This window comes from Ochlerotatus camptorhynchus, unplaced genomic scaffold (genome assembly GCF_037179485.1).
Source record: "Ochlerotatus camptorhynchus isolate MF236.1 unplaced genomic scaffold, CSIRO-AGI_Acam_v1.1 ptg000432l, whole genome shotgun sequence".
Classification (NCBI taxonomy): domain Eukaryota; kingdom Metazoa; phylum Arthropoda; class Insecta; order Diptera; family Culicidae; genus Ochlerotatus; species Ochlerotatus camptorhynchus.
This window is the reverse complement of record NW_027040918.1, coordinates 8,553,254-8,697,432: the sequence shown is the minus strand read 5'-3', so window position 1 is coordinate 8,697,432 and position 144,179 is coordinate 8,553,254. Positions and strand designations below refer to the sequence as shown.

The window sequence follows — 144,179 nt, the reverse complement described above, 5'->3', positions numbered from 1 at the left end:
ACAGGCAGAAGATGCCTTCTACCGCTAGGTGCGCTAGTGTTCGCAAATGATAAGTGAAGCCACTTTCTGATCCGAAGTTCCACTCCTGTGGCTGTAGCCCACCGAAACCGAAGTCAAATGTCATTTCTGGCAGTGCTGATTCCTTTTTGAGGGGCTCATGGATGAACAATTTGGATAGTTGCTCAAGGATTGTGATGACAATAATCAATCGGTGTATCCCTCTACCAATTTTTAGCTTGACAGCTCAGCCCAACTAACGAAAGCCTTTCACTAAGTGGGCTATGGGTTTAGCCCAGCGAGCGAAAGTTGACTGTATTTAGAACTAATAAAATCTTTGAGAGACGATACAGAATGAAACTTGAAACTTTCCGGGCATAACACGTTCTTTAAAGACGATTTTTAAAATAACGTGGTTATATTGCCAAACAATTCTAAGTGTTTTCCCTAATAAAAATAACCATAAGCGAACGATAACCCAAATCATTGAACTATTCCACAAATGGTTTGGATGATACCCAGAACACGTCGTTAAGCAAATTAACCATACAATTTTTATTAGGGTTCTGAGGAATGACTTATATTACAGCCAACGTCAAATACCCAGCATTTTAAGAATGGATTGCAAATATTATCTGGTCCATCTGGTGGTCAGAATATGTAGCCGCTGTTTATTGTGGCCTGTACTATTGTGGATCCGAAACCCCTGGTGCGAGCTCCAGCTTTTAATCCATGGTTTGTGCTATCTGCAGCCTGCTAGGTTCACTACCGGTCGATTGCGGTGCCCAGGGCTGGAAATCACCTCGGAGTGTCATCAAAGCAACTTTGTGCATACATCTCACAACACTCGACAAAGAGTGTGTGGTTCTCCCATTTACTTCGCACACTCTTTTCGAACTAATCTGTGAGAAAGCGATCCACACAATAAGCGGCGCAGGGAGCGAATATAATACAACAAGCGCTAATGTCTTCTTTGAATTCTTTGCTGACTTTAATGCTGTCCAGACTGGAGAGTTATAACATGTTATAACGGTTGTCAACTAATTGCAACACAGAAACCACCATCAAGATAGCGCTATAACATGTTATAACTCTGTAGTCTGAACGTACTATTTGCTTACCACGACTGCATGCATAGGAGATGAAGAAGAGCATACAACGCTGTCCAGACTGGAGAGTTATAACATGTTATAACGGTTGTCAAATAATTGCAACACAGAAACCACCATCAAGATAGCGCTATAACATGTTATAACTCTGTAGTCTGAACGTACTATAACAAAGAAGTAACCAAAAGTTCTGATAAAAGGCTATTTGTGGCTTAAGCAGCTTGGTTGAAGGTAGTCTATAGAATTCTAAGCAGCCTTATAGTACGTTCAGACTACAGAGTTATAACATGTTATAGCGCTATCTTGATGGTGGTTTCTGTATTGCAATTATTTGACAACCGTTATAACATGTTATAACTCTCCAGTTCACTCAGAGTGAGCGCTCACGAGTCGTAAAATCGCTGATTGTGACGCACTGAAAGCAATTTTGACAGATTTTATGTGTCAAAAATATACTTCATGACCTCTTCTTGTAACTTACAAGTACTAATTAGCATTATACTATATCATGATTTCATAATTCCGAAAAACATTTTTTTATAACAAGTGAGTGGAAGTAACCCTGGTTCGAATCCCGGAAATTACTCTTTTATTTTTTATGTTTAGATAGAATGTTGATGCACTGCAAAAATATAAGAACTATGACCATTTCATATTTACGTACATTAAATTTTGTTACTAATAAAGACTTGTGCGGATTGCTTCATGTGGCTTGAAAGTTCTGTCGGAACTTAATTTGAACTTTATGGAACTTGAAAGTTTTGTCAGAACTTTATTCGAACTTTATGGAACTTGAAAGTTCTGTCGGAACTTTATTTGAACTTTATTTGAACTTTATAGAACTTGAAGGTTCGGTCAGAACTTTATTTGAACTTTATGGAACTTGGAAGTGATTTTAAACGTTGAATGCGGAACTTTTGGTTACTTGGGCCATTTCCCACTGAGGCGCGCTCTTTACGTCGGACCCGTCGGAGCGATGGCTACACATTGAGCTTTCGTTATTTCTGGGTGTGTGTCTGGCTTCTCTTCTCCGCTGCTGTACAATTGCGCAGGGTGTTAAACGCTGTCCAGACTGGAGAGTTATAACATGTTATAACGGTTGTCAAATAATTGCAACACAGAAACCACCATCAAGATAGCGTTATAAATAGCATGTTATAACATGTTATAACTCTCCAGTCTGTACAGCGTTTTACATTTGATTGAAAAGTGGGTTTCAACAAAGTTGTAGCTGGGAAAATTTTCTACAATCACTGCTATCATTTTTAAAAGCATGGTGATGTGGTGAATTGTTAGATACATATGAACAAAAACATAAGTTTTCCCATAGTAATTTCCACCGTAGATCTGCCTTTACGGAACCCGTACTGGCTGCTTGACAGGCCGTCTACACCTTCGGTGTAAGCCAACAGCCTGTTGAGGATGACCCTCTCAAGCAGTTTACCAGTGGTGCTCCACAGTGCTTAAACGGTTCCAAATTGGGTCCTGCTTAGCCTCCCAAAATTTGAACTACTTTAGTAAGAAACTGACTTCGCACAAACCATTTCAAGTTTATATGGGAATTACTATGGGAAAACTTATGTTTTTGTTCATATGTATCTAACAATTCACCACATCACCATGCTTTTAAAAATGATAGCAGTGATTGTAGAAAATTTACCCAGCTACAACTTTGTTGAAACCCACTTTTCAATCAAATGTAAAACGCTGTACAGACTGGAGAGTTATAACATGTTATAACGGTTGTCAAATAATTGCAACACAGAAACCACCATCAATATAGCGCTATAACATGTTATAACTCTGTAATCTGAACGTGAAAACCCATTCATGGGTAAAAAATACCCATTTTCAAACCATGTATGCAGCTGTCAAAAAATGGGGGAATTTGGAAATCGTAAAATGGGTGAAAAAATACCCATTTAAAGAATCAGTTCACGATTGTAAAATGGGTATATTTTTTACCCACTATGGGTGAAAAAACACTTGGAAATTTTATCGTCTCATTCCGTCACCGACCATTGGGAATGCAAACAGTTTCTGTCCGCTTTTTTTTTTAGCAAACATGGACGATCTCCGGAAAACGTTAGATTCCGAAACATTGGAGAGATTTACGGATTCCAATATATGGTATCTCGTGTAATATTTTTTTCGCTACACCTGCATATATTTTCAATGCAAATATTAGAAAGTTTTTTATATCAACGAGGACAAATAACCCAGCACCAGCATCCTCCATTTTAAGAAATGGGTATTATTTTACCCATTTTACGAAAAACACAATTCAAGAAGATTGGTAAAAAACACCCATTTATTGACAGATCCCCCATTTACCCATTAATGAGTAAACCATAGTTTACCCATTAAATGAGGAGGAGCACTTTTAACGGAAATGGGTGTTTTTATACCCATTAAAGGGTTTTCGCGAAACACCGTGTAAGGAACAAAAGTTATTACGAGGGGGGCGACACATCTAAATCTCAATTCTAGATGATCAAAAAATCTTATACTAGCGAATCAATCTTCGAAAAATCATCTTTCATTTTTCCCATCTACTTGCATCGTGCTTCATCTTTTTGCAGGAAATCTTCAAAATCGACATAAATCTTCCTTCTATCTACTCAGCGTGCGTGCAGCTAGCCACAGTAAAACACAATCTTTTCTGCATCGTAGATAGAGTCGTCCCCCTCGAGTTATTAATGATTCAAGTCACTGATGTCTTATGATTATGCTCATTCAACTGTTCAGCAGGCAACATTGGTGTTTCTAGTGAGAAGAATAGAGCACAAATATCATGGCTACTATGTCACACTGCAGAATATAGTGTTGCTAACAGAACAGCTGCTGATCATGCCATAAGATTATCAATCTCTTAAACAATTAATAACTATTTAGTTTGACATTTGGCTGAAAAACGATATTCCGCAAAGTTGTAGCTTCCCATAAGAATAGTTATAGAACTTTTCGAAAAAGCAATATGGAAAATGGGCAGTAGACAATGAACAAAAAGTTTGGTTTTCCCATAGTAATTTTCATATAAACTTCGAATAGTTTGTGCCAAGTCAGTTTCTTACCAAATGAGTATAAATTTTGGGAGGCTAATCAAGACCTGATTTGAAACCGTTTGAGCACTGTGAAGCGAAAATTTCAAATTTTGCATCAGTCTAGTGGTCATGCGAAAGAAATCGACGTTCAAAGTCATTGTTTACGTTTCGAGTTATACCCTTCTTACATGTTTCCCCTGATATTCAATCTGTCGGTGATATCAGCATATGTATCATTTCGCCAGATCAGAAGCAAACCTATCTATTTCCAAAAGATACGCTATACCCATATACATTAAGTTTATACCAGGCCCGTCTTGTTTCCACGTAGGGACGTAGACTCCTGGCCGCGGATCCCAATCGCGGATCAGGGAGAAGTGTCTAGAGTGACAAACAGAGAACTGAGCGATATTGCCAAGTCTCTGGTGGTGGGCAAGGCCCCGGGCTCAGATGGGATCCCGGTTGTGGCTCTGAGGGCGGCCGTTGCGGAAAATCCAGACATGTTCCGTTCTGTTTTTCAGACCTGTCTGGACGTAGGCATCTTCCCAGATGCGTGGAAGCGGCAGCGGCTGCTCCCGAAGTCAGGAAAACCCCTGGGGACCCGGTAGCATACAGGCCTATTTGTTTGCTGGACACCACTGGTAAACTGCTTGAGAGGGTCATCCTCAACAGGCTGTTGGCTTACACCGAAGGTGTAGACGACCTGTCAAGCAGCCAGTACGGGTTCCGTAAAGGCAAATCTACGGTGGAAGCCATCCGCGACGTCATCCAGACGGCAGAGGTGGTCCACCGGAAACGAAGGGGTATTCGTTACTGCGCGGTGGTAACTCTAGACGTGAAGAACGCGTTCAACAGCGTGAAAATTGTACGTATTGCCGACGATGTCACGCTGGTAGTCTACGGGGAATCCCTCGAGGAGGTAGAGCTGACAGCGGCTCACTCCGTCAAGTTTGTGGAGGAATGGATGAGATCCAGGAAACTGGAGCTTGCCCATCACAAGACGGAAGTGGTCGTAGTCAACAATCGCATGTCGGTGCAGCATGCGGCGCTTACAGTCGACGAGAGCACAATTAGGTCTGTGCGCTCTCTGAAACTCCTGGGGGTTATGCTCGATGATAAGCTCAACTTCGGCTGCTACGTCGAGTACGCCTGCAAGAGAGCGTCTACGGCTGTGGGGGCATTATCCCGCATGATGTCAAACAGCTCGGCAGTGAGTGCCAGTACGTGCAGGCTACTCGCAGGGGTCGTAGTATCTATCCTCAGATACGGTGGCCCTGCGTGGGCTGCGGTACTGGATATTGACTGTCACAGGTGGAAATTAGAAAGTACACACAAGCTAATGTGCTTGAGGGTGGCCAGTGCATACCGCACCATCTCGAGGGAGGCCGTCTGTGTCATAGCAGCGATGATGCCAATTTGCTTCATCATTAAGAAGGACGTGGTGTGCTATGACACGAGGACCGTTCGAGGGGTGCGCAACAACGCGCGCGCGGTGTTGACTGCGAGATGGCATTCGGAGTGGGAAAACTCCACAAAGGGTAGGTGGACCTACCGCTTGTTAGCTTCCGTATCAACCTGGGTCAACAGGCGCCACGGGGAAGTAAACTTTCACCTGACACAGTTCCTGCCAGGCCATGGCTGCTTTATGAGTTACTTGCATAGGTTCGGACATGCAAGTACTCCCACCTACCCCGCGTGCGCTGGCGTCGAAGAGACGGCCAAACACGTTATGTTCGCCTGTCCACGCTTCGAGCCAGTAATGAGCGTTATGCTAGCGATATGCGGAGCGGATACCAGTCCGGATAACATCGTCCCTAGGATGTGTGGTACCACCGAGAACTGGAGCGCGGTGGTGACTGCGGACCCACGAAGTAATGCGTTCGGGCGGTTCCGGGGAGGTCAAGGGCCAAGCGCACAGGGTAAGGTTTAGTGGGTCGCGAGTGCAATTATCCCATCCCCACACCCTGAATTCTTTCTCAGGTGTCTGTAGCAGATTCCCCCCTGTATAAAAAAAATAAAATAAAAAAAAGCCCGTCTTGTTGGCATCAAGACAAAGCTAGGGGTCAACCAGGTGAATAGCGATTTAGTGAGACTGCATCTGTTTTTATTTGGATTTGGATTTTTTGTCCATGTTAATTCACGTTTCTAAATACTATGCCACGCTATTTTGAGTAAACCTAGTGACTGAGTAGATCCAACTCATTCATGCGTCAAATACTGGGTCAAATATGAGGTTGTCAAAATCTGAGTAGATATGTTTTTTTTGGTGAGTAAAACGTGGTAAAACTAAAGAGTCTAAATTTATATAAATTCAGCCTCTTTAAGTAAAACCTATCCAGATTCTGGGTAAATGGTCCAAATATAATTTTCCCAAAATTCAAATTTCTTGAAAACAGCAATTACAGATTGTAACACAAGTTTGCGGTAACGATGATGATAAGTATACATAAAGTATTTTTAGTTTTTTATACCCTCTAAATTTTTTCTGGCAGCTTTTGATCAGCGCTTTTCAAGTCACCCTTGAACCTGTTTAAAGATGGCCGATTGGATTATCTTGTTCTTGCACGACAGGGCTTCCATTGACTGGAGAAAGCAGGGTGCGGTTTTTCTTGATGGACTTTATGATAGGCAGCATTGAAAAGACAAAAAAAAATGTTTTGACAAAAACGCAAATGGGACCGAGAATGCTCCTTCTACTCGTTGGTGACGGTATCAGCTGGGACCAGACTAGGTGTATCGAATAGTTCTACAAGGAATGAAGAATCATTTCGGCATGATTCAGAAAAAAAATCAAACGTTTTAAATAAAATCAATATATTTACAATAAATAATGCTAATAAATTGACGGTTAAAATCTAATGTACAACCAAACAGACATAACAATACAAGTAAGTACACCGAAAGTTAAACTTTCCGCAGAATTTCGACCGTTGCGATCCACAAAAGGCTGAAACAAGGCAATATCTTCCATTTTCGAGCTCCATCCAATAACCTAAAATAAATCCTAATTTAGAAGACTCGAAGTTGTTTAATTCCTTCCAAAATAATACCGGTTCATCTCTATTCTTCAGCTCCAACCAAGCTTCCAACGGTCTGAAAAAGTCCAACAATGGTTCCACAGAAAGACGGGAGGTTTTTCCTCTAGTCAAAACTTTTATCAACTGTGACGAGGTTAGAGAAGCTCCTTGTTGCATTACATCACTGGAAGAAACCCGCTATTTGTAAAAGCCTGTCACAGATCATAAGTGTACGCTTACCCAAGAATTCTGCCTGCTTCTCTCGAGCGGTAGAAGTCACAGGTATGCAACGGTCCAACATGGTGCGATGCCTGGCACAGCTCCGAGTAGACTTGAAACTGCAGCACAGTAGCTACGAAATATTTTATGTAATCCTGGTCGGAGATAACATGATACTTTGCTCCAGCATCGAAGTGTTCGAATCCTCGACCCATAGGGGGAATTATTCCTTGATATCTGAGTCGCAGTTCCCACCAGCGTGCATTCATACCGACTGGTCCCTTCTCGAAAACGTACCAGCGCCACTGTAAACATATAAATTGATGACATGGTTTTCAAATGAAACAAAACATTATACCTTTTCCAGCGCCAAGCTAAAGGCCATAAACGGAAGTTTGTCCAACGCGATATTCAGAAGGTATTCAATGTTGACCATTGTGTTTCCGTTTAGCACCGAAACGGCAGTGTTCAGTAGTCCTAATTTTTGTAAATGAGTCGGTCCTCCAACGGACAAGCTAATTGAGTTTGCTATTGCTTCGTGGAACGCCGGATTCGGCCCTTCTCGGTACAGGAATGGCTGGTTGGTATATTGCATATAGTACTGCACATGGGTCATTTCATGATGTGCGTTGATGAAATCCTCTAGATTGACTTGCGTGCATTGCTTGATACGGAAATCTACCTTGTTGCAAAAATCCCAAGCCGAGGCGGTACAATGACCAAACATCTCGTTTGACCTTTGCAGCATAGAGTTGCGCCAGAACTCAGGCGCCATCGGTGGTAGACCAATGGATGTGAAAAACTCCTCTGCAGTTTGGAAAATTTTCAACGGGGTGTATCCTTGCCGCACCAATTCCCCTGTTACATCAGGAGTCTCCGATGGTCCAGGTTTGACGATGTCCAGTACGTTATGCCAATTTTGTGCCCACATATTTCCCAATAAATGTGCTGGTATAGGACCATCCCTACGGACCACGTGTTCACCATATTGCCGCACGAGACCCTTCCTTACAAAAGTTACCAGCTGTTTGTAGAGTGGTTGAACCCGAGTCCAAAGATCATTAACCGTAAAAAAGAAGTCACTGTCGTCATAAATGGAACGCATCTGTTCTCCGGCATCGCTGAACCCGTGTCGTTCGGCAGCTTGATTAGCTAGGTCCAGATATCTCATGAACGTGTTCTTCACCGGAGGACCAGTTTTCTCACGCCAAGCTGACCAGTAATGCCTCAACTCAGGTTCAATGCGGCTCGTTTCCATTATCTGAGCTATGTCCGGTTCTAGCTTCAAGTCACAGTAAGCCGTATATCCTGTTACGTAATTGGAACTTTTTGAAGAATCCGATGCCACAGCGGTAGCTAACGGTCCATGAAACGGACATAACTTTGCATTGTTGTAATTATCTTTCATCAATGAAATGACGTGTGTTATCTGCAACCAATGATTCCGATAGTCAAAAGTACATTTTCATACATTGTTAGTTAGCATACCTCAGCGTACTTATCCTCGCCCAGGCCACATCGACCGGGTTGAACGATTCGTCCCAACTGCCGCCGAATGCCGGAATCAACAATCGTGGATGAATCGAACGAGGCAGCACGGCGCCAGCTGAGGCATTCAAATTTAGAAGCAAGGTTTTGCTGTTCTCGCATGCGACGCTTGTTGTATTCCGTCGAGTTGGTGGCGTACTTCCATTCGCCACTTGCTACACTGTTGAAGGGTTTGAAGTTACTCGAGAGGTCAGAAGCTTACATTGGAATATTTATGACCTTACCGATTGCACATCTCGGCAGCTTCACGATCAAAGTCACGCAGGAATTGGATGGCATCGCCCAGATTGTCGTTAGTTGTCTAGAAGGTTCATGCAAATGTTAATGTTTTATTTTAGGCAAGGTAAATGTATTATGAGAAGCTATTATCACACTCTCCACAATTCGTCCAAGGTCAAAAGTTATTATGCATTTTATAAAGTTTCTCTTACTACATGCTACGATGATCAGTTTGAAATGCATAATTTAAAACAAAATCGGATGAAAACTTTTAAACATATGTGACAAACTGTCAATCAATGGTCGACCCATGACGATATATTTGTAGTTTGGATTAAGTAATAAGCAGTATAAATAAGTCTTGTAGAACATAATGCACTTATTTGTTGTTTAAAATTTAATTTCCTTCTTTAAAATCGATTGAGTTCACAGTAACCAGGCTCTTACCGAAAACTCTTCGAATAATTTATCCTTAAATATATCGTCACAGAACTCACTAACGACATTAATTCGCGGTAAAAAAAAGCTTGATTCAAAGTCTCCAACAATGGTGCATACAAGTTCTATAGAATGTATAGAAACGTCAAAGTGATGCGATGCCTGCAGTAACATTTTTGGTTTTATAAAGGGCTCTGTAGACCATCATTCAGATTTATAGAATGCTACAAGACCTCTATACAGCTTGCGATGCTATTTAAGGATGCTGTGGTTGAAGATTCGCGCAACTAATAATACTTAAATCTTTAAATGCGTGTATGTCTATTGAAGAGAAAAAGTTACGTCTGTTTGTCTGTGTTCTTACATTCTTATTGCGGGTAGTTTTGATAAGTTACTGTACTGCCCTTTTCAGCAAAGTTGTCCCTGTTTTTGCTGTTTTATTTAACCGTTCCGCTAACAACCCAATTTCATTACTCCATTATGATGGCTATCAAGCCTTTCGGAATTTTCCTTATTAGAGAATTGTATAGATTTTTCTCCTTTAGTTTACTTAAATCTATGGTTTTTAATAGTTAGGTAGGTTCCGATTCTACACATTGTAGTTTCATTTTTATACCTGTGATCTTGACATTTTTACCTAGGGGATGAGTACTTAAGGGGGTTGGATTTTGATAACTTCTATAGTGGGAATGACACTAATTAAGACTGCACGTTGTAGTCGAAATACGTATCTGTCATGGATACCAAAATTAATTAGGTGGAACAAATGGAATGTTATTGATTAATCCTGCTATCCGAGCGTGGTTATTTCTGACCGACAAGAAATAATAGGGGTATTCACAAAGCGCATCGTAAACGTATAAACCCTCGTAAATGCGTAAACTTCCATTACACTCCAATTGACCCTGCTATTTTTACGATAGTGTATATGTTTACGATGCGCTCAGTGAATACCCCTAATATTTTGACAACCTTGGCCGAGTTCTGATCGAAAACCGGTTGATTGACAGCACAGGGATTTTCGCACATATAAAATAACTTTGATAATGTCACTTTTAGCCATGAGTGAAATTTAACTCGGCAAATGTTCGAAATACCCACTGTCGGCCAATTTTTGATGAGGTGTTATTTGAAATTAATTCCTTGTTTGTCAGAAATAAGTCTGGTATAACCAGGTATTTTTGAAAATTTTACATAGGGGAAATGCATGTAATGTCGGCCTAAATGCCCCTAATTTGGACCCATACATAAATTAAGCAATCGTCTAAATTTTCAATAGCAACCAAAAATATTCATAAATTCCGTCCCAATGTGGCGTTCATCTAGATAAAATTAATAAGTAGCAGATTTTTAGCGATGGGCCCAATCATAAATCCATAGGCCTACATTAGAGCCATTTCCCCTATGTTAAATTTAAGTCAGAATTCACCAAGTCGATCACAGACTTAGGTTCAAAAATCGGCATTTAAGGGGCAAGATGATTCATAAAACATCGATGCTTCAGAATCTAATAAATGGATGAGACGTGGACATCTTGTACCGAATGTTCCGTTTTTGATAACTATATGATTAGTTGGTCGTTAGAAGCAACTAGGCTAGAAAGATTAAGTTATGCTCCATTTCCCATTGACAGATGCGACATGAGCACTAACTCTTGTCCTAGCCTTTTATGCTATGGTTATAGCATAGAGGTAACTCTGAGACCAGAAGGTCCCGAAGAAACGTGCTCAACTTTTTGGCTCAGCTCTGGTACTATCTTCGGTCCCAAGCTAATCGATGCACCCCTCGAAACATAGGAAAATCCACGAACCCCTCATTTTATCTGTCAAACTTTCATAGCGAATCAAAACAAACATTGTGTAGTACTAGAATTTCGACTAGAATTGGGTACGTTAAACGATTTGCTTGGGACCAATAGGCTAGTCAAGCAGTGAGCCAATTTAAAATCGTTAGTTGGCTATAGCGCTTTTTGGAAAGAGCAGAGGTAAAGAAAAAGAAGAAGGACAAAGAGAAAATGATTAGAAATAGGGGAAGTGGCTCTAATGGATCTAAGATCGGGCCCATCGCTAAAAATCTGCTATTTATGAATTTTATCTAGATGAACGCATCATTGGGACGGTACTAATGGATATTTTTGGTCGCTATTGAAAATTTAGCCGATTGCTGAATTTATGTATGGGCCCAAATTAGGGGCATTAAGGCCGACATTACATCCATTTCCCCTACTCTATGAAAATAAACAATATTTTTGATTTGAAGTATACAATATCAGCAATTCCATGCCCTACCAAAAAAAATTGCTCTCGTTCAAACCTTGCACATTTGTTACTTATCAGTCAATTTTAGACCCGTTAGGGTGGTTCAAAAATCGTCTTTTGGCCAATATACCCAATTTCGAAAATTCATAACTTTTGAACTACTGGAGTGATTTGCGATACTTTCTAAGAAAATCAATGATATTTAAAATAGTTATCTAAAAAGAATATCACATCGAAGGCAGGGTTGCTTCCACTCACTTGCTATAAAAAATGTTTTTCAGAATTATGCAATCATTAGATGTTACAATGATATAATGTACCCTTTAAGTTACCAGAAGAGGTTGAAACGAATGTGTTTGACTCGTAAAATCTGTCAATTCCACTTTCAGAGCGTCGCAATCCGAGATTTTACGATTCGTGAGCGCTCACTCTGAATGAACGCTCACGAATCATAAAATTGCTGATTGTGACGCTATGAAAGCAATATTGACAGGTTTTTTGCGTCAAACACATACTTTACAACCCCTTATAGTAAGTAACAAGTACTAAATATCATTTTATCAACTAATGATTTTATAATTCCGAAAAACATTTTTTTATTGGCCTATGGATCTTAGATTGGGCCCATCGCTAAAAATCTGCCACTCATCAATTTTATCTAGATGAAGGGTACTAACATAGGACGCAGTCAGTAATGAGCAAAAGGCGGACGCACATCTTTTGCCTGTAGACTTGAAGATATACTTCAAGTCTCCGCGTACATCCTACGGGTTAGGCAAAAGGTGTGCGTTTGACTTTATACTATCGCATTAATGGCCCTTCGCTAATTTTCAACTTCTATTCAATTTTCATACTGCCGTACTCTAACGGAACTATCCACCTACCCTCTTCTAAAGATCATTCTCTAGCTAATAAATTATCACACTAAAGCTTCATGTTAGCATTTCCAACCAACTCTGAAAATCGCAAACTTCGCGTATGAAGTAACATAAAAACACTTTGAATTAAGTCCTATGTTTTTGCCTCAATACTACCAAGCGTCTCTATTAGTTCAAAGCGTTTTTATTAATTAAAAATGACCTTGGACACAATGACTCTTTTCAATTTGAAAGTAGTATATCTTCAAGCCTTGTCAGTAAAGTCATGATATGTATTACCAAGCCGGAGGCGGTAGGTTCGATTTCCGATTCGTTCTTATTTTTAATGGGAATTAGTTAGAGATTTCCTGACAATATGTTTTACACGAGTGTAATGGATTTTGATTTTCCTATCCATTGCTTTATAATCTGTTTCTAAAAAAACTCGTAGTGTACTTCTGAATCAGGATTAGAAATAGCCCATGTGTAAAGTTCAGTTGCCGTTGTTATGAAATGACATTGTAAGCTTGCCTTTACACATTTCGCTGGAGGCTTCGTGTTTGGAGTGCTAAGAAGTTTATACAGGGAACAATAAATAATAGAACTGCGACGCATTGGCGTAGCTAATGGGGGTGCCAGGGGGGCCAGGCCCCTCCAGAATTATCTAGGCCCAATCCAGGATTATCTAGGCTTCGCTCCAGAATTATCTAGGCCCCCTCCAGAATTATCTAGGTCCCCTTCAGATAAATTGTCTAGCTACGTCAATGCTGCGACGTGATTGTGGTTGGTGAACTCAGCAATTGTTTTAAAACTTGTAAACTTTAAATCCTAATATTCATCATTATAATTTATTAAAAATACTGTGAATTTGCCCAATGAAATCCTTACACAGCATCTGTACAACAAAGGAATAAATTTCTAAAAAATCAGAAATTACAATGAACTCCGTGGGCTTTTAAGTAATTTTTTAAGTACCGTAAAACGGGGTAACATTGAAGATTTTGATAGTTTTTTTTGTTTTGTTAATTTATGGGTTATTCCAGCTCAAGTGGGTACAGAATTTTTAAAAGTTGCTTATTGCTTAAGGCATATTAGCTTATTGCGTGCTCTCAACTTAGTGTTCTAGATGCACTTCCACGGTTATTAAGTTAACTGTAAACGTTACTGTCATGTATCGTCAGCAAAACCATTGTTCAAAATCAGTTTGGTTCGTCCACTTGTATACGGGCAAGCCTAAAAATCTATACTAATACTTAGACATAAATATAAGTCTGCACCTCTTTCCTGTGCGTAGCTTCAAATGCTTAGAAGAAGAACATGACAGTTACGTTCATGAATGAAAAGTGTGTTTTCAAAAAATGAAAAATAAAGGTTCAACGCATATTTGTCTTTATAACTATAATAAAAAAAAGCATTCTGGCTCGTAAGATTGAATCTAATAAAATACAATCAAGGGTATTATTCAAGCAGCAGCTGTCGTCATATATATCATTTTATATATGTACCTGCTAATCTATCCGATTTCATCGTAGGGTATGTGTACCAGTTATGGCCATACGTTCCTATTATAGTGTGTTCCAGTTATGGCCTATGGAATTCCCATAGGCCATAATTGGAACACACCATAATAGGAACGTATAGCCTTACAACGTTTTGCCTGTATCCCACAGTAACGTATTTTCACTTTTAGGAACCCTTTAAATTATGAACAGAGGTAAATAAATGAGCTAGTTATGATTTCATATAATGTGAATCCTGCCCATAACATGTTAAAATAGCATTAAATTTTTATTGTGCCATCGGCGGAAGGAATTCAAGAAAAAATATTAAATAGCATCTCATCTGGTCATATTTTAAAAAAAACTATTTGCCCAAATCATTTGCCCTTGGAAACACATCTAGTAGAAGAGTTTTCAAAAGTGTGGTGAAAATTTGAACTCAAAATATTCAAATCCCACCCATGGTGAAAATAGGCAATTTTTTTACAATTTTGATACCTGCCGGTTATTAGCCTGTTTACTGTAGTTAGTATAACCAAAACAAAATGTTAGTACTCTTATGTGAATCTACATTAAAAAAAACCTTAAAATTGACGTTCTAAGATCACGAATAGTTTATTTGATTGAGGAGTAATCTCTTCTGAAAGTTGAAATTTTAAAAAATCTCGAAAATCCAGGGATCTAGGCATTTTAGAGTAAAATAAAAAAAAACGTTTGGCCAAGTTTGACTCAAATCGGTGACATCGACCACAGGTGACCACTTGAGCTGGAATGATCCATATTTTAAATATTTTTTACAGCAATGAATGTTTTTCAAATTTATTTATTTTTAAACAAGTACTGAGGATCCTAGAGTTAATTCGTTAGTATTATGTTTAACGGAAATTAAAGCATTTGCACTATTTTTGTAGTGTTGTGACCGACCATCAGTATTTTGTTTTGGGGTTACTTTGATAATGATTGATGAATATAGAAAGAAAATGCGTGAAACTCAGACAATTTAATTATCGAAATATGAAACTCTGTATGAATATTTAATTAGAAAACATCATAAGCAATAAGAATACAACATTGAATTTGTGTTGGCTATATCGGAAATACATTTCATACGCAATGCTTTTTTTTATTGTGGTCACTTTAACGCACTTGGGTCATTCGTGACTTGTCCGGGGGTGAGATTTGAACTCGTGACGTTGACGTGAGAGGTATGGATGCTAATCACTACTACCGTACGTGATGGATTGAGTTTTTTTCAAACAGGCGAAAAACACGAAAATTGCTTTTTAATATGTTTGTAAAATATGTAACACATACTTTATAAAAAGGTCTAAGTCCTCAGTACAATAATTTTAAATTAATGCAGACATGGCAGTTCAGTTACTTTTATCCATTGGAGACGCATTTGTAGTTTTGAGGCAAAAATATACGACTTAATATCTCAAAAACGAAAGAAAACGCTTTCCTGAAATTTTTATATGTTAAGTAGAAAAGCATGAGCTATCAAAAAAAATATAATACTACTTGAGCAAAATTGGTTAGCAAAATGAAAGCAAATCGATAATAAAGTTTGCTGTTCGTATCATAAAGAAAACTCATTTTGATTTTAATTGTCGTGAAATAAGTCTAATTACATATTGTGCAGTTTTTTTTTTAAAAAGAAAGCAACTTAACTTCAAGTTTTGCTGTTAACGAATTGTTGGAAAATGAACTAACGTCTTGTTGAGAATTATCTAATTGTTTTGTTGAATACATTACCCGAGCAAAGCACCATCGAGTACTTGCTTTTCAAAAGTATAACGAAATAGAAGACAAACTCACGATAGAAAATAAAAACACATCCATTTTACAAGCAAGATTTAGTGACGAAATTTTTTGACCAGTCTTTTCAAACTTTTCATAGAAAAAAAAAAACAAAAAATCGTTGTTGAAATGTTTTACTTTCTTTGTTACGTTACACAAAGCTACACTCTCCCGCCCCATATGTAACAATTCGTAACGATATAGATGACCCCTCTCCATCTGTAAGCGTAACGTAATTTATGGACGCCGCCTTTTAACGTTTCAATCACTAATGACGATAAACTCCACCTTGGATTAATTTTTAATTCCGACTCTGTTTGGATAATCTGCCAGATGTTTGTTTAGTGTCGTGATGATTAACTCTGATTTCGACGTCAAAGCAGCTTGATATTAATGATCGGGATTTGTTCCCAGGATAATATCGGTTGGAGCTTACCACCATAAATCTGTTCACTATAGCCGCCATAAACAGCATTTAAGTCGTCTTAGTTCTATATAGGGGAAACGCTCCTATAGTTGCGGTACGTTACAAGCGTTAGGTTCCTATAGTTGTGTACGGAGTCTCCATACACAACTATAGGAACCTAACGCTTCTAACGTACCGCAACTATAGGAGCGTTTACCCTACACACTTTACTATAGAAAAACTGAACTTTTCGTTCATCTCGTCCTAGCATTTCGCCATAATGATCTACAGTTAAGCTTATTATCTGTATTACAAATATACATAAAACCAGTAAATCACCCTATTGATTATACACAATATTTCTCACTATGTTATATTAAAAAATAAATCCAGAATTATCAAATTTCAATTGCTGCACTCTCAATACGCAATCATGAGCGATGAATATTTGCATAACTGTCGACTACTGTTTATGTCGAATTCACTTGAATCCTCTTGAATCCCATGCGTCCCATCTAATACAGTTGGCTACCGGTGGTTATGTCAAGGCTTGTTGAACATTTCTGTCATCTATTCAATGGATCAACAAACTGAGAAAAATGCTTTCCTGTAGATTGTCACCGGTATAAACACTTTCCACCCCACCGTTAGCACTTTTCTCAAGAAAGCATAGAACGCATAGAACACACACTCTCATTTCGGCAAAGAAGAGCTTGCTGCTTGAGCGCACATTGGGGTCGTGGCGGCACACACGTCGACGCAGCGTAGCGCACCCTAAATGTATGTCGGTAACAGAGAGAAATTTACATACTCCAGTTACTATCATCGGGGTTTTTCACTCGAAGCAATCAGCTGTCTATATTTATCGTAGCCGAACACAGGCATTACTGGTTAAGATCATTACCTCTGTATATCGGAGGTCACTTATTTGCGAAATAACGCCATTGAATATCACATGTATAACACCGAAAGTAAGTAAGATTCTTGCACCCATCTTCAGTCACCGGTAACAGCATACAAATTTTCATAAAATTTACTACAACTATCACTGAATACAAAGCACTCCCGAAGTAGTTCCGAGATTAACCATACGACTCCGTCGAGTTCCCGAGTGAAACTAACTTTAACCGGAGTTACTTAGCAGATGCTATCCCCCTGGTGTCTTGGCGGCTTACGCCGAGAATCATTTCCTATACATCTCACTACTTACGCTAGGTAAGCAACCACATCACATGTAGACACGCGGTGATTATTATGATTGTTTCAGAAATCACTCATTGTGACGATCTTTTTTTTTTACGTATAGGTACATACCCTCGAATGGATGTGTACGCTATGGAAATAGGAGAAGAGTGACAACGAAGGGAACGATAGTTACTTTCTGGGTGATGCGAAGACGGACCCCAAAGCCATAAATATAAATCTCCCTACATTTAAATGTAGTGATAATATAAGCCACATTTTTTAAATAAATATATCAAAATAACTTTTAAACTTTTTTACATCAAAATTGGTTCATTTTGCTTCACTCGAATCATTCACGAATTAACGAACGTAAACAAACAATCCAAGAGTCACGATTGAGCTGTTGGCGAAGAATAGCACTGCCAACATTGAAAAGATGCCACACCGCATCACCCAGGTTACTATCTAGAACTTTGAACGCTTTGTTCAAGTCCTACGAAGGTTATAAATATGCGTAATTTACTCCGTGATACAAAATCCACGGGTAAGTTTTGGGTCTGAAAAATCAAATGGAAACATTTGATGTGAAAATTAGTGACCTTAAATCCAGACCAATTCCGCAAAAATTTTGAACTAATTTCACATCGCCCCAGATTGAAGACGATTTCATTTCACACTTTGACTTACTTTTACATCCCAGGTGCGTTGATGTTCACTCCTATTAGCAAACGGATTCGAGACGCATTCATACATGTAGGTACCTATCTGTACTTATCTGTTCATCTCTACTGGTGCCATTATCGAAGTAAGTGGATATATAAGAGCTCGCAAAAGGCAAATGCGCATTTGTCACACTAACCCTAACCTTAAGCCAAACGGTTCCGACGTTTCTGTGTCATTTGGCACAGTTGACTGCCTCCACGGGAGTAATTGTTTCCCTTTTTCTATTGTCACTTTATTCGCGTTGACAGATCTTATACTGCTCAAGTACCTATAGCTTTGACAATTCCAATGATTATAATCTCTTATTGTAGAGAATATGTTCATACGAAGGTTTAATTGTAGATTAATGTTGCTTTCCAGCATTGTAAAACACATTAGTATTTAGATAATCCATCTAGCTACGCAGTATCGTCTTTCACAAGTCTAAGAGTTACGATGACGCAACTATGTGCTCATTGATGATGTGACGTGGCTTTATGTGACTCTACGGAGTTTGCAATCCAGGCTTATCATTGGAGAGGCGAGAGTAGACCTTATTATTCACCGTTTGTCTTTTCCTTCTGATCAGAACACAGATATGTCCAAAATATAATTCCATTTAATACAATTAAATTCCGAAAAAAAATCCTAACGAGAAGCTTACCCAACAAAAAAAAACACCTTTTCCTGGCATGTTCTGATTTTTCTAAAAATATTTGAAAAAGTTTCCAATTATTTTTACATATTTATATTGTTGCATTAAAACAAATTGATGACATAAAACGTATTTTTTTTTTAATTTAGTTGCAACTAAATGTAGCCATTTTTTATATCGCTGGTAATTTCACAGAAAACCATTAAATTCTAACATTGGTAAATAGATTGATTGAGTTTGTAAAAACTCTTCAAAACCATAAAATAATTAAAATTATTGAAATAATTTCCTTTGACGATAATGAAATATGTATCAACTTTCAAAGCAGAGAAAATGGGGGGGGGAGGGGCAAAAAGCCAGACCTGTATTGAAGTTGGCACGGGGTGGTATCCACTAGTTGCCTAGTGTAGCTCCACTAAAGCCCATTCCTTACTCTCTCCTCTCCCCCGGGACCACGCTGAAGCAACTACTTCGAGGGGGCTGGCACTTCTCATACTCTCAGTCAGTGTCTGTTTTTATCATACACGCAAGCAGTAGCGCTTCAACCCAGTATGGATGAATTGCGTTCGTCTAGAATTATTTTCGCTGTCACGTACGAGCAAAATGAACAAATGAGTTCATTATACATCAACGAATACGCGTTTGTTGATATTCACCACTGCTTGATTATACAACCCAAAATTGTCAATCTCAGAAGCGATCGTCAAAAGCAAAATAATCAAATTCATTTTGGGCAAAATGATTATTTTGAATATTATCGACTCCAGCCTAAAACCTCGATATTATCAATAATTCAGCATGATGCAATATTTTTTTATCAATCTGTGTATAAAAACCAACACAACACGTTCTACACCTCTATATTTGTGTAATATGAAAATAATCATTTTGCATTTAATCCTTGATATTGATATTGACAACAACACAGGCGATAATAAACATCGAGCCACGAATGAATGAAATGTTGACTTCGATACTCAGAGGTTGCCTTGATGAAAACAATGTGTTTATGTCAAAATTCAAATTCATGCAGGTAGTTGGTCTATCTGTAAAAGTTGTCTTCATTTTCAGGTAAGTTGAGTGTAGAAGGAATGATTTTTATCAGCACTGCTCTACACACTAAGATTTTGGTTCCGTTTTCGGTAGATTTTATCGAAATCAGAACAGTTGAACGTTCGGTAAAAATTTGACCTTCATTTTTAAGGCTTTTGAATTTGAAAATAATATCCTTGTTTAAATGATCAAATCTTGTCATTTTAGTGGATATTTAGTTTCAAAGTAGCTGAAAAGCAATTGAATTGAATTGCATAAATTTTACCGAAAAGTTCAGCTGTTCAGATTTCGGTAAAATTTACCGAAGTCGGTGATAATTTCTAAGTGTGTAAGTGCTAGCTGGCGTTGCTAGATTTTTTTTTTTCCTCTGTTCGGGACCTAACACTACTGCGACCAGTAAATTGATCTATTGTAGTATATCTCGTGTCCTTAGTTTAGTGCATGTCGTATTACCAACAATCAATACGAAACTAACGATTTTAAATTGGCTCACTACTTGACTAGCCTATTGGTCCCAAGCAAACGATTAACGTTCCCCATTCTAGTCGAAATTCTAGTACTACACTATGTTTGTTTTAATTTGCTATGAATTTTTGACAGATAAAATGAGGGGTTTGTGGATTTTCCTATGTTTCTAGGGGTGAATCGATTAGCTTGGGACTGAGGGGGGTGACACATCTAAATCTCAAGTCTAGATTCTCAACAAATCTCACACTAGCGAATCAATCTTCGAAAAATCTTCTTTCATTTCTCGCATTTACTTGCATCGCGCATCATCTTTTTGCAGGAAATCTTCAAAATCGTCATCAATCTTCTTTCTATCTACTCAGCGTGCGCGCAGCTAGCCACAGCAAAACACAATCTTTTCTGCATCGTAGATAGAGTCGTCCCCCTCGCTTGGGACCGAAGATAGTACCAGAGCTGAGCCAAATAGTTGAGCTCGTTTCTTCGGGACCTTCTGGTCTTAGAGTTACCTCTATGGTACTACTCCATCACTATTGAGAAATTATGAAGTATTCGATTTTTTTACAGTTGCCACTCTTGCATTTATCGCAAGGATCCGACGCTATTTATACCCTTCGGAGTGTTGAAACGCGCGCCCCTTTGTCAGTCAAAATTGGATTCCTTAGCAACAAAATTCATGTATGACACCAATAATGACCATGCATCAGAACCCTAGTCTTAACCACTTCAAACTATGGAACAACGAATAGAAGATTAAGAATCACATAGATGAAGACAGCTAACTCATTTTTTTTTCCCTTGTTTCAAGATCATCCTCGGTAGACAAAGCCAAGTCTTGTCACTATCAACAAGGCATAAAAAGTAACAAGGACTAAGATCCCGAGCAGCACACTTCGATCGAAATAAGCTGCTGCAACTTGATTGTGACTGGAATAAGTGGCACACAAGTAACCACAATTGTCCAGTGACATGTGTGCTGCTAGGGATGTGTTCCTTGGATTACTAAAAAATCCTGTTCTCCTAGCTTGAAGTAGTCAGGACTAGGAATCGGTGGTAGATCTTACATCCCGTAACGTACCACGGAAAGGTAATCTACCCACGTTACGGGGCTAGATAGCTGCTCCTCTCTCCATTCCAAGTGCCTTCCTCTAAACACATTTCATCGACAACATTCTCCACGTTAAGGACAGGCATCTCCCTTGGCGCTGTCTCGCACTTTGAACAGTCGAAGACCACATGCTCCGGCGTTTCATCCACGTTGCCACACTCCGTGTAGAAGGGTGGCACTGCGTGTCCGAACCGATGCAGGTATTTCCTGAGGCAGCCGTGGTAAGACAGGAACTGCGTCCGATAGTGGTAGACTTCTCCGTGTTTTCTGTTCACCTAGGTCGAAAGAATCGGCAATAACCGATGTGTCCATCTACCGCTATCCAACGTGTTCCACTCCTATTGCCACTTTACCAAAGACTCCGCTTTCACCACTTTCCGTACTCTACCGGCTTCTCTCCGACTGTAGCACTCACTGTCTTCCACCTGGTGATGCCGATAGGGTTCATTCCGGCGATAGCGCATACTGCTTCCGATGAGATGCCCAGCTAACAATTTTAGCTGTAAATAAGCTTATACAGCCAAAATTTGCCTTATGCAGCTAATTTGTGCTTGTATAAGCTGATCGGCAGCTAAAATTGTTTGTTGGGTGGTTCTGTATGCACTCACGACTCGCATGGCCATGAGCCGCACTGCTGCTCAGTTTCCTTTGGTTTTGCTTCGATTCCAGTGCTGCAAACAGGGCTGGGCCTCCATACCTCAGTATCTAGCCAGAAGACGCCTCTTGATATTGCTAGGAATAGAGTTGTTCAGCATGATTCTAGCTATTATGTTGATGGCCTTCCAAGCATTATCACAGACATATTCGACGTGGGTATTGAAGTTTAGCCGGTCATTGATCATCACTTCCAGGTAGGTATTTCAACACGCGTTTCGAGGCAAAGGCGTGCGTTGTGATCCTAATCGATCTCTGTCCCATATCTGTCTCGTAGACCAGAACTAGGCTCTGGAAGTAACTCCTCAGAATCCTGCACAGGTAGTCAGGGACCCTCATTCTATGCAGCGCTTTGGCAATGGCTTTTCAGCTGCACTGTTGAACGCATTCTTGACGTCGATCGTTATCACGGTGCAATATCGATCTCAACTTCGCTTCTGTTTGGATGCTTTCTCGACTCTCTCGACCATTGTCCGAATTGCATCCACCGTTGATCTCCCTTTCCGGAATCCAAACTGCTTCTCCGACAATCCACAACAAAAGCTGATAGGGCTGATTAGGTTGAAACTTTCAATTGATGATGTTATTTATCTCCATTGAATTCGAGAATTTGCGATGACGAAATCTCTTGAAAATTGAAAGTCAATTAAAACTTTTATGTACAATCCAATCCAATGTAATGCTCTTTTTTTATTATCTAAGAATAAATGTTGCTAATAATGAAGCAATGTTTTCATTACAATTGAAAAAAAGAAACAATTGTTCCGTGGTAAAAATGATTTTTCCAGCAAATATCAATTTAAAAAATTCCTAGTAGGAGTATATTAAGGTAAATGAATTAAAATGTAAAAGGTACATTGGATGAAAGATCTATGCCTTGAATTGATTGATATTTGAATGAAAAAGCACTTAAAATCGTCAATTGTTAATTTTACCCCGTATGCACATTTTACCCCTGCTTCCCATTATATCCACATTACAGCGAAGTGTAATAATAACAATTATTGATAGCCATGAGTTTGAGAATTCATGTTTAAAAACTGAAAAAATTAGTGAAATCTGCAGGCTGACAAAATCGGGAAAACAGCTGACAAAATCGGGGTAGACAAAATCGGGAGCTGACAAAATCGGGAGCTGAAAAAATCAGGAAAGCACTGCACACTTAATCTAGCTCGGTAAAATCTCCAACAGCCGATTACCTCGGCATTTATTTTTGCTGATATATCTGCAAAATATCTGTTTGTTAGCTGATATGTCAGCAAAATGATATGTGTTAGCTGAGTCTCAGCAATTGTTTTACTGAATCTCAGAAAAATAAATTGCAGAACTACTCGGCTGTTGGAATCTCGGTGAAACAAATTAAGTGTGTGTATTGCTTCGCTATACTTAATCAGGCTAGTCATGGTGGTTACTCATGATTACTGCATGAGTAACCAGCTCCACAGAATGATTTTTGGGCGCAGACATTTCGATCTACACACTAAGATTTTGTTTCCGTGTTCGGTAAATTTGACCGAAATCAGAACAGCTGAACGTTCGGTAAAACTTTGAACTTCATTTTAAAGGCTATTGAATTTGAAAATAATATTAAAACATGTTCAAGCTTGTTTAAATGATCAAATCTTGTCATTTTAGTGGAGATTTAGTTTCAAAGTAGCTGAAAAGCAATTGAATTGAATTGCATAAATTTTACCGAAAAGTTCAGCTGTTCAGATTTCGGTAAAAATGCGCTCCTCTAATCCAGGCTGCTCCAAAATGCATAAGGGAATGTTTGGACGCCCATTTAGATTACTATGCGTCCATATGAGCAAAATATTGCTGCAAACAGTATAGTATCGTATCGAACATATTCTGCCTTTCATCCAGAATCAATCTTCGCCCTTAAATGTGAAATGGAAGTAGAGTAGGAGTACCAGTTAACCAGGAATTCCCATAGGCCATAATTGGAACACATCATAATAGGCACGTATAGCAGTGATGGCCAATACACCTACCATATAACAAATTTAATTTGAAAAATACTTAAATGTACTATGAAAATGTCCTGCGCTCATCAAATATAAACAGGGGTGCCCATCAGGTACAAACAGTTTGATTTTATTTGGGCCGCCACATAAACATGCACTCATGTGTAGACAACTAAGTTGAAAAATTTTGCTCCACCCCTAGTGATAATAAAAAGTTTGGAAAAATCCCACATGCAAATGAAAAATGTTTTGCTCCCATCAGAAAACTACAAACAATGAGCATTTAAAGTCTGTTCCATTTAAAATTTGGCTAATGGGTTCCGAGGAATCCTCGTAGAAAAGATGGTAGCTCAAAGTAATCTTCAGTACCCGGCTACAACATCTTTACTCGTCAGAATACCTCGGAGAAGCTAAGTAATGTTGATGAAATTCGTTGAACCACCAGTAAGATCAATCCAATAGCAAAAAACAACGAGAACCACGGCCGAAACCAAAAAAGCCAATCCAAAAGATTTCCAGCCAAACAATGTTTTTACCAAATTTTGATTTGGGCCACTGGAGTTTTTTGAAGCATCGCAGTAGGCTGCTACGAAAACGTCAAATTATGATCCTAGGTTTGCATACTTTGATGTTGTCTCAAGGTACAGGTCTCCCAAAATCCAGCATACTCAAAGTTTATCTGTGATCGCTGCAATTTGGGAGTAGCAATCTGCGTAGAAGCGTTAGCAGTGCTCGCTACATACGTCACAAGTCACGTATAGCGTACGCTTCGAAAACTGCTAATGTTGGCTTGCATTCCTGTACCTTGGCTATCCCTGCTATCAAAACCGAACCTACATCGGCTCTGTTACATCTAAATCCCCAACATAAATTTTGTGTTTTTTCTTGAAAATCTTCCTTATCTCCCAAATCTTCCTAACCTCCTAAATCTTTCTTATCAAACTCAAACTCTTCACAATAGTTATCTTAATCTTCCTTAACATAATCCGCATTTGAGGCATTCTGGGAACGATGCTCCCAAATCACTCACCAATCAGATGTACTCACCGACCGGTGACCTAACGTTGTCATACTCGTCGGTCACCGGTAATCGTTTAAGCATTTCCCAACGCATTTCCCAGTTGGCAGCTTGGGCTTTGACGACTCAGCCATTATGCGCTGGTAAATGGCCGTAAACTCTTGGCATGTTAACATTTTCTTACGATGGTGTTGCTATGGGAGCGACTGGAAGATGATGCGCAGTGGGTGAAAATCGGACATTTTTATCAACGTTGGCGTGCATGTTTTCTTCTTCACTGAAATGTCAATTGTTTTCACGACACAATATCATCTGAAAAATATGTAACGGGGATGCAATTGATCGAAGAAGCTGCTGAACATAAGTTTGTTTTTTTTTAGATTTATTATTGCAAGGTGATTTAAAAGCACGTTTTATCAATATTTCTCAAGTTTTAAAACCGGTAATCTGAGTTTTTTTTCTCACATTTATATAGTTGATGGCCTTTATTACGAGTGTTACTTCACGGTTAAAACGAATTGAAGTGACCACTTGTCTTTCACGGTGAGGTGAAGTAATTGCCGTGTAAATAAAATGGGAATCACTTCACTGTGAAGTGACATCGGTAATAAGAGCCGATAAAAAACATATTTTTCATTTTTCGGATCTTCTAGTCGGCGCAGCCCGAGTCTCTCCTTCCAACGCTGAATCTGATGGTCAGACGCGATGTCAGCGCTACGTTTATTCCGGACATCAAGCAGGCCCCGTCTCCATTTTTGGTTGATGCAGATGTGGTATAAGCGTGCTCGTGATTAACATGTCGTTATTGCCACAAAATTATGCAAACAGCTCGCCGTTCTCGCTCATTTCTCCGAGCGAGTAAAATTGCGATTATTTAAGAATTATGTCGGTTCGCAGCGGAATCAACCGAATTTTTCAAAAATACGGATCCGTCAGTGAAATCTATGGAGTAGACACTATAGTTGCTATATTCATAGTCTGCCACACAAAGTTTAGATTACCGAAGTCGGTAAAATTTTACTGGGTTTTTAAACAGCTGAGTTTTCAGTAATCAACCCAGTAGTTTTTGCTTTTGCTGAAAACTCCGTAAATCGCAGAATCTCTGAACTGTCAAAAATTACCGTGTTAGTTAGTACTAGTATTGCTGTCTTATTCAGTAATTTATTTGTTTACATAGTTTTTTGCTGAGTTTTCAGGGTTTTTATTTTATTTTTTAATGAATACGTCAGTAAATTCATCAACAATGTTTTTATTTCATTACTTGTTTGGGTTCATTCGATTAGCGATTTGTATTTGGGGACAGAGTTTAGTGGCGGATTAGCAGTAATGCTGTTTTAACTAGTCCAGGTCGAGCCGTCAGAGTTTCCCGGTGGTTTAGCCGGGTGGTGGCTCTTTCGATGTGCCGGATTTGGTACCTAAGTCTGAAGCTCTATAATAGGAAATTTTAGTGAAATTTCTTTCTTCAAACTAACTTGAACATCTGAAAGTCAATGCAGGTGTGCAGAAACTGATAAATTTCGGGATAGTTTATGCAATCCTGTGTTGACTTCCAGATGTTTCACTGATTTTCACAATGGTTTCTTGTTTTCACGAGAAGATTTCCAACGTCAAGTGTGAGGTAGAATCGAGGAGGATGACATAAGAAATTTGCTTTACTGTCAGTATCAGCAAAATTGGAATTTCGTTTGATGACTGCTCCAGTAAAACATAACGAATACAAAAAACTCGGTACTCTATTTTACTGAGTTTTAGTCATTATCCGCAAAGCTGTTATTTTACGATAAGTTCAGTACTTACTCTTACCGTATTCAGTAGTTTGTCGCAAGAGCTACTGATTGTCAGTTGTTTTATTGAGAATAGCTGTATGTTCGGTAATTTTTGTGATTTACAGTTCGAAAACTGTAAAAAAAATTACCGAACACGGAAGCCGTGATTAAGTGTGTGGCCGATAGAATCTCGGGTACCAATCGAGCAAATCACGACCAACAACAGAAAAGAGCACATCAGCTATTGCGAACAAAACTCGGAAACCCTTTTCTCGTGACTCAAGGCTTACCTACGCAAACTAACACCAACAATCAATACGAAACTAACGATTTTAAATTGGCTCACTACTTGAATAGCCTATTGGTCCCAAGCAAACGATTAACGTATCCCATTCTAGTCGAAATTCTAGTACTACGCAATGTTTGTTTTGATTCGCTATGAAAGTTTGACAGATACAATGAGGGGTTATTGGTTTTTCCTATGTTTCGAGGGGTGAATCGATTAGCTTGGGACCGAAGAGAGTACCAGAGCTGAGCCAAAAAGTTGAGCACATTATTTCGGGAACTTCTAGTCTAGTGTAGTCTAGAGGTAACTCTATGCTAACACCATCTTTGGGTTGAGGAAAGTTTCCCCTATCCGATGATGCTGGTAAGTTGCGTTCGATTGGCGAGGAAAGAATAATCAACGTTTTGTTTATAAAAGTTGATAGTACCCTTTCAATTGTTTAATACACAGATGGCAAGCGGGTGGTGATCGGAATGTACATGGTTCGAATCCCAAGCAACGGACATGTGATAAATTTTCTACACGCAGAAAAAAAATATTTTAAACGTAATAATATTTGACGTAAATTTAATAAGAATTTCATTTTGTTTTGGCTGCAAAATGAAATCATTATTATTTCAACAATCCAGTATCTTTGTTTATAAAAACCCATGGATTGTTAAATCAAAAAGAAAATCTTTTCGAATTTACAAGAGCTTTTATGGTTTTGACGTAAGCTGTCAAATTTGGCAGCTGGGTCAACAAAAAAAATATGTTTGTTTTTAAAAGAGATTTCTTGTTGATTCAATCATATTTATTTTATTAAGCCTAAAAATATACGCAGTAAAAATAAAAATATGTTTATTGATTAAATTTTTAATAATTTGCGATTATTTTTTTGTTTTGTTTTCTATTTGTTACCAACAGAATTACAATTAAATTTAAAAAAAAAACTTTCTGAGGCATAAAATCTCTCCGGTTCATGAGTTGATGGGTCGATAGGTAGGGTCCAGGTGTGGGAGCGGCCTTCCTGGCGTTGGGAGCATTGGTACTCAGTACTGAAAATAAGATCGACGGAAAAAATCAAGGAAAAAAAGAAAAACTGTTTATATTTTGCAACAGCAGCATACTTACTTACCTCTAGAGCTGAATCAAACGAGAATTTTTTTGTTATTGTTTACATTTTTGTCCGGGTTTTCACGAGGGAATGGTTGGTAGTTATTTTTGCATTCATGGCCTGGGGAATTGACACAACAAATAAATGTTAAATTAAAATTAACTATTGTTGGCTTGATAAAAGAATATTGTTATTTTTACAATAGTTGAAGAGTGGCTTATGAAAACAAAAAGAATCTTATTTTGAATTTATTTGAATAAATATTATCGAAACAATAAAATGCAATATAATTTCAACCGGAATTGTTTGTGTAAATACAAATAAAGTTTTTTTTTTGGTTCAATGCAAACAATTTTCTGTCCGTGTAATATCTATGTGGTGCGTGCTTCGTCAATTATAATGAAAACAATCACTAAATAAAAACAACTGTCTCTACCTCTACCATTATTTATTTTCGGGTTATGTTTTCTGCAGTTTCCCCTATCTGATGATGGTGTTAGCATGCGTGGGCGAGCTACCAGTTACGCCAAATCGACGATCAAATGCATTGTTTACAAAAGCTGATACGTCCCTTTGAAAAAGTTGTCGAGATTTGGAAATGCATGAACATTTTCAGTTTTTATTCATTATCGTCTTTATGGGCAGTTTTAGATGCACAAAAATTGCACGAGTATATTACTATGGTGATAACTCGTTTATTTGTTTCCTTCTGTGAAAGCATGTTTAGTCACAAATCGTGGATTTTCTGATATTCTCCATACTGCAAAAATAATTTTCCTACTACTGAAGGGGTGACATCTCTCGGATCTTCAGTATAGCTACTACTGAAATCATATAATTAATTCTAACCTACACCGTTTGAAAAATTCATGTAAATTTCTGCGAGATATAGCACACATAAAATTAACGCTAGATTTGGCATAAATTAACGCGATATTTCGTGTAAATATAAGCGCAATATTGCATAAATTAGCAATTTATATGCAAGATTGTAAACGATTTCGCTGTTTATGCCAAGTATAGCTCAAAATTAAACGAAGGGAGATTTTACGCGAAGGTTAAAATTCAGAATTTTTTTTCTGTGTACATTTCCTCACTCTGCGCTTATTTTACTAACTGGAGTTTTTTTTTTGAAAACAAACAATTTACTAAGTTGATGTTAGGTTCAGATCGCGAATTGGTGATTAGAACGAAAAATTGAGATACACAGAAAAATGTACAAGTTGTCGGACTTAGACAAATGTTGACAATTTTAAGACAATCAATTGACCACTTTGTCAAGCAGTTTTGGCGTGACTTTCTACCAGCGACTTCACAAAACTGGACCAACTAAGTTTTATTTTTTTATGAAACGCACAAATCAGTGCCAACATTTCAAAGGGGCGTAATTGCATTTGTAAACAATGGCTTTAGCCGACGATATCTCGCGAATAAAAGCTCACTTATGAAAAATAATGACACCAATAGGTAGAGGAATATTTCCTCTACCATCTAGCATTGTTATTTTGAAGGAGTGAGCTTTAAGATGCGAGAAATCGACAGCTAAAGCCATTGTTTACAAAAGCAGTTACGCCCCTTTGAAATGTTGGCACTGAAATGTTGGCTACTTTTCTCGTGGTTCTAGAAGAAAAAATCTCAAAATAATGTTTTATTTCAAAGTTCGAGTGGTAGTAAACGTCATTTTATCTGCTCGAATGAAGTGGTTAATTATAAAGATCTAGGATAAAGAAACTTCTGTACTTAAGAACCAAAACAAGCGATGCCGGTGGTGTAGTGGTAAGCATGATTACCTCTCACCCCAGCAGGCCTGGGTTCAGTCCCAGTCGACGCCGCCGGGATGTTCTGATGCCGTTTTAGTTTGATGAACCAGGTTCTAAACTGGGTTAGTATTTTCAAAATATCACACTCGCGATGAACTGGGTGAACTGAAATGTTGTGTACATGTGTATGTGTGACTTGAAATAGAAAAGTCAAAAAGGCAATGACAGCTAGCTGCCAAGGGATTACTCAAAAGCAGTTTTTGGACATTCCTTTGTTCGCTGCTGATTGAGTCCGCTGCCATTTTTATTTTCCAAAATTTATTTGAATGCACGCAAATGGATACCATCAAGTACGAGCTAATATATGACTATTAGAGTGATGCAAAATTTGAAATTTTCGCTCCACAATACTTAAACGATTTCAAATCAGATCCTGACTAACCTCTCAAAATTTGAACCCATTTGGTGAGAAACTGAGATCGCACAAACCATTTGAAGTTTGTATGGGAATTACTATGGTAAACCACGATTTTTGTTCATGTCTATCTAATAATTCACCATATCGGTCTGCTTCAAAAGCTTTCAACTGTTCTTGTAGGAAGTTTTCCCAGCTACAACTTTGCTAAAGATCACTTTTTGATTCAATGCAAGGATCGAAAGTTATCAATGGTTCAATGCGCTGATGTCTTATGATCATGCTCAATCAACTGCTCAGCAGGCAACATTGGTGTTTCTGGGGCGTTAAATAGGACACAAAAATCATGGCTACTATGTCACACTGCAAAATACAGTGTTGCCTACAGAGCAGCTGCTTGATCATGTCATAAGTTTACCAATCTCTTAAATAATTAATAACTTTTTCCTGTCTCGTTTTACATAGAAACGATCTTCAGCAAAGTTGTAGCTGAGAAAATTTTCTATAAGAATGGCTATCGAACTGTTTCGCAGCTTGCTATGGAAAAAGACTAGAAGGCAATGAACAAAAAGTTAAAATTCCCATAGTAATTTACATGCAAACTTCAAATGGCTTGTGCGAAGTCTGTTTCTAACCAAATGAGTTGTAACTTTGAGAGTCTAATCAGGACCCAATTTGAAACCATTGGAGCACTGTGGAGCGAAAAAGTCAAATTTTGCATCAGTCTTATGACCATGAAAGATACATAATCAAACAGGATGATAACATATGCTTGAGGAATATGGACAGTAAGTAGCAGGATCACTATTGAAATTGCATATTTCAAAATTGGCAATACTTGCGGTGATTCGGGATATTCATAGAACCATTTTCTGGCAACTCAGTAACAGGATCGGTCTGAGGATTGCATGTTATAGCTATGCTCAAGATTCTATGCAATTTAGAAAAAAAAAACGTGTATTTCTAGGACGACTTCCAGTAATTGACCGTTTTCCCGGTGTTTCCAGATAATCGGTATGAGGATTGCATATTTCATTTAAGCTCAATATTCTATGCAAATTACAAAAAATCTCTTATCTCTACCAACAAACAATTCAAAGTCACAAATAAGCATACACATTGAATAAATGCTGTATAACAGTGTACAATGCTGAATAAAAAAGAATGTTGAATTATGTGCTGAAAAAAGCTTATTGAGATCGATAGATGCGCCTTTATTCCGCCGTTTGCTCTGATATGATTAATTTACTTATTAAAAGCTTTATAGACGTTGACTGTCTTTCTGATTCAGAACCAGAGGTTTGATCTAATAACAAACTGAATAAGTGTAATTTGCGCATACATTGTCGCTTTAATTCGACTGTTTTCAATTGATTTAATAAAATGCTTTATTAGACGTCTTATGACTGTTTTTTAGCTCCATTATTAGATTCCATTGCATTGCTTTACAATATTGCTGTATAAAGGTGAATACAGTCAGCAAAATAGCTCTTATACCACTATGCGTCCATGTTATAATTTCATGCTTTGTAAATGCTTTACAAACGGCGTATTCATTCATTATTCCACAACACTGCTTCAGGCTAACAACAAAACGAAATTGGTAGCATAGTGGTTACCGTTTCCGCTTTCCAAGTTGAAGGTCGCGAGTTCAATCCCAACCTCAACCCTTTTTTTTATTTATTTTCTACGCCTAATTAATTTAAATCGTAATCATAGATCGTATCACTTACGACAACCAATTCATAGATGTATTGAAAAGAATAGCATCCTTTCCATCGAAATTAGAGAGATGGAGAGGTAACGTTGGTCTCATGTTAAACAACTATGAATGAATTCATCATTCTCACAATTAGCTAGAGTTACGACTGGGAGTTCGGATAGGTTTTCAAATTTAAACCTTTAATACTTATTTAGCTGCCCTTTTGATGTATTCTAGGATAGCTCAGATGGCAAGGCAAGCGGCTGGTGATCGAAAGGTCATGGTTCGAATCCCATCCAACGGACATGTGTGAATGTAATAAATTTTCTAGGTTGTGTGCGTGCTTCGACAGAAGTAAATGACACACAACAATCACTAACGAGAGAGAAACAAAACCCTGCTCTGCCGCGTTCTTATTTTCGGATTAATTATCCCGTAGTTGAATAATCGTTTAATAAATGTATAATAGTGTCTAATTAAACATTATTTCACATGAGAATCAAGCGTCTATATACACCTTTATACCATCGGTGTTTAAGGAAGTAATGACAACAATCAATACGAAACTAACGATTTTAAATTGGCTCACCACTTTAGTAGCCTATTGGTCCCAAGCAAACGATTAACGTACCCTATTCTAGTTGAAATTCTATTACTACACTATGTTTGTTTTGATTCGCTATGAAAGTTTGACAGATAACATCAGGGGTGTGTGGATTCATGCAGAACATGCAGGGGTGAGTGAAATAGCTTGGGACTGCTTGGGACCGTTGTTCTGGTACTGAGTGAGCCAAAAATAATAATGATTTTCTTCGGGACCCAGTGGTCTTAGAGTTACCTCTATGGTAATGATGTCTAATAAACGCTGAATAATCAAAAATTTGATCGAGTAAGCCTCTGTTACAACTTTTGTAAGTCGTATAAAAGCTTCTCGACATACCTTATTCAACACCAAATATTTCGATGTTGTGGTTGAATAAATTCTCCAGATTTGTGTGAACAAAGCCTGCACAGAAGTTATTATTAAAAATAGTACAAGTATTATTAAGCATGAAGTTGAATAAAATCGTCAAGAAGTCGTTTCTTCAATAGTCAATTGTTTGTTGGGATAGGCTGTGTTTCAAGAATTGACCGTACATGGGTTTTTCGGGAATCTTCAGACCATAATCCTCTCACTAGTTTTCTCGGTCCGGCTGGCCAACAGCAAGTCCAATCGATTCTCTAGTTGTTTCGCTGAAAAGCCTTTGTCCTTTCAAAATAGGGTTCAATTTTAAAATTTGATGGACGCATTGCCGAGAACCAGCCATGCCAACATGAATCGATGCTCAGGAGTCACGGATTTTTTCCGATCCAGTTGGCCAAATGCAGGTCCCAGAAACCGGGCGTGTGTGTGTGTGTGTATTAACAATCTAACTTCCACTGACTGGCAGTGACATTATGGATAGAATCCTCCGGCAACCATCTTTTATATAAATAATTGCAAGAGGCTTAAATCCGGGAGTTAGAAGGCAACAGCCCATTTCAAGAACGCAAGCATTCCAAAGATATTTCCGTATACGATAAGCCCCGCTCCAATACATTTCAATGTGGGAATCATTAATAATGTACTGGAACTCTCAATCAAGCTATAATTCTTGATTGACGCGTATTTAATGAGTTGGAAATGTTTGTAGCATTTGTAGTATCACTAGTACTAGTACTAGTACTAGTACTCGGAAATTAAGTATGAAAATATTATAAAGGACAAAATGCAACGAACTCACCAAATCTGTCCAAGTGAACCCAACAAGCTAGCCTGATGTGTTAGAGGGGAAGTCGCAATTGTAGACGGTTCGCTTCACGGGGTAATCCGGTTTGTGGTAGAGCTTGCACGGAATGTCGACACAATCCGCTCACTGTGGAACTTGATTCAGGAAATTCAAGTATCCGTTCGTCACCAATATCACTCTACTGTTAAAAACAAAACCCGGAACAACGCAAAATCCAAAAATTTGACGGCAGGAAAATGTTTCGTTTCCATCTACCGACCCAGAAGCCGGGCGTGTGACTTTTTTATTCTGAGACACTGTACGTGCTCCAAAACTCTTGAAATTTAACAGAAGTTAGGAAAAGTCACAACATTTCAAGATCATCGAGCTTTTGGCTTCAGAGATACAGTCATTTGAATAGCGCGTTTGGACCGAAAAATACCCGAATACCATCGCAAAGTAAAAATTGATATAGAACTTCATAACAATTCAATATTTTCTGACTGACTTTGTGGTCTACCTTTTTGACATTTCACCCATACTTTAAGTTTTGAATGTATGCGTAAAACTGATGAACCTCGAACAAAATTCGGGTTCGAACCTAGTCGTTTTTCAGGTTGCTTGGTGGTGAACTTAGGTTCGTTACTGGCGTTCAAACTATCAGTTTGACAGCACTTAGGTTGCAACCCAGGTGAGGGTTCGCTTCAATACAGTGCCAGTACCAGCCAGTCCGCGTCCGCTCATCTCTTATCCTAGACTCTCTCTAAAACTGCGTTAAGATGGTTCAATTCAGCGTTCAACTCACTTGAACTGCGAAATGAACGTCCAGAAATCTGACCGATATTGGACTTGCTCTATTCGTTGCCAAGTCAATTGAACGCCTACGACCAGATCGGTTTGAGTTGAATCCAACTCGCCTGCCTCATCTGAATCCATCTTAATGCCGAGGGGGACGACTCTATCTACGATACAGGAAAAAATGTGTTTTGCTGTGGTTAGCTGCGCGCACGCTGAGTAGATAGAAAGAAGATTGATGACGATTCTGAAGATTTCTTGCAAAAAGATGATGCGCGATGTAAGTAGATGGGAGAAATGAAAGAAGATTTTTCGAAGATTGATTCGCTAGTGTGAGAATTGTTGAGCATCTAGAATTGAGATTTAGATGTGTCGCCCCCTCGCTTAATGCAGACCTTTTTCGTGCAGTCAATAATCATACAATATAATAATAAAAATTCCACCATTTGAAGATGTCAGGAAGGAACTCTCAGGTGGAAGCATATTTCAAGGGCGATTCTCTCCAGTAGAATGCATTAAGTTATCAACGACGGTCAACCACCAAGGAGGCGTGACCTAGAGAGATCGAGTGCAGGGGAGTTGGCCTCCATTTCTCACAAGTTCCGGATCGAATCTCAATCCACAACCAGTAAAAAAAATGACTCCCCCGTAACAGACAATACCACCCCCTTCCCTTCCCGGAGCGATGTTTTATTTTTTCGATTTATTTTTAAAGTCGATACAGTAGATCTGTCAAGCCAACACATACACTCTAAAGTACACTGTTATTTTTTTTTAATCAATAAATTCGCCAACCAACAGTAAAATAACAATAATATCTGGCATAACATTTGATAACGGCACAAAAGCATTTGTAAACAAACTTTCTAAGGCCCTTTACACGCGAACCCAAGTACTCCCAGGCAAACCAACAACATCATCGGATAGGGGCAACTATCACCTTTCCGAAAGTGGTATTGGTTTGCGTGGGCGTACTTTGGTTCGTGTGTAAAGGGCCTTAGAAAGTTTAATGAGAGAGAGAAGGATTAGTATTTTCCATTTAATTCCACTACTTTATTTGCTTATCCTTGACAGATACGCGTATTTCGTCTACAATGTGCAGACTTCTTCAGTGTCTTGTACTAATACTCGACTTAGTCGAGTATTAGTACAAGACACTGAAGAAGTCTGCACATTGTAGACGAAATACGCGTATCTGTCAAGGATAAGCAAATAAAGTAGTGGAATTAAATGGAAAATACTAATCCTTCTCTCTCTCATTATACAGGTATTCCACTAAGACGCCCACATTCATCAGAATTCACTTAGAAAGTTTGTTTACCAATGCTTTTGTGCCGTTTTCAAATGTTATGCCTGATATATAATGTTATTGAAAAAAAATTATATGGGGAAATCACGAAAATTTCATTGTTAAAATACTTTTCCATTTACCATGAAATTTACTGTTTTGTACAACATAAATCATGCTATTTAATTATACCATACTCTACATCGGAAATCCACAGGCCATGGGACTGTTATGCGACAAAAGGCAGTGCTTGATTTCCTACCCATACGGGACTGTTATGCGATTAAGGGTAGGTGTACCAGTTATGGCTATACGTTTCTATTATGCTGTTCCAATTATGACCTATGGGCATTCCATGGGGCATAATTGGAACACACCATATTAGGAACGGATAGCCTGGTACTGGTACACCTACCCTACTTACTGAACAATAATTTTAATTATGTTTTCAAATTTGTTTGGAGTTGATGCAACTTGTTGCTGAAACTTACAATAACCAATAACAGGGCGAAATGTGAACATCATAAACGGTAGAACGACAGTAGGTAATCACAAAGCGTAATTTTATTCACTTTAGGGTTACACAAGCTTTTCAATATAGTTAGACGCTAAGACACGATTCAATTTTTACAAGAAATACGGAGTAATACGCTGACTTGGCATGACTCTTTCGTTGTCCGGAACGGCCTTGAAGATTTCCACCAAGGAGTCTTTTGACGTATTAAACTTGAGTATCGCTGCAACGTTACCGCACCGATAGCAATAGTTTGGAGCGGACCAAACGGTAACCAGCTTTTGATCAAACAGATAGTTTATCCCTTCGTGCACCAACTGATGGGCGCGGCAGATTAACTCCAACTTGTTGATATGTATGAAATCCCGTGTCACCGCGGCGCCAAACAGCCAGCCGGCTCCTCTCGGGCTTTCCGCCCATGTCTCAATGTCCTCCGGGTCCGACCAAACCAAATCACAAAAAGCACCCTTATGAGGAATCTCCTGATCACGATTGATGGACCGGATTTGATCCAATGTCTTAATCTCCGGACTTAGTCCACCATGAACACAGAGAACCTCTTCGTCGATCAAGGCAGCAATGGTCAGCAAATCGAAAACCCGACAGCAGTACTTCCAAGGGTTCACATTGCCATATTTGGTATAACATTCGTCATAAAACCCGTACACTTTGGTTATCTGTCGGGATTCGTGATTACCTCTTAGCAGAGTTATTTTGTCCGGATATCGCGCTTTCAGCGTTAGCAAACGGGTGAACGTCTCCAAACTGTAGTAACCACGGTCCACGAAATCACCCATGAAGATGTAATTGGTGTCTGGCACATGTCCTCCCGTGCGGAACAGTTCTTCCAAGTCGTAAAACTGACCGTGAATGTCGCCACAGACTGTCACAGGACTGCTCACTGGTTGAATATTGGATTCCTCGATCAGCAAGTCACAAACTATATCACACAGCTTTTTCAGGTCATTTTCGGGCAAGTATTTACAATGTTTGGTAATGTCTATCCACTGATCCAGATCCGCAGTCATTTCGATGCTCGATAAAACGAGTGTAGAGGGATTTTCTTATCAGTTCTACGGTGAAAAAATGATTCTATTCGAAAGTGAGGGTGCACCGTAGACAAAAAAAATGGACACACTCGAGCAGACTGTCAACAATAAAAATAGCACACAAAAAGGAGTGTCAAGCGGCAACAGTGTTGCGAGTTATCGAAATATCCCAACGAACTCAGCCGGTTCCGCAGGGGTGACCTCAAAATAGTGCAAAAATGGATCTTATTATTCGAGCAGTTTAAAATAAAGTTTCCAAACTCAAAAAAGTCTTAAGCTCGACATTAAGCGACCTAATGTCCTCATCAACAGGAAAAAACGAGTTTGTGTGCGGTGTATTTTGGAACGGACGCACGATGAAAATACAAAAACAAAAATAAATCAGAGTTGGTTGGAAATGCTAACATGAAGCTTTATAGTACGTTCAGACTACAGAGCTATAACATGTTATAGCGCTATCTTGATGGTGGTTTCTGTGTTGCAATTATTTGACAACCGTTATAACATGTTATAACTCTCCAGTCTGGACAGCGTTTTAGTGTGATGATTTATAAGCTAGAGAATGATCTTTAGAAGAGGGTAGGTGGATAGTTCCGTTAGATTACGGCAGTATGAAAATTGAATAGAAGTTGAAAATGAGCGGAGGGCCATTAATGCGACAGTTTTTCAAGATAGACGCACATTTTTAGTTTAGGCAAAAATGTGCGTCTATCTTGAAAAACTGTCGCATTAATGGCCCTTCGCTCATTTTCAACTTCTATTCAAATTTCATACTGCCGTACTCTAACGGAACTATCCACCTACCCTCTTCTAAAGATCATTCTCTAGCTAATAAATCATCACACTAAAGCTTCATGTTAGCATTTCCAACCAACTCTGAAAATCGTTAACTTCGCGTATGAAGTAACATAAAAACACTTTGAATGCAAAAATAAATGTTTATGCGCCAAATTAATCTTTTCGTTTATTTAGAGAAAGAAATAATGAATAATTAATCAATTGACCACTTTGTCAAGCAGTTTTGGCTTGACTTTCTACCAGCGATTTCACAAAACTGGAGCAACTAATTTTTATTTTTTTTATGAAACGCAGAAATGTTGACTACTTTTCTCGAAGTTCTAGAAGAAAAAATCTCATAATAATGTTTTATTTCAAAGTTCGAGTGGTAGTAAATGTCATTTTAACTGCTCGAATGAAGTGGTTAGTTAAAATCATTTTTATCATTCATTCAGGAAAATAAAGTACAGTCATTTCGGTAAATATTATACTGAACGCTATTGCAAACTTTACTGATCATTCAGCAAAATTTACAGTTCAGGTCAGCAAATTTTGACAGCTCACAAACGAAGAAAATTTACTGAACGTATTGTAAATAAAAAAATTACCGAATAGATTACCGAATGTTCAGCTGTTCTATATTTGGTAAAAAATTACAGTGTACTGTAAAAAAATCTAAGTGCGTAGAGTAGATTAGTAGATTGAAATAATTCTAAATAGAGCTGGAATGTGGGTGTAACCTCGGGCGTAACAGCTTTCAGCAATGATTTCTAAGAATTGAAGGCATGCTCACGCAAACCAACATGACCATCGGGTAGGAGAAGTCTTCCCCTATCCTATGTTGATGTTGGCTTGCGTGGGCGAGGCTTGAATTTTTAGAAACCATCGAGAGAAGTCATTGTTTACAAAAGCTGCTACGCCCTAATTCCAACTCTATTTTGAATTTTGAAACTCAGCATTGCGTACCATCAATTCGAGCAGATTTAAATGCTTAACAGTTTTTCAAATCTTGTACAGCCCTGATAAAGTGATAAACCGGTTCAAATTTTGACAGTAGCTCTTGTTTTCCTCTTTGACAGCTTGACACACAACCACATCCACAAAATGCAAAACAAAAAAGTATTAAAAAAATACGAAATCCTTAGCATTCGCGTATCATCATTGAACGGAGGTCGACTGTTGTAGTTGGCAAAAAGCGAATGGAAACGGTCTCATAAAGTCACCAAAAACACACAAAATTTGAGGTGACGGTGAGTGTCGTTTTTATTTATTAAATCTTTTATCGTGTTCATTAATTTCTTGCGATAAGAAGTATGATTCGCGAGTGAGCCGTTCTGCGAATTCAAAATCGAGTAAAAGAAATTAAATTTTCGGTGAGTCGACTTGTGGCATACAGTGCAGAGCAAAGGAAGCAAACATTGGCAAGGAGCAACGGTGAAAAGGACTTGCATTTTGATGACGTTTTCTTTTGTGACCGGAATCATAGTGCAAATGTGAGTGGCCTGCGTGCGTAGATAACCTGCCGAGAGACGAAGCAAAACATCGAACTTTTTTGAGGCAACAAGCGGCGCTCTATTTTTGGATACCCTCGAAGTTCGTTCATGGATTCAAGTGGTTATTATTAGATTGACTTTTTGAGCAGGAAATTTTGGCCGATTTGCTGAATATTGGGACACGTACGCCTATCATTTTCGCTGGTATTTGCGAATGAATATCTTAGATTTGATTTGACGTGAAACAAAGGTTTGATTGACGGTCAAAAGCAGCCCAGAGAAACCTGGTACCATGGGGGCTATAATTTCACGATTTCGGGTGAGTACACGTCGTTTATTGTTATATTATTATCATGCACTTGTCGGGGGAATCTGGGGTGGGATAGATCATGTAATATTGCGCGACGGAATGGGTGGGAAAGTTCTCTCGTGCAGATTTCGAGGAAGCACTTTAAAAATCCAACTCATGCATTGATGAATAATTCATTGAACCGCATCGATGACGCCGTTTCGTGTATTAATTTCATTAAACCGAAAGTCTTGCCTTGACGTATGTATGATATGAACACATTCACTTTTTGCTAGCAATTTCCCTCTTTCGTGAATGTAGTCTTTAAATGAACTGATTTTTTTTTTCGTCCAATTTAATTGCACCTTCCTTTACACAGAAAGAGAAAACCACCTACCAGATACTGGAGAATCTGGAGGAGAAGATAAGCGATCTCGAAGCGTACACAATAAGTACCCAGGAGCGACAGAAGCGCTTCGTCGCCAATTTTCTGGTCATCTCGATCGGTCTGTACGTGATATCGTTCGCCGTATTCTACTTTGTGTTCTTCCCGCCAACATGGAACGAACGGATCATCCACTCCCTACCACTGCTGATATGTCCGATGATGTGAGTTTCCCGCAAATCCTTTTTAAGTATTTTAAAAAATTGCTCAACACATTTTCAGTATCACTTTGATCAAGAAAGGACTAGCATGGTACTTCGAGCGTAAGGTGATTATCAACACGAACGAGCTGAAAGAGCTCCGAGCAGAGAAGAAGAAAATCCTGGAGAAAGTTATGGATAAGGAAACGTACAAAGTGGCGGTGGATATTTTAAACAAATTCGGCGAAAAGTCTTTTAAAATGCAGAATCAGGGATTGAGTGGTGCGTAGAAAATCGTCCTTTTTACTTTGCTGGCTGTCTGCCTTCTGAATTGATAATATATCTGTATTATGCACACCAATCCTAGGTTTATCACCAACGAAAGGACCCCAACCGATGCAGATGACTCCAAAAGGACCAACCCAGATGAGACCAGCTCAATCAGCCCCAGGGCCACAAATGACACCAGTTCGACAGCAGTTGCCCAACACCCCGATTGGGTTCAACGTCGGCACAAGACAGCCCAATGCAGGCATGCAGGGATCTTTCTATCAACCCCATTCCGCTGGCATCATTCAACGGCCCATGGGAATGGTACCGGGGTCAATGCAAACCATGCCTTACCGCCGCACACCCTATCCGATCATCAATCACAACCAAAAGGGAGTAATCGAGAAGATGGTTGACTATCTTGTGGGCGATGGGCCAAACAGTCGTTTCGCCATGATTTGCAGTCAGTGTCTCATGCATAATGGTAAGCAGTTATTCTTGAATGCGGACCTATTTTCTTCAAGGGCTTAAGTCTTGTTTTAGGTATGGCTCTGCAGGAAGAATACGAGTATGCAGCTTTTCGATGTGCCTTTTGTGGTGTGTACAATCCATCAAAGAAACAACGACCACTGGCACCGAAGCTACCGTTCGAGCAAGCACAACTAGATAAACTCAAGGAGCAACACGGTTCATCTTCATCTCTGGCAGAATCCGAACCATCCTCTTCGGAAGAAACTGCCAGTGCAGAAGCAGACACTGAAGGTAGGTGTCTATTCAGTGCCTATTGGCCTTTATAGGAATCCTCAATCACCTAATTCCATCTTTCAGTACTCGACCAAGAGCTTACGATTGCACCCGATCAAGGCGATCTCCAAGAAGACGTCATGCCAGAAGCCGATATGGCTAGCACATTTCCGGAAGAAGCAGTTGAAGATGGAGATCAACAAATCACCTCTACTGAAGAACACACGGAACAATCTAAAGCTGGCATAAAAGCAGACTAAACCCAGCAACGCGGGAGAAATTGCCCATCGTTTGTGAATAGAGTGCATAGCACAAAGTCATCTCGGACACCCGGATGGCTTTCTATCTCCTTGCATGACTTTGTTTCGCGCTTGTCAAGCTTCAGTCGAAAAGTGCATAACCAGCAAAGCCATAGCCAACGGAGTCCTCGAAACGAATCAGCAGCCAGAGCAATCGATCTTCTACCAGCGCGGGTGCCACTTCTTGATCCAACGCAGTACACCAGTGCTAGAGGAAAGATGCGGATTGTCTTTGTGTAAAATTTTAGTTAGAATTTTTTTTAACAGGCGCCGAATACTATCTTTTTAGCTTCCTAAGACGTGTTTTCTCAAAACCGGGCATAGCTGTATACTTCCGATGCATATTGTTAGGCATTCATTTTCATAGGATTAGACAGTAGACTGACTTGTTAAGTACACTTCATTCTATTTTTTGTTATTTTTTTGCAAGAGATTTCACTAATTGAAACCCGAAACAGATCCTAGTAACGTTGTATAACTACATAACTAAGACAAGCATTTACAATCTAGCAATACACTGCAGCAGGCACTTACAGAGACGGGAAAAAAAAACAAAGCGAGTGAACATATGGAATGGACTAAGCTATTAAAACGGACATTTTACAGGTTGAATTGCGCTGTCATGAGATTAAAAAAGGCAAAAAATTGGACGTGGATGTTAAGTCACTAGTTTGAACTGGACAGGTAGTGTGTGTGGGCAAATATAATAGAAAAAATGATTGATTTAATTTATTGGATATAAAATAATTGATTACTCGAGTGTTAATATTAATTAACAATTTGTTATCGTTTTATAAAAAAAAAAGTCAAAACTAGCGATAACCAGAAATAACAAATATAACTTATTGTTATTGACGACATGTGCTATTAATTTTACCTAAAACATTCCCGAAAAACAAAACAAAAACACCCTGCCAAGGCGACACTAACCAACTGAATTTTTACAGAAATTCAAGGACCTTCTTAGAAATCAATGAAAATTCATAGAAGCTATGATTTAAGAGATTGATTTCAGGGAACTTAGTAAATTGTTGGAAAAGAAATTTCGAGCCACTCCGTCTGTCACTTCGTTTGTGCTACAACCATCTGTTGAGTGTATTGTGTGTTTATACATCAAAGTATATACGACAGATGGCGGTAGGGTTTACAATGGTAAATGTTCAATGTGTCGTGTCTGCTTGTCTGTGATATAACATTGAGGTAACATTAGGATAAAATCAAAACATTGAGAAATATAACGCATCACTATCAGAAATACTTCACTTCGCAACCGATGAACCATTCTGACGGCCATATGAGTACCCAAGTAACCATATAGTCGCAATATAGCTTGTATATTCTTACTTTGCTTGAGTATGGTTAGTTGGGGAATCTGATGAAACTGTCACTTCTTGAAACTGATCCCTTTCGTATTTCTTTCATTATCTTTTCACACACGGGGCGCTCGGTGGACCAGCGACTTAGGACGTGAGCCTCGTCCCAGATCACCATGGCAATTCAATGACATATGGTGGACATGAAACCAACTAAAAAAGGCGGAATCCTATTAGAACCAACCAAGGACGATCCACGGAAGGAAATTGCCGGTGAAGCACGGAATGAAATACGAAGCGTTAGAGAAAAAGTCCAAGGGATTATAAAAGAAGCAATTAACGACGGCGGAAGAGCAGAATATGGTGAGAGCTTTCCAATTATTTAAAAAATAATTAAATATCAAAATTAAAATACATGCCAGGCAGAAAAAAAAATATTTTCGAACCTGGAAGTGTGTATATATAACGAATATCCATTTGATAACGGTGATACATACATGCGGGGCTTATTGTGAGTGACAGACATTCTGAAATGGGTTGCTGGGTCTGCAATAGAGCTATCACATTCTAACTCCCGGACTAAAGCTGTCTACAATGACCATAAATGCGACATTGTAGAGAGTGTTCTTCCATAATATTTAACACTGCCTGGGGTTAGAGGGAATACACACAAAAACACACACTTCGTAAATTGTGGGGAAAGTTTTTAAACGTTTATAGAATGTTACAACTTTAAGAAACCACAAAAATCTGTCGTACATGTCATGGCACCATAGAAAACATTTTAGAACTTCAGAAACTGCGAAGAAGTTCTGGAGATTTTCTAGAAGCGCAACAAATTTGATATGACCTCAGCTATTATTGCAAAAGCTCCGTGAACTTCGTAGAAATGCATATTATTTAGTAGCACTTCATCAAACTTTGAAGAAATTTCGCGAAGCTCGTTAAAGTTTTGGCATTTTTCTTTATCTTCATCGAGTTTAGGTCTTTGGAGATGTTCGAGTGAAATCGTAGAAATGCTTGGAATCTAATATACATTCGGACAGCTTCGATTTTTTTTAAATTTCGTAAAAGTGGGGAACATCTATAAGTTTGGCAAATTAAACTTTTTTTTATTGCATGAAACTCTTAAAATTTCGGGACCTTCTTTTGTCTTTAGCACTTCTTAAAAAACATGTTTATATATAAACGAAATTCTTAAAAGCTCGGAAAGCATCAAAGAAAGGCAGCGAATTTATAATAGTTCAGCGATCTTAGCACAAGTTGAGTGAATCTAGAAACTTCGCAAAACTTCTTTGAAGAGCAAGGATTCATGAAGAAGTTCAGGGAACTTCATAGAAGCTGGGTTAGATTTTATTTATTTACTCATCGGATTTTTGTTGCCTACATGAAGATTGATGTTCCAAATAGGCGTATCTTTTTGAAATACAGGGAACAATATCAATATCTGGTGGACTGCAGCCACGTGATTCGTTAATCGCATGCGCCAGTCATCTTTAGGCACGTTCTGGTGCGTCAATTTTACTCACGCGGGTTTTGCTTCTAGCAAAATTATGAAAATTAACTCTTTAAGGGGAAATAGGGGCTGTTGGCCCTAGGCAAAAGTGTAGCCTTGATATTAGACGGATCTCCACTTTACGATGAACAACACGTACTATATCGTGACGCCACTTATCACAGGTTAGTATTCTTCTGACAGCGGCGGGTTTGATGCACGGTACCGGGTTGTTCAATCTTTGTCGTGGTTGGGGAATTCTGATATCTGTAAGCACTTCCTCCACGGATACAGTGAGCTAGTTTGATGTTCTTCGGCATGACGCTACAGTGGTGTTTCTCATGATAAGCAACTGTACCCGAACAATGGCGGTGTGGCTTCTTCACTACTTCTCTGGCTAGAGCGCTCTTGCAGGCAGCCTTGGTAGCCAGCTGCTTGCGGGGAGCCTATCCACCGGTCTGCATATCGTGTGTTGGTCGATCGATATGAACACGTCCGAAGCTCCAAAGGAAATGCGGCTTGGGCTTGTTTCGTTTGGGACCAACTATGTAATGACTGTGTTAGGAAAGAAACCTTGTGGTCTAAGCACATGTATGGGAAATTTTAATGCTACCAATTTTAGTTAAATTTCTCAGCTGTTTAACTATTTTTATTCTTTGTACTATATGCCACAAAATTGCTGAATGAAGCCCCCGTCGAATAACATGTTGCATGACATATTTTACTTTAATGCTTTGGAGAAATATGCGTTCAAAACCTGACCTCTTTTCGTTACATGTTCATTTTTCGTACTCGCTAAGTGTACCCCCATATAGAAAACAAAGACGTAGTCCTACGTCAAAAGATCCACGCTTCACAATCTGCGCAGTGAAAGAAAGGATGAATCTGTCGATTTCTGATCGAATCATTCGACGACGCAGTGCTGAACATGGTTTGAATGACCATTTTGCTCGGAAGCTACCATTCACAAGGAATCACATTAATAAGCGCTGGAGATCTGGAAACGTGTAGTCCGATCGGATGAATCAAAGTTCGACCTGTTCAACGAGAAACGACGTCTTAGAGTATGACCGAAAAGTGCCGAGGCGCTACAGAACAGACATTACTAACCAACCATGAAGTACGGCGTAGGAAATGTTATGGTTTGGGGCTGTTTCTAATTGCTTTCTGTAGGAAATCTGAACCAAATCCATGGCATAATGTCCGCTGTTCAAGAGGTAAATCATTCAGCACAGTGTGCCGAAAGTAGATGCGGCACAGCTTGGGCACATTCATCGACACACTTTCTGCACAATCTCGTAGGCATTGGATTGTTCATTAAATAAAATGGGAGCACTGCTGGACAGCTATGATTGAAGTTGTTCACAACATTACGTGCTGTTTGACTGTGTATTTCATAAAAATATTTTAATTGAATATACTAGTGGAACTCAGACCAGCAATTCACTTCTCGGTTCTAATCTAATCTAATCTAATACAAACGCAGCCAGTAGGAGAAAGCTTCCTGAAAAATGATTAGTTTAGGTTTAGATCAAGGAATCAAATATATCTCCAAATGACAAAATGATAAGCAAACCGAATGATATCGCTATGTCAGAAGTGGAAAGCAATAATGATACAATCTTCTTCATTCTTTTTCATGACAAGCAACCCGTGCGACACAGCTCACTCAGGGTGGTAGAAGGAAACGAGCAAATTGTGGGCAAGCTGCTTCACGAAGCAAAGCCTAAGATGATACACGTGTGTTAATGGGATTTTTTTTTGTTATATCTTTTTTCGATTCAGATCATGCTATGTTCTCATCCGTGTATATTGCAACAAAGCAGGCAAGCAATATATCATTATCCTTCTACCACTCCGATCGAGCTGTGTTGCAGTGAGAGTTTGTCGTGGTAGCCGTAGCAAGGGATTTGTCTGTATTGTTGGTTGCTTTATGTGTTTGGATTCGCTGGTTTAGATACAAATGGATACTTTTGGTTGCTAGTGAAAAATTGGATAAAAATTGGTTTCCTTCGAAATTTCTGTATGGGATGGGATAAGTCTCTCAGCACATTGTGCCGACATTAGATTCGGCACATCTTCGGCACAATCTCGTACGCATTGGATTGTTGTAAATAAAATGGGAGCACCGCTGGACAACTGTCATTGAAGTTGTTCACAGCATTACATGCTGTTTGACTGTATATTCAGGAACATCCTCTAATTGAATATACCAGAGCAGCTCAGACCAGTAGTTCACTTATCGGTTTACTTATAGATTTAAATCCGAAATGTAGGTTCTAGCGTGGGCTCGACAGGAAGAGGCAGTTAATCAGACCCCATTAGTACTCTTAATTCAAATAATACTGCAACTCACACAAAACAAACTACAGAACTTCCAACAATTGCCGGTCGTTGATAGACCGTTGCTACAACCGATCAGGTCCCATTAGGGGCTGTTCATTAACTACGTAGATTTTTTTTAGGATTCTTGACATAGTAGAACAAATCAACTGAACTCCAAGACGATTTGGAGAACCTAGAATATCCGGTATACATGGCAATTACTCGCATATATACGATTCGTCTATGATTTGACAACGAAATCATTCGAAGAAAAATGAAAATGTCTCACATTGGACAGACCTCAGGGAATTTCCGTGTATATCCGGTGTGAATTATGGAATTGAGATCATTTCTCAATTATTTTTAAGGTGTTTGGTTTGAACCGATAAAAAATTGAGAGCCAAATGAACAACAAAATAATCCGGGACGGATAGGTTACAATGAATTCCACAATTTTTGTGACAGCACATCAGTCCCTTCACGATTTTTGCGACATCATTTAATGTTTCCGCGATTTTCGCGACTGAAAGTTCAAATCCGCAACAAATCCGCTCCGCTATTACGTTCTCACGAAAACAACAACCGATAATATTTAGCTATGACCTGCTTGGCTCGACAATCGAACGCGTGAATCAGGTGAAAGACTTGGGTGTGATCTTGGATTCGCAGCTATTATTCAAGCAACACATTGCATATGTTGTCGATAAGGCGTCAAGAGCTTTAGGGTTCATTTTTAGGATAACTAAAAACTTCACCGATATCTACTGTCTAAAATCTCTCTATTGTTCGCTTGTTTGATCGACGCTTGAGTATTGTTCAGCGGTTTGGAACCCAAACTACAACAACGGTGCCGAGAGAATTGAATCTGGTCAACATCGCTTTCTTCGTTTTGCGTTGCGTAGATTGCCTTGGAATGATCCGTTTCGATTACCCAAGCCGTTGTCAACTTATCGACCTAGAACTTCTCCGGACTAGAAGAGACACAAGCAGAGCCCTAACTGTGGCCGATATTCTGCAAGGAAAGACAGATTGCGAGGCTATCCTGAGGCAAATTGACCTGAATGTTCAACCCCGACCGCTTCGTAATAACCATTTGCTAAGACTGCCTCTACGTCGCACAAATTATGGAGCATACGGTGCGATTTGTGGACTGCAGAAACATTCAACAGAGATGCATCTGTTTTCGACTTTCATCTCTCCCGTGATGCGCTTCCAGCCGGTTGATGTAAAACAACAATAAAACAAGCAAGCATTATTGGATATTTTGCATAAAAAACCTGATCCCCCATACCGAAGACATGCGAAAAGTTTTCAAATCTGAGAGAGTCGAACTGAGTCGTTTGCTCTTTTGGGGGAGAGTTGCTCATTTGTAAATAGATTTACAAATAACATGGGACAGTTATGCCTATAACGGCAGTATTACTTATTTTTCAGTTAAGGTAGCCTGAGCTTTGGGCTACAAAATGGTGAGTTGACAACCTGGAAGGAGCGGAATACCTAGCTCTGGTCCTCACAAGTTCCTACTTCACGCCTCCCCGAGTCATATGATAACAAAAGACTACCAGCTGAAACATGGACACAGCTGGGTGGCGTAGCCTGGGCAATGTTGCCAGTCCGACAATAGCAAAGTGATGGGGTGCAACGCGAACACTGGCGCGGTAACCAAAGTACGGTGATAGAGGAAATGCTTCACCAAACCCGACCGTCTGTTCACCATGGAGGTGCGGCTCAAAACGGCGTCTATTCTCCATGTTAGGAGCGGCACGATGGTCCCCCGGCGAGGCAAAGGGTTGTGGCAGGCCCAACAAGCCGCCCTGGAAAAACATAAAGTTGCAAATACTGAAGAAACAAATACGCGACGAAATAAGGACTACGATTGGAAACTCGGAGCATGGAACTGCAAATCGGTCGGCTTCCCGGGCTGCGATAGGTTAATCTATGACGAACTTCAACCACGCAACTTCGAAATCGTAGCACCAACAATCAATACGAAACTATCGATTTGAAATTGGCTCACTACTTGACTAGCCTATTTGTCCCAAGCAAATTGATTAACGTACCCCATTCTAGTCAAAATTCTAGTACTGCACAATGTTTGTTTTGATTCGCTATGAAAGTTTGACAGATAAAATGAGGGGTTAGTGGAATTTCCTATGTTTCGAGGGGAAAATCGATTAGCTTGGGACCGAAGATAGTACCAGAGCTGAGCCAAAAAGTAGAGCTCGTTTCTTCGGGACCTACTAGTCTTAGAGTTACCTCTATGGTAGCACTGCAGGAACTTTGCTGGACGGGACAAAAGGTATGGAAAAGCGGGCATCGAGCGGCTACTTTCTACCAAAGCTGTGGCACCACCAACGAGCTGGGAACCGGCTTTGTAGTGCTCGGTAAGATGCGTCAACGCGTGATTGGTAGGCAGCCGAGCGTTTGCGAGGATGTGCAAGTTGAGGATTAAGGGCCGTTTCTTCAACTACAGCATCATCAACGTGCACTGCCCACACGAAGGGAGACCCGACGACGAGAAAGAGGCGTTCTATGCGCAGCTGGAGCAGATGTACGACGACTGTTCGCAACGGGACGTCAAAATCGTCATCAGTGACGTGAACGGGAGGCAATGTATAGACCAGCAATAGGGCCAAACAACCTGCATGCCGTATCGAACGCCAACGGCCAACGATGCGTAAACTATGCAGCCTCGGGGTATGGTAGTTCGAAGTACCTTTTTCCCCCGCAAAGCCACCTGGAGATCACCTGCCAACACACAGAAAACCAAATCGATCACGTTCTAATCGACGGGAAATTCTTCTCCGACATTATCAACGTCCGCACGTACCTAGTTGCAGTATGCATGCGCTCAAAACTCTCGACGGTGCATAACACCCGTCGAAGTCGAACGCCGCAACCCAACATTGAGCAACTACGGGACGCCGGAGTTGCCCAGGACTACACTGAAGCAAAGATAATAGTTAGGAATTTTTTGGAGGCGAACCAGCCTAAGGCTGAAAGCCTCCTAAATAAAGCTAAATAAATAATAAATAATAGTTAGGAATACTATTTTACAGAAAACACTTATTTTCAGTATAACCAACAATCAATACGAAACTAACGATTTTAAATTGGCTCACTACTTGACTAGCCTATTGGTCCCAAGCAAACGATTAACATATCCCATTCTAGTCGAAATTCTACTACTACACAATGTTTGTTTTGATTCGCTATGAAAGTTTGACAGATAAAATGAGGGGTTATTGGATTTTCCTATGTTTCGAGGGGTGAATCGATTAGCTTGGGACCGAAGAGAGTACCAGAGCTGAGCCAAAAAGTTGAGCACGTTATTTCGGGACCTACTAGTCTTAGAGTTACCTCTATGGTATAACTACGCTTAATACCGTTAAATCTACCATGATTTCAGTATAGTTGACTATAAATATAATCAAATTTACAACCATTCTGTCAAAACTACTATGCTGACTCAAACGTTATAGTAGTTTCGATAGAAAAATTAGTCAAATTAAATGAATTTCGTTTCTGCACAAATCTATTGGTGGGAGTATTTAATTTAAACCATCAATATAGTATTTTTGCCAATGGATTTTGTTTCTGTGTACGCGCAGCAGCTGGAAGTTGCACTACCCATGGAAGAGCAGCTTGGCGCAGCTTCTCTTGAAGATGGCTGGAGGGACATCCGTGCCGCCATAGGTACTACTGCTGCAGCGGCACTAGGTACTGCAATCCCGGACCGAAGAAATGACTGGTTTGACCGAGGGGGGCGACACATCTAAATCTCAAGTTTAGATGCTCAACAAATCTCACACTAGCGAATCAATCTTCGAACAATCTTCTTTCATTTGTCGCATCTACTTGCATCGCTCATCAATTTTTTGCAGGAAATCTTCAGAAACGTCATCAATCTTCTTTCTATCTACTCAGCGTGCGCGCAACTAGCCACAGCAAAACACAATCTTTTTTGCATCGTAGATAGAGTCGTCCCCCTCGGGTTTGACGGCGAATGCAAACTGTTAGTAGAGGAGAAGAATGCAGCACGGGCGAGAATGCTGCAACACCGCACGAGATTGAATGTGGAGCGATACAGACAAGCACGGAACAGACAAAACTCGGTTTTCCGAAGGAAGAAGCGTCAGCAGGAAGACCGAAATCGCGAGACGATGGAAAATCTGTACCGCGTAAACGACACACGGAAGTTCTACAAGAAGCTAAATAGTTCGCGCAAAGGCTACGTGCCGCAAGCCGATATGTGCAAGGACTTGGACCTTGGAGCACACGCAGAAGACGACAGGCTACCGGCCCCTGATCTTCAAGAAGTTGAGGAGGAGATCGGTCGGCTGAAGAACAACAAAGCAACTGGTGTAGATCAACTACCAAGTGAGCTATTAAAATACGGTGGTGAAGCACTGGCTAGAGCGCTGCACTGGGTAATTGCCATTCGGCAGGTTATGCAGAAATGCCGCGAATACAACATCATTTGTTCATCGATTTCAAATCCGCATACGACACAATCGATCGAGATTAGCTATGGCAGATTATGCACGAGTACGGATTTCCGGATAAACTGACGCGATTGGTCAAGGCGACGATGAATCGAGTGATGTGCGTTGTTCGAGTATCGGGGACACTCACAAGTCCCTTTGAATCTCGAAGGGGGTTACGGCAAGGTGATGGACTTTCGTGTCTGATATTGAACATCGCGTTAGAAGGTGTAATTAGAAGAGCTGGGATAGACACGAGTGGCACGATCTTCAGGAAGTCCATCCAGTTTCTTGGCTTCGCCGATGACATCGACATCATGGCACGGAACTTTGAGACGATGGCGGAAACGTACATCAGACTAAAGGCTGAAGCTAGACGGATTGGACTTACCATCAACGCATCAAAGACAAAATACATGAAATGAAGAGGTTCTAGGAAAGACAATGTTAGCCTCCCACCCCGAGTTCAGATTGACGGTGACGAAATCGAGGTAGTCGATGAGTTCGTGTATTTGGGCTCACTGGTGACCGCCGAAAATGACACCAGCAGAGAAATTCAAAGACGCATTATGGCAGGGAATCGTGCCTACTTGGACTCCGGAGGACGCTCCGGTCGAATAAAATTCGCCGCCGCACGAAGTTGACTGTCTACAAGACGCTGATTAGACCGGTGGTCCTCTACGGCCACGAGACCTGGGCTATGCTCATGGAGGACCAACGCGCCCTTGGTGTTTTCGAACGGAAAGTGTTGCGTACCATCAACGGTGGAGTGCAGATGGATGACGGAACGTGGAGGAGGCAAATGAACCACGAATTGCACCAGCTGCTGGGAGAACCATCCATCGTCCACATTGCAACAATTGGGCGACTACGGTGGGCTGGGCACGTCGTAAGAATGCCGCACGACGACCCAGTGAAAATGGTTCTAGAAAGCGACCCAACAGGAACAAGAAGAAGAGGCGCCCAGCGGGCAAAGTGGATCGACCAAGTAGAAGGCGACCTGCGGACCCTTCGCAGACTACGAGGCTGGCGAAGTGTGGCCATGGATCGAGTAGAGTGGAGACGACTTCTTCGGACAGCAGAGGACAACAAGGCCTTAGCCTGATTGGTAAGTAAGGTAAGCTTGAGGTGACATATCACATACGGCAAAGCAGTGGAAATTCTCGATTTTTCTTTCTAGTACAGCATTTATTCAAAGCCATTTTGGCCGCATTATGAATAATGGTGGTTACTGGATTCACGTGACTTCACATTATCGCGCACTGGAGTTTGCGTCGAATCACGTGAGTCACAGGAAACCTCCTGAATATCTTCTCTTGAAGGCATACTTACTACACAAACACACACGGAACCTTGGTGCAAATATTCTAGCGATCATTTTTCGATTTCTTTCTATCACGCGCCCCGATTTTTAGTCTTTTGTTTTCTTCATTCGACTTCACTGACGGTTTCCCTGCTGCGTGTACGATGATCGTTCAGTGATTGTTGTGCGATTGTTTAGTTAGTTTTTGTTTCGTGCAGTTCAACAGGTTATAGCATTTCTAAACTCTTGTTTTCCAAACAAGTGCGCAGTGCAAAGACGGCTTTGCTGCTAGCGTAATGCCGCCGTACAATAGTGCAAATATAATAGAACTTCTTTAACAGTGACATCAATTGCAATTTTTGCCAACATCATTAGGGGGTGGGAAAATAAAAAGGGAATATTTCGAATACAAGGAACAAACGAAAGAGCAAAGAGAATAGTTCATCAGTTTATTACAATAAAACTGTAAAAATTAATGATTCTTTTACAACGCAAATACAGACAAAAAAAAAAGAATTTGATTCTCCTATGAAGTTGAAATGAACTAGGGCGAACTGAATTGTAGAGAAATCAGAAAACAAAATTAAATGAAGGAGAAGTGAGGAAAATGAAATGGAATCAACAAAAGATACATTATCATAGACCATTGCGAACAAAAATTACATCTTATCTTAATCCTCGTCGTTAAATCACTAAAGAATGTATATCGCTTTCATGCAAGAATCCCACTCAATGAAAATATAAGCTTAAAAGTATAGGTTTTGCCGATTAAAATTGAAAGCAATCTTTTAGTCACAATTTTTTTTTTTTTCGTCAGTGATAGTAATAGAACTGAATTTTTACACTTAATTATCATCTTACAGATAGGGAAATAACTTAAATTTGATTTGGATTTAAATAGATTTGCTGCAGTTATCGATTTTAATATGCATTCTCGTTTTTTTTTTGCATTTCAAATAGTAATGTCATCTTTTTTTAAGGTTGCTGCTTCTTTTTTTTATTTTATATGGCGATTCGAAATTGCCATCGCCATGATTATTTAAAGGTAAAACTTGTGATGGATGTCTTTAACGGGATAGTGTTTGATTTGTTTCACAAAAAGTGGTAAATGCATCATCAGGCTGAGCGTTTGATCTAACAGTTGGAAAGAGGGAAGGTGTATGGAAGCAACTCTGGGGGAAAAGTAGGGAAATTGGAAACTGAAACTAACAAATGGAATGAGTTGGATGTGTAATCGGGAAATTCCATCGTTTCTCTTAATCTACCGCTTGAACGAGATTCTGTTTTGTGGGGATCCCTTGGGTGGATCTCGCATGCTGAAGGTGGTTTCCCGTACCTTTGTCAATTAAGCTGTAGCTGTTCACATCAACGTGTGAACGAGTAAAACAAAATAGAAATACAGACATCTCTCCGTTGTGCTATATCAGGCCATCAGACTTGAAGCCCTGTTCTCTTTTCACGATAGTTGGTTGGTTATACACACTCCAAGTGCCGTCAGTCGTCATGTTCTAAATTTAGTTGTACTGCTCTGGTAGCACGTAGGAGATGTCATCCCACGGGTGACGGTACAGACCCTGCTTCAGGCGCTTTTGATCCATGTAGTGACCGATGAAACCGATGCTGCGACCCAACACGAACAGTGAGTTGATAGCACCGATGTTGATGTACTCCTGGGCTTCCTCGCTGCAATTAAATGAAATTTTGCATAAGCATATGGAGTGACAGAGAGAAGATAAATCCGCAGGTGTTATTTTCCCTGAATCGGTATTGTTTAGTGATGGCCATAAAAACAAATTTTTCACATGTTAAATGGGGAGGCGTCGAAATAATTCCTTCCAAAAAGGAGACCGATCCTCAAGGATTTGTCTGAAAGTGAGAATTTTGTTGAAAGCACGGATTTCCGGATAAACTGACCCGATTTGTCAAGGCGACGATGGATCGACTGATGTGAGTTGTTCGAGTATCGAGTTCGAATCTCGAAGGGGGTTACGGCAAGGTGTGTCCTTTCGAGGCTGCTATTTAAGAACGCATTGGAATGTGTGATAAGAAGAGTTGGGATAGTCACGAGTGACACGATTTTCGTCACGAAAATTCGTCCAGCTTCTTGGCTTCGCCGATGACATCGACATCATGGCATGGAACGATGGCGGAAACGTACATCAGACTGAAGGCTGAACGCCAGACGGATTGGACTTGCCGTCTTCTTCTTCTTCTTTCATTTATTTAACGTCGGTCTCTGTTCCGCAATCTGGTGCCAATCACTGACGGACATCGATTGACGGCAATCGAATGTACAGGAAGGCAGGTTCCACGCCTGCCTAGGATATCACACCTATTCAAACACACATGGGACGGTCAAACGGCTTTACTTCCCTTCCGAAGGAAGACGTGACCAGAGATTTTTATGCCTTAGAAAAATCCCGCCGACCTCGTTTGGGATTGAACCCTGCTGCATAACAGGAAGAGGTTCTATTAGGGAAGAAAATGTTAGCCTCCCATCCCGAGTTCAGACTGACGGGGACGGTGGTCGACGAGTTCGTGCTCACTGATGACCGCCAAAAACGATACCAGCAGAAAAATTCAAAGACGCAGGGAATCGTGCCTACTTTGGACTCCGGAACATTCGTTGCACCACGAAGTTGATTATCTACAAGACGCTGATAAGGTCTGTAGTCATCTACGGCCTGAACTATGCTCGTGGAGGAGTAACGCACCTTTGGTGTTTTCGAACGGAAGGTGTTGCGGAGCATCTACGGTAGAGTGGAAGACGGAACGTGGAGGATGCGAATGAACCACGAATTGCACCAGCTGCTGCGAGAACCATTTATCGTTCACACTGCAAGAATTGGGCGACTACGATGGGCTGGGCACTTCGTAAGAATGCCGCACTACGACCCATTGAAAATTGTTCTCGAAAGCGACCCAACTGGAACAAGAAGAAAAAGCGCGCAACGGGCATGGTGTATCGACTAAGTAGAAGGCGAACTGCGGACCCTTCGCAGACTACAAGGCTGGCAACGTGTGACCATGGATCGAATAGCGTTGAGACAGCAGAGGACATCAAGCCTAAGGTAAGGTAAGAGAATTTTCCCGAACAAGAGTTCCCCAAATGCAACGAAATATTCTTACCTTGTGAAGGAACCGCAGTTTCGCAGCATATCGACGAAGCAGGTCGCAATGACACCATCCACGTTCAGGATCAGGTTCGGTTTCTTGCTGGTGGTGATTTTCTCCACCTCCAGAGCATACTCCAGCAGCGGCTTGGTCGGGAAGTTTTCCATGACAAACTCCTTGATGATCTTAACTCGGATGTCCGGATTGTTGATCGACTTTACGCGGTGACCGATACCCATAATCAGCTGACCCTGTGGAGTGAAGACAAAAGTTCAGTTAGCTCAAGGGAATTTCCCTAACTAATTCTTCTACCCACGCACCTTCTTTCTCATGGAGTTGACAAATTCCATTGGATGCAGGTTGGAATCATAAGCTTCGGAGAACTGCTTAGCAGCACCATCCAGAGCACCACCGAATCGATCACCCTGGAAAAATGAACAAATCCAATTATGATCCATTCGAAATGCATATAAAAAAAAACCCAAAACCTACAATTGTCAGTAAACCGCTGACCACCGACGAAACTAGATCCTTGCCGGCACGAGCACAGACGATCGTGTTGTGAGCACCGGATACAGCCGGTCCATGATCGGCCGTCACCATCAAACACATCTCGAAGAACTTGCACACGTACGGGGGCAGGCACCGCTGGAACCAGAGCAACGACACAACGCCACCAATACCGACATTCTTCTGCAGAACGTCACTGATTGGCATGCCAGCGTACAGCAGCTCCTGTCCTCGTTCATCGCAGATCGATGTCATGAAGGAAGCCGGCTTACGAATCAATCCCAGTTCGCGGGCCCACGAGTAATCCATTGGGACGGTTGGTGGTGGAACTTCTTCCGCTGGGACGATCACTCCACTCTTGACCAAATCGGCGTAAACAGATTCAACCATGTCACCTAGGTTGTCGAACGAATCCGGCACGTGAGCACCAGCATCAGTCAGCGCCTTGTTCTTTGCGGCGGCTGTTTCCCGATCCGAGTTGGCACACGATCCAGCATGACCGAATTGCACCTCCGACGTGAACATTCCAGCGCAAGTACCAATACACCAAGCGATCAATGGCTTTGTGATCTGTCCATTCTGAAGAGCTTCGCAAACTTCATACTCCTCGACGCCACCCACTTCACCCAACAGCACAATCATCTTTGCATCTGGATCGGCTTGGTATCGAAGAATGTGATCCATAAAGGTAGTTCCCGGATAACGGTCACCTCCAATGGCCACACCCTCGAACACGCCATTAGTGGTCAACGAAATAATGTTGTTCAACTCGTTAGACATACCACCGGAACGAGAAACGTAGGCCACACTTCCTGGACGGTACAGTTTCGAGTGCAGGATGTTATCCAACATACCACCGGTGTTGCCAATCTTGAAACATCCCGGCTTGACACCACCGACCGTGGCCGGTCCAATGATGGAAACATTCTTTGAACGAGCTGCCATGTTCAGTTTGCGCGTATAATTTTCCGGAATACCTTCGGCAATGATGGCAATCGTACGGATCTGCGGGTAGTCCAGCACCTCCATCGAGCTTTCGTAGGCGGAACGTAGCGAAGCAAAGTTCACCAATACGTCAGCTTCCTTGTGCTTGTTGATGGCCTCGGACATCTTCGAGTACACCGGAATCAGCACCTCCTTGTGGCCCCAGTAGAATTTCTGCTTGTGGTACCCGGTGAATGGGTAAACCATGGCCACCACGGACGGTTCATCGCGCCTGTAAACGGTCAAGAACAGTCAACACGTGTCTCTTTCTTTCGAGAGGAAACATTCAACAAACATACCGACAAATGAAATCGAAGTCCAACATCGATTGGACGGCACGTGTCTGCATTCCCCAGACCAGCGCCTTGGTACGATTGGTGAACATTCGTTGATATTCGCCGGAGCCAACATCTACCTGGGAGTACTTGACCGCTGTTCCACCTATTGTGTGTAAATAAGAGACAAAACGCCCAATTAATCGGTTGCTATACATTTTACATTCCCGGATGTTGGTCTATTACTGGTCTTAACTGGGCGGCTGCTGGCACCGTTGTTGCTGTTGGCGGTCGTCGCAGCCGATTGTATTGCGCTTGGTGGTGTTGTTGTTGTGCTGGTTGCTGTTGCTGAAGGCGGTGTGTAGTGTGTAAAGTTTTATGAACGGCAAACAATATGGATGGTGGTACATACACACATACGCACATACACGCACGCACACATGGGAACACGGGGACGGGCGAGGATGAATATTTGGCAACACGTAGATTCGTAGCATGGTTGGTACGTGTTGACCACGGATGAGGCGGGATTCGTATGGCGTATTTAGGCATGTGAGGGTACGATTTGGAATTTCAACCGGGATAAGTGCCAACAGAACCGATAAATAAAAAGAATGAAAACAATTTTGATTAGGAAGCAGCTCTGAGTACGGATGAATTGTGCAAAAAAATTGAAACAGAAAACGCAAGGATATTATGGACGGAAGTGCTATTTGATTGATTAGTTACAGTTAATGACGGTGACGATGTGTGGTTAGGAACATGTGCGGGTAAATGTAGGTACCGTCTTGATGGCTGATAGGATGTTTCATATGCTAAAAACTCGACTCATGAATACTTTTTGAGCATAGGTGATCCACATCTTTTGGGTCCAGCTTGCGATTGCCAATTCAGCATAAGCCATCATGTGTGCTCATTATTTTCTTCCATATCTATTGTCAGATGTTTAAATGTTAAAGGCGCACTATGTTTGAATAATGCATATTTTACCGAGGTAACTAAGCACGTGTTACAAATCAATAAAAAAAAAATAATTCTGTTATGATACATTTTAATGTTTCTATGAATGTGATAAAAAAATTAAAAACTAACATTTTACAATAAGATATTTTTTACGATTTTAAAAACAACGCTGTCTATCAAACTTGACAAATAATAGTAATAGGGTTTTGAATCTAATTTTCGTCCTCCTAAGCATAACCCACATTTAACATCTCTTTTTCGAACGAATATGAACTCACAGTAGAGTGATTCTACTATATATGAATTCCAAATGTATTTACCTCTCTATACGTACCGTTGGATTTGATAAAGAGTCACAAATTATTGAGATATTGTAAGAAATCTAACACTGCTTCTTGATTGCAAATTCGTTACACGAATTTCAATTCCGTCCTATCCTAACGCATTGAAACGTCATTGATTTTTCTTCGTTCTACGAATGAAGACAGAAAAAAATGGATTTGCTAGGAGCGTTTCTTTTGTTTTGAGAACAATGAGTTTGAATATTCATACAACGTACTCGTATACACTCTAAAAAATCTTCACGTCCGATTTACGTGAATTATCACGTAGGGGAACTAGGGGCAAGAAGGTCACCCTCAATATATTTTGAAAATGAAATCATTTCAATTTTATCTCACGATGAACCAATGCACAGTATTCGTAAAAAAAATGCAAAAAATCATTTTGTGTTGATGCATTGAAAAGCTAGTTTTTTATAAGAATAAGGCATCATAAAATAAGGTTTTCGGAATTTCCAATTTATTTTTTTCACAATTTCTGCATTGAGACATCACTATTGATGGTTGTTTGATACATTAATAACACTAAATTATTAAATATTTTGTTTAATTAATCAAAGATTATATTCCTAAAAATAAACTTTATACGGGGCGAGTGCCACCCCTACATTTATGTATTAAATTGTACAAAAATGTTCAGGAATTAACACAATTGGGCATTTATATTTCCAACATACATTTTTTTCGTGAAATTTTGGAAAACAAACTGTATAAAATAGTATCAAAAATAGTTTCCATTAGAATCTTTGACGCACATGGTTTATATGTTTTAGATATAAAAAATATATCGTTAAGTCAATATTTTAGTGGAATAAACAATAAAAGCAGTTGCTGTCATACCTAAGAATAGTAATTTGTTGTTTAGAAATGAACATTTATCAGTTTCACTTCATTTTAGACATATGGTCTTTTTGCCCCATAAGAGTGGCCCTCTTGCCCCGTAGCATTTTTTAGAGCAGGTTCGACATGACATTTTGAAAAAAATCATTAACATTTTTTGATGGGGTTTAATTTTAATTTCAATGATGATACATGGAGACAAGGTTATAAACTTACAATTCGATTCACAAACTCCTATAAATATTCACGGAATCACATATAAAAACGCGCTATCGTTAGGGTGACCTTCTTGCCCCTAGTTCCCCTACCTGATCTGTATTAAGAAAATCTCAAATGTTACGTTATGTTAGTAACTTTGACTGGCATTGCAAGTCATGTTCACTAAAAATGTTGGTGAATTCGACCGCATATTCACGTAAACAGATTTCGTGTATTTGTGTTGCGACTTCGATATTTCCGCAAAACGGGATGTACGTGATTTTCAGGTACGCAAACAAAATCAATATGGCGTCACCGAGCGTGGTGGAAGAACACTTCAAAGATTCAAAATTTTCCAGCAGTTTGCTGCAAATATTGGACGGTAAGGTAATTTGATTCTTTTACATTAATTGATTTATGATTGTATGTCGCATTTTTCTAGTTTTATAATTTCAGACGATGGCATCAGCATTTTGAGTCTGCAAACCTCGCTGCAAACAGTTGTTAAAGTTTTGTCAGAAATAAAAAAAAAAAAAACTCATACACGTTTCTACCTCATAATAATCAATTAGTCAATAATTTACAATTTTATGAGTAGATATAAGCATTAATTTCAACATGTGGATTTTATATCTGCCCGATAAAATTGCATAATATTGATTGCTTTTATTTATACTGATGCTGATGCGGTATAATAGTAGTGACTTTAGTGACTAAAATTACGAAAATAGTGACCAAATAGTGACTTGTAAAAACTTAATAAGTAACCATTTATATGGTAACTTAGAAATTCAAATATGGCTTGATATTGAAATAAACTTTTTATGTCTTGGAACTTACAATCAAATTTCATAAATTCCTCTAATTTAATCGAATATCTAGGTAGATAACATTGATAATTCGCTAAGAACTTTCCACAGAATTTCTTCAGCATGATCTCAAGAACTTTTTTAGAATAATTTCTCTTCTCTTAAACTTAGAGGCAAATAAGGTTTTACAAAAATAATATTGCATTCTTGAAATTCATTGCAGAACAATCAACAAAATTCGTGGAAATAGATTATTTTCGTAGTTGGAAATGCTCAACATCAAATATCAGAATTAAAGTGAACATTTTATACGATAGATGAGGAGATGAAAGTAAAGAGTTGATAGTTCCGTAATAACTAGTAAGGCAGTGTGAAATTTGTATATTGAAAGTAGAAAGCGATAAAGGACAATTTTAAGGAAGGTACGAATCGAGTAGAGCATCTCCTTTACCAAGCTCATCCGATGAGGTGGTGAGGGGTGTTTTCCCCTGCCACCACTGGCAAAAGGGATGATCGCCTATTTGCTCATGTACCTCTGATGTGCGGAAACAGTTCTATCGATTGTTTCACACTCAAGTCGCCATCTGACGTAAACAACTACCCGTTTCGTACCTTCCTCAAAATTGTCCTTGCTCGCTTTCTACTTTGTATATACAATGTTTACACTGCCGTTACTATAACGGAGCTATCAACTCTATAATTTAATGTCCTCATCTATCGTATAAAATCTGCACTTCAAGTCTGATATTTGATTAAAGTAGATTATTTTAGATTTTTTATTGATTCTTCTAGGAAGTTTTGAAGGGCTCCTTCCATAAATCTATTTTAGATTTATTTGAATGCACCTTAGAATTTTCATGCAATTAACCTCTGAAAATTAAAAAAAAAATCTGCTTAGAATAACCTTGGACTTCTCCCCGGCATTCATTCTCCTTAGAATTCACATAGTATTTCCTCAGAATTCTCAAAACAAAAATTCATCACAGAATAACTTCTAGAAATTCCTTTAAGATTGAACGCTCAAAATTCGATTCCATTGGAATTTTTCTCGGAATTTATTTCGAAACCTTTAGAATTCTCTTGAAGTATCTTCAAAAATCACCCCAGAATTCTTTTAGAACTATCCGTACAGACCATCTTTGGAGTTCACGGGATTTTCATGGAATTTTCATCAAAGCTCCCTTAAGCAAAATTTCAGAAATAATTTTGAATCCTCATTTAAATTCTTATTAGAATCATCATCCAATCATCATAGAATTCTTCTCAGAACTCTCGTTAAAATGCACTCTCAATTATATTGGATTGAATTATTTCCAAAATTGTATCAGAGCTGAATTTTGCGTCTCTAATAATTTAAACAATAATCAAAAGCGACGCTCGTATGTGTTAAGCCAAGTTTGACTATATGGGTAAACCTGGCTTAAGATTTAAGCGGAGATGAAAAAAATCGATTCTCAGAGCACTTAATTTTACGTTAGACTTTCATAGTCTGTACTTTGGTATTCTTCTCTGATATATCTTGGTGTCATCCCTAGAATCCTTTAAAATTCTCTTAAAATTTACTTTGGATTTTTTAAATTTCTTAATCATTCTTGCAAGACTTTTGATAATCTATCACAGATAAATACCTTTGGAAAGATTCCAAGGTTTACATTTTATTTTTTGGGAAAGGGGGTATATTTTCCCCAATTTTTAATCGAAATCGAAGGCATTTCCCAATAGTTTTACTGATGCTCTAAAGTTTTGCGGTTCACTGGTCACCCTGGTTAAAAAATTTTAACAGATATGTATATTATGTTAAAATTTCTGTAGACTTTCTTAGTGCCAAGTACTCAATTTCAACATTTTGTTGATATTTTTAAATTTCACTCTATTTTAGTAGTGAAAAAGTGACTTTAGTGACTATTTTAAAGGAAATAGCGACTTTTTGGTGTAAAAAGTGACTTTTTAGTGACTGGCTTCAAAATAGTGACCAAGTCACTAAAAAGTGACCTGCTACCAGCCCTGCATTTTAAACAAAACGGAATGTCACGTAAAAGCTACCAGTTGTCCAGTAGTTTTCACCCCGATTTCACGTAGCAGTATGTGAAAATCAGGTCTTACTTACCTGACTAATCACGTAGATAATCGAAGCTGGATTTTGATCGGCTACGTGTAATTCCGGTAAAAGTTACGTGAAAAATAGGGTGGACGAAAACCACCTATGTTTTCACGTAAATCGGACGTGAAGATTTTTCAGAGTGTAGGCTTTGTGTTGTAGCTTATGACGAAGACAACAAATCAAGAAGACTGGCAACTCTTCCATTTTCTCATACGAACGCTATGAGCCAGGTACATTCGCGTCATCTGCCGCTCAAAGGTAAATGCTTCGAATGAATCTGATAGCAAAGGCTCCATCCTCAGAAGAAAGGTTCGTGTATTTGCTCATTTTTCTATGCTTTGCTTCCACCTTCACTCAAGCGCAGCGCTATTGTATCTGTCGCTTGGATTCTGGCAAAGTTGCCAGTCTTCTTGATTTGTTGTCTTCGCTTTTTTTTTTTTCCTCTGTTCGGGACATAACACCACTGCGACCAGTAATTTGATCTATTGTAGTATATCCCGTGTCCTTAGTTTAGTGCATGTCGTATTACTCCATCACTATTGAGAAATGATGAAGTATTCGGTTTTGATACAGTTGTCATTCTTGCCTTCATCGCAAGGAATCGATTCTAACTGAAAGGTTCCGCTATTTATACCCTTCGGAGTTGGAACACCCTCCAAAGGCGCGCCCAGTCAAAATTGGATTCCTTAACAACAAAAACAAGCTATGACACCGATAATGACCATGCATCAGAACCCTAGTCTTAACCACTTCAAACTAGGGAACAACGATTAGAAGATTAGGAATCACATAGGTGAAGACTAACTAACTCATTTTTTCCTTGTTTCAAGATCATCCTCGGTCCAGGCAACAATCGCTTATGAGCTAACACATCGAAACAAACGTATTTTGCACGATGCAAGTAGATGCGAGAAATGGAAGAAGATTTTTCGTAGAGTGATTCGCTAGTGAGATTTTTCGAGCATCTAGAATTACGATTTAGATGTGACACCCCTCGGCTTAAGGGCAGTTTAGATTGAATATAGATTGCCAAAAGTTCATTATAATGCATTTATTGCAGTGAGGGACAAGGCATATTGATGAATCGAGAAAAATGGGAGCTCGAGACAAAATCCGGAAAGAACTTAGAAACGCTCTCAGGATTAACATTTTAGAGAATTCTGGATTTTTTAACTCTTTTTTTTTTAAATAATTCGTTTATTTTTCCAGACTAATTTGCTGTAGCTTTGCCGAGCCGATATTCATTGTTTGGATCACAAAATTACTTAAAACTAACGTTAGTCTAGCGGGACCGATTACTCGCGGCTATCTCGAGGTTAGGGGTAACAAATTGTAAAAAATGGATGGCAGGGCAGGGAGTGAGAACACAAGGTTTGGAGAGCAATGTGCTCTTGATCTCGAACTAAGCGACACTCTGATGAAAAAGACAAACATGGGGCCGATGGGCAGCTAACAACTTGGGAGAACACAAGATGACACTAACTACTAAATCCTCAGATCTATCCGTTTTAAAAACACATAAATTAAATTCTAATAGTCGAGGTCTCGGCTCGCCAAGACATCTCTACCGGGTATCGCGGGTTGTTTTCCTCCGGCCCCGAGGGATGTGGATAACTCAGATCTGACAACACGGTGTAAGGTACATGACCAAACAACATGCTCGGTATCGTGATAGCCCAATTCGATAGAAGTGCGAGTCTAATGAGCAGTGATTGGACATAAGCCTTGATATAACGCGTATAAAGTCGCGGCTCATGTCCAACCCTTTGAACCATGGTTTGTTCGACACCTGTGGGATAATAGAATGTAACAATCTTCCCAAATCACCATCATTCCATTTTTGTTGCCAACTGATGAGGACTTGCTGACGAGCAATGGAGAAACATTCGTTGAAGGCTATTTGTCGCTCAAAAATATCGCCTTCCATAGCGCCCACCTTAGCCAACGAGTCCGCTTTCTCATTACCCGAAATTGAGCAATGAGATGGGACCCAAGCTAAGGTGATAGTATAGGAGCAGTTGGATAAAGCACTCAGTTTAGATCGTATTTCAGGCAGGAAATACGAGGAGTGCTTCATCGGCCTCATTGAACGAATAGCCTCCAATGAGCTAAGACTATCCGTCATTCTGGTCTCGTTGTACGACACTATAGTTCGATTTTTTTTTTGAGTTTTTCCCCACGCGAGGGTTTTTTCTCACCAAAGTTAGTTGGCATGGTGTTATATACAACAAGTGCGCGAGTGAGGAAACCGTTAACCATACGCCGAGCGCTTTGATTACGGTCCAGCTTTAATCACTACGTCGCTATTGGCAAGGTTCGGCTGCCTGTACGTCTGTTTGTACCTCGGGTAATGAACTGCTCGAAATGTAAACAACTTGGTCACACATCGGACTACTGCTCGAATAAACCACGCTGCGATCAGTGTGGCGAGCAGCATCCAGGGAGTCCTTGCAGTGCTCCTCCAAAATGCGTGTACTGCAAGGAGAGCCTGCATATCCTGACTGACTGTCCGAGGTACAAACAGCAGGGAGACAACATCAAGCGGTCTCTGCAAGCTCGCTCCAAGAGAACAATAGCAGAACTCTTGAATAATACCGCTTCACCTTTTCAGATCACTCCAAAAAGCAGTAAAACTTTCTTCATTTTGCCAGTTGATGATCTAGACTCTGACTCAGAGGGCGGTGAGGGTAGTCCGTTTGTCTTTAAAGGCAATACGAGAAAATGAGCCAAAAAACACACCACCGAAAAGCCTCGTAAGGCCACTTGTATGGACCGCCCTCCCTTCTTAGAAAAATCAAGAGGTAACGAAAATGCACCGAAACCCATTCCATCGGGTTTTAAATAACCGACAAACCGACATGAAACTCAAACTTAAATCTTGATCGAGAATCCTTAACGGCCGATTCAAATGTGCAGCGATCCCATCTGTCAAAACCATAGAAATGTTTTATCTAGATAAAAATAATTTGTCCAAAATAGATTAGACACGAACCAATCCATACATTTTGTACGCGTGTTCGTGGGTAGGATAAATATTTTCCGCAAACACGGCAGCAGATGTCAGTTTTGTGCTTTGATCAGAAATTTCTTTGTATTTTGTATGATCATTCATGTCGGTTTGTCGGTGTTTAAACCTTGTAATTATGACAAGAACTGTCCGTCACTTCCAGGATCATCTAAAATCCCAGATGTCCCAGTTATTTGGCCAGAAAATTAGCTGAATAATCAGCAAGAACATGCCCCCATGTTCACGTTTTCTGGTATTGTGGATAGATTTTTCAGTATATTCAATATCTCTGACTCAACGAGGAGCATTATTAATTTAGTGCGGCCAATGGTGAAAACTCTTTTGAAGCAACTAGCTTCTAGGTGGTCCTTCATTGCATCAATCATATCCTTTGATGGATAACTCTCCGAATGAGGTCGGGAATATGATCTCAATTCTTCAGTGGAACTGTAGAAGTCTTATACCAAAACTTTTTTTTTTTTTTTTTCCTTTGATTTATTTTCCGTCGATCTTGTTTTCCGTGCTGAGCACCAATGCTACCGACGCCAGAGAGGCAGCTCCTACACCTGGACCCTACCTATCGACCCATCAACTCATGAACCGGGGACCAACGGCTTTACTTCCCTTCCGAAGGAAGGCGTGATCAGAGATGTTATGCCTCAGAACATCCCGGCGGCGCCGACTGGGATTGAACCCAGGCCTGCTGGGGTGAGAGGTAATCACGCTTACCACTACACCACCGGCGCCGCTATATACCAAAACTTGACGCATTTTAATTTTTACTTAACAACTTACTTTCGGATGTATTTGCCCTTTGTGAAACATGGCTCTCTTCAGACAACGATCTTGCTTTCCACGATTTCAACATTATTCGCCTTGACCGCGCAGATTCGTATGGAGGGATGCTTCTCGGGATCAACAAGCTCCATTCCTTTTACAGAATCGATCTGCCTTCGGTGACAGGCATTGAAGTTGTTGCATGTCAGGTTAACATTCGAGGTAAATGCGTCAGTATATCTTCCACCAAGAACAGCGATTTTTCGTCAAAGTTTCTCGGATATCTGCACGGCTATGCCGGAGCCACGGTTGATCTTGGGAGATTTTAACTCTCACGGTACTGTAGGACGACAACCGTTCAACCTTGATATACGACATGTGCGATATCTTCAAAATGACAATTCTGAACACCGGGGAAGCAACACGAGTAGCCAAACCTCCAGCAAAAGTAAGCAGATTAGATCTTTCACTTTGTTCAAGTTAATTATCGTTGGATTGCTCGTGGAAAGTAATCCAAGATCCCTACGGTAGTGATCATTTGCCAATCAAAATGTCTATTACCAATGGTTCATCTTCTACTCGCTCGGTTGATGTCGCGTACGATCTCACGAAAGTTCACGATCGCGGTTCTTGATGCCAGCCAATCGGTTGAAATATTTCCTCCACTGGACGAGTACTCCTTTCTCGCGCGTCTCATCATCGATTGTGCGCTGCGAGCACAGGCGAAACGTGTTCCGGGTGTTTCCGTTTGCAAGCGACCTCCCACCCCGTGGTGGGATAAGGATTGCACCGACGCGAACAGCGAGAAGTCCGCCACGTTTAAACGCTTCCGCAAACACGGTAAGGTCGGGGATTTCGAGCGGTACACCGACGTCCAGAAAACTTTTAAGGACTTGATTAAAGCAAAAAAAAACGTGGTTACTGGCGTCGGTTCGTCGATGGTTTGTCGCGAGAGACTTCCATGAGAACACTCTGGAATGTCGGCAGGAGAATGCGAAACGCGTCATCACCGATTAATGAAGACAAGGAGTACTCGGACAGATGGATTTTCAGCTTCGCGCGGAAAGTTTGCCCGGATTCGGTACCGGTTCAAACCAACGTTTGTGATCGTCCATCGGGTAATAACGAAATAGATTCCCCGTTTTCGAAGGTGGAATTCTCCCTTGCTCTCCTCTCATGTAACAACTCAGCTCCAGGAATGGATAGAATCAAGTTCAACTTGCTTAAAAATCTCCCAGACGTCGCGAAGAGATTCAATTTCTGGAGCACAACATTGTTCCGGATGACTGGAGGCCAGTAAGAGTTATGGCCATTCGAAAACCCGGTAAACCCGCGTCGGATTATAACTCGTACCGTCCCACCGCGATGCTGTCCTGTATACGGAAATTGTTGGAGAAAATGATTCTTTTTCGTCTAGACAAATGGGTTGAGTCGAATGGTTTACTTTCAGATACGCAATTTGGCTTTCGGTGAGGCAAAGGAACGAGCGACTGTCTTGCGTTGCTTTCAACTGAAATTCAACTGGCCTATGCGCAAAAACAGCAAATGAGTTCAGTTTTCTTGGACATTAAGGGGGCTTTTGATTCTGTTTGTATCGATGTCCTTTCGGATAAACTCCACGATAGTGGGCTTTCACCAATTATGAACAACTATTTGAGCAACTTGTTGTCTGAGAAACCTGCATGCAACATGCAACTAATTCGTGAAACAACTTCACGAATTAGTTGCATGGGTCTCCCCCAGGGCTCATGTTTAAGCCCCCTTCTTTATATTTTTTATGTAAAAGACATTGATGAAAATTGCTCGCTAAGGCAGCTAGCAGATGATGACGTTGTGTCTGTTATAGGGCCAAGATACCTTAGACAATTTGTCTACTTGGGCTATGAAGCTAGGTATTGAATTCTCTCCGGAGTTGGTTGTTTTTTCTAGGAAGCAGCATCCTGCACAGTTACAGCTTCAACTAAAGGGTAGAACAATCACTCAAAGTATATCTTTCAAGTATTTAGGTGTCTGGTTCGATTCCAAAAGCACGTGAGGAAAACATATTGCGTATGTGAAACAAAAATGCCAACAAAGAATAAATTTTCTTCGTGAAATTACCGGAACTTGGTGGGGAGCACATCCGGAAGATCTGATCAGGTTGTACCAAACAACCACCTTGTCGGATCTAGAGTACGGTAGCTTTTGCTTTCAATCCGCGGCAAAAACACACATCCTGAAGCTGCAACGGGTTCGATACCGTTGCCTCCGAATCGCGCTTGCCTGTATGCACTCGACGCATACGATGAGCCTCGAAGTACTCGCGGGTGTTCTCCCACTGACAGATCGTTTCGCGGAACTGTCCTTCCGGTTTCTTATCCGCTGTGAAGTAATGAACCCATTGGTAATAGAAAACTTAACTTAATATCTCAAAATTATCAAATTTTCAAGATTCTGGGATTCGAGATCTCTCACAGAAAATTACGAGAATCGTTCGATTCGAATCGTTACATTTCGTAATCCCAGCACCAACGCTACGTTCAAAACACATGCAGCCATATTTACATACATTAAGACATTTAATTTAAAGGGTTGGGGTTGTTATGTCTTCCATATTTATAGAACAAATTCCTGCTGCAAATAATATCAGAGGACGGTTGTGCTAAATGGCCTTTTATGTTCAACCTTTTCATACATCTTATGACAAATGACTTTAATATATTTCTGTGCATTTTATGCCAAATTACTGCCAAATGTGGTCTTCTTCTTCTGGCTTTATTATGTCCCCATTGGGGCTTTACACCAACTCTCTCAACTTGTCTTCTTTTTGCACTTCTACAGTTGTTGATTGAGAGCTTTATAGCCTGTGCCATTTTTGCATTTGTATAATTGTGTGGCAAGGTACAATCATACTCTATGCTCAGGGAAGTTGATGAAATTTCCGACCCGAAAATTCTATACCGGATGATCGATTAAGTTAGCCACGAAAGGGGCTATAATTATAGAACTTTATATTTTCGCTAAACGATTCAAACGGTGCGGTTATTCTGGCAGAAAATACAGGCACTATACACAAACGAAAGCAACTTTTCCCATCACCTGAAAAATAAGACAAACAAAACAACTGCACCTAGTTAGTGCAACTTATTTACACTGCTTCATAAGATTTCTACCATTATGTTTAAAAAATCTTCATCCAAGACCACAGCACACAGTGAAATCAATAAATGGTGCAACATAAAGTACCGAACAATAATACCTGTATCACTGCCAGAACTACCGTAGAAAATTTTCGAAAGCAATCTTGCTACACTTAATCGTGCTACTGTACCTGTAACTATATAATAACGCAAATGAATCAAATCATCATCATCCAACTGTTTTGTATCCGTGTTTTAGTAGTGTGTATGTGTGTGTTAGCAACAGTGTTAGTGTGATTACGATCAGCAAACAGTTCAGAGTATACTAACCATTGGCGACATCGTTGCCGGCGGCGGACGACTTCTTGGCGGCATCGGCAGCCTGTTGTCCTCCTGGAAGCAGGAAATTAGCCGTCGCAAAATGAACATTACAACTCTTTGGAATTGGCTTAGTACCAAGGGCCATGCCACAGATGGCGGTCATGTGCGTTTCCGGGCCGAATACAAACAGTGGAATTCCTACAAAATTATGGAGAAAAAATAGCAATCAGCAAATGTGTTACGATAATACACAACAAACTTACCCAACGTGCTTCCGATTTCACGCATTTTCCTCAAACCTTCCTGATAGTTGGGCCCAGCACGACGAACAAAGATCGATACATTGTGATCGACAAGCTTCTGCTGGAACTCTCGCAGGGCAGTAATAATGCCGCTAAAGGTAGCTGCCACGTTGGTAAAGTTGGCGATACCTCCACCGGTAATTAGTACCTTGCCCAGTGGATGTTTCGGACTGCTGGTCATCAGACTGAGGACAGTCTTGGCGTACTCGTAGGTTTGCTGTTCCGACGGTGCACCACTGTATTCACCATAGTTGGCCAGTTCGGTGGCACCTCCCAAGTCACAAATGGTGTCGGCATAGATAACACTAGCGCCACCACCGGCAACCATGGTCCATATTCGACCGTTCCGGTTAAGGATGGTTAGCTTCAACGAAGCACCGCTTTTGGCGTCCAGATCGGCGATGTATGCCTCCTCCGGGTAGGCATCGCGTCCGAATGGAGGTGGGTAGTCAATCTCACCCCATTTGGGACGGCAGACGAAATCGGCTGTGGCGTCAATTTTTGCTGCCAGATCCAGAATGTAGATGGAACTGTCTGTCACCACCAGAGGGTTGATTTCCAGATACGTAAAGTACAGATCTACATAAAGTTTGTACAAATTAAAGATAAAACTGGCGACTCTCCTACAAAAAATAAATAATGCAAGCATTTTTTAAACAATCCGTCGATCGTTTGAGCAATGTAATCATACTTCTTTTTAGCGGCTGCTACTTCAGTGAGTAACGCCTTTTCGATGCTCTCCAGGGAGACATCTTGTCCAACAGGTACATCGAGCTTCAGTGCTTTGGAGTCTACATCTCCGATGTCGACACCTCCTTGATGGTAGAATAAAATAGTGTCCGCCGTTCGGTGAGAGTAAATACACACATATGCTTCTTCGTTCTATAATTGAAATTTAAATGAATTATGCCCTCTATAATCCTTCGCGCAAACAAACTCACATCTTTATGTGGGACGAAGGGTTCGATGATGAAGTTTCGCAACTTGCCGGTGGTATTGCCCACCTTCTGGTCTTTGCCCATACGCTCGTCGACCCATTGTTTGACCTGGGTGAAGTTCTTGTTAACAGCGATCAGCCCTAGCTTTCCTCGTCGCTTGATCAACTGATCCGGTTTGACTACAAGGGGCTGCAAGAAAATAAGAAAATATTGAGAAAATGTTTGAGGCAAAACTATCGAAAATTCACGTGAGATATTTGAAAGTTAATAATTATCTTAGGCATTGCATCTCAATAAAACGATCGACCATATCTGAAGTATGCCTTTAAAGAGAAATGAAATGTCATCCGATCGAGTAACTTCAAACACAATGTATGGAATGTAGGCAAAGCAAGGTCTCAATTAACAACTGGGGAAGTTTTCAAAGAACACCTAGCTAAAGGAAAAGCTGACACGCATCATAAATCAATCATTATTTTCATCAACGAATGGCTTTAAAAAAATGCCATGATCAACAATTTGCCCAAATCTACTGCGTAAATCTACCTTGATCATAAATTTACTTTGATCAACAATGTACCTCGAACGACAATCTGTCAATCTAACGATGGTATTTTTCCTAACCAACAATCTGCACGTTGTTTAACAACCTGTTGTTGATCATCAATCTATCATGATCAAGGAATTGATTTGAACAACAATTAACCTTGATCAACCATCCGTTTTGATAAACAATTTGCCTTGATCGAAAACTTGCATTTATCAACAATCTGTCTCTTGATCAACAGTCAATGTTGATGAGCAACTCACGGCGATCAACTACCTAGATCAAGGTAGATCAACCAGATCTCTATTTTGTCGCATATTATTATTTTTCCGAGTCAAACCAGGGGGTACGTTCAGACTACAGAGTTATAACATGTTATAGCGCTATCTTGATGGTGGTTTCTGTGTTGCAATTAGTTGATAACCGTTATAACATGTTATAACTCTCCAGTCTGGACAGCGTTTAAGTCACGCTACCACCTTGTGCCTGTGTTGATTGTGTTTCTTGTGTGTTTTTGGGTGTCGGAAAGTGTTTCTGCGTGTTTCTGCATGTCGACCTAGCTGTCAAAACGTTGAGCGAAAATTAATGATTACTGGCAACCAGTACATCCACATTTGTTTACAAACAGAATTATCTTTTTTATGGCTCTCGCCAAAAAATTAACAATTTAATTATGCACAGTGTAAGTATGGAATACCAGTAAAAACCACACCTATCTAAAAGAGTGTGCTGTATATGTCCGAATCCGATCTAAAAAAGTACTCCCTCAACAGTCGAATTCTTATACTTGAGATCCTGGCTCAAACCAGTAAAGCCCTCTCGAATCCATTCCAAACGAATTCCAGTCGCAACCCAGCCGAGCATGCATCTTTCTAAGCAATCTCTGGATCTAAATTTCGCAATGAATACGAACTTTTTTTTACGCCGCAGCTAGTAGGATTAGGGTTACCATATGGTATCCTAAAGGAGGACATGTCCTCCTTTTTCAATAATTTTTCAACGTCCTCCTTTTGCCCATAAATGTCCTCCTTTTTAATCGTTGCATTTTTTTCCAGTAACATAGTGACATATTTGCAGAGTTGGTAACGGTCTGTTTGGTCAGTGACGTTTGACGAAAACCAAAAATAAATTGTCGCGGTACAAAAACCATCATTTCCATACATCCTTCGTCATTGACGAAGAGAAGCCGACAGCCCTGTGAACAAATCCTATCGCATCTTTTACCTTCACTTCTCTTTTTTGTATCATGCATGGACAAAAAAAAAGCAAATACCGTCGAACGTGCATGTGAGCAGACTAGTAACCACACTATGAGCGCTTCTTGTTCTCTTTTAGCCTTTTCATTATTCTAAACGTTGATAGACCAGTGGTGAAAACACAAGCCTGTTAATCTCATCGTTGGTGGTTCGGATCGGTTTTGTACCCATTTTAAGTTTTTTGTGTTGCTTCAAACGATCATCATTTTTTGTCAAACAATACGGAACTGCTGACTAAAACGTGCAGTTTTTAATCCTCTCCGAGTAACCGACCGATCTAAGAGAGAGAGAGAGAACGTACTGAGCTAGTTTTTTCACGACGTAAATGAAAGAGGACTGTCTTCATACGGAATTTGTCATGCGCTTCTTGGAGTGCGACGAAGATTGTAATACAATATTTTTCATCACTGACTTTGCTCTCTCTACGTTGATGCAAGACAGCCCTGCATATTTGTTTCATTATGTCACAAATGCCATCCGTTGGTGGGACTAGGAGTATACTACAGCTGTCAACCCTCCTACATTTAGGCTACGGTCAAGGTTGCTGTCCATTTCGTGATTTTTAACTTAAATTTGACAGATGGAAAATTTTCAAATAAACCTGCTATTCTACCAGACTTATATCAGACAAACCAGGAATCAATTTTGACAAACAAATCGGAAAATCGGACGATCAACATAAGAGATAATTTCGAAAAATCAGTGAAAAATCATCAATTTTTCTGAATTTTTACTTAAATTCTACATTTTGAAAATAAATTATAATGTTCGAAAAACTCTCAGAAAAATTCTTGATCGTATGATTTTCAAGAAGGTGTTTGCCAAAATTGAGTCCTGGTATGTCAGAAATAAGTCTGGTACAATATCAGGTTTATTTGAAAATTATCTATCTATCAAATTTAAGATAAAATTCACTAAATGAAACACAGCCACACAGAGTGACGTTCTAGTTCTATGGGATTTTAGGTATTAATAAAGTCAACCAACCAACCAGTTACGCTTGATTTGGCCACTGCCATACTGCGAGTGAAGCGGGTCCTGAATATATCCTGATTTTTGGGAAGGTTTTAACCCAAATAACATTGCAAGTTTTATCAAAGTTTTAAAGCATTCTACAAGTCTAAAGCATGGTCTACAGAACCCTCATAAAACCAAAAATTGTTACTTGGGAAGGCTGTAAAAGCTGCAGTTTTCATTTGCATCAGCTAGACTAGATCATTTCCAAGTATCAAAAATGAATTATGACGGCTAGTTTGATGCATTTTTCAGAAGTACATATAACGAGAAGATGAATTGAATTGATAACGACTACAAATTAAGAACAATCTCAATTGAACCTTCGCAAATCATGAATTTTGTGATAGCGCACATATTATTAAAACGTTTGATAAAAACTCTTAGTCCTCCTTTAATGTTTAAAAAAGGAAGGTCCTCCTTAATCTCCAAACCTTAAATAAAATGTCCTCCTTTTCAAGTTTTTGATATGGTAACCATAGGATGGATCTCTCTGATTTGGTATTTTGTATATGGAATGACTACCAAATTAGAAAGAAATATCTCTCTTCAGCTATCAGTCAATAATTGACAAAATAATTACTATACGCTCCTTCATTTATACATAGTTGCAGATATTGTAGCTTGTTCTAGAGGCTAAATTGCCGGTTTCCAATGTCCCAATTCCGGGACTCGGGAGTGAGTGTTACTTTCATGTCCCGATCAGTTTTCTGTGGAATCCTCGGTATACATTGCTGGAGGGAGATGTCTACTTCAGAAAAAAAAAAATCAACAAAAACAAAAAAGGACATCAAACGAATGTAAACATTCTTGGCTCTAGGCAGTGCTGCCAGAAAAGATTGAAAAATTGGTTCTCATGGTGGTTGAAGGGTGTTTCAGTGTGTCGAAGAGTGTTTTGGATGTGTTTAACACAAGGTGCCAGAATGACTTACCCCCTGAGTCAAGCGTATTGAAAAAAGTTTAAAATTCTCGAAGAGTTGTTGTTTATTGGTTTAATCGAATTAACTTTACAGAGCCGACGATTCTTGTTCACTATACAAAACGTCGTAAAATTATAGTCAAAAGATATAACACAATAGAAGCTTCAGCTTCCGCTATCCAATAGGCCCCTCCATCAGAACGGGATCCCCGCCTCCAGTGGATTTATTTGTATGGCAGTATCGTCAATGGGGAGCAGAGCACTTTCATTGCAACAATGGACGCAGAACGTGGTCATCACTCACACACAGTTGATTTAAAAAGTCGACGATGCATCGATCGAAGATCTGCTTTGAAATCTAGAGCAACAATTGAAATAGGCGGAACAACCAAACGTAAACAATGCTCGATGAACATTTCAAATGGTCCTATCTGCTTTGATCGATTCTCTTCATCGACTTTCTCTTTCGTCAATAACTCAGCTGCAAAACCTTTCCTTGTTGTATTTGACGTTTTGGACGCTAGATAAGAACCTCCTTTATCAAACTATGTGGTAGAATTAACGCGAAATCTGTTTGCATAGCAGTGGTTATGAAAAGAGAAAGTCGATTAAGAGAATCGATCAAAGCAGATAGGACCATTTGAAATGTTCATCGAGAATGGCTTTATACGCAAATTTCTCTAGAATAAAAATACCCTGGATTGCGTGGGTGTGTTTTGGTCTCGAGAAATTTTCTTCATATTTTTCTTGTTTCCTTTATTTAACGTCGGTCTCTGTTCCGCAATCTAGTGCCAATCACCGGCGGACATCGATTGCCATCCATTGACGGCAATCGAATGTGAAGGAAGACCTGTTCCGCCTATTTCAATTGTTGGTCTAGAAATGTTCTGCAAAGATGGGAGTTCACCAATTATCTATCTTATGACCACACAATAGTTGTCGGTTTTCACCGCTGGGTGTTACTAGTGACTTCGTTAAACTAACGACGCAACTAAAGTTCCGTCGATAAGTGAAAGACGCAATTCAAAACTTATTTGAGGATCGATAGATAGAGCTTTGGAATGTTCTACAAAGTTGTCAGATTATCAATTATCTACCTAATGATAACATTACTCACGGTTCAGGGTTTCTACATTCCAAGATGGCGACTACCGGTTCATGGAAAACTGTCAAATACCCAACAATATGGGTAATTTCGGAATAGGGATGATGTGTAGAAATCGGAAATCGATTTTTGATGCCATTTTAGAATCCAAGATGACAACTTTCGGTTTTCCAAAATCCAAGCGGATGAGTCCAGAAATTAATGTTTAACTCCATTTTGAAATCCGGCTCTAATTCAGCGCTTTGAGTCTAGGATGACGTGTAGAGGTCAGAAATCGTTGTATGATTCCATTTTGAAATCCAATATGGCGACTTCTGGTTCTAAACTGTCAAATACGAAATGTCTAGAAAATTCGACGGAAATTCAGAGAAGCTCCGATAACTTCAGTGAAGTCCCGCCTGGGTCGTTCTGAAATTTTCAGAGAAGTTCCAAGAACTTTAGGAAACTTGCATGAATTTCAAAGAAATACCGAAAACTTCATTGAAAATTAGAATACTTCAATTGCAGGGAGCTTAAGGCGAGCCTTTGGGCGACTTTCAAGAACTTCAACAACATTTCGAAACTGCAGGTTGGCATGTTACCAAATACAAGTTCCTTCTAAGAACTGACTTCTCGAAACTTCCCTAATTTTGCAGGAGTATTCAAAGCTCTCTAGAAAACACTTTTTAAATTCTTTAAACATTTTGGTAGTATTTGAACACTTTAAGAGTTCCTGAAGTCTCCCGTAGCTAACTTCAAGTTTCCATAACATTTCTCAAATATACGGAACTTCCCTGAAGCTCACGGAACTTTTCTAATGATTCGACACTTTCCCAAAGTTCTAGGCATGAAAAGGAATTCTCGAAACTTCAATGAAAATCTAAGAATAGCCAAGGAGTTCCCTGAACTTCCCTGAGAATCTAGGAATAGTTAAAGAATTCTCGGACCATTCCAGAAGTGTTCAGACTCGCAGAATGGAGATTTCGAACATTCCCTAAAAAAAAAATCCTAGAATTACCGAGAGCTCACTTTTCTAAAAATCCTGAAACTTCCTAGAAAATACGAGAAGATCTCAACAATTAACCACTTCATTCGAGCAGTTCAAATGACGTTTACTACCACTTGAACTTTGAAATAAAACATTATTTTGAGTTTCTTCTTCTAGAACCACGAGGAATGTAGCCAAAATTTGTGCGTTTCATAAAAAAAAAATAGAAAATAGTTGGTCCAGTTTTGTGAAATCGCTGGTAGAAAGTCACGCCAAAACTGCTTGACAAAGTGGTCAATTCCAAAAATATTAGAGAACTTTCCAGAAGTTCCGGAAGCTACTCACAAGTTCTGGGAACTGCACGATAAATTTCCAGAACTTCACATAATATCCAACAACTTTTCATAAGTTCCGTGTACTTCTCACAAATTTCGAATACTACTATATCTAGATCATCCTAGAGTGCCCCAGAAGATCCTCGAACTTCTTAGCAGATCCGAAAACCTCCCAGAAATTCCAAAAACTTTCCAAAAAATCCGAGGATTTCCCAGAAGATCTCAATTCTAAAAACTTCCTAGAAGATCAGAGTAGTTCCCAGAAATTCTGAGAGATTTCCAGAATTTTTGAGAGCTTCCCATGAGTTTTGAGAATTTATCAGAAGATCTGAGAAATTCCCAAAAAAAAACTGCATTTACAACAAATTCCAAAAACTTCCCAACAACTCCAAGAGCTTTCCAGAAGATCCGTTAACTTACCAGAATATTCGAGAACTTCGCAGAAATTCCGAAAACATTCCCAGAAGATGCGGGAATTTCCCAAAAATTTCCGGCACTTTGAATAACATCCGAGAACTACTCACAATTCCAGTTAACTTTATAGAACTTCTTTCCAAGAACTGTTCAGAAGATTCTTGAATCTTCTCCAGAAAATCCGAGAACTTCCCAGAAGATCAACGAATTTCACAGAAATTATCAGAAGTGCATAGAACTTTACAATAACTCAAAGAACGTCCCAGAAATTTCGAAATCTTCCCGGAAAATGCGCGAACTTTCGGGAATTACCCAGGATGTAAGATACTAGGAAATTCCGAGAACTTCCCAAATATACCGAGAACTTTCCGCATTTTCTTTGATCTTACCAGAGTTTCCAAGAACTTCCCACAAGATTCGAGTGGTGAAATAGCGAAACTAGAAGGTTTTCCGGGAATTGTCATGACCTTTTTAAAGAGCCTTAAGACATTCTTGAAGATCATAGAACTTCCCAGAAGTACCAGGACATTCTCCCAAGTTTCGAGAATTTGAATTTGAATGTTTAGACATTTCTGGTACTTACGGAATATCTCAGATTTTTGGGAAATTCTTGGATTTTCTGTGAAATTCTCGAAATTTGTGGAGAGTTTTAGAACGGAAATTCTGGACGGTTCTCGGATCTTCTGAAATGATTTTAAATGTAAAAACTAATCTTCTGAAAAGATCTTCTGACTTACCTGACTTATAATGAATATATCAGGCGTAACATTTGATAACGGCACAAAAGCTTTTGTAAACAAACTTTTTAAGGCCCTTTACACGCAAACCGAAATACGCTCACGCAAACCAACAACATCATTGGATAGGGGCAAGTCTCACCTTTCCGAAAGTGGTATTGGTTTGCGTGGGTGTACTTTGGTTCGCGTGTAAAGGGCCTTAGAAAGTTTGCTTTTGTGCCGTTATCAAATGTTACGCCTGATATGTTGTATCCGGGGGAAACATGAACTGGTCTAATTTTTCATTGAAAATGGTATGTTAAATTAGACGAAATATACGTTGTATTCGAGGTCCGCGGGCACAACGTATATTCGTACAATAGGAATTTTTGAAAATTTGTGGTTAGTGTTTGGATCTTCTCGAAAGTTCTCGGAATTTGTGAAAAGATCTCGGAATTGCTAAAAGTTCTGTGAACTTCTGAGAAGTTATCGGATTTTCTGGGAAGATCTTGTACATTTTCAGAACTTCCATGAAATTTCAAGAACTTCCTAGAAATTATGAAAACTTTCCAGAAGATCCGAGAAGTTCCTGAAAATTCTCTTAATTTCATTTGCACATTTTTGTACTTCATTGAAGTTCTCGCTGATGTCTTAAATTCTTGGCACCATGAACAACATATCACATAGTTTTTCCTTCTTTTAGTAGCAGATAATTCTTGCTTCACACCTGTTTGATTGGTTGTTTACTTCTTGAATAATACATGTATACATGTAGTAGTTTTATTTTTCGTCTCTTTCCTGACATGATACAGGATAATTACTGACGATTTGAGCAAAATTTCTTTTATTTGAACCGCATTTGTTTGAGTTTAACGGCTTCTCAGTAAAATTGTTATCGAATACAATTTGTTTAAAGATTTTGTATCTGCTTTAAATATGGTAGGCAGCACATACTTAAAAGATGAAAACATTACCTTTTTTAATAGATATTTTAGAAATTTGGGAAAATAATACATTTGGGGTAATGGAATGGGAAATGGAATTTGTGGAAATCGAATTTGGTGTAATGTCATAATATTCGATTTCCTACAAGTTGTCCCCGTTCCTAAACTACCCATATTGTTGGGTAAGCCCAATTAAAATTTTGAAAAGAACTTCAAAGATTTAAGGTGATTAAGAGTTGAATAAGGAATTTCTGGCTCAAAAAGTATATGTTTGCTTGATTAAGGTCAAGCTATAATTCACCTTTCAATTTTCGTTGGAATATGTTACGGTATATTGGTTTTTCTCGACGCTACATTGTCCAGGTCTCCCGGCTTCTTTTCAAATGCCCGGTTATTTTTCGATATTCTCGGTTTGCTGGCCACCCTGTGACTCACTTCGCAGTGGATATGAGAAAATAATATAACAGACAAACAGACATAACACTGGCAATTTGTTCATCGAATAGGCATTTAACGGTAAATTTAAATGTTTTTAGTTTGTAGCACCGCCACCCAGGCCAGTGACAAGGCCTATACTAACGGCAGCGTTTGACAGTAGGCAGCGTATCCCGGGCTCAAATCATTTATTTTGCTGTGCTGGGCCCGCTGTCATGGTATACCATGTTTCCTACGCGCCTGCCACTGGGCTGCGCCACCTGTGGCACGCATAGTCAATAACCCTTGCGTTTGACGTTTACACACTACCATCATCTGTTCAGTGTACTACCCATCACAGTATACTCAACAGATGGTGGTAGTGTTTTAGCGACGATGTTTTATATTGAAAAATATTAAATGTGTTATATCTGTTTGTCTGTGATAATAGTGAGTTATTCACATTTTTATCAATTTATTTGTCAAAATGAGTTGTTTCTCGACTTGCCCAATATTGCTCTAATCAGCTAGAATCAATTTTATAAAAAAAAATGAAGAACCTCCAGAAGCTACCTTACAGAATCTGCATAAGCGATGATTAACTACAGATTTTTATATTATAAAGTAGTTTATTTGTCAAGGCTCAATTGCTGTACCTTTACGGAGTCGAAGTTCAATTCTGTATATCTTTCATACAAAATTGTACGAGAATCTTACATTTATCTATTAGGTGTGCTGGAATGCTTATATTCGCAATCAAAAACCAAAAATCATTCGCACAAGATAAGAAACAACAAATAAACTTCCGATAACCGCGGTGGCACCTGCTGCGCGCACTCATTCAAATTGCAGTCTACCGATAAAGCAATACAAAAATGCGCCATAACTGTTCATTTCTGTGTGTCACTAGCGTCGTGTACCACCGTGGAGCGGAAGAGAATGTCAAATAACACAATAAACTATTATTAGACTATTAGACCATAGTAGATACCGGCAAATCGCGGTGTACAACAATCTCGGGTGTAAGAATTGTTTTGAGACAGATCGTTTCAATTATGCAAATCTAAACCAATTGAAACCTACCCAACGGTAAAACTAATACCGACAATGAGGTAATTTGATAGTTCAACACGAGCCGATTGGTCGACCGCATACAATGACGGCAGACGGGACAAGGCCAAGTGAAAGCGAACCGAAGACATTCGCACGCGTTTGGTGCACACTAACACCGATCTGAGCCATTGGCAATTTATGCAATCTCCGATAAAGCCAAAGCATGTCAATATCGATCATTTGAAAAATCCCCCTCAAATAAACCGCACCGACCTCATATGATTGATACCTGTTGTCCAAATGACACAGTTTCATACGTTAGCCAAATTGATGTGCTTCGCTAACATCATTATTTATGACCTGACCATCTGATGATGGGAAACAGACCGACCGACCGACCGGCTTGGCTTGTTCCTATCCGGGTAATCGGACGAATCAGTGCAATAAATCAATGGGCACGGGTACCTGACTGATAACAGTAACAACGATGACGACTTTTTTTTTTTCTTAAGAACTTAGACATTTCACTTACAGTGGTTTCCAACCAGGGGTGATCGGCAACGAGCTGGGTCCATTGTGTGCTCTCATCGACGGATGCAAATCGGCACTTGGCAGCACCGTGTTCTCCAACGAGGTGTCTGTTGATGATATCCTTGCCGGTGGCTTCGCGTATTGCTTTTGCGGACATTCTCTGCTACTTCTCTGATGACGCGAGTTACGTTTATGTGCTGCAAAATAGAAGGAAACGTACGATACGTTTTAAATTAGATGATGAAGCTTGCTAAATTCGTACATAATAAACTAATCTGCCCTAGTTGAGCGGTGGAAAGTTTTGGGAGTTTAGTCACCAACGGCGTCACCTTTGGACTCTTTCTATTGAGCTGCAGGTTAGGATAAAAAACTTAAATATTTAGGGCAATGTTGGAGAAAACTTTCATTTTATATACGTTGAAGGCGAGAATATATCCAGAGCGTGGTCAACAGCATTGATTTATTACTAGTACTAACTATCTAAACATACCTAGGCATGGGGAAAATTGTCTAATTTAGTATGCAATATTCCCGAACCGCCGTTTCCACTATATAGGGAAAATGATTCTAATGTTTGCCTATGGATCTAAGATTGGGCCCACCGCTAAAAATCTTCTATTTATCAATTTTATCTAGATGAACCATTGGGACGGTACTAATGGTTATTTTTGGTCGCTATTTAAAATTTAGTCGATTGCTGAATTAATGCATGGGCCCATATTAGGGGCATTTAGACCGACATTACATCCATTTCCCCTATGTACGTCGTTTTTTTGTTGTTGAACGCAGAACCGGCGAAAAGTGCCAGCAATCAATATACTGAATAAATATAGTAATCGAGTATCGCGTCCCCAAAATTAATCGGGTTCAGTGGTAGGAAATTTTGATAGAGAATTGACATGAGGAACGAAACGTGAAACAACCTTCAGACTCTCTGAAGGTTGTTTCACGTTTCGTTTCTTATGTCAATTCGTCGGTTCGTTGAATCGGTTGAGTGTTCTTCTTTGGATCAGTTCAGGACTAATGGGTCAGCGGGATTCCTTCAACTGATGAGCGGATTTCGGAACTGGAAGTTTTATGGACTCGTTAGGTAGATTTTTGAAATTTCGCTTTTTTCTTGAGTCGCTCGCAATGGTATCTAAATTCAGAACTGGCCAGTATCTAGCCGGGTATCGTGAAACACGACGGGTGGTCCTCTTCGGAGGTGGCCAGGGCTGGTAGCGATCACTGCTGTCAAACATAGTGATTTTAGTGACCATGTTGAAGAAATAAGTGACCATTATGATTCACACTTTGAACTTTATAGATCCTCCTTTAGATGAAAGAAAACCTGAATTGAATTAAAAGCAAAGTTTAATGAAAACTCTTCAAGCAAACTTCCAAGGGCCTTCTGAGGATAATTTTGTGTTTGTGGGCGAAAACAAATCTGAAGTATAAGTATTTGGAATCTTTTTGAAAATACTAAAAGGAGGATTGCAATTAAATCTGAGAATAACTCCAGAATATCTTCAAAGGAATTCGATTATGAGAAGAAATCTAAGGTATTTGTGAGGAGAAATTCCAATGAATTCTTAGGGGACTTACAATATGAGTAGAATTCCAAGGATTCAAAAGGAAATCTGAAATGAATTCAATGAACATTTGGAGAATTTTTTCCAAAGGGTTTCTTTTCGTGGAGAATTTCAAGTTAATTCCGAGGATAACTTTATGAAACTGCCTTGAAGTTCTTTTGTAGTTTGAGAAACTATCCGGATGTTCACAATACTTCTCATCAAATTCTTAAACTTCCCTGAATTTAATAGGACTTCCCAAAGTTTCCTCAATGTTTCTAACGATCATGGATCTCCTCTAAATGTTTAACAATTCGCTGAAGTTCTCTAAACTTCTTTAAAATTGATGTGACTTCTCTAATCCTAACGGAACTGTTCTGAGGTCCTTGTTCTTTTCTAAAATTCTCAAAACTTCTCTAAAGTTCTGATGAACCTTGTTGTACTGCGCTGAATTTAATTGAAGCGCCCTAAAAATGTTTAAGCTTCAGTGAACTTCTGAACGTATGCGAAGACCTCAATTAACTTTTTAACGTCTCTTAAGTTATCTGAAATTCTGGGAACTGGTTTAAATTTCCCACTAATTTTCTGAAACTAATGAACCTGGCCTCCCCAAGTTTTGAAGCTTACTAAACTTCTTTCGAATACTGCCGCATTTTGCTAATGTTCATAAAAAATTCTGAAGTTTGTGGATCTCTCCTTAAGCTCCATAGATTTCTATGAAGTTCTCGAAATGTTTCTGAAAACCACTGTCCTTCTGTGAACTTTTCGAAGTTTTTCTAAATTGAACTTTTGTGCAACCGCAATGTTCATGGAATTAGAACGAAATAATTAATATAATTCTATGATTTTCACTGAAGCTTTCAAGATTTTTTTGAAGTTCATGAAGCTTAAATTATCGACACTCTCTAGACTGCCCTGAATTTTCAGCATTTTTTAAGAATCCGCAACGTTACTGAAATAAAATGATCTGCCTTGAAGTTTCGACAATTTCCCTTAAGTATTATAACCATTATAAACGCTCACTAATTTTCCCTGAACTTATCTATGGTTACCTGAAGTTATCTAAATTTGTTTAATAATCCGGCAAATTTACTGATATCTATTCATAATTCCCTGACGCTTCTGATGTTTTCAGATCAATCGTAGAATTCATGGAATACCCCCATCATTCCACGGAACTCTTTGTAAGTCTCTGCAAATTTTCTTAAGTTAATGGGATTATTCTGGAGCAATCTGATCGTCCTTGAAGTACTCGGAACTTCGCTGAATATGATGAAACTATCTAAATGTATCTAAATTTATTAGAAATACTCTGGAATTTCTTAAAGGTATCACTGCTTGCTAAAAGTTCTCGAATTTTTTTTAATTAATGGAACTTCGTTGATTTTCTTTAATCAATTTTGCGATTTTTAAGTTCTTGAACTCTCCATGAAATAACACGCTTAAAATAATCTCACGTTTTCCGGATGTTCATACAATTTTTATCACGTTCCAGAAGTTCTCTCGGAGCTTTGCTGAAGTTTCGGAAATTCCTAAGTTTCTCGCTACTTCTTTAAGGTTTCTACAATTTCCTTGAAATTATTTGAACTGCCCTTTGATTCTCTAATATGTCTTGATGTTCTCGAAGCTTCTCTAAAGCTCTCAATTCTATTGAAGATCTTGCTTCCGCTGCTCGGAAATAAATGGAATTCCCGTAAACACCTTCAAATTTCCCTGAATTTCTCTGGACTTCTGTGAAGTTTCTGAAATATTTCAGAAGTTTTCATAAATTCTCTGAAAGACTTTATACTTCCCTGAAATTCTCTTTTTTTTTAGCACATCGTGGAACTATCTGAATTTTTCTAAATTTACCGATTATAGATCTTTAAACTGCTTCAAAAGTCTGGACTACAGCTACGGAAACTGCTCTTAAGATCTGAAATTCCCCAAAAATCTCCAGATCTAGTTTTTCTGAGGTACTTAGAACTTCTTAAAAAAATTGCACAATGCCCCTTATATTTCTCAAGTTCGCTTGACACCTGTGAAGTTCATTGAAATTCTAGGAACTTTTTAAAAGTTCCCGAAAATTTACAGATGCTGCTTGAGGTTATTAAAGCTTCCAGTAAGTTCCCCATATTTTCAGCGTATTAACTTCCCTTATGTTCCCGCAGTTTGTTTATGGAGCTTCATTTATTTTCATTACTCAGAACTTCTGCAAAGTTCCTACAATTACAAACTTGAAATAAATCATTAATTTTTTTTCTTTGATTCTGGCACTTTGAAAATTTTCAATATCTTGAACTTGTACATGGAATACGAAACTTCAAGATATTGAATTATTTTAGAATTTGGACTTCCTCAAATTAAGTAAGTTTTTTTCAACTTTATTAAGTGATAAATTAAGTAAGGGTTAAACTTCAACATTCAATGTATTTGATTGTAAAGCTGTTTCTTTAAAAATGATTGTCTTAAGGTTCAATTTACTTTGATGCTTTTTGGAAAATTTCAAAAGCAGTTTTTTCCAACGCATTATTTCAGATTGCAAAAAGCTCGCACTATTCGATTCCTTTTGATATTTTACACAAAATGACGCGAGCTTTTTGCAATCTAAAATAATGCGTCGAAAAAAACTGCTTTTTATTTAAAAAAAAATGCATCAAAGTAAATAGAACCTTAAAAACGTTTGACAAAATTGCTGTTTTTTATATCCACAAAAAAAATGCATATTTTTAACGCATTTTAAAAATAGCTGTTTTTATTATAAACCTGGAATTTATCCTTTAAATTACTGGAAAAACCAGAAAAACTCTGGTAATTTTATTTAGAAAAATTAGTGGACACCCTGTAAATAGAGAAAGACTATTAAACACCACAAAGCAAAGAATTATCAATCTTGAAATAAATTCACGCTAAAAAAGTTGAAAATGGTGACTGATTACAAGAAAAAGTAACTTTAGTGACTTGGCCTTAAAAAAAGATACTTTTTAGTGACTGGCTTGAAAAAAGTGACCTAGTCACTCAAAAGTGACGCGCTACCAGCCCTGGAGGTGGCACTTATGCCATCCGTTAATAAAACCTACCGGGAACAAGCAGCAGAACCGTAGCTGCCTCGGGAGCGCTACAGGATGAGCCAAATTGCCTCGATTTTTATCAAAAATCGGCTCGAATATCAGGAAAATCGATAAATATTTTACTCAGTCTATGAGTATACACTCAATTCTGTTTCTACGCAATTTTGACCCATTGGATAGGTACAGTATTTTCAATACCACCTGATTTTTCGTTATTTTTTTAAAATAAGCTGCATTAAATTTAGTTGCAAATTGAGATCACACGATCAAAATTAGAGGCGAAAAAAAATCTGAGATATTCTCATCGGTCGTGTGAAGCCCGCTGAACCTGTCTAAGCCTAAGTCTTCTGGGCTTTTCTTGAAAATTCTCAAGTTACTGTACAGAAAGTTGTTCTCATACCGGGTTAGAACATGTCTCGACTTGTTGGGCATAGAGTATCATTCAGAGGCGTCTCGTCCGCGTGTACAACCTGTTCATGGAATAGGTAATCAATTTTAGCTAATCGTATGTACTAAGGCCTGTACTCGAAAAAAAAAATGGACCAGACAAAAGTGTTTGCCAAAAACTTATTTTAAGTCGGATTTTCTTGAAACTTTCAGAGAATAAACTAATACATATGGATTATGTTTCGGCATAATTACTTTATTCAATTTCCTTTCCATCGCTGAAAGCACGCACCTTTCCCTTAAGACCCCTCATTACATTTTGTGCAATGGTGGAGCCGACCTTTTTGGTCACTTTCATCCATTCTTTCTTCAACTCCAGCTCGTTCTTAAACACCTTGGACGATTTTCGAACTTTGGCCTTCATTATGGCCCAAAATCTTTCCACCGGACGAATCTCTGGTAAATTTGGGGGGTTGGTGGTTTTTGGTACAAAAACAACGTTATTGTCTCTGTACCAATCCAACGTCGATCGCGCGTAATGGCATGATGCCAGGTCCGGCCAAAATAATGTCTCGCCTCCGTGGGACCGCAGGAAGGGCAACAGACGCTTCTGGAGGCACTCGGTGCGGTAAATTTCGCTGTTGATGGTACCCATTGTGATGTACGGTTTACTCAGTTTACCGCATTGGAATATGGCCTGCCAGAGCAAGTATTTTTTGGGCGAATTTGTCCACTTTCTTCTTCCTTATGTCTTCCGGAACATCAAACCGTGATTTGGCAACGTAGAACTCCAGCCCCGGTATCTGCTTTGCGTCTGCCTTGATGTAGGTTTCGTCATCCATAACCACACACATCGTTTTCGTTAACCACTCTCGATACAGCTTCCTTGCGCGGAATTTGGCCGCCGTGCTTTGTTGATCACGCCGGTTCGGTGCCTTTCGGATCTTGAATACACGAAGTTCAGCTCGTTTCATGGTTTGCGGTTCGTTCAGGCGGAAAACTTTGCCTTCAGAGCCGCGTCGCGAATCGAAAGGTTCGGATTACGCTTGAAATAATCCAACACCTTCCGGGCCTGTCTTCGAACACTCAGCTGTCTTCGATTTTCTTCCACTTCCAGCCCGCCGCTTGGTCGTCTGGGACTCCCTAAACGATTTTACCACACGAGACACAGTTGTATGGGTGATTCCGAGTTGTCTTCCGATCCATCTCATGGTTGCAGTCGGATTTTCCATGACGGCGAGCAAAATTCTCCGGCAATTTTCTTCTTGTTTTGATGACATCTTAATAACCACTGAACCGATTGTTATGAAATTTTGCACATGTAAACAATTCACTCCAAACTAGTTATACCCAGATTTTCATCAATTTTTACAAACGGATAGAAAAGTTACACACGGATAAAAATGGTGCATTTTTTTCGAGTACGAAACAATCTTTGAACACATTTTGAAATTAGAGTTATATTAGAATCTGCCAATGTTACTCAGGACCTAATGTATTGTTCAGCTTGAATTGGAAGCAGGCTGCTTCTGCCATAGGATCTAACCTGTCACTCTAGTATAATTTTGATTTAAAGCATCGCCTTGGGGTGATTCATTACAGTCAGGGTGTCCATTCAAATACAATTTTTCAATTCACGGTTATTTAATAACAAACAAAACTCAAACATCACCCCTGCCTTAAACAAAAAAGGCGTTCAAAAACAACCGTTTGGATACAACAGAGATGGTAACCATCACTGCTGTCAAAAATAGTGATTTTAGTGACCATATTGAACAAATAAGTGACTTATAGTTATAAAAATAGTGACTAAAAAGTTACCCTAAACTGAATTAAAAGTAAATTCTATTGAAAACTCTTAGTAATTTCTGAGGAACACAACTCCTGTGTACATCAAAGCAAAATTCCAAGAGCATTCTGAGTATAATTTCATAAAGTTTGTGGGAGGAAACAAATTCGGAGCATAAGTCCTTGAATTTTTTTGAAAAAATAAAAAAAAAAGGATTGCAATTAAAATTTGTTATCTCCCACAAACTTCAAAGGAATTCGGAAAATAAGTTCGTCAAACAAATTTTGAGAAGAAATCAAAGGGATTTGTGAGGAGCCATACCAATGAATTCTTAGGACACTTTCAATATAGGTAGAGTTCCAAGGGAAGGAGTGAGATTCAAAAGGAAATCTGAAATTAATTCAATGAATATTCTGATAATCTTTCCAAAGGATGACGTCTTATTGTGGAGAATTTCAAGGTAATTCCGAGGAAAACTAGAAGAAAATTGAATTCGGAGGAAATCTTCATCGAAATTTCCATTGAATATGGAATGGACTATACTGAGAACTTCTCAAATTTTTCCTGAAGTTAATGAATCTGCCTTGAAGTTCTTTTGTAGTTTGAGAAACTAGCCTGATGCTCACAATACTACTCATCAAATTCTTAAACTTCCCTGAACTTTATATGACTTCCTAAAGTTTCCTTAATTTTTCAAACGATTCGCTGAAGATCACTAAACTTCCTTAAACTTTATGTGACTTCTCTAATGTTAGCGGAACTGCTCTGAGGTTCTCTGTTCTTTTCTGAAATTCTCAAAACTGCTCTAACGTTTTTGCAGTTCTCATGAAACTTGTTGTACTGCGCTGAAAAATGTGAACCTCTGAGCTTATACGAAGACCTCAATTAAACTTTTAACGTCTCTGAAGTTATCTGAAAATCTGGGACCTGCTTTAATTTTCCCACTAATTTTCTGAAACTAATGGAACTGACCTCTCTGAATTTCCTTCAATTTTCGGAGCTTACTAAACTTCTTTCAAATGCTCCCGCATTTTGCTAATGTTCCTGAAAATTCCGGAAGTTCGCGGATCTTCACTTAAGCTCCATAGATTTCTATGAAGTTCTCGAAATGTTTCTGAAGACCACTGTCCATCTGTGAAGTTTTCGAAGATTTTCTAAATTTCTGGAAATTTTGTGCTCCCGCAATTTTTATGGAATTAGAACGAAATAATTAATATAGTTTTATGATTTTCACTGAAGTTCATGAAACTTCAATTAAATTATCGATACTAATTTAAAACTTCTTCAATAGGCTAGACTTTCATAAATTCTTTGATGGTCTCTGTACTTCACTGAAATTCTCAGAACATTTACGATTATAGATATTTAAACTGCTCCAAAAAGTCGGAACTAGGGAACTGCTCTTAATATCTGAAATTCCCCAACGATATCTAGATCTAAATAGCTTTTCTGAGGTGCTTAGAACTTCTTAAAAATTTGCACAATACCTCAAGGTTTCTATAAACTTCAAGTTCGTTCTGAAATTCTAGAAACTTCATAAAAGTTCCTGAAAAACTTCGGATGTTAAAAGAACCGATTTGAGGATCTTAAAGATTCCAGTAAGTTCCCCATAATTTCAGTGTGTTAGCTTCCCTTATGTTCTCGCAGTTCATTCCTCAGAACTTCTTCAAAGTTCCTACAATTGTTGCGAATGAAGATCTCTATCTCATATAAGAATATTTTTAGATCTTGGACTTACTCAAATTAAGTACGTTTTTTAACTTTATTGAAGTGAGGAATTACGTTAGTGCTAAACTTCAACATTCAATGGATTTGATTATAAAGTTGTTTCATTAAAACTGATTTCCATGTCTTAAAAACGTTTGGGTTAATTACTGTTGTTTTTGATCTTCCAGAAAAAGCATATTTTGAACGTATTTTAAAAATAGCTTTCTTATTATACGCCTGGAATTTATCCGTTTAAGTTCGGGAAAAACCTGGAAAACTCAGGAAATTAAAAAAAATAAACACCCTGTAGATAGAGAGAGACGATTAAACGTCACAAAGCAAAGAATGATCAATCTTGAAATAAATTCGCTCTAAAAAAGTTTAAAATAGTGACTGATTTCAAGGAAAAGTGACTTTAGTGACTTGACCTTAAAAAAGGAGACTTTTTAGTGACTGGCTTGAAAAAAGTGACCAAGTCACTAAAAAGTGACTCGCTACCAGCCCTGAGATAATCACATAATTGTTTGGGCAGAATTACTCTACGATACGTCTAATTTGTAGAAAAACAGATGAGATGAGATTTTCATTAACATGTTAGTGATGTAAAAAATATCATGGAATCATGAATTTGTATCAAATCAATAGAATCACTACACGAAAATGAGCCTTAACCTTTCTGTTTGATGTGTCGGAAAATGGATACATCAATACGAGAGATCTGAATAAGAGAAACGCAGTATTAAAAGTTCTTCAAATCTTCCTGGGGTTTAGGTCTTGAAGTGCTATAAGACAAATAACATTTTTTTGGAATACAAGGATCTGTTACCAAAATATTTATCATTCCCCAAATTGTCCTGAAGATATTTAGATATTTAAAAGGTTAATCGAAATCTTGTTCCATGTCCAATCAGAATTGTACTTTGTACATTTTGTACTTCACGGAGACTCATAACATCATTTAAAATTATTAATTTTGTTTAAATCGAGGTTTAAATATAACAACGTTGGATTATCCAAATCATTCAGGATACCTGATCTTCTGCAGACTCAACAAGGTGATGGTTCGACTTAATGGTAGAACGGGTAAACCTTCGTGAAGCCCTATCATATCATTGGTTTGGTTTATTGGGTTTTCCAAAATGCTTGCAGTTCAGATTTTTGTCATTTTTTTTTATTATAGTCACACAAAAAGAAATTCTAAAAATATACTTTATAAAGTATCGAGGTAGAAATGACGGATTGCGAGTAAGAGAAAAGAATAAAGTTTATGTAATTTTGAGGATAGCACAGTAAAATACATAATAGTTTTAAACAGATGTGCATATAATGGTGCATGTGATATAAAATTTATTGATCCCAAGTAATATTGCAAGTTTTATTAAGGTTCAAAGGATTCTCCAAGATCAAATTATGGCCTCTGATATTGATAACCAAAATTGTTGCGTGGGATGAATATATATGATCATTCCCGGTGCGATTTTCGGTCCGCATTTTCCGATTTCCCGGTTAGATGGACACCCTGATTACAGGTTACACATATCCTTCCAGCAAAACTGTACGCGAATCTTACATATCTAAATTGGTTATAACCATAGTTAAGGTTACGATAATATTTATCAGATTTCTTCATAAACACCGAAGATCTTACACTCTAAAAAATCTTCACGTCCGATTTATATGCAATATCACGTAAATCCTACATTACACGTCATGTTCACTAAACATGTTGGTGAAATCGACCGTATATTCACGTAAACAGATTTAGTGTGTTTGAGACTTCGATATTTCCGCCAAACGAGATTTACGTGATTTTCAGGTATTGAAAAAAACAATCAATATGACGTCAGCTTGCTGCAAATATTGGACGGTACTTTGACTCTTGTACATTAATTTATTTATGATTATATGTAGCTTAATGTGTGTTTTTCTATTTTTTATAATTTCAGAAGGTAGCATCTGCTAACACTTGTTAATATGTTGTCAGACTCATACAAATTTCTTCCTCTTGCAGCAGTCAATAATATGCAATTTTATGAGCAGATATAAGTATCAATTAAAACACGTGGAACGTATATCTGCCCAATCAAATTTCATAATATTGACTGCTTCTTTAGATAAGTTCCATTATTCTCATTCAAAATTCTCGTATGAATTACGTGAAAGCATTTTAAATAAAACGTAAAAGTTACCAGAAGTTTTTACCCCAATTTTACGTAAGCAGTACGTGGAAATCAGGTCTTATTTACCTGACTTATCACGTAGATAATCGAAACTGAATGTTGCTCGTCTACGTGCAATTCCGGTAAAATTTCTGTAAAACATAGGGTGGACGAAAACCACCTATGTTTTCACGTAAATCGAACGTGAAGATTTTTCAAAGAGTACCCACGCCGCAGACAAAGCTAATCTACTAACGGAAGATAAACACTAGGGTGATTCAAGTTTGTATGGTGGATCACAACCCCCTATTTCCCACTGCTTTTTCGATGTGTATTGAGTTCTCCAACAACGGTGTCAAATTTGAACAAATTTGGTTATGATCTGGATTTAATTTTTTATGGAAAAATGTTTAGGAAACTAAGCGAACCTATTAATTTTCTTGCCAAAAATATTGTTCAAATTGCACCAAAGATTGAGAATACTATGCAGAACAACTTTTTCGAAGACTGCAGCAAATCGATTAGAATTCAGAGAAAAAAGTTATTAGGGTAGAGAACTTCTTCAGCTTGACCACCCAATTTCGGCATTAACAAGTCAATTATACGTTTGATACGATGCTTTAGTTCAATACTACCGAACGAAGTCAATAAGAACGCGTGATATAAATGTTTGCACTTATTATTCTCAAAAACAAAAGAAGCGCTCCGACCGAATCAATTGTTATCTTCATCCGATAAGCCGAAGTGAATTCAATGATGTTTAAATGCGTTAGGCCGAATTTAGAACCCATAGGCAGAGTTTGGAGTCAAGAATTATTGTTAGATTTTCAACGATATCTCAACAATTTGTTACTCTTTATCAAATCTTAAGGTACATTCCATTTTGTGAAAAAAAAAATCCGGAAATAGAGGCAAAGGGCGGGTTTGTGCTTAGTAGACCAAAAATTTGATCTGAGCACAATTACATCAATTTAGACCTATTTCTCCGCGCATATATGGCGTATATATGAGCTTATAGGTACGTGTAGAACACTTGTTCTAAAGTGAAAGATTCGGAAATTTGTGTAAAAAGATCAAATCGATTTGCAGTCTTCGACAAAGTTTTTTTTTTGTCCCTTGATTTGTTTTCCTATACTATCGACCCATATCGGGTTTACTTTCCTACCGAAGGAAGGCATGATCAGAGATTTTATTGCTCAGAAAATCCCGACGACACCGACTGGGATTAAACCCAGGCACTTTGAAGTGAAAGGCAGTCACACTTACCACTACACCACCGGTGCCGCTGTTCGACAAAGTTGTTTTGTATAGTATTCTCAATCTAAGTCCGAGATTTGGTGAAATTTTAGCAATATTTTGACTTTTGCTAAGTATCTGAATAGGATTAGATTCAGATTATAACCAAATTCGTTCAAATTGTGCACAGTTGTTGGGGACCTCAATACGCATTGAAAGACCAGTAGGGAACAGGGGGTTGTAAAGTTGACACACCCTAATAAACACATTCCATCAAAACGAGAATTTATGTCACCTTCGACCGAAACCGATACCGGGCCGATAAACATAGCGATTTGAATAATTTAAAAACAAAAATCTACATCTACTATTAAGTAACACCGTCGACCATTTCTAAGACCGGTTTCAGTGCTACTCATAAATCGACCGTTTCGAAAATCATCACATTTGATTTCTTTTCATCTTTAAGTCGACACCAAGGTGTACCAATGATAAGCATCCACACCTGAGCTGGAGATATTTGCTATCCCCCCACTTGGCAACAAAACCTGTTTCGATCGCGCATCATCGCACGTCGCGACGTCCGCGTCAGTATCGGTAAGGCTTGCACGTGCTACTTTTTTGTTTGGGCACTCCAGCAGTATATATTGGATTGTTTTTGCCCATCATCTTCACGGATTCGATGACTGCACAAATCTCGCACAGCAAGGCGCGTTCGTCAAACTGGGCCGCGTTTGACTGGCAATTGCGCAAGCTAGCAAATGACGAAAAGCTCATGGACTTACGAACACGGTATAAAGGAAGACGTGAAAAATAGTAAGTCACTGTGCCAACTGCCAAACCAAGCAAGCAGTCAAACATTTGACCATATTATTAAGCAGCACTTTGAGTTGTAATGCAAGGTGAACAAACGAGGGAATCCGTGTATTTTTTTGCATATCCCTACGAGGAAGACGATTATCTGTCGTGTGGTTAGCATCTCGTGATATGCAAAGCTTCTAGCAATTTCAAACATTCCAGGAATATTGTGGGGTTATGAGGGAAATTTCATCAATATAAAGGAAATTGCTAGAACTTAAGAGAACTTTTGAGAACTTCTTGATAATTAAGAGAACATTGCCTTGTAAACTTCTGATAAGTCCAAAGAAGTTCAGGGATGCTTCATGACCTTAAGTTTCGAAAACTTGAAAATTTAGAAACTTTTGCATAGATCAAAGAACTCCAGGAAAATTGCGGGAACTTTTCAAATATTCTGCGAAATTCAGGAAAGACTTTAGAAATTTGTTGAAGTCTAGAGATCTTTAGGACAGTACTTCTGGAAAGCCTTGAGTTCTTTATTGTACTTTTTTCTTGACTTCTGGAAAAAAAGTGTAATGTCCAAGATCATAAAATGTTTTCAATGTTTCAGAAGCATTTAAATTTTTTAAGTACTGTGAACTGTTGTTTATGTTCAAAATATCGAATATTATTCCAGGCTGCACAATTTCCTTAACTTGTTTGTCTTAGAGATCTTGAAGTCCCACCATATTTTTGGTCCAAAATGTATCCCTGAATCTAAAGTTTTTCTATATCCGCGATCTTTCCATCTTGGAAAATTTTTCCCGTTCCAGAATAATAAGATTTTTTTGAGACTGCGATGTACAAAAATTGAGTAGGTCCATGAGTTGTCTATGTTTGATAAGTTACTATATCCTTATCTTTAAAATTGTCAAATTTTGTAGACGTCCAAAATTTTGAACATGTTTCTCTGTGCTTCAAAGTTTCGTTATATTCACCATCCGCGATATTAGCTGAGTTTCAAAATTGTTACAAACTAAACTACTCGACAGTTCTAAAATATTAAACCGTTAAAATGAAATTGCAACACGATCAGCGCAACGCACTATTTTAAAAAGTGTTGGGTATTCATCTCTACATATGTGTGCGTGTGCAAATTTAGTTTGCTTCGGTGATTTTAGCACGAACGGAGAAGGTGATTCTGATTCAAGAATGTTTCCTGGAACAAGATGATTACAACAATGTAATACAGTGTTTTAGGTAACGAATTTGAACAACGAGAACTGGTTCCGGACGATTCTGCTGTCGAAACATGCAGGGTCGTCACTGACCCAGAAACCCTTGAAAAAAACATCCATAGATGTGTTTGGAGACCTATGAGCACCTGAAGGTCTTTGCAATAATTTCTGAGACGCCTGGTATCACGAGAGAATCTCTGAACGACGTTATTTGAATATTGGACAGTTAAAGATCTTCAGAATAATAGTTGATCATCCAGAAGTATTGAAAAAAATTCCAAAGAATTTGTTGGAGATCTGATCTGGTCACTTGAAGGTCTTTGGAATCATTTCTGAGTCATGTATCGTAAGAGAATACTTGAGAGACGCGATTTGACGTATTGGACCGTAGAGGATCTTCAGTATAATTGATGAACCAGAAGTATTGCAAAAATATCCAGAGACGTTGTTGTAGATCTCTAATCACTTGAAGATCTTTGAAACAAATATGAGTCATCTGGTTTCTTGAGAGATGTCAATGATGTAAAGCAAATTTATTTGCTCGATCAATTTGTTGGCTCCGAACATGAACAGAATGAGATTTCGTGTCCTCACCTCGTTTCCCCCTGGACGTCTGCCATCTGTCAGATTATAAGCTCCACAAATACATCTTTAGAAATTTGAAACAAAGTTCCATTCGCGTTTCAATAAATAAATAAAACAGAAGAGTCGAGCAGTTGCAAATATGGGTGCGTTCTGTTCTAGTTTCAAATTGAAACAGTTCATATAAAATACAACAGCATTGCGAACGGCCTTTAGAGGGTAGTTTTGGATCGTGCTGTTGTTTTTTCAATTGTTTTATTTTAAAGAATCGTGAATTTTTTTTTTATTGTTTTAAAATCACTAAAGGCACTACTATTATATCACATACCCACTACCAGCCCTGTGTTTAGGAAGAGGTTTAAGGTCCGTTTAGACTATCTGATTTCTTTTCATTCGAAACACTTTGTTGAACACCCCTGTTTGCTGGTGTTCATGTCGAAAGATTTTGATTTCAAAACAAAACTGTATCAGGACTCAAAAGTAAATAATTCCATCATGAATTACCGGAAAATTGCTCTAGCTTCGACAGGCGTAGGGTTTTTGATCTAATTTCCGTCCTACTAAGCACAACCCGCGCTTTACCTCTCTTTTCTGAACGAGTTTAAACAAAAAATGGAATATTTCTGTCAATGATGACTTCTAAATTCATTCACCTTTCCATACGTACCGTTGGATTTGATGAAGAGTCACACATTTTTGAGATATTGTTTAAAATCTAACACTGCTTCTTGATTCTAAATTCGTTATACGAGTTTCAATTCCGTCCTAACGCATTGAACCGCCATTAGATTTTCTTCGTCCTACGGATAAACGTAGAAAAAGAGTATTCGCTAGGAGCGTTTCTTTTGTTTTGAGAACAATGAGCGTAAATATTCATATAATGCGCTTTAACTGGATTTATGTTGTAGCTAATGAACTTACACATCAGAACAAACCTATTATTGATTTGTGCATGGTGAAATCATTGATATTATTGATCTTTTCTGATCGAGAGAACGGAAATTGGCGATTACGACGAAGTAGTGCTCTACCCTATTTGCTTTAATTATTTTAAATAAAATTAGAAAGAGAAGGTGAACTTTGTCCAGATATGGTTGTAGAAGAAGGAACATCGACAGGGATCTGGGTCACCTTGTCCTTCAAGAAATGCGATATGAAGATGAAAAAAGGATTTCAAAACATCGCCAGGATGGCGATACCAACTTTTGACAAGCTATTGGCAAAAGTTCTCTAAAGATCTAAATGATCCCTTGAGTTATGAAAATTTCTATGAAGAACTCAATTCTACATGTTCCTCCGAAGACTTTCAGGCGTCCCTGAAGTTTTGTTTCTGTTCTCTGGTAATATATCTTCAAAGATTAACAAACTTTCCTGAAGATCTGCAAATTTCTCGGTAGTTCTGTGGATTTCTTTGAATTTCTGTGTGTTCTTCAGAAGTTCTGTAAATTTCTCTACAAATCTACAAAGTTCCTGAATTCCTACAGATTTAAGATCCTTACAGACCAACATTTATCTCTGATGTTCACTAAATTTCTTATAATCTGTGCATTTCTCGAAAGTTTTGTAATTTTCTCTGTAGATTGATTCAATGCATATCTGCAAATATCGCCGAACATCTACACAATTCCCTAAAGTATTAAAAATTTACCCAGAAATTTTTGAGCTTCTCGGAAGTTCTCTGAAGATCTACTAATTTTCTGAAGTTGTATACATATCTGTAAAAGTTCTGTTGGAGCTCTGTAAATTTCGCTTAAGGTGATACTCTAAGGAAGCCTTAGCGTGAAACTTCAAAGGCACAAATGTCAGCTTCCACAAAACATACAAATTTGAAATTGCTACTCTGTGTTTGTAGTAGCACAGCAAAAAAGGAGTAACAATTTCAAATTTGTATGTTTTGTGGAAGCTGACATTTGTGCCTTTAAAGTTTCACGCTAAGGCTTCCTTAGAGTATCACCTTAACATCCAAGAACCGCAATAACATTTTTAAATTTTTTTTTTAAACATCTGCAGATTTACGGTCTACTCTCTGAACTTTTCTGAAGTTCCTAAAATTTCTTTAAAATTCTGTAAAGTTTTCTGAAGTACTGTATTTCTGCTCTGAAGATCTGCAAAACTGCCCCAAAGTTCAATTAATTTCTCAGTAGATTTCCAAACCTCTCTAAAGTTCTGTAAATTTCTTTGTGGATTCTTGGATTTCCATAAAGTTCTGCAGATTTATCTGAAATTCTTTGAAATTCCCCAAAGCTCTACAAATTATCTGAAAATATTTGAACTTCGCTAAAGTTTTAAAAAATTCTCAGAAGATTTACAAATTTCTCTGAAGTTGTGTAAATACTTCTAAAGATCGACGAACTTTCCTGAGGTTCTATGAGTTTTGCTGAAGCTTTGTAATTTTTTTCTAAAACTGTACGAACTTCCTGAAGTTCTACAGACTTCTCTTAAGGTCTACGGACTTCTCTTTCTACTTCCCATCTTGGACTTTCGTACCACGCTGCGATTTGTTTTTGGAATTGAAGTACTTTTGTGAAATTTTACGAATTTTTCTGAAGATTTCACATTTTTCTGAAGTTGTGAAGCATTCTGAACCACTGAATGTCTCTGAAGATCTGCAAAATTCCTAGCAGTTCTGCGAATATCTTTGAAGTTCTGTTAAGTTGTCTGAAACTCCGTAGTTCTATTCTCAAAAAAAAAAAAAACCTCGTGGCTCAATAAAGTTCTCGGTAGATCTGCAAACTTCTCTGTAGTTTTGTAAATTCCTTTGTATTCTATCGGGCTACCCTGAATCTTAAAATTGCCCTGAAGATCGTCTAAATTACTTAAGTTCTCAAAATTTATCTGAACATTTTGAGCTTCTTTTAAGTTTTAAATGTCTCTCTCAAAATCTAAAAAATTCCCAGAAATCGTATAAATATTTTAAAAAATTAAATTTTCTAATATTTTAAAAATGTGTCAGAAAATCTGCGCACTTTCTTGAAGGTCTTCAAATTTGTCTGAGGATCTATGACCATTCTTGCGATTTCAGAAGATCTACGAACTTTTCTGATGTTTAATAATTTTTCAGTAGATCTCCAAACTTCTGTGAAATTCTTTACATTTCACTGCAGATCCTTGGACTTGACTGAAGTTCTGCGGATTTCCCTGAAGATTTGAAAAATTTCGCTTATAGTTTTACAAATTGATCTGAAAATATTTTAGCTTGCTTGAAGTTTTGAAAATTTATATAATCATTTATATGAAGAACTACGATCAATCTTGAGATTTTTTCTAAATAATTTGGTAATTTCTTTTAATTTCTGTAAAATTTTCTGAAGTTTTGTAGTTCTGTTCTCGAGATCTACGAGCTACGCTGAAGCTCAACTAATTTCTCAGTAGATCTCCGAACCTCTCTGAAGCTCTAAAAAATTCTTAGTATGCTCTCAGAGCGGCCAATGACACTGGAAAATAAAAATCAGTCAAATCATACACAGGACAATATTGAATAGTGAAATCGGCTAGGAAATCGGTTAACCTTGCTACTGGGTGCCATCAAAACACAAGTCATGCATTCTTTAGCGGTTCAAAACCGTGAAATTTTAGAAAAAAAAAATGTTTTTATCTCAATTTGGTTCTTTAATTTTGAGAAATATATCGGTTTTTATATATCATCTGAAAAAGCTTCGTTTTCTGAGCACAGCGATATTTTTTTCGAACCCACAAACGTTCATCTCGATTTTTAAATCAAGATTTAAAGCATCCCATACAAAATGACACCGAGGGGCGCTAATGAGGTGATTTTTGCAAATGTAATCGTTCTTATTTAAAATAGTTCCAGTGTACCAAAATTGATGAAATTTTGGGTTTGGGTTCCATTTTTAATGCAGATTACGAATATGCATTTACCTCAATACCCTTAAAGAACCCAATTGCAGCTATTTTGCTGAATGAGTCGAATGAAAATTAAACACAAACCTATTTCGTTCGACAAATCAAATCATGTCGAAAAAGTGTGAACGCATCCGACCAAATTATCGAGCAGTCCGCTCGAATAAGACCAACAAATCGGATAGTCCAAACGTACCTTTAGAAAGCGTTTGTTGAGTCGAGTATGCAAAAAAGAACGGACTTCGGATGCATATTTTTTAGTCTGTGAAAGGGATTTCTAGATTTTTTAACTGCACTGACCTCTGTGAACAGCTAACAGAAAGCAGATAATGCGTTATTTCCTATAGATGTCACCGCAAACATCGGCAGTGAAATCTGATGGAAAATTAATGCAGAAACTTGACTACAGGGTTAATTAATTCTCCATTATACCACAAGTCCCGGATACTGATATATCGTTGGTGCTGGGGAAATACGGTGATGTGAAGCGTGTCATTCGGGAAAAATTCCCAGCCGCCTTAGACCTCGATATGCTGACGGGGGTACGGGGAATTTACATGGATTGTGTTATACAAAATGCTGAAAAATTGGTATGAGCAACTAACTACGCAGAGGGAAGGCGGATATTTAAAATCGCTTTAAAACCGTCAACGGAGTTTATGAACAGCCCCTAGCCAAATTTCATGCTTCATAGAAGCTCCGCGGAAGACGATCTGGAGACCCCTGAGAGAACGTCAAAAACGCCTAATATCTACAGGCAAAAATAGTCAAAAAGGTTATAAATAGCCAACATCACCAACATAAAAATGGCCTTAGAACTCCAAAATAGTCTTAGGAAACATTAAGCAAATCATCATCTTATATAGACCAGTTGCTTTCATTAATAACTCATTTAAGAGTTTGACATAATTAATTAAAAAAAAAGACTAAAATATGATCGTGACCTAAATGGGTAATCTTGATATGCTACATTTTGAAAATGCAAACTAGAAAACTGAGTTTATAAATAAACACCTCTCTGAATTATGTATGCCTACCTAATCTAATTTAAAGCATTTAGTTGTAAAATGATTTTCCTGGTGAATTTATCTAATTTCCGACATTCTCCCGGTTTTTCCACCTCGTCTTTCCAGTTTTCTTGGTAGAGTTATCACGTCGTATTTTGCAAAGCAATAACATTATTTTAATTTCTTCATTCTAGTTCCAATTGAGTAGCATGCAGCTTAATACCTGCATCACAATCTTTACCAAATTTGTATTGCTTTTTTTTATTGAGAGTGATAATAAATCTCAATCCGGCGAATTGCTGTCCAAACGCACGTAATATTTTCATATTCATACTGCTAGTCTTGGTATTGACCTGACACAATAAACAGCTCAATCCTTATTATCAGAAAGATCATAAGGTAAACAGTTTTGTTTGTATGTTATGAGCGAGGAACTTATATTTAGAAAGCAAGTAAGTAAGATTCCCGATGAGTTTGACAAACATAGTTAACCTAATTGAGTACATCAACATACAATCTCAAATTGATTCAGTTACAAGCATTTTGAAATAAAACTTTTACGATACTCTCTTACGACCTCATTTCAAATGTAGAGCACTTACGACGAATCTGTATCCATTCGAAATCTTTACACCCAAGCTTATCTTTTCGTTTATCATTCATGAAGAAACATACCTAATTGGCGAAAACTGCACAAAGATAACACCGCGCTGGTTGTTGAATAATATCCACGGAGGTGTTGAATAACCGAAAATGGCTGCAAGCTCTTCGTGCTTCCAGTTGCCGCGCCTGCTACCCTCTGCTACACGAAGCTTAACGCTATCACACACAGTGAATCACACTCTTCCTGGACTGAACTGGGCGCCTGCCTTCATCCGCAAATTATCCACGTGTCGCTTTCACTTGTAACGACCGACGAAGACTCGAACGAAGCACATCAACCAATTACGGAATACTAACGGAGCTGGCACACAGACGATTTGGTAATAATATTTTGAGCAACCAACAAAACCTGACCACCAAAAGACACAATTCCACTTTGCACACTTTCCCTGCCGACAATGCGCTGATGCCACCAAACCGACGAAAAACAACAAGCCCAAACCAAAGAGAGAAAAACAACTTTGAACTTAATCCGAAACGAACGGCAGCAGCTGGACTACTGGAGGGCTTGAATTGCGATCCGTACACTCGCGCGGTTCCCTGGTAACTGACTGACTGAGTGACTGACTTAACCTGATGGTGGCTTAATCACGCCCCGCGCGGTGTGGTGGCTTGCGTATACTTCGCTGACCGGTTGTTCAATTTTTCCATTTTTGCAATCTTATACACTTCTTTCGAATCCAGGTTCATCCGTGTTGGCATATGTGTGTGTAGTATGGCAGATAGCTGATATGTCTAAATGCACCGGCTCGACGACGACGACGGCGAAGCAACACTTAAGATTGCCCAGCGTACACGTAGTCCTCCGGAATTGACGAATTTCTTTGGCATTATCAAAAAGTCAGGATTTTAAAACGTGTCCACATCATGCATGTGATTGGTGACACGGAATCTTGAGTGACCTTAGATGGATGCAGACAGGAACGGTATTACTGCACACTGCATTGCAAGTGCAGTTTCTCTCTGACGACTCGTGATACAGTACGCGTTCGATTTTGGCACCGTGCTAAAAATTGAACGGATTTTGGAAATAATGTTTTATTTTTGAAGAGCTTTGAGTGTGTTGGATTATTTTCTTTTAATTCCGTTATAATTGCTTATCTTTTGACGGATAAACGTATTTCGTCGACTACTTGCAGACTTCATCAGTGCCAGAGTACTTGGCACTGATGAAGTCTGCAAGTAGTAGACGAAATACGCGTATCTGCCAAAAGATAAGCAATTATAACGGAAATAAAAGGAAATAAACCAACACAATCAAAGCTCTTCGTAAAGGGATTCCGTTAAGAGTTTCGACAAATTTAAAGATTGTTTTATTTTTGCTCTTTGTAATTACAATGTTTAATAAAAGAATAATTATTAACAACGACTATGTCATAAAGATGACACACGGTGGTACAAAATTAACGAAATTATAAATAAAATTTCCATTCGATTTTGGCAAAGCTAAATATTCGGGCTTGTTTCCAAAATTGAACGGGTACTGTAGCGATAAGAAAGATACTCGTGAAAATTTTGAACTCAAAACCCCAATCGCTAAGTGAGAGCGGAGAAGTCATGCATGTCTATAAACTGGCGTCAAGGTTGTAATGCACTTGTGACTAAGGCAGACTTTGAGTTTGTTCCCATGCTTGCTTTTTTGCTTTTGCTGTAAGTTGCTGTAAGAAAATAACACAGCCAACCTTCGCTCGTTGGGCCACACCTGTAGCCCACTTAGTGAAAGACTTTCGTTAGTTGGGCTGAGCTGTCAAGCTGAAAATTGGTTATCGGGGGATACATCGATTGTTTATTATCATCACAATCCGTTAGCAACTATCCAAATTGTTCATACTTGAGCCCCTCGAAAAAGAAATAGCACTGTCAAAAATGACGTTTGACAACGATTTAGGTGGGCTACAGCCCAACTAATGAGAACCCAACTTAAACGTAGCCCACCTAAACATAGCCCAACGAGCGAAATTTGACTGTACACGAATCCCCGATTTGTGTGATGGGTGGTGCTAGAGAGGGTCCAGTATAAGAGAGGAGCGGACTGGCTGGTTTTGAGCCACACGAACTGTCAAAACTAGAGCCAATCGAGCAGCGCCTGTCTTGAATGCATTGGCAGTGTTGCTAGAATTTACCTAGGCATAGGTTGCCAACGCAGTTTGTTTTGAATTCGCTCCTCTCTTCTACTAGACCCTCTCTAGGGGGTGCCATCTACCTACTGCAGGTGCACTCGAGAGCGTTCTCAAGTGCACCTTCAGTGGTGAAAGCACAGAGTGTGGCTCTGCGGTGAGAAAATTTTGAATTTTGATAGTAAGATTAATAGCACTAAACTATATATTCTAAGATGGGAAAAATGAAAATTCTATTCGTACACCCAACCGGGAGATGTATGATTCGCTTATGATTATGTGGGATTCATAATCAGATGATGTTAGTGGAGACCGCATGAACCGAGGATGCGATATACCTAGCTGCGGTCCAATGCAAGAAAATTGGAGACCGAAAAATGTGGAATTAGTGAGTGAAATTAATTATGTCGAAAAAAATTAGAAAAATGTTGCCGAATGGACTCGAACGACGAACGTTGCGATTATCAGACCTGTGCTTTCTACACTGCTCTCTCCATGCTTCTGAATAAGGATAGCTTTAAAGCAACCACCAAGCGCTCATTTCCTCTCATACTCGACTTCGTATGCTTTTTCTACTGGAGAGATTCGAGGCAAGTATGTGCGTCGGTCTACAATGTTATAAATAAAAAGCTTTCAGGTATAGTCAAAAGCGTAGATAGAACACAAAAAAAAAAGTAAAAAAAACCATTACATCGCCTGCAAGGTCAACTTCTAACATTCGCTGTGATGTTCATGAACAGAGGATGATAGGAAATGGAACTAACATTCATTGTAATAAATTTTTGGTTTGCGTGTAAGCATTCTATATTTAAAAGTAATGAAAAAGACCCAAAAGAGCAATCCATCACTGTAGATAGGTCGAATGTGTGATGTAGGATACGACGGTTGCCATGTCAACAGACTGATAAATCCTATCTAAAGAAGCTGCCTAATATTGATTTTAAGAGTTCACAGATTTGTATCATTTTAAAAGGGTATACCCCTCTCACCATCCCTCTCCAACTGGGGAGTTTGGTAAAGAGAGATGATCAACCCGATTCGTATCTTCCTCAAAGTTGTCCTCGCTCGCTTTCTACTCTCTATATACAATTTTCACACACTCTAACGGAACTATTAACTCTATACTTTCATCTCCTCATCTATCATATAAAAATTACCGCTTTAGTCTGTTTTTTGAAATTAGCATCTTAGCAGAAATAAATTGTCAACATCACGCAGAAGTAATACAAAAAAAAATAGTTAAAGTATTCTGAACGTGTTTGTAATGCATGGTTTTAATAAGGCATTTTTAATTTCAAAACGTTATACATGCAGCTGCATTAATCGTTATCTAATCTAATCTAACACCAACACAGCCAGTTCTTGAAAGCATCCTGAAAAATGATATATATATATATATATATATATATATATATATATATATATATATATATATATAATCTACAGAAGCATATATATATATATATATATATATATATATATATATATGTATGTACATCATTTTTCTAGTCTATTTAATGTATGTTTCACATCGAAGATGCGTCACTCTTATCAAAACGGCCAGGTCTACTGTGCAGAATTTAAGGGGCAAGATGAATCAGAAAACATCGGGCCTGTTTAAATTGTAGCTGCATTAACCGTTCTGGGAAATCAAACTCAAGAAATTGACAAGAAGAAAAGTGGAACTAGAAAAAAAATGCTACTTAAAGTTTTGGGATCTTATCTTGGCTTATGATTGAAATTTTTGATAAATGCAATTTACCTAATTTGTATATACTGAGGAAATCATACAAAGCATTAAACCAAATTACAGTAAAAAATAAGAAAAATTGTTTTAGAGACAGCTGATAAAAGGAACTACGGTTTCGTCAGGGAGAAAAAATAAGCGTCAGAGCGTTATCTTTTTTTAAAATGATTTTCTGTAACATGATGCACCTTTATGTAAAAAATCAGCACTTAAAGGCTTCATTTACCCCCTGCCGATAATAGGTAAAGAACTGCCGGTGCCACCTTTTTCTCTAGAAGTAGACTGAAACTACATCCCATTACCCTATACAATTAGTAAAGTACACCAGCTTATTCAACCAGCTAGAAAAAAAAAGTTTCACCATTTTATGTTAAAGGCAGTAACTTTTGAGTACCTTCAAAACCTTTTAAGATTAAAGATATAAAAAAACGACTCTTGGACTTGAACCAAATTCAAGGATTTCGAATTTCGATGATAATGCAAAATGAGGAGAATTTTAGTCATCTACGGATAATTCTAAAGAAGTTTTTGAGGACAATTCCAAAGAAATTGGACTAGCAGTCCAGGATATTTTGAGAAGCATGCAATCTGCAAGGAAAACTAAAGGTGAGTTCCAAGGTAAACCAGAAAAGACCACTATGGAGATTATGAACAGGATTCCAGGGAATTCTAAAGTAATTTATGTCGCCCCCTTCAGGCGAGTTCCAAGAACTTCAGGAATGATTAGAGAACATCGGAGACAGTTGTTAGGAACTTCAAAGTGATCCGAGGAATGAAAGCAAATACCGAGGATTTCGGGGAAGATTCATGATATAAATAATAAATATGGTAATTTAGAAACTCAAGTACGGTTTGATATTGAAATAAATTCCATTTTTTGTCATGGAGCCTATTATGACCATAAAATATCAATTAAAAAAATCGGGCTTTCCTGGAGTTTTGTAAATTTTACTGGTTGTGCGACATACATTTACAATAATATGTATAAGCCCATGAAGTCACTAAGTTAAATAGGGTTAACTACAACTGCAGTATTTTTCGTGGATTTTGAATTGGTTTCTGCGTTCGAAATCTTAAAAATTTCTATGTATTTAGGTAAGTTAACCTTGATTATTCACCCGAAATTGATAGCAATGTTCTCAAGAACTTTTTTGGAATCATTAATTTACGTGAAGTCTTAGAATTCCTATGCAATTAACCTCAGAAATGTCTTAAATTTCTGTTCTGAATGATCTTGGACCCTGGATTCGTATTCTCTTTAGAGTTTTCATGGTATTTCTTCAGAATTCTCAACAAAAAATCCATCTCAGAATACCCCTTGAAACTCTTCTCACAGTTCCATTTTGATGCTATTGGAATTCGTCTTGAAATTTCATTCGAATTCTTTAGGATTCTCTTGGAATCAGCCTCAGAAATCGCCCCAGAATGCCATTACTATTCGCTGAGTTTGGAGACCTTTGGAGTTCACGGAATTTGCTTAAATAATTTATCAGAACTTATTTTAAAAACTTATTAGAATTTGGACCAAGAATCCTCATCCAATCGCCATAGAATTCTTTTAAGAACTCTCATTACAATGCACTTGGAGCTCGTATCTCAATTATCTTGGAATTCTTCCAAAAATTGTTTTGGAGCTGAATTTTGCGTTTTTAATCATGTAATATCAAAAGTGAAGCTCTTATGTGTCAGTCTCAGGGCCGTTTTTTCACCTCCGTTTAAGCCTTAAAACAGTTTTAAGATTTAAGCGGAGATGAACAAATCGACCCACAGAGCACCTAAATTTATAAGAGACTTTCGTAGTGTGTAGTTTGGCATTCTTCTATGAAATATCTTGTTATCATCCGTAGAATTCCTTTGATATTCACTTCAAATTTCCTTTGGAAATTTCATTCATTAGACTTCTGAAAATCTAGCATAGACAAATATACTTGAAATGTTGCAGAATTTATTTTCGAGAAAAGGAAGTTTACTTTCCCCAATTTGTCCGGTTATAATTGTTTATTTTTTGACAGATACCGTATGCGTGATAATGTTTGCACCATTGAGCAATGTAAAAATTAATCAAATTCTCAAAAATTTCGTTTTTAAGTTTTTTATTTATTCAAAGGGGGGATGTTTCTCTGAGTCTTAAACTATGTTAATCATCGATCGAATTTCCACTTGCTGCAAATACGGCCTCCACACGCTTCTGGAATGCACGGCAGGTTCTAATAATGTAGTCTGGATCCATTTCTCTCCAGGTACGGGTCAATGTTTGTCTGAGGCTTGCTGTACTCGGGTGGTGTTTATAACAGGCCTTGGCATTCATGGCGCACCCTCGTCTTCGCCCCTCAATCTTCCTTCACGATCTTCCGTGCCGTAAAGTTCTTTTGCCATTTTCCTTATTGAACGCACTGGATTCACTCAAATCTTCCTTTTTATATGAATCTATGAAAACTACTGCAACTTTTGAGAAGTGCTAAGAAACTCAAGGAAGTCCACAAAACTTGAGAAAAACTGTGAATACTTTATAGAAATTCCAAGATCCTTCGAGCAACCTAGGTTCAGAGCTCTTCAGACAAGTCCCAATAACTTCAGGATAGAATTTCGGGGAAGTTTAAGGACGTGTAAGGGTTAGTTTTGATTAATTCTGGACAGCTCCATGAAATCATGGAAAATTTCGAGAATCCTTGAAAGCTTTGGAAATTTTAGGAAAGTCCAGACAACTCCTGAGAAATTTAGAGAACTTCATACATATTTTGGGAAAATTAAAGAAGTCCAGAAATTTTCAGGGAAAATCTTCAGGTGAAGAACTTCAAGATAATTGCGGGAACTTTCGGGTAGCTTCAAGAACATCAGAGATGGCTCATTTCAGTTCAATTAAGACACTCAGGGAATTTTCGACAACTGCAGTTCTGAGATCTCCAGGGAGTTCCATAGAACTACAGAGAAGTTTTGAGATTTTTAGATAATTTCACCATTTTCAGGGATGTTCCAATTACTTTAAAGATGATCGGAGCTGTTCCAGTAAATAGTTGCAGAAACTTTCAAGAATTTGCAAGGAATTATGAAAAATTCCAAAAATTTCAGAAATATTGCATACTCTAGTTTTTTATGCACCGTGACAGCACTGGATGCGTCTGTGAAAAATAAATTGAGAACTCTCGCGTCACTTCTCAAATAGACCAATGTAACATATCCGCCATTTAGAGAAAATCGAAGTTGAAGTTCGACAGATTATTATTTTAACTGTTTAGAAACAATACATTTTGCAATACTATTTTTAATGTAGTCAATGAATAATAAAGTTGAAAATTCAGTGGAAACGGTAAAATCACAATTTTACTTTGAATTTAATGCTACAATATAGAGAGAAAAAAAAACCCATATAGGACGTTTTGACTAGTCAAGTTGTAAATCGGACATGTTACATTGAACGATTTTTCTCAATGACATTATCAATGAGTGTTACATTGGACGTTTTGTTCTACATGATACTAGATTCCCTTTCACAGATTTCAGAGTATAATACCTAGCTTTAGATTGACCCGCCCCCCCCCCCCCTAAGAAAATGAGCACCAATCATGTTAGGCAGTCCGAATGACCGAAGTAACAATCATGTAGCCATCATTTATTGACAAATCATTATCTTAAATAAATGAAAGTAAATTTGAATGGGTGTTTTTGTATCACATACAATGATACAAGAGCAATAGTTTGTATCGCTTGGCTTGATTTGTTTACATTTGTTGCTTAGGACCTATAGAAAGGGGACGCGAGAACTGTACTGTTTGAATACATGATAGAAGAAAATACGACAAACAATTCACATTAACGTATTTATTGTTAATTGCAAAATATTGTGAATCTGCTTTGTGGACAAATGTCTTTGATATGAAAAAAAAAATACATAGCCATATTTAACGCGAATGAATAGCAAAATGTACACCATCTACCATATCTGCAGCGATTTTTGGGGCCTCATAGCCTAGTCAGTTAGGACACGGTATTACCAAGCCGGAGGCGGCGAGTTCGATTCCCGGTCCGGTCGAGGGAATCTTTCGGGTTGGAAATTTTCTCGACTTCCCTAGGCATAGAGTATCATTGTGCTTGCCACACAATATACAAATGTATGCATTGGTATTGGCATCGAAAGCTCTCAATTCATAACTGTGGAAGTGCATTTAGAACACTAAGTTGAGAGCACGCAATAAGCTAATATGCACTAAGTAATAAGCTTGAAATGTAAATAAGAAGAAGCGATTTTTATTTGTAATTTATGAGAAATCAGATATTTTGGAAAACACAAAATAAGCTGAAACTCGTATGACGGAATTGAAATCAAGGAGCAGCGTTAGATTTTTTTTTAACAATATCTTAACAATGTGTAAATCTTTATCAAATCCAAATGGAAAGGCAAGTAAATGTAGCAGTCATCTTTGATAGAAATTTTGTGTTCAAATTCGTTAGAAAAATAGGGTTGTGCTTAATATGACGGAAATTATAACTTAACCATATACATATAAGAACGGAGCAAAAACTTCTCGGAAAACGAGATGTTTTCAAATCGATGGGATGACGACGCTACTCATATGTACCTTTTGACGTTATTACTACAAAGCTTATTACCCAATCAAACACAAAACTCAGTTACAGGCAGGCAGGCAGCCAGCACATTTCGACGCTAATGACGTCAATGGCATAACGATAGTTATATCCCACTGGAGCTGGGATTTGTTTAGCCGACTACGAAAAAAAAATCGATGAGCAGAGGAACACACGAGACGTTTGTTTTTTTTTGACAAAAAAACAATCAAGTCTTAAATGGAAGAAACCTTACTCTTCGGCAGCACAATCAATCACCGAATGCACTTGGATGTTTTCCTCTCGTGATTAACTGAAACGTTGTTATGATTATTCCGGGCTGCGACTTTTACGTAACACGGGCAAAATGCATCGATCGATTGCAATGTTATCTTGAATTAATAATCAGTTAATATTGTGGAGTTAATCGCGTCATGTAAACATTGTGTAACTTTAATGTTGCTCAAGGTTAAAAGGAAACTTGGGTGTTGACCGACCACATAGCGAATGATAAATTGAGTCTTCCTCTTTCTTTCCGAGGAAGAAATCTTTCCCAACAATGTATCAACCTTGACAAATAACATAACAACAGCAGCGAGTGGATTCTTCCCTAGCACCTATTCTAGTGGAAATGAGCCAATCTCCAAGCCTAACAGTGAGCAGCATGAGAACCGTGCGCTCTACTACTAGAGGGAGGTAAGGTCAGCGCTGTCGTGATTGCTGATAAAGAACATGCAAATACATTTACAAGTAGGTATCACCTCAACGTCCTCCTCGGTTTCCTTTCATCATTCGCTGGCTGGAGGGTTACTAGTAGATTCATTGTCAAGAGCCTCTTAACCTGAGGTATTCTACCCTCATACGACATCGACATACGACTGTGACCGCAAAACGCAGCTTCTAGTCTAGTGGTATAATACGTCATGGGAAGTCAGTGAGCGTTCGATTTCACTCTTCATTTGACCTCTAGATAATCCTTCCCAGCTGCTACTCCGAGGGATGATGCGATGAGAAACATTGCACATCGCAGTGCTGTGGTTATTTGTTTCCATTTAGAAGTACAGGACGTTCGGGATGAACTTCTCTCGAACTTTACGCGATTTCTGTTTCGATAGAGGTTGCTGGTTCTTGTGACATAATACGATTGAATTTCTGTGATAAACTTACAATCCTTGGACTCGTTTTTCCTAACAACAGTATAGTGAGCCTGAACGCGATTTACGGTGTGCTGCAAACGATGTTGGTCCCTCCATTTACGAATCATGACTTACAGCTCAGTCAATCTTTTTGGAGAGCGTTGAAAAAGTAGCAACAATCGGAAAACAGGTTTGGTCTTAGTCGATTTCCAGCAAAATATTTCGCGTTTGTTATTCGAATTGGCCGCCGCACCCCCAGTGGAGTGCATATACGATGGACTAAATGCATAAGAAAAAGAAAGAACGAGTTGATTAATGCATTCCAGTTGTGAGGTTGCATGGAGATTTTGGGGTCGAGCTCGCTTGTGTTGCAATTTATTTTACATTAGGATCTGAAATTTATCTCTTAGAGTTACGTGACCCTATTACCGTGTCTGAATCCGTAGTTCGACTGTTCGCCATCAATTATTAATTGACGGTGGATTTTCCGATTGTTGATGTTTCTTCATTCTCGAGAATTTCAGTTGTGGGATGGCTTTTCTCTTGGATTTTGTCGTATTATCAGTAGTTGAGGTATTTAAAATGCTTGGACGATCCGGTAATTGAACCCGTTACCTCATACACGTTATGCTGAGCCTTTACTGTCTATTTAGGTTTCCATACCGGGATGGAAAATTGCGGGATTTTGAAATTTACCGTGATTCCCGAGTCCCGAGAAATACATTTTCAATTCCCACGATCCCGTGCATCCTGCGATTAGGTAATTTCAGTCTCGTTTACTCCTTCAAATAGGGGGAAACAACCGGAGGTTTGATTAGAACCTTAAAATATATTTTTAATTTCAATTGCAGGGCTGTTACAAGAGTTTCTAAATTTGATCCGCGAAATCCACGTTTTCTTAAAAGAAATCCGCGACTTCAAATACTAATCCGCGACAAAAAAAAAACTGTTTTCATTGCCTACAAATACCATTTGTATACTACCTACTACATGGCATTTCAAGCGTATTGCTTAAGCCATATTAAATTTTTGTCTGCTCTCAACTTAGTGTTCTTTATGCCGGCGCCGGTGGTGTAGTGGTAAGCGTGACTGCTTTCTAACACCCCGATGGGTCTGGGTTCAATCCCAGCTGAGGTCGGTGGGATTTTTCTGAGGCATACAAATCTCTGGTCACGTCTTCCTTTGGAAGGGAAGCAAAGCCGTTGGTCCCGGCCCATGTGTGTTGAATGGGTGCGATATCCTACGCAGGTGTGGAAGCTGCCTTCCTGCACATTCGATTGCCGTCAATGGATGGCAATCGATGTCCGTCGGTGATTGGCACTAGATTGCGGAACAGAGACCGACGTTAAATATAGGAAAAAGAAAAAAAAAACTTAGTGTTCTTTGAAGTACCTTCACATTTTAATTGAGAGCTTTCTATGCCTGTACCATCCTATGCCCAAAAAAATAAAGAAATTTTCCAACTCGAAAAATTTATAGATCGGACGGGAATCGAACTCAGTTGCCCTTGTTTTGTAGCTGCGCCTTTACCGACTGAGCTAAAGGAGTATCGTTTGTAACATTAAAAAAAAATATCATGTTGTTGTTAATTTGGCTCTAGTTTTCTCAATATTTTACCGATTCAAACCAAACACCCTGCACATAATCAAGAAATTACCAGAGTTTCATAAGTCACACTTGTTGGTCACGTCACAGTTCTGTATTTACACGGATATTCCTTGGGGTCTGTCCAATGGTGAGACATTTTCATGATATTTTTTTTTATATCTAATATGAACCTAGCACTTTTTTGTTGTCAAATCATAACCGAATCGTATATATGTGACTTTGTGTATCATGCACGACTTATTACTATGTATACCGGAAATTATAGGGTTTCCAAATCGTCCAGGACATCAGTTGATTTGTTCTACTAGATCAACCAAGACTGCAATAATGTCTGTAGTATCGAAAAATGTCCAATCAGATTCAAAGTGTCTATGTGGATCATGCATGATCTATTTCCGAGTAATCCAGATGTTCAAGGTTCTTCAAATCGTCCTGGAGTTCAGATAATTTGAACTACTAGATCAACCGAGATTGGAACAATGTGTTTAGTATCGAAATATTTCCAGACAGATGCACAGTGTCTATGTGGATCATGCATGAACTATTGCCATGTATACCAGAAGTTTTAAGTTCTCCTAATCGTTCTGAAGTTCAGATGATTTATTCTACTAGATCTACCATGACTGGGATAAAGTCTGTAGTATCGAAATATATCCAAACTGATTCATAGTGTCTATATGGATAATGTTTAATTATTTCCACATATACCAGACGATCTAGGTTCTCCAAATCGTCCTGCAGTTCAGATGATTTGTATTACTAGATCAACAAAGACTGGGATAATATTGATAGTATCGAAATATCGATTTGGAAATCCTAGAACATTTGGTATACACGAAAATAGGTTGGCATGATCCACATAGACACTGCAAATTTGTTTGGGCATATTTCGATACTACAGATATTGAATTAGTCTTGGGTAATCTAGTAGAAAAATAATTTGATCTTCATAATGATTTCAGAACCTATAACAACCTATAACCTAACGTTGTATATGTAGCAATAGGTCGGATACGATCCACATAGACACTTTGAATCTGTTTGGACATATTTCGATACTACAGACATTATTGCAGTCTTGGTTGATATAGTAGAACAAATCAACTGAACTCTAGGACGATTTAGAGAACTTAGAATATCCGGTATACATGGCATTTACTCGTATATATACTATTCGTTTATGATTTGATAACGAAAAATTTTATGTTCATATTGGAAATAAAAAAAAAACCATGAAAATGTCTCACATTGAGAGCCAAATGAACACCAAAATTGATGACAGCAAAATAATCCGGAACTGATAGGTTACAATGAATTCCACAATTTTGGTGACACCACATCAGTTCCTTCGCGATTTTCGCGACATAATTTAATGTTTCCGCGATTTTCACGACTGAAAGTTCGAATCCACGACAAATCCGCGAAAATCGCGAAATCCACGCCTGTTGTAACAGCCCTGCAATTTTGTTAAAATATTCTAATACAGATATCTCGAATATTTTGCTTAGAATCTTGAAAATCTCCTCAAACTCGAAATTGTTAACTTTTCCTTAGTTATGATTGTAATAATTGTCCTAAATAATGCAAGTGAGAATTCGAAGCAATTTATACGCCTTGGATTCGTGATTGATTGTTAACTTTTGGAACCTGCAAATGTTTTACGATGTCAGAATTTCCTAAAAACCTACTCAGAATGCGCAAAATTCCATGTGATGCCTCCTCTTTGACAACCCTCGCAGAAATCACTTTGAATTATTTCAAAACCCTTATGATTTCTCTTAGAAATTCCCTTGAAATGTAAAGAGGTGAACGCCTAAGCTTTTTGACATTTATATCGCTGTGAAGCAACTGAACAGTGTTGATGGAATTTATATCTGTAACTGTAACCAGTTCGTTTTTGTTTGCTAATCTGGTTGAATGTTATACTCAATTATCTTAAAGATAAATCGTCCTGCTCAAACCTTTGTAGTGGTAAGCGGTGGGACCATCATCATCATCAATTATATTTAACTTGAAATTCTGCAAATAATGTTTTTCCAGTTATATTCAGAATTATTATTGCCATTAGCTTGGTGCTCTCCTCAGAATTCTCTTTGATTCATTGATTGATTAACATTTAAGTGATGTTAGGTAATCATTAACGTCAGAGTTGTAAATATAGCATTATTAAATTTGCCGTTGGGTTCAATTAGAATAAAAATTGCTCTGGAATTCCCTGGAATCTTGTTCATATTCTCCATAGTGGCCTATTTTGTTCTACCTTTGAATTCACCTTTAGTTTTGCTTGCAGTTTTCTTGAAATGCTTCTCAAAATAACCTGGAACTGCTAGTCCAATTCCTTTGGATTCCTCAAAAACTTCTTTAGAAATATCCATAGATGACTAAAACTCTCCTAATTTTGCATTATCATCGAAATTCGAAATCCTTGAAATTGGTTCAAGTCCAAGAGTCGTGATTTTTTTTTTTATATCTGAGATCTTAAAAGGTATTGAAGGTATTCATAGTTTGCCTCCTTTAACATAAAATGCTGTAACTTTTTTTTTCTAGCTGCATCTATTCCTGAAATTTTGGCTGAATAAGCTGGTGTACTTTACTAATTGTATAGGGTAATGGAATGTAGTTTCAGTCTACTCCTAGTGGAAAAGGTGGCACCGGCACTTCTTCACCTATTATCGGCAGGAGGTAAATGAAGTGCTGATTTTTTACATGACCCAGAAAATCATTTTCAAAAAAAAAGATGACACTCTAAAACTTCATTTTTCTCCCTGACGAAACCGTAGTTCGCTTTATCAGCTGTCTCTAGAACATTTTTTTTTATGTTTTCACTGTAATTTGGTTGAATGCTTTGTATAATTTCCTTAGTATAAACAGGGTGAAAGGTAATTCCTGTTTGTAAAGTATATGGTCATAAAAATGAGAAGATGGTGTGAGTTAGGAGGCGACCCCGGCGTAGTGGTTATCATCCATACCTCTCACGCCAAAGTCACGAGTTCAAATCTCACCCCTGGACAAGTCACGAATGACCCAAGAGTGTTAAAGTGACTATAATAAAAAAAAAGATGATGTGAAATTTATTTTTTAGTGTAATTCCTGTTTCGTGTATCTATAACATTTGTCTTAACTTAGTTCAATACAAATCTTTCTCCCTTTCCTTTGATTACGAGCCGCATCCGTTTTTGAAAATCGTTACAGCTGGCACGCACGATATCTTGAGGCATTTCGTCCCATATTTCCACCAAACGATGCTTAAAAGTTTCCACGGTTAGTCCCTTGGTATTCCCTAGTTCGGGTGAGGAGGCAGGCCACTCTTTTGACGAAATGAAATCCAGGAAATTGGCCTCACACCAAGTATGAGTAACTTTTGCCTGATGGGACGGTGCAGAGTCTTGTTGGAAGCAGTATGGTGCATTCTAATAATGTTTTTGGACCAAGGGAAGCAAGTGGTTCTTCAAAACATTATCGATGTAATATTTACTGTTGATTTTAACACCAGGTTCAATGAACAGCAATGGAACTTTTATTGTTTTGGAGAAACATCCCCAAACCATCACCCTGATAACATTCTGGAACCTTTGAACAGGCAGTTTGTCGCTAGGTATATCAGCAAGATATGCAGCATATATCCGATCATTTTGCTGGTTGTGGTGATCCTGTAGCAGGAACATTTTCTCATCCGAAAACAGAATTTCGCAATCACCGTGCCGTTTGAGCAGTTTCCGACATCTTTCGACTCTAGCTATCTTTTACTTTCCGGTCACCATGCACCCGCTGTTTTTTGTAAGCATTCAATCCGAGAGCATCTTTCAAAATACTCCTGATCGTTGGCTGCGACATTCCGAGTTCTTTTGCCATCTTACGCCCAGACTTACAAGGATTCCGCCGAATTCGCTCTCTCACTCGTTTGATAACTTCCGGAGTCCTGACACTGCGTTTTCGGCCTGGTCTGGGAGGGATTTTCCACGAACCGGTTTGGTGCGAAAGATGAATCTTTCGTTTATTCCGAGTGGTTTCAGCGTCTTCAAAATAGAACACGGTCTATGATGCTTCAAAAACAGGCTTATCACGAGTTCCCTCTTCGCGTCCATGATTATCACGAGTATCAAACGAATGAAAATTCAAAACAAACTAGCATGCCGTGTTGACATTTGAACACACTCTAAAAGAAAAATATGCAGACATGTATGTGATTAACCCATTTGATACTACAAATGCTTAAGGGGTTACGCCTACCTGCAAGACCGAAAAAAAAAGCGAAAGTTTGGATTTTTTTTCTCGAAAACGACGCAACATATTGAAAATCGGTTTTCTGTCGTTTATTGAACACACATTAAATGGTACATTTATCAGTCGATGCTGTAAAAACGAGGTCCTGGTGCCCCGCACGGCTGCTCCCCGTGGACGATGTTCTAAAAATCGCTTTTTGCGGTGCCAACTGCGGGTTGTGATGTAATCATCTGAAATAAAAAAAAAGCCATGCCAAATCGTTAAGCATGTGTTAAACTAGTCCTTGATCGTTCGATTTTTTTGACAAAATGGCGACCTTGCAAAGTTGAAGTGCCGATTTTTGATCCTTAACATTTGATCGGCTGTAAAAAATCGAAATTAAATGATAGACGAAATCCGAACGATCGTGGACTGCACAAAATAGTACTGAACAGAAATCAAAACGAATCGGACGAATCGAATGTATACATTTCGAGAAATTTTTGGCACCTGTTTAGAAAATATGATTCCGAGATAATCGCGTTTAAAGTTTCAAGTTGGGTTTAGCCACTATAAGTGAATATTTTTGTACGTCGCATAACTTTCACAATTTTCATCGGATTAACTTGATCTTTTGAGGAAATATTCTTGACTTTATATACTTTCGATTAGAACAATAAAAAAATCGATTTTTTGAAAGTTTGCAGGTAGGCGTAACCCCTTAAAAACAGACAAGAACTACCTTTCACCCTGTACAAATGAGGCAGATTGCGTTTATCAAGGATTTCAATCATATGCTGAGGTAAGATCCCAAAACTTTAAGTAGCATTTTTTCGAGTTCCAGTTTTCATCTTGTCAATTTCTGGAGATTTATTTCCGAGAAGGATTAATGCAGCTACAAGTATAACATTTTGAAAATAAAAATGCATTAGGGTCATTCCAGCTCAAGTGGGTACAGAATTTTAACAAGTACTGGTCGATGTCACTGATTTGATCCAAACTTGGCCTAAACGCTTATTTTGGCATTCTGAACAAACGCCTTTTTTGATTTTGATCTAAAGTGCCTAGATCCTTTTACCACTCACTCATCTGGTCATATCTCAAGAACTATTTGTCCAAATTATCATTATAATATACATCTGAAGACGTTCCATTATCGAAAAGCTAACCAAAGAGCTAAAAACCAATTCAAGCAAATAAAATCAAAACCAGGGGTTTTGTGAATCATTACAGTATAAATCTAATGATGTTCCGTTATCAAAGAGCTGGAAGAAAACTTAAATAATTTAAATCAATAGATCCAGTCTGAATGAAGGCTGAAAAAAGAGAATAATTATACAGCAATGACCCCATTTTGTCAGCTAGCAAAGTGTGTGTATCTTAAACATCCATCTTGAAGGAGGAAGATATGAAATCACAATTATGTGAAGTTACTGAAAAACAACAGTCTGATGCGTGAAGAGGCTGATAGGATCGGGTCATAACTGTAATGTGAATATTTGGAAGATTTATCATCATCAAACTACTCTTGAATTAACCTGGAAGAATGCTTGTGAATAATTGTTATACAGATATATTAAATTGATAAACTAAATGGTTCTAACAACAACTCCAGCCTGTAGACAAGCTGAAAATAGGGAATCTTTACAATGTGGATCCTACGCTATTCCACTATCGATGGGCTGAAAGTATTCAGTCTAGATCGATAGATTTAGCTATTTGAACCAAAGCCGGAAAAGAAAGAAAAACACACCGAAAGCTCCAGTAACACCCAAAATAGTTCAGCGGAGGTACAACCTATCTGGATGCCACAGCATCTTCTTATCATTCACTCCGTGTTCATTCACACCTGTGTATTGTTGTGATTTATGAAATAAATTAATTAGCCTTCATAAAAATAACTTTTGCAAATCTTCTTACCTTATCACTCAGGTCGATACATGATTTACCTGATTCTGTCATACGTAAGAGGACGATTTATATCCTTCTGCAGTTAAACAAAAACTATCGTCTCTGAAAGACTCTCGATAGAACTACACGATGAGAGCGTGACATCCGAACACGGTGAACAGGCCTCCCAGGAGGCAATGCAATTAGCAGGCACACTTACAACCGCTGATTACAAAAAAACACAGCCGTTCAGAGAAACGGATCCAATAAACGTCACTCTCGCGAAAGCACACCCGTCGTCGTCGAACGGCAAAAAAAGAAATCGGTGGGCAATTTTGTGATACGGAATTTCCAAGGAAAATGAACCGAGAATGCACGAATTTCACCACACCCAACTGCGAAACACGTTCAAAACCACTTTTGGAACACTTTCGATCGAAAACACTTATTTTTTTGTTCAAAAATAGTTGTGAACGAAACATCATATTAAACTGACATTAAAATTATCACTCGCGATGCCACAAATTTCTGGTCCCGGAGAAAAAAATCCTACAACGGAGATAGCGCCAAATCTTCTGATACAGCCTGTTTATGCCTACGAAAATCCAGGATTGTAACCGAGAAGGATCTAGGTAATTCAGAGCAAAATCAAAAAAGGCGATCAAATAGGTGACATCGAAGACAGGTGGTGTACCCACTTGAGCTGGAATGACCCATTATTAGAACCATGCACGTTCAGAATGTTTTGTCTTATCAATCAACCAATCAATTTTATCTTGGCTGAATATTGCACATTCAGCAGCTATTAGGGTCTTGATGAAAATAGTTAAGCTTTACAAGTTTACCATAATGGGATTTATAATTGATGTTAACATTGTCTTAAGTCTTGTAATTAACCCTGATTTAATCATTTAAAGAGCATATTTTCTTGATGAGTTCGGTTTTAAAATAATGAAGATTTTATTAACACTTGTCTTCGATAAAATGTTTTGAGTTTATTCGCGTGATAAATCAAAAATTATGCACAAAAAACTGCTCGATATGTCATCAATAAACAACATTTTTTTTCCACATAAAAGAAAGCTCTTTGCACTTAAGCAAACTAGAAAAATCTGACCAAAAGTAGATATAATACTTTAATTAAGTTTTAAAGTCTGTAATTCAGATAAGTCTATAGATATTTAAGAACGCAGACTTTGTTAACATCGTTACTTTAGAAAGGATTACAATTCACAATTTTTATTCACTTTTTGTTATCGCGCACGCCAAGTTGTTTACTCCGATGTTTCTTTATATGTTTTCAATAAATTATTTTATTTAGTTTTTTGCAAACTTATCTTGTGATAATAGTAATTATTTTCCTCCGAATCACTGAGGAAATAATTCGTTGGAATTTCATACGAAATGTTTATGGAATTTAACCAAAAGAATTTATTTTGAATTTCATACGATAGAAATATGAACGCGCACCTCTGTTATCATTTATGTTTTCTGCAGTAGACACATATGGATCTCATAAATGTGTCGTATGAAAATAATACGTTATGAGTATGAAATTTACGCTTCATTCGCAATGAATTAGAAACGAGAGGAATACGAAAAGCAATCGAATCAACTATGAAATTCATTATAGCTATTTGTAGTTTTTTTCTTGCAAATTAATTATATACATGTAATTATAAATTCATATTTATTTTATAAACAAAGAAAAATTAAACGTTGAAGCGTTGCATTTGAGTTTTTGTAGCAAACCATTACCATTTAAAATTTTAAGTGCCGGGACTACAATCTGCCTGGCTATTGACACCACTGGTTCCAACTTTAACTCAGTTACGTCCGTTATCGCAACAGGATTGCAGTAATCGCGGTATTTTGATATTAGGCAGATTCTGTGGACAAATTGATAGTAAATATTTGAAAACCTTCTTACGTTTTGTTCAAGCCATTATGCAATTCTCGTCCAAATCAAATCGCTCTCCTGGATCTACCAGTACGCGATAATGGTTGTTATTAAACCCATACACTCTATAATTTTAAATATGTAGATTGGATCCGGAAAATTATTTGGAATTCAGCGTTTTTATCTCTCAATACAGCCCAAGTTTCCGCCGGAACTTTAACATACGCTAGTGATTTCGGCTCTTACGCCATATTGTTTTGTTTTGAAAAGCGTTTCATACGGACGACGTATGATTTTTTTCACCAACTCATAAAGTTCATTGCAGCCTCGTATGAAATTTAGACTCGTTTCGTATGGGAATCAATAAAATGCTTGTTCATGCGAAACATATTATGAAAATCGTAATTCTAGTTTCCTCAGTGTATGTTTACTGAATTAAATTAAAAATATCATCTTATAAAATATTAATTTTAGTTAATTTGAAGAATATATAATTGAGAAAAATTTTGTATTCAAGAAAGTATTAAAAAATGACACATAGAAACCCTATGAAATTTTAAAATTCGTGATGAAATGCTTTCTATGCTTATCAAATATATATTTGCATTGTTTAGTACAATTTCGAGCTACCAAAATATAATAATAATAGCAAATTATGATCTAACAGTAAACAAAGCTATTGCATCTTTTTATGCAAAATGAATGAAAGTAACCCTGTTGTCAATCAAACTGTCATAATGCGTAATAATGAAAGAGGCAACATATAAAATTTACATTCTCAACCCCATTTTATTCAACATTAGGAACGACTATGCTGAAGCTGATTTTAGGGTACGTGCATCAAATTTAGATTTGGGATGAAAGGAAATCAGTTTTTCGATGCATAAAAATTGCATTCGTTTGCTTCTTTGAAGATAGAAAAGATCGAACGAAATGATCGATTTTTACGATTTTTTTTAATAAATAAAGAATCGATCTTAAAAATCGAAAATCGAGATCAAAAAGATCGCCCAATTCTAGTGCAGAATATGTCAAAAAGGACGGACTTCGGATGTTAATCTAAATGCATAGGTATCACTTGACTTGATTGATGGAATTTTTTTTAAAACATGGAACTTGTCGAACAGGTAGACCTTCTTTACCTCTGAGACATGGTTTTTTCACGATTTTAAACCATTTTTAGAGTCAACATCACTTTTTCGCATTATCTGACATTAGAGGCTATTTTTTCGCGTAAAATCCCTTTATAAAAACAACACTATCGCAGTTTTAGAAACTCACAATATAGGATAAAATTTAAAGATCCTGAACCAAACATAACTTAAATGATAGACAGACTGATGTTACTACATCGTAGAAAAGTTGTGATAGATTTTTTCAGGAACATCACACTTTAAAAATTACGAACAACTTGAAGTCCCTTCACAAAGAAAAAATGATTCATTATCCCGCAAAGAAGAATATTGAAGATTGTACTTGCCCTCAACTACCCTTTATAATGTGGGAAATTATCGGTTGCTGGGTCAATTATCGTTCTTTAATATTGTTGACTAGGTTTGCGTCTAACATTTAGGTACAATGTAAAAGTAATCAGCAAAAACTGACCTCACCTTTGATTGCCAGTAATGTTACTACATTATCGATGATAATAAGTTAACACAACAGTTTTAACCCTCTCCTTCCCATGGTAGCACAGGTGTTCCACAACTGTTCGGCCCGTCTCATGTTTGTCAATCTACCATTACATAGTCAGTACTTATTTAAGCTTTTCGGTATATTCTATATTCTAGTCCATATGTACTTTTGAGGATTCAACAGAGTAGCTATTGCAAAAATTAGCATACTATTGATTTTAATCAAAAACTTTATTCGTATGTAATACCTTTTGTTCTTTTTCATAACATGTTTTTGTATCTCAAAGCAACGAAAAACCTTCTGGGACGGAAAGGGTTCAGCACCTCTCGCCGTTGAGAAAATCACGAGTAACTAAACAAAATCCCCGGAGAAACCGTGTGTGTACGTACGATCATTCCCTTGCTTTTTCTAGCCACTGAACAACGCTCAAGCAATCATCATCGCTACGGCCGTCCCGTCATTAACAAACAACACCGCCATGAGGACAGCAACAACATCAGGCCACAGCATCGTACGATATCCATTCATCCACTAGGAAAACAGCGAAACAACGATTGCTGCTGCTGTCGCTTCCATTCCCGCCCGCGATCCCCCCTCAAAACAAGCTAAACTACTACCAACACACTCAAACGGGCTCAGCTGTTATTGCCGCGCATCCTATTCGTACTGTTACCGGCATAATCTTTAATTCGTTAATACATAATATTTCACTTAACACATTGTACACCTTAACCCGAAGATTTTAAAGGATGGATGGTAATTTGTTTTGGGATATCATTTTTGTGACGATTTTCGATTACCTATGATTAAATATTAGCCGAAGATCATTATTTGTTATCTCCAGTCACCTTCACCTGTAACGTTTTAGTTGGATAATCCCTGCAGTTACATCCACACAGCAAACGATCGTTGCATGATCATTTTGTTTACATCACTGCTACAAATATGTACGCAACTACGGCTGCTACTACTACCAATACTATAAACTTACATACCTGTCTCAGTGATTGAACCGGTGAACGGTGCCGAATTGTAAGAGGTTCTGTGGGGGAAATAAATTAAAAAGGGAAATAAATACATAGCCAACATGCAAGTACCGTGTAGAACCGTGTAATAACCAGAGAGAGAAAGAGAAAAAGAGAAAAAAGAGAGATAGCATTTGCATATTGTTGAGCAAGTACGTAGCAGTTCACAGCACTTGAAGTCGATAGTTCAATAACTTTTGCATGTTTACATGCATTTGCGAATTAATTCATTTTTAATTCCTCCCTGGTTGCCTTCCATGCGCGACGTGTTTGGCGAGTATCTATCTATACGGTCCATGTAAATTCTCAAAGACTGTCTACATAGTTTATGAACAGTCGCTTAGTTTATAAACTCACTTTTTTCTAACTCATCGGACTTTACAGGCGGATGGCTATGGAATAAAGAATACATTTAACGGAAAACTTATTGGAAAAATAAACCGAAAATCTAGACTAACATTTGAAAAGGGCAGAATTCCAAAATCACCATATCGAGAAAATCGCTTCCGAATTTTAAAGACCTACAAATTAATCCTATTTCACGACTTTCCATTTTCTGGATGATTTTATTAGCTTGACATAAAGGGTGATACGGTCAAAATTTGGTCAATATCAACTTGACGTATTTCTTTCAATTTTGCATTTAAAAAACCTGAACACCCCTCATTTTGAAGGTGTGTGTGTAGAATGTTGCTCCTATTTTGATTTTGGAATTCACTCTTCAGTTGTCAAAATGCCGTCCAAGCAAGAAGAGCAGCGTATCAAAATTTTGCTCGCGCATCGCGAAAATCCGAGCTACTCGCACGCAAAGTTGGCAAAATCGCTAAAAGTTGCCAAATCAACCGTTACAAATGTAATTAAAGTGTTTGGGGAATGTTTGTCGACAGCCAGGAAGTCTGGATCGGGGGGAAATCGAAAACCGGAAGCCGCTGAGACGACAAAGAGAGTTGCCGGTAGTTTCAATCGAAACCCTAACCTCTCTCTCCGAGATGCCGCAAATAAGCTGGGTGTATCGTCTACAACCGTGCATCGAGCCAAAAAACGAGCCGGACTATCGACTTACAAGAAGGTAGTGACTCCAAATCGCGATGATAAACAAAATACGACGGCCAAAGCGCGATCCCGGAGGCTGTACACGACGATGCTGACGAAGTTTGACTGCGTGGTAATGGACGACGAAACCTACGTCAAAGCCGACTACAAGCAGCTTCCGGGACAGGAGTTTTATACGGCAAAAGGAAGGGGAAAGGTAGCAGATGTTTTCAAGCACATGAAACTGTCAAAGTTCGCAAAGAAATATCTGGTTTGGCAAGCCATCTGTACCTGTGGCTTGAAAAGCAGCATTTTCATAGCTTCCGGGACTGTCAACCAAGAAATTTACGTGAAAGAGTGTTTGAATAAACGTCTGCTGCCTTTCCTGAAGAAACACGGTTCTTCCGTACTGTTTTGGCCGGATTTGGCATCTTGCCATTACGGTAAAAAGGCCATGGAGTGGTACGCCGCCAACAACGTGCAGGTGGTTCCCAAGGACAAGAACCCTCCCAACACGCCAGAGCTCCGCCCAATTGAGAAATACTGGGCTATTGTCAAGCGGAACCTAAAGAAGACCAAAAAAACTGCTAAGGGCGAGCAGCAGTTCAAGGCAAACTGGCTTTCTGCGGCGAAGAAGGTGGACAAGGTGGCTGTACAAAATCTGATGGCAGGGGTCAAGCGTAAGGCCCGGCAATTCGGATTTGGAAAAGCGGAAGCCTAACTGAATATTTTTCCTGAATTTTATACTAATTGAACTTGAAAAAGAAATTTAATTTGATTTTTTAAATAAACGATTTCACCGATTTACACGCGTTTTCCCTTGACCAAATTTTGACCGTATCACCCTTTACAGTTAATAGTGTAATCTATAATCATGCATCACTAAAACCTAACAAAAAAAGTTTTTTATGTCGTGATATTGAGAAGAAACATTATACGCCCTGATAATTTCATAAATAATGTTACCGGATCTTCCACCCTTTGAACTGCCAACACTGGTAATACGCCGTGGAAATACACCCTACACGCTAATTTGAGGCTACTCAGTGACTGGGTAGATCGCACTCATTTTTGCATGCTGTATGAAGTTGTCAAAAAATGAGTGAACTGGTTTTACTCCTATGAGTGGAAACTACCCAGATTCTGGGTATATGGTTCTGATATCAATTAAATAATGACAAACTTTGAAGTTGTGAGCAGGCGATTTTTGTGCAGTAAGTCTAAAATTTGTTTTTAGATGTGAAGCAGTGAAAATGAATAGCTACTTATCCTGGATGGCGAAAGCTATCACCAGCTAGTTGATGAGGAATACAACTCTAACAAATAGGTTGGTATCAATAAATTCATAATTCTTCTTGAGCATGCAATCGTTCCTATCGAAATGGGTAAGGATACTCAGTTGACAAATGTCATCATCTGAGTAACCTTTACCCAGTTTCCTCCATAAACACGTTTACTCAAATTTGAGTAAAAGCATGTTTACTCATTTTTGGGTAATATCCCTTTTGGCTGGACTGAGTGATTTTCGACTTAAAAATGAGTAGCCTAAAAATAGCGTGTAGGGATTTTTGTTTGTTGTTCCGCCTTGGTTCTACGTTCGCAAGTTTTGTGAAAGTGGAATTACGCCCGGAGATTTTTTTTTGATCTTCTTTTTGTTCGTTGTTTACACGTCAAATATCAATCGGATGTATGTCAAATGAATCAGGCGTGACTAGATACTACAGAATCAGTACGTTTGCACATTAAAACAATATAATTCGTTGTTCTGGTGCAAGGCGTAACAAACAGATGCATCATAGAGTTGAAAATAAGAAATACGCCATGTAAAAGGAAACGTTTCTTATGATTTGATATGATATTTTCTTCTACTTTTTCGTGTTTATCGGGTAGTTTGTGACCTGTTCTCTCTATATGTGGCAAAATATGGTTTGTTTACATTTTGGCACTTACACCCCTTTCAAATGTAAGTCTAGATGTCATCCGAGGTGTAAACAAGCACAAAGGTTGCCAAAAAATGCCCATTGATCAACACCCGGGACGGGACTTGACAATCCAGCTTCCCACTCTTCTTAATATTTTTGATGAATGCCCGTCGAAAATTAGTGCATCGTATTTGACGGAGTTGATCAATGATGCCAGAATTGCAGAATGATTTTTCTACTTTAATTTGAATTTGATTCAGAGTTTCTACCGCAGTTTAGCACCTTGTACATCATTTTTGCTCAACACAATAAAAACAACCATAAACAAACAAGAATATTCATCGCTTAAAGCACGCCATGGACCCTATTTTCCAACTTTCGCAAATATAAACAATTAACAACGCCACGTCAACATTGATTCCGGCACTAGGGGAAGGACAGCTCGAAGTATCAGCATCAATACCGATGGTGGAAATATTAAATATTCTAATATGTGTGATATTTGCGAATCTTATACTTAGTCTGACAGTTGTTTTTTTGTTTTTGACTATTTTTGGTTTTAAGTGTACATTTGACATTCGTTTAGTCAAAAATGGATTTCACACGAGAGGCAAGTCATTCCTCGATGATCTTGCTGGCCACCGCCACCAAAATCTGCTCCTTTACTAATGAATTCGGCATTGTTTGGTAGATGATCTCAGTGCACATAATCGGCCGCACTTCCATTCCCAGGAAATAGCCATTAATTTCCATGAATGCTTCATCGTCTGCGAACCAATGTGCTGTCCTCCGATGGAACGGGAGTCGACTGACTACGCCACCCCTATAAGCGAAGTCCCAGAGTGATGGTTCCGTGTTCGTATTACGCTCGATTCACCATGAGCCTGCAACTAGGAGAGATTTGCTGCTGGGGGAACGTCCAGTATCGTTTTTATCATGAAAAGCCGAAGTCGAAATCGATCAGAGCTATCGAAAACAAAAATCTTGGCAAAAATGATGACAAACAAAAAGCTGCAGTAAACATAAACAACAACCGTGAAATGTCATTGAGTGCATGCGTTAAAGTTACACTGTTATTTTTTTTTACTTTGAAGCTTTCCGCTTGACAGCTAATATCATTAATATTTATACTAAAAATTATAATAATTACCAATTTGAGCAATTTTTACACCAAATATTACATCAGATCAAGTTGTACTTCCCCTAGTTCCGGCATCATTGCCAGTCAGATTGATCTAACCCCTCTGTCCTTTTTATTCCACGATTGCTGCTGTCAAATCAGCAACTGGCTCGGATTTGACAGCAAATTGGTTCGAAATCGCTACCCGATTGTCAAGTCCCGCCCCAGATCGACACCAGTGTTGCAAGCTTCACTTTGCGTAACTCTTCTATTATCAACTCTTAACTTATGCACATGTACGGTAATTGTGGTGAACATAGAGACAAACGGACAGCAGCATAATAAGGAACGACACTCATCCGTTTTATATAGCTTACGAACGATATATCATTTCTGGATGAACATTTCAATAGGTCCAATCTCAGGGCTGGTAGTGCTGATGGGATATAATAGTAGTGACTTTAGTGATTAAAATTACGGAAATAGTGACCAAATAGTGACTTGTAAATACTAAATAAGTAACCATTTATATGGTAACTTAGAAATTCAAATACGGTTAGATATTGAAAGAAACTTTTTATGTCATGGAACTTAAAATCAAATTTCATAAATTCCTATAATTTAATCGAATTACACAACGCACAACATTACACCTGTGAAGAGCATTGGAAGTGATTTGAATAATTTACTTTTGCTTATGTTGTACATGATGACTAGCAAATAGTAATTCCCATTTTTTATGATCTTGAATTTGATTCTGCGTTCGAAATCTTTAAATATTTGATTTAACTTTAATAAATTGCTATGAACTTTTCACAAAATTTTTTCAGAATGATCTCAAGAACTTTTTTAGAATTATTCCCCTTCTCTTAAACTTAAAGGGCAAATAAGCTATTACAAACATAATATTGCATTCTTGAAATTCTTTGTAGAACAATCAACAAAATTCTTGGAAATAGATTATTTTCGTAGTTGGAAATGCTTAACATCAAATATTAGAATTAAATTGATTATTAATAAATTTAATTGACGATAGATGAGAAGACGAAAGTAAAGAGTTTATAGTTCCGTTATAGTGTGGCAGTGTGAAATTTGTGTATAGAAAGTAGAAAGCGAACAAAGGACAACTTCGAGGAAGGGACGAATAGGGTAGAGCATCTCCTTTACCAAGCTGTTGATGAGGGATGCTGAGGGGTGTTTTCCCCTGCCACCACTGGAAAAAGGGATGATCGCCTAATTGCTCATGTACCTCTGATGTGCGGAAACAGTTCTATCGATTGTTTCACACTCAAGTCGCCATCTGACGTAAACAACTACCCGATTCGTATCTTTCTCAAAATTGTCCTTTACTCGCTTTCTACGGTGTATATACTATTTTCACACTGCCGTACTATAACTGAACAACTATTAACTCTACTCCCTGAAGGCTCCTTCCATAAATCCATCCTTAGAATTTCCATGCAATAACCTCAGAAATTTCATTAATTTCTGCTTAGAATAATCTTGGACTACTCCCTTGCATTCAATTGGAAATTCAATTCGTATTCTCCTTAGAATCCGCATAGTATTTCCTCAGAATTCTCAAAACAAAAATCCATCACAAACTTTGAAACTCTTCTCAGAATTCCTTTGAGATTGAACCCTCAAAATTCGATTCCATTGGAATTCTTCTCGGAATTTATTTCGAACTCTTTAGAATTCTCTTGGAAGTATCGTCACGAATCACCCCAGAATTCTTTTAGAACTATCCGCAGAGACCATTTTTGGAGTTCACGGGATTTTCATGAAATTTTCATCAAAAGCAAAATTCCAGAACTAATTTTGGATTCGTATTAGGATTGGACCTAGAATCCTCGTCCAATCATTATAGAATTCTTCTCAGAACTCTCGTTAAAATGCACTCTCAGTTATATTAGAATTATTCCCAAAATTGTTTCGGAGCTGAATTTTGCGTCCTTGATAATTTAAACAATAATCAAAAGCGACGCACGTATGTGTTAAGCCAAGTTTAACTATATAGGTAAACCTGGCTTAAGATTTAAGCGCAGAAGAAGAAATCGGTCCTCAGAGCACTTAATTTTACATGAGACTTTCGTAGTCTGTACTTTGGTATTCTTCTCTGATATATCTTGATGTCATCCCTAGAATCCTTCAAAATTCTCATAAAATTTACTTTGAATTTTCTAAAGTTCTTAATCATCCTTGAAAGACTTTTGAAAATCTATCACATACAAATACCTTTGGAAAGATTCCAAGGTTTACAATTCATTTTCTGGGAAAGGAGGTATATTTTTCCCGATTTTTAATCGAAATTGTAGGCATTTCCCAATAGTTTTCCTGGTGTTCTAAAGTTTCGCGGTTCACTGGTTAAAATTTTCATTTTTTTTAACAGATATGTATGAAGAGCTCTGAGTGTGTTGGTTTATTTCCTTTAAATTCCGTTATAATTGCTTATCTTTTGACAGTTACGCGTACTTCGTCTACTACTTGCAGACGTCATCAGTGCCAAGTACTCAACACCACAGATATGTATACTTTGTTAAAACGGCTTTAGACTTTCTTAGTGCCAAGTACTCAATTAAAACATTTCGTTGATATTTTTAAATTTCACTCTATTTTAGTAATGAAAAAGTGACTATTTTTGGGAAATAGTGACTTTTTGGTGCCTTGATCGATTCTCGTCATCAACTTTCTCATTGGATAACCAAATTCATGGAAACACATTGCACGCTACTTTCGTCACATGAAAATCTTGTTGGGGTTTAAATTGTTACAGTCTTCCTTCTTACAATAGGCCATTGCTCTAACTGTTATTCCCATCATCTTTTGCACGAGCCCCACTTGTTTGGCTGTCATATTCCATTTCCGCTTGAAATCCATCTGGTCAACTGCAGTTCCACCCTCTTTCTTCAATATATACTTCACAAATGACCAGGATTCATCTCCTTGGGAACCACTGTGACGCAATTTTCGCTGTACCACTGTTTGGTGAAATTTGAGTAGAGATAGCTTCCCTAATAAAAATAACCATAAAAGAGAGCTTAACGACGTGAAATCGGCTGCTTCATGCAGACTGAGCAATTCTGATTATAGTATCAGATTTGTTCTGTATACAAAGGAACTGGGAGGGCTTATTAGAAACTTCTCACCAATAAAATAATGCTCTTCTAGTAAATTGTGCATACCACTTTATTAAAATTTTATTTTATTTTAGGCCTAATAGAAAGATAGACAGAAAAAGTGTATCATGAAGAATGGTTGCATGCAGGGTTGCTTCCACTCACTTGCTATAGATGAGTGATTTTCGGAGTTTTGAATTCGTTAGATGTTGTAATGGGGATTTGTGTTTGTTGGATACGGGAGGAGATTAGAGGGCGGGTGTTTGACGCATAGGGCCTGTCAGTTTCGCTTTCAGAGAGAATTTCTTTTTGAGATTTTAGTAGTCACGTTTTGTTTGTAGTTTATATTTTATTTATTTCATGTAATTATCGTAAATAATAGTTATTCAATAATAGATAATTTATCCATATACTCAATAATAAATTTACGAATGACTATAATTTGGATACTTAACAATTGGACAGAATCACTAGCAATAATAGGTTGCGGAGTGTTCGCCTTCGAAAAGATCGAAAGACATTAAATTGGAGGCGGATTCTGGTACGGTTTTGAGCAACTTATCGTCATAAAATTAAAAATTACATTGAGGTATTAGTCAACAAATGTGAATAGTAAGTTAGATATTTTATGGTATGAACTTTTGCAAACATTTTTTTTATCGCGGTTAAAACTAGGAGATGAGGAAGAAATATAATCATTTGGTGCAAACACACAAACACACACACCCACACACTGATACACAAACACATCATGACATTAGACAAGAAAACATCCAGATATTAAAAATGACATACGAATGAGAAGAAGACATAGACAAAGACAGACCAGCGATTACCGAACCATAAAGATTTTCAAGAAGATTATGATTAATCAAGATCGTGAATCCGATGTTTAATCGGTCACCATAGACTAATCCGTCCGGCATCGAAGTCACTTGAAAATTTTTCTCATCAACCCCGATCATTGCAATCCTATGGGGATAAAAAAAAAAAAAAAAAAAAAAAACTTCAATACCATAATCGTACGTTCGCACCTTACGCTTAACTCCACTCATTAGGTTCTGTACAACATCTGGCTGCAGCTTCTTCTGTACGGAAACCCACTTTTTCTTCATGTCTTCCTCAGATTTGACCTTCTTGGGATTGGCTTCCGTAGTGCCTGCTTCATAATAGCCCAGTATTTTTTCGATGGTCCTTAGTTCCGGTGCGTGGGGGGGGGGGGGTCACTCCAGGACAACATTTGAATAGTGGCACGAAGCTAGATCCGGCCAGAAGATCGTAGGGCCCTCGTGTTGTTTCAACAGAGGAAGCATACGCTTCTGTAGACACTCCTTGAGGTAGATCTCCCCGTTTACAGTCCCGGTAGTCACGAACGGCGCACTCCGTTTGCCACATGAGTAGATCGCTTGCCAAATCATGTATTTCTTGGCAAACTTTGAAAGTTTCTGCTTCCTTACTTCCTCCGGGACATCAAACATGTTTTGGGCGGTGAAGAACAGTAGCCCCGGAAGCTGCCGGAAGGCCGCCTTTACGTATATCTCATCGTTCATGATGAGACAATCCCTAATACAAATAACCTTAAATCAGAGCTTAACGACGTATTCGGGGTACCATTCAAACCATTTGTGGGATAGTTTACCCACCCGGGATACAGTTTGTTTATGGTACTTGTTTATTAAGGGGTGGCAGCTTCGTCAGCATCTGGGTGTACAGTTTTCGGGCCCGTGACTTTCCCGCCATATTTTGCCGTTCGTCACGATTTGGAGCCTCCTGCACTTTGTACATATGCAGTTCCTCCCGGTCTTTGGCTCTCTGAACGAAAGACATTGGGAATTCCGCTGAAGCATTGGGATTCCGCTTAAACGCTTTCACGACACGCTTGTGATCCTGATCACTAATAGAACATCCATTCTGGCCGCATTTCTCCTTCCGTTCGATGCTCAGAGTTTCGTAGTAACGTTTAATCACACGCCTCACCGTTGACTGCACGATACCGAGTTGTTTTCCGATGTCCCGATAAGAGAGTGGAGGATTTTCCAGGATTTGCAGATTAGCGGGGTTCAAACTAAAAAGTGTTCAGATTAAGAACGGTCAGGTTACCGGGGCACCACGATACATTTGTTGTTTCGGGACCGTGTTTACCTCTGCGTCCCAACAAACGTCACAGAGGATTTTGTTAGTCAAATCAGGATTCACCTTGGTAAGTGATGCGATCGTTGTTTTCATATAATGTGTTGATTTCCAAAATTGTGGCGAATAAGTCTTGCGATCTTTGGAATGGCTGAAAGGCAAGTGATACGAACCTATCAATTCAGTAATGTAAAGGATACTGGGATAAAACCAACAATCTTCTGTTCAGTAAGCAAAAACGGTTGGACTAGACAACCGAGCCCCTTACACATCATATTACAATATCAACCTACGAAGATTAATACTGTCCGACGGCATGAAATTATTCAATGTAAATTATGGCCCACATCAATCATATAGGGGAAATGAATGCAATGTCGGCATATATGTCCCTAATTTGGGCGCATACATAAATTCAGCAATCGACTAAATTTTCAATAGCGACCAAAAATATCCATTAGTACCGTCCCAATGACGCGTTCATCTAGATAAAATTGATAAATAGCAGATTTTTAGCGATGGGCCCAATCTTAGATCCATAGGCCAACATTAGAGCCATTTCCCCTATCATATTTTATCGCCGTTTCAACTGAGTTCTATCTCAACAAAGATCGTCAACGTACCGGCAACAACGATCACAAAAAGAAAAGTAAAGAATGGATTCTCTCAGTCTATTGGTACTACTCCCCTTCAGGGTTGCTTCCACTCATCTGCTATAAAAAAATATTTTTCGGAATTATGCAATCATTAGATGTTATAATGATATGTTGTACTAGTAAGAAACAAGAATAGGGTGTAAAGTATGTGTTTGACTCATAAAACCTGTCAATTTCGCTTTCAGAACGTCACAATCAGCGATCTTATGATTCGTGAGCGTTCACTCAGAGTGAGCGCTCAAGAGTCGTAAAATCGCTGATTGTGACACTCTGAAAGCAATATTGACAGATTTTATGTGTCAAACATATACTTCATGACCTCTTCTTGTAACTTACAAGTACTAATTAGCATTATACTATTTCATGATTTCATAATTCCGAAAAACATTTTTTTATAGCAAGTGAGTGGAAGTAACCCTGCTCCCCTTGGCCTGAGTAAAAATTTCGTTAATTTTCCTCATTTTCCGGCAGATTTGAGTTCCTGCACGTTTTGCGTAAACTGTAACTGAGGAAAATTGTATTGCTATCCCTTTTCCTCTCATGGAAATATTAATCAATATTTGATATCATAAAATCTGTAGTTACATAGAGCTGTGTTCAAAATGTTTTTGAATGACTGATCAAAAGAATAATAACCCTAACCCTAACATGTCGTTATTAAATTTATATTGCACAGAAAAAAAAGTTGTTGAATATTACATCCAAACTGCTGCAACGAGGTCAATCCATCGGTTGTGTAATATAACGATGTACATCGATTTTGCGAACAAAATAACATCCATTGATGTAATATTGTGTTTGCTTTTTGCTATTACATTATTATTTCATACATCAGCTTGAATTACATTGATCGATATTAATTTTTTTTTTTGCTGTGTTTATTTCGTTTTCTGTCATTAGCTATTATATGATTGAAGATTAAAACAAAACCCCCGCATCTCCTTTGGCATTTCACATGCCTTTTCAGTGTCGCTTGCATGTTGTTTGTATGAATGACGTTAATGTTCGTGATCAGTCGGCAACGTTTAGCAAAAAATTACGCTCTCGTATTTCCTCCTCATACTCACACATCCACACTCCGTATCGCATCGCAAGTGAAAACGCAACATTCGTCGATCGCCGCCGTCAGTCGCACCGCAACTGTATTTACTCTACCGAAATGATATGAAAATGTAAATTCCACCATCGATATTAGTGGTAGGCACGACGTTGACATCGACTTTTCGAGTTTTGTTTAATTTATGCAATACCTGAACTGACCAGTTAAAAGGTATACGCGAAACAGAAAAAAATCGAACGTGGAAGAAAGTCCTCAACACTAGCATCTCTGTCTCTCTCCTTCCTCTCATTAGACATCCGTAATCGATCTGGCTTTCCATTATTTTGCCTTTGTTTCTGCTGCATAATATTTATGCTCTTATGCTTCAATATGATTAGCGAACGTACCTAGTAATCCAAGCGGTCGATTGATAAGAGTTTAAGAATTTCGCCACTGTTCGGTATTTTCTTCCTTTAGCACAATCAACGAATCGAAAAAACTAAAAACTCATGCACCGAACCGAGTTTTTTTTTTATTCGATCGAATCGGATTCGTCGTCGTCCGGTTTTTCTTGAACACTTGAACAACAGTTACTGTATGCGAGTGACAGAGACCGCACAAGAGCCACGGATACACACTTTGCACAGGAGGAAAAAGGCCAAACTTGAGGATGACTTTCCTTCTGGATTACACCACCACACACTACGCGCGTGCAAAATTACGTCTTGCTGACACGAAGATAAAAACCCGACTGGAAAATGAATCACTGACAGACGACAGTCGCTGAGCGAAACATTTTTTTTTAAGAATGAAACAGAAACAGAGCGATTGTTAAAGAACGGTGTAACTACATTACCGATCCTTGTCAGCTTTGTCGACAAGTTTGTCGATTATTTCCACCAAGATGTTTCCAGATGTAAGGTTATCTCGAATGCAAAGCCACACAGAGCAAACCTTCATCAACATGTCTCTGGTAAAATTTCTCTGGTAAACAATAGCCTTTGCAGAGAAATTTACAGTACCATAGAGGTTACTGAACACTTATAAACAAAGCATATAACCACGTAGAGAGGGTCTAGTACCAACAATCATTACGAAACTAACGATTTTAAATTGGCTCACTACTTGACTATAGCCTATTGGTCCCACGCAAATCGATTAACGTTCCCCATTCTAGTCAAAATTCTAGTACTACACAATGTTCGGTTTGATTCGCTATGAAAGTTTGACAGATAAAATGAGGGGTTATTGGATTTTCCTATGTTTCGAGGGGTGAATCGATTAGCTTGGGACCGAAGATAGTACCAGAGCTGAGCCAAAAAGTTGAGCACGTTTCTTCGGGACTTACTAGTCTTAGAGTAACCTCTATGCTAGTACTCTCTCTAGTACCACGTACCATTTAAATGTGTTTACCTGTATAAACAATAACCATAAGAAGCGCCTAACCATCAATTTGGGATATCATCCCAACTTTATGTGGTATGATTGTACCATCTATGATATAGTTAGTGTATGGTACCCGTTTATTAGGGTAATTATACCATGACAGATCATACACGCAGAAAAAAACACTGATGCGTAAATTAACAAAATATTTTGTTGTTATTTAATACGACATTTCGTTTTGTTTCAGTTCACTAAAAAGATACAAATTAATGCAGAAGTTCATTTAAATCAAACCAATAAAATTGTTTAAAACTGTTATCATTGTCTTAACTGGATAATTTTTAAATGTATGTTTCAAACTGTCAGTCTGTATCGATATAGTTAAAAAGTTCCTCCTTATGGAAAAGCTGCCTTCAAACTTTGATCTTCAAAAGTAAGTATTAGTTTTAAAAATAATGTCGATTAATAAAGTTTCTCGACAAGCAATCTATTAACCTGCATTTGAAATTTCAGCGCTCACGTGCGATAGGGCAAAATTAGGCTACACTGTTGATAATCGACGGATTCGTTCTTTGGCACTGTATATGCAGTACCCCCCTCGGTACCCCCTGTGCCTCCCCGAACTTCGAGGAACAGAATCTAGCCTACTCCAACCTACGTCTGGTTCCGGAGATTCAACAGAACCATCCCTTGTTGAAGCAGCATCGTTACCATCAGCAGCTCAGTGGCAGCCGAGGTAGCAGCAGAATCACTTCAAAATTACCACCAACAATAACAAATCAACATCATGGTGAACATCAAGGCACACATGCACAACACGTTCTACAACTCATTCACGCAATAGGCTAATTGATAAATAAATAAATACATAAAAAGTGGCTCAGTAAATAACTTGTTTGAAACCAGAATTGAAAAATATTGGTTCATGTTTCAAAAAAGACCTGCTAACCTAACCTAGGGATTTAAATAAATTTGATTTTGAAACAATAAAAATTACGTTTCAAAACAACTAACAATGTTAATTACTTTAAATAATGCTTCAAGTTGATGCAAGCAAACATTGTTTTGAATCAATAAAAACCGATGTTTCATTCAATAAATGTTTTGTTTAATTACTCCATCAATTTTATTGATCCATATTCTAATCAAATTAAGAATAAAAATGAAACGAATTTTGTTTGGTTGAACTATGTTTTTTTCTGCGTAAGTGTAATCTACCAATATTTCTTTCAACACAATTATGATTCCATCAACATCCCGAATAGAAATTTACATTAGCCCAACGTTTGATTTTGATGTCTACATCAGCATCGAAATCAAATGTATGCCTGATGTCAAACATTAGGAAACATTATGATTTAGTTAGAATTGAGTTTACCATATTGATTATGGTTTCTGTATACTTGATTCATTACAGTAATAATGTAATTCAACTGTACAAGATATAGTTATCATATACAAAACCTTTATTAAATTGTTGCGTATACTCCTTAACCATAAGAAACTTTAACATTCCTGTAAACCTACATTTGAGTTATTTGTTCTTAGTGTGCAGCACTGCTTCCGCAGCTTTGATTCAGAATCAGAAAAGTTAGCCATTTTTGCGCAGTATTCAATTTGAAAAAAAAAACCATGTCACCGAAGAAGAAAGCTGCTCGCGAGCATTATAAATCACGCAGCATTAAGCGTACACAGCAAAAAAAATGTAATATCGATCAACGTAATTCAAGCTGATGTATGAAATAATGATGTAATAGCAAACAGCAGATACAATATTACATCAATGGATGTAATTTTGTTCGCAAAATCGATGTACATCGTACAATGTGATATTACACAACCGATGGATTGACCTGGTTGCATCAGTTTCGATGTAATATTCAACAACTTTTTTTGCTGTGTAGGTATTTTAAACTATTAACAATACATTTTTAATAATGAAATGTACATATTTTCCCACAGAACCAAGAAATGCACCCACGCTGGTCAATCGAAAATTAAACCTGCTGGAGGAGCGTGCAAATTCTCAAAATGGAGGAGAAATTAACGATGAAGTAAGTTTAAATAATTATAAGATAATTATGTCAAGTGTAACACCTTAATATGCTCGTTCTAGCTGCAGAAACTGCTAGCTGCGCATAATAAGCAAATCAGCAGTACCGGATACGTCTTCGTTGCAGTGAAGCAGATGGAGACTCAGGGCCCCCCACAGAGGGTTGACGATCCATTAGAACCAAATCCGAAAACCATGTTCCCTGATGCTCAAACGGTGGACGAAGATCATAGTTCTCCCTGCTCGGCAACTTGCAAATGGGTTGATACGAAAATGGACTCATCAGAGAGAGATTTCTCAAGCTCGGCACAAACATCAGGTAAGCTTAGAATTGTTTACTAAAAAATATAGGTAAAAGATCGGATCCTCGCATGCAATGTGCGACACCGAAATGCCAGAAGAATGCCAGAAAGAAATACCTGGTTTGACCAAAGTGATTCTAATTTTCAACCTTTTTCTGTATTCACAGTGGTTAACGTGCCAACTCATCGATCCGAACCAATTCAACAAGTCAGGAATAATGAACTAGTAAATGCAGTTAATCTCTCAATCAATGCTGTGCCAAATGTAACACGTCCAGAATTACACGATCAGCATGACATGACTCTGGTTCAGATGTCATCAGAAGAAATACAACATTTACAAAACAGAATTCTGCTTCAGGAAATCCCGGTTACAAGACAGGCTACTAGCTACTAACACCTGTTCACAGATAGTATTCAACATTCCAATGGTGCAGATCCCATCACAGCAAACCGAAGAAAATCCTGTAGAGTCCAACTTTCCCAAACCATTATCGCCCCAGCAGTTCGATACACCGCTGGCCACCGAGCTGGCCACAACAACCAATGGCGAGAAAGAAGAAACATCTCCCAGGGATATTGATAACGATTTGGAATGTCCTAAATGTGACTATTTCCGCAGTCTCAATGCTCGGAGAACAGCTGAATTGAAAAAAACTGAGAAACAAAATTGCAGACTTGGAGAGGGAGAAAGCGCAAACCGAGGACAACCGAAAGATACCGTCGGTAAGCTTATTTGAATTACTATTTGTCAGTTGAAACTCTTTAGCGAATTTTATTCTGTACTGCCGGAAACATTGTGGATGTTGTTTAATGTAGGATATCTTCATTTTATTTTTATAGGTTAACTTTACCACAGATGACTTAATAGACATATCTCTAGAGGAAATCAAGAGAATTGATTATGAGTCGCAGTCAGACAGTCTTTTTGTCTGCAATCTTGCTATTCATTTCTTTGGGACGGAGAGATTAATGAATATGAGCGTTACCGGAAAGCAAACACCAAGATTTAAAAATCTTCAGCGAGAAGATGGGACCCCCTTATATCCAGCACGAGAACAGATCACTCCAAGCATTTTCCAATTTATTTGCGGTAAGTTCATGAGTTAAATCTTACCGTGTTCTCTTCTGATGCATTTTTTATTTACAGAAAAGCTTGCAGAACGTGTGGCCATGAAGCTGGGCCCATCCAAAGTAAAGGAAATAACGTATTTCGCCAACGAGAAGAATGTGCGCAAATACCTTGCGCAAAAAATAAGGCGGCCGCTCGACGCACCTAGAAAAAGGCCTTTACAGGATACAGCTGGTGCCTATTAAATATAAAGACGAATATTTTGTTATTTTTTTTTTTTATTTGGAACGATTTTCTCCATTCATTTAATAATGTTTTTATGCTCAATCCAACCATTTGCTTGGTACAATAAATAAAACTGATTTAATCCATTAAAAAGGTATTTAATTTGATATGACAATATTATAGATCACATTGTATATGGAACGTATAGAGTGGGAATGAATTAAAATTTCAGCAGTAATGGTTAAATTACACTACGGAAGCCATAAAGCGGGGATATTATTTATGGTTATAACGAACGATTTTACAATACCACGACTGTTGTGAATAATGTTTTCTACATATTGGAGAACCATAAACGATAAAGTTTCAATACACTTGTTGTGTTGAAAGTACATGAGGATTTGTGATTTTTCGTACGGTAAACGTTCTTAACAACCCATTGATGTTATGGTCAGGTCTGTAAAAACATTAACCAATATGGTCAAAACAATAACCAGCTATGGTTCGATTATGTTCAATGGAACCATATCCATTATGGTCTCGGAAGGAAGATAAACCATTATTGTTAAGGTCATAATGTGGTTAACGTTTATGCGGGGAGGTCTCCGGATCAAAACATTTTCAATGCTCAACCATGACCAGTGAATGTGGTTTGGCTAGTGATTTGCACCAAAATGCATTTCATTCCAACTTTATTCTGGTTTCCAATTAAATAGAGTTTTTCATAAATTTAGTATGAGAAAACTTGTATGATTGAATTCCACGAAGAAAGTCTCAAATTAACCCATTTTCGTTTTGGCAGTATACAACTAACTACATACATTTGGTTGGCAATACCATTTTTGATAATAGCAGTAGAATTAACTGCAATTATGTTTACCACAAAAATATTTCACGTTGTCGTTGGTTTAAAATCACACTATGGCAGATTATGCACGAGTACGGATTTCAAGATAAATTGAGGTGATTGGTCAAGACAACGATGGATCGAGTGATGTGCGTTGTTCGAGTATCGGGGACTCTCTCGAGTCCCTTTGAATCTCGAAGGGGGTTACAGCAAGGTGATGGACTTACATGTCTGCTGTTCAACATCGCGATAGAACTAGGGGGGCGACACATCTAAATCTCAATTCTAGATGCTCAAAAAATCTCACACTAGCCAATAAATCTTTGAAAAATCTTCTTTCATTTCTCGCATCTACTTGCATCGCGCATCATCTTTTGCAGGAAATCTTCAAAATCGTGATAAATCTTCTTTTTATCTACTCAGCGTACGCGCAGCTAGCCACAGCAAAACATAATATTTCCTGCATCGCGGAAACGTACATCAGACTGAAGGCTGAAGCTAGGTTGATTGGACTTGCCATCAACGCATCAAAGACAAAATACATGAAAGGAAGATGTTATAAGGAAGACAATGTTAGCCTCTCACCCCGAGTTCAGATTGACGGTGACGAAATCGAGGTGGTCGATGAGTTCGTGTATTTGGGCTCACTCCGGTCGATTAAAATTCGCGGCCCACGAAGTTGACTGTCTACAAGACCCTGATTAGACCGGTGGTCATCTACGGCCACGAAACCTGGACTATGCTTGTGGAGGACCAACGCGCCCTTGGTGTTTTCGAACGAAAGGTGTAGCGTACCATCTACGGTGGAGTGCAGATGGATGACGGAACGTGGAGGAGGCGAATGAACCACTAATTGCACCAGCTGCTGGAAGAACCATCCATCGTCCACATTGCAAAAATTGGGCCACTACGGTGGGCTGGGCACGTCGTAAGAATGCCGCACGACGACCCAGTGAAAATGGTTCTAGAAAACGACCCAACAGGAACAAGAAGAAGAGGCGCGCAGCGGGCAAGGTGGATCGACCAAGTAGAAGGTGACCTGCGGACCCTTCGCAGACTACACAGCAAAAAAAAAATGTAATATCGATCAACGTAATTCTAGCTGATGTATGAAATAATGATGTAATAGCAAAAAGCAGATACAATATTACATCAATGGATGTAATTTTGTTCGCAAAATTGATGTACATCGTACATTGTGATATTACACAACCGATGGATTGACCTGGTTGCAGCAGTTTCGATGTAATATTCAACAACTTTTTTTGCTGTGTACGAGGCTGACGAAGTGTGGCCATGGATCGAGTAGAGAGGAGACGACTTCTTCGGACAGCAGAGGACAACAAGGCCTTAGCCTGATTGGTAAGTAAGGTAAGAAAGCATGGTTCACTATACTATTAAGGTGATACGATCCAGAAACCCTGGATATGGCCACATCGTATTTTCCGGGGGTCAATTATCTGCTACCGGCAAACATACAATAACGAAACTCTGCTTTCCCATATTTGCTGCGACGCAGCACGCATGCAAAAATACATGTAAATAAATACCTCGAAAATACATTGTACACAATGTATTTCATTTCATAATGAATTTAATACACTTTAATACAAAAATTCACAAAATTTTAAGAATACATAAATACGAAAAAATACAAGATATACCCACGTTTATTTAAACAAAAATTAATGAATTCCGAGATAAATTCTATCAAAAATGATCAAATAGAATCAAAAATGATTAAAATTTATTCAAACATGATAGCTTTCAATTTAATCAACCCTGATTAAATTGGGTTTAATGTCAGATGATTAGTTTTTAGCATTAGTTTTATTGTCAAATTAATTAAATTTTAAACAAAAAGTTACCATGGTAGCAAAGATATCTAATTAAATAACAAGATATCCCACTAATCAATTCCTCATATAAGGCATATAATTACCACCCGTATGTGATCGCAGTGCCATCTGTTGAGTGCACATTGAAACTGTTGGGAGTTTCCCGTCAACTTCACCACCTGGGCTCAATAACTGACAGGTGTCAGCATGATAGATGTCAATGCGGACGTTGATGATCAGCCGACGAAAGAGGACGATATCATCCTCGAAGTCATCATCATTATATTCCCTAATAAACAAATACCACTAACGAACTTTATCCCGGATGGGTAAACTATCTCACAAATGGTTTGGATGATACCCCGAACACGTCGTTAAGCTTTCTTTTATGGTTATTTTTATTAGGGTTGCGATAGCAAGATTCTTACTTGTTTGTGATTGTTCGGCACGGATGGCAGAGGAGTTAAAACAAGCTGTCCCGAGCTTGTTTAATCACGCGAAGGTTTACTTACCACGCCGAACGGTTTGGATGGTACACCGTTGCCCTGCCGGGACTGCTGGAGCGAGTGCCTATTTTTTCTCGATTCTATCAAAGAACTGTTCAAGACGCTAAGACAGTTACTCTGCTAAATTAAGAGACTGTTACAATAGCGTGGTTCAGATTTTGATAGAAAGAAAAGGAGTGCCTTTAGCATCAGGTGTTTGGACTTTGATTGTAACTGAGGACTGAACTTCTCACTAAATTAGAGATTCTGGTCTCATCAGTAATCTTAGTTTAAAACCTGATGAAGGTACTGGCTGGAAGGAATTCGGATCTTAACAGATCGACAGACGTTTTAAGACTAACGAAAACATTCAGTTTATTAAGTTGAAAATTTGCCTTATATAGGGGTTTAAGCCTAGAAAGATTTGTCTCCTGCTAAGATCTTCCTAACGTAATGTTGATAAGAATGAAAGAGACAAAAAGTATTCCTGATCTAAACTTATCCATCGTTCTCCTTCAAGATCATGTGATGCATTTTGGGACCAACGCAATCCTTCCAGAATAATCTCACATGTATGGATACGTCTAGGATGCACTTGACTCCTACGCAGCGCCTATACCAAAGCTAAACTGGTGAAAGCGTATAATTTCCCTATGCTGAGTTTATTGCTTTGTGTTATGCTGCATGCACCCGTTGGGTACATCCTCTGAGCAAACGAGAGTGTACCGCATATGCGTTCTCTTATTACATAGAATTGACCTATAATATTGTGTCATTTTCGTTGCTCTCGTGTTCATTGAACCTGACTAAGCGAAGGGATGATGAAACAGAACAGCTGTTTATATTTGACTTTGAAATTTTACTTCTTTGCATCGTCTTGGGTGATTCGAGAACGTTCTTCAGTTATTGCTAATTTATCGCATTCACAACAGTGATTGTTCCGATTTTCAATCATTACCACTTTATATGCAACAGAAACACTTGATAAATCAATCACACATCCAAGCGCGCATCATGATGTGCTTGTAATATGTTTTGCTTTCGAGCGAAAGAGTTTCCAATATACCACCGGTATCAGTAAGATGCAAATCTCTAATAGTAATTGATGATTCGCGGAGCTGGTGCTCAAAAGAATCTTAATAAGCATAGAACTAAACATGGGAAAAGCATTCACTCTCTCTAAAGAATTATTCCAACACTCCAGTCATTGGAAATGCAACGTATCGAAATCATTGCTAAACGTAATAAAATATGCCGTCTTCTTTGGCCAACGCAGCACGCATTCTATTCAAAAA

General features: G+C 38.5%; 4 protein-coding genes across 6 annotated transcripts; 1 reads left to right on the top strand and 3 right to left on the bottom strand.

The window, feature by feature from the left end:
* Positions 1 to 6,998: 6,998 nt before the first annotated feature.
* LOC135711442 (angiotensin-converting enzyme-like) lies at positions 6,999 to 17,502 on the bottom strand. The gene is made up of 7 exons (XM_065234309.1): positions 17,316 to 17,502; positions 9,159 to 9,235; positions 8,875 to 9,094; positions 7,745 to 8,815; positions 7,408 to 7,691; positions 7,201 to 7,351; positions 6,999 to 7,142 (listed from the first exon to the last, which is right to left on the bottom strand). Exons 1-7 carry the CDS (start codon positions 17,403 to 17,405, stop codon positions 6,999 to 7,001), a joined length of 2,037 nt encoding a protein of 678 aa, XP_065090381.1. The 5' UTR covers positions 17,406 to 17,502.
* Positions 17,503 to 36,623: 19,121 nt separating this feature from the next.
* On the bottom strand, positions 36,624 to 37,753 carry PpV (Protein phosphatase V). Its single transcript, XM_065234132.1, has one exon. The coding sequence runs from the start codon at positions 37,614 to 37,616 to the stop codon at positions 36,702 to 36,704; it is 915 nt and encodes a 304-aa protein (XP_065090204.1). The 5' UTR covers positions 37,617 to 37,753; the 3' UTR covers positions 36,624 to 36,701.
* A 1,867-nt stretch (positions 37,754 to 39,620) lies between these two features.
* On the top strand, positions 39,621 to 42,952 carry Lnpk (zinc-ribbon metal-binding protein lunapark). The gene is made up of 6 exons (XM_065234131.1): positions 39,621 to 40,226; positions 40,576 to 40,805; positions 40,864 to 41,063; positions 41,149 to 41,535; positions 41,595 to 41,813; positions 41,880 to 42,952. Exons 1-6 carry the CDS (start codon positions 40,200 to 40,202, stop codon positions 42,053 to 42,055), a joined length of 1,239 nt encoding a protein of 412 aa, XP_065090203.1. The 5' UTR covers positions 39,621 to 40,199; the 3' UTR covers positions 42,056 to 42,952.
* A 10,490-nt stretch (positions 42,953 to 53,442) lies between these two features.
* Positions 53,443 to 135,437, bottom strand: ATPCL (ATP-citrate synthase). Of its 3 annotated transcripts, XM_065234205.1 has the most exons (13): positions 135,084 to 135,437; positions 123,629 to 123,675; positions 81,830 to 82,025; positions 71,617 to 71,802; positions 71,367 to 71,557; positions 70,637 to 71,298; positions 70,383 to 70,571; positions 58,144 to 58,245; positions 57,922 to 58,063; positions 56,621 to 57,854; positions 56,449 to 56,553; positions 56,144 to 56,379; positions 53,443 to 54,697 (listed from the first exon to the last, which is right to left on the bottom strand). In XM_065234205.1, the coding sequence occupies exons 3-13, from the start codon at positions 81,983 to 81,985 to the stop codon at positions 54,529 to 54,531; spliced, it is 3,372 nt and encodes a 1,123-aa protein (XP_065090277.1). In that variant the 5' UTR covers positions 81,986 to 82,025; positions 123,629 to 123,675; positions 135,084 to 135,437; the 3' UTR covers positions 53,443 to 54,528. The 3 variants fall into 3 exon arrangements, with proteins under 3 accessions (XP_065090277.1, XP_065090279.1, XP_065090278.1); XM_065234207.1 differs by lacking the exon at positions 58,144 to 58,245; XM_065234206.1 differs by lacking the exons at positions 123,629 to 123,675; positions 135,084 to 135,437 and adding an exon at positions 101,847 to 102,380.
* Positions 135,438 to 144,179: the final 8,742 nt, after the last annotated feature.

What these genes read in the sequence shown, in the direction of transcription:
- ATPCL (XM_065234205.1), bottom strand. Translation starts at nt 81,985, where the DNA reads ATGTCCGCAAAAGCAATACGCGAAGCCACCGGCAAGGATATCATCAAC. An exon ending in CCTTCGTCCCACATAAAGAT is followed by an intron (nt 71,558 to 71,616) that starts GTGAGTTTGTTT and finishes TTTCAATTATAG; the next exon opens with AACGAAGAAGCATATGTGTG. An exon ending in CGGCAACGATGTCGCCAATG is followed by an intron (nt 58,246 to 70,382) that starts GTTAGTATACTC and finishes CACCGCCTTCAG; the next exon opens with CAACAGCAACCAGCACAACA.
- LOC135711442 (XM_065234309.1), bottom strand. Translation starts at nt 17,405, where the DNA reads ATGGGTGCAAGAATCTTACTTACTTTCGGTGTTATACATGTGATATTC. An exon ending in GCGAGGATAAGTACGCTGAG is followed by an intron (nt 8,816 to 8,874) that starts GTATGCTAACTA and finishes CATTGGTTGCAG; the next exon opens with ATAACACACGTCATTTCATT. An exon ending in GAAGCAGGCAGAATTCTTGG is followed by an intron (nt 7,352 to 7,407) that starts GTAAGCGTACAC and finishes GGTTTCTTCCAG; the next exon opens with TGATGTAATGCAACAAGGAG.
- Lnpk (XM_065234131.1), top strand. Translation starts at nt 40,200, where the DNA reads ATGGGGGCTATAATTTCACGATTTCGG. An exon ending in CTGCTGATATGTCCGATGAT is followed by an intron (nt 40,806 to 40,863) that starts GTGAGTTTCCCG and finishes ACACATTTTCAG; the next exon opens with TATCACTTTGATCAAGAAAG. An exon ending in GCAGAATCAGGGATTGAGTG is followed by an intron (nt 41,064 to 41,148) that starts GTGCGTAGAAAA and finishes CACCAATCCTAG; the next exon opens with GTTTATCACCAACGAAAGGA.
- PpV (XM_065234132.1), bottom strand. Translation starts at nt 37,616, where the DNA reads ATGACTGCGGATCTGGATCAGTGGATAGACATTACCAAACATTGTAAA.